This window comes from Haliotis rufescens, unplaced genomic scaffold, assembly GCF_023055435.1.
Source record: "Haliotis rufescens isolate VD_foot unplaced genomic scaffold, xgHalRufe1.0.p SCAF_13, whole genome shotgun sequence".
Taxonomy (NCBI): Eukaryota; Metazoa; Mollusca; class Gastropoda; order Lepetellida; family Haliotidae; genus Haliotis; species Haliotis rufescens.
Genome location: NW_025963813.1, coordinates 40236519 through 40347690, shown reverse-complemented (window position 1 = coordinate 40347690; position 111172 = coordinate 40236519). Strand labels below are relative to the sequence as shown.

General features: G+C 40.4%; 6 protein-coding genes and 1 long non-coding RNA gene across 8 annotated transcripts; 3 read left to right on the top strand and 4 right to left on the bottom strand.

Annotated features, from left to right (window-relative positions):
• The first annotated feature begins 4350 nt into the window (after positions 1–4350).
• On the top strand, positions 4351–11632 carry LOC125378683 (heparanase-like). The gene is made up of 10 exons (XM_048394623.1): positions 4351–6663; positions 6787–6917; positions 7993–8166; positions 8431–8602; positions 8877–8927; positions 9083–9283; positions 10239–10353; positions 10773–10885; positions 11072–11212; positions 11423–11632. The coding sequence occupies exons 1-10, from the start codon at positions 6479–6481 to the stop codon at positions 11574–11576; spliced, it is 1437 nt and encodes a 478-aa protein (XP_048250580.1). The 5' UTR covers positions 4351–6478; the 3' UTR covers positions 11577–11632.
• A 3994-nt stretch (positions 11633–15626) lies between these two features.
• On the top strand, positions 15627–22671 carry LOC124116535 (heparanase-like). The gene is made up of 10 exons (XM_048394621.1): positions 15627–15854; positions 16456–16586; positions 18990–19163; positions 19406–19577; positions 19814–19864; positions 20018–20218; positions 21275–21389; positions 21695–21807; positions 22038–22178; positions 22499–22671. Exons 1-10 carry the CDS (start codon positions 15670–15672, stop codon positions 22650–22652), a joined length of 1437 nt encoding a protein of 478 aa, XP_048250578.1. The 5' UTR covers positions 15627–15669; the 3' UTR covers positions 22653–22671.
• A 3448-nt stretch (positions 22672–26119) lies between these two features.
• On the bottom strand, positions 26120–27744 carry LOC125378688. The gene is made up of 3 exons (XR_007220468.1): positions 27680–27744; positions 26920–27010; positions 26120–26160 (listed from the first exon to the last, which is right to left on the bottom strand). It is a non-coding gene; the product is annotated as an uncharacterized LOC125378688 (long non-coding RNA).
• Positions 27745–34507: 6763 nt separating this feature from the next.
• On the bottom strand, positions 34508–40466 carry LOC124116509 (heparanase-like). Its single transcript, XM_048394610.1, has 10 exons — positions 40253–40466; positions 39649–39779; positions 38969–39142; positions 38547–38718; positions 37960–38010; positions 37401–37601; positions 37054–37168; positions 35775–35890; positions 35260–35400; positions 34508–34748 (listed from the first exon to the last, which is right to left on the bottom strand). Exons 1-10 carry the CDS (start codon positions 40441–40443, stop codon positions 34589–34591), a joined length of 1452 nt encoding a protein of 483 aa, XP_048250567.1. The 5' UTR covers positions 40444–40466; the 3' UTR covers positions 34508–34588.
• A 5447-nt stretch (positions 40467–45913) lies between these two features.
• Positions 45914–58274, top strand: LOC124116536 (heparanase-like). The gene is made up of 10 exons (XM_048394609.1): positions 45914–46139; positions 47244–47383; positions 49279–49452; positions 50963–51122; positions 51685–51735; positions 52000–52200; positions 55097–55208; positions 55612–55721; positions 57140–57286; positions 58063–58274. Exons 1-10 carry the CDS (start codon positions 45949–45951, stop codon positions 58241–58243), a joined length of 1467 nt encoding a protein of 488 aa, XP_048250566.1. The 5' UTR covers positions 45914–45948; the 3' UTR covers positions 58244–58274.
• A 3666-nt stretch (positions 58275–61940) lies between these two features.
• On the bottom strand, positions 61941–90910 carry LOC125378679 (sodium- and chloride-dependent glycine transporter 1-like). Of its 2 annotated transcripts, none has more exons than XM_048394604.1 (14): positions 90841–90910; positions 84091–84345; positions 83513–83644; positions 82667–82958; positions 81613–81745; positions 81029–81163; positions 68869–68972; positions 67966–68090; positions 66525–66637; positions 65687–65818; positions 64687–64786; positions 64120–64220; positions 63361–63531; positions 61941–63231 (listed from the first exon to the last, which is right to left on the bottom strand). In XM_048394604.1, the coding sequence occupies exons 2-14, from the start codon at positions 84209–84211 to the stop codon at positions 63112–63114; spliced, it is 1779 nt and encodes a 592-aa protein (XP_048250561.1). In that variant the 5' UTR covers positions 84212–84345; positions 90841–90910; the 3' UTR covers positions 61941–63111. The 2 variants fall into 2 exon arrangements, with proteins under 2 accessions (XP_048250561.1, XP_048250562.1); XM_048394605.1 differs by lacking the exon at positions 90841–90910 and adding an exon at positions 89468–89799.
• Positions 90911–97309: 6399 nt separating this feature from the next.
• Positions 97310–108327, bottom strand: LOC124116522 (heparanase-like). Its single transcript, XM_048394607.1, has 10 exons — positions 108102–108327; positions 104913–105043; positions 104066–104239; positions 102711–102870; positions 102270–102320; positions 100504–100701; positions 100048–100159; positions 98897–99006; positions 97986–98129; positions 97310–97541 (listed from the first exon to the last, which is right to left on the bottom strand). The coding sequence occupies exons 1-10, from the start codon at positions 108314–108316 to the stop codon at positions 97361–97363; spliced, it is 1476 nt and encodes a 491-aa protein (XP_048250564.1). The 5' UTR covers positions 108317–108327; the 3' UTR covers positions 97310–97360.
• Positions 108328–111172: the final 2845 nt, after the last annotated feature.

Sequence of the window (111172 nt, the reverse complement as noted above, 5' to 3'; positions counted from 1 at the left end):
TTTTCATACCAATTTTGATGGCTTTTCGATTGGGAAAATCCAGTGATTGACATCATGAGCATCGATCCACGCAATTTGGGACACGATGACACGCATCAATCAAGTCAGCGAGTGTGACCACCCGATCTTACGACGAGCATAGTTGCTTCCTACAGCAAGCATGGGTTGCTGAAGACCTATTCTAACCCTATTCGAACGGGTAGAAACAATAAGAATACTTGATAGAATTGCAAGATCTGGGTTTGAATAACTTGTGAATCAGCTTTAAAACAGATAAGATAGTAATGTCAGTCTGGTAATCCAGAAACATAGTAACACGGCCTCTGCCCTCGTCGTGCGATTCTGCTGTCTCATCTCATGTGCCAACCAGACAATGGCTGCCACAGACATTTTACTCTAGTGACGGTCAGTATCTTCAGTCTTGTCTGTAAATCTACGTCTTTGTCTGAAGACATCCGTACAGACTCGGTTCTTCATACAAAAGACGACATTGTTGTTGGTGTCACGTTTGATGCCATTTTGACTTGGAATAGATTTCAACAAACTTTTCACTGTGGCCAAGATAAGAAAGACTAAAAGCCACCCATGTCGTATACAAACGGGAAAAGGTTACCGTGGTAACTAACGCTGACGCAGTGCCACGTACGGCTTGCTGAAAATCAACATCACTCTGTGGATATGCTCCAAACAGGATTGGCGCAAAACGAAGTTCCCACACATTTTCATGTTCATGAAAACACAATAGTCTTTGGAGACTTAATCTACAGTGGGTAACACTTATGATATGCCACGAGATGGATGTCCCCGTGTGACGTCACGTCAACAAGACAACCATATTCGGTTGGTGCATTTACGGAATCGTAATACCAAACTGCCACACTAACAGCACTACCTACGTTGAGACCAATTAGTGGCAGGATCGTATGCAACCAGATGAGGGAGCTTAATATCAGGCCCTGATGTCCAGCGATACGCGCAATTTTCCTTCAACGTCAACGGCAGGCACGCCTAGCTTCGTATAGACGTTCTGACGTTCAGAAGACAAGACTGGGACAGTTTACAGTTCACCGCGCCAGGTTCCACCTGGACAGCTCTGGTAGTCGTGCAGGGGACTATATGCGCCTAGGACGCTTCAAATCGGCGTTGTTGGCTCTTTTCATGATTAAGATAGCACGCGCTCACGTAGATGTTGGGATGTTGTCACGTAGATTACAATGGGTCAATGCGTAGGGATTCGATTAATCGTGTGACTTGATATATTTCAGACATTGTTCATATTGATGCCCAACTGCGGAATCCGTGTTGACTCGAGCGTTTTCTCCCTGCAATCCCCACGAGGAACGGATACCCATGTGTGCAGGCACAGAATATATCTAACATTGTACTCACAGGTGAGTACTATATACAATGACATAGTGTTTTGTGCAGGCTGCTACATGTTCAAATATTTGAGGTCACAATGATCACTTAATTTGTAATGCAGATTGAAAATAGCATGAGGGCGGTTGTTCCAAATATTGTCCCATCTGAGCTAGATTTACTGGCTGGTTCTTGTCCTGTCGTGTCGTAGGCATCCGTCCATCTCATCCCAGACAGGGGTCTTATCTTTGGGCTTAGGGTGCTTCAGCAGAAAGACTCTAGGACCTGAACAATGCAGATCAAGTGCTCGACTACATCACCCAGAAAGGATATGACATACACGGCTTTGACCTGGACAACGGTATTGTGTTCTTCACAATACATGAAACAAAAAACTCACGAACTGAAATGCGTGATTACCCACCGTGTAATAGGAACATGCGAAATTATTGTAAGACATTGGAATATCCAATCCCGTATAACATCTCGATTCATGATGTATTTAGTTTTTAGTTTGATTCAAGATATGATCGATAAACGAGATATGATTTTAAATGACATACAAGGGATGATATGAGGAAATGAGGATCTATCGTGTTTGTAAATGACGTGTTTGTATGTAGTACGTTTGTTTGTTGTTAAACACTGCATTCAGCAATAGTCCAACTATACGGCGGCAGTCTGTTAACAATTGAGTCTGCACCAGACAACCCAGTGGTTGATATTTTGAACCACGATCCACTCTATCGAGGTTCGATGACGCGCCATCAACCAAGTCATCGGACCTGACCACTTGATCTCATTGGTCTCCTCTAACGACCAGAAAAGTTTTCTTGGGACTTATTCTAATCCGAATGCGGTGAGGTGTCGATTACAAAATTGAAACAATATGCTAACCCAGAAATCTGTATCAAGTCTTTGAATGGCTTTTAGAAGTGATTCACATAAAAAGAGAATTTATGGATGTCAACTCCTATATTGTAACACAAGGTTTTGGAGTATATACTTACTCCTTCATCAGGTAATGTTATGAAGCATGTGAGAACATATATATGTACCTGTAAGAGCAACAAAAGTAATAAGATCACAAAGGTTGAAACTTAACAAGGGAAACCAACAGCTAATTGGCGCCGATAGGATGACAATTGGAAGCCAGGACTCAAATTATCACTGATTGGTTATGGACAATGGTCAAACGGGAGGCAGGGGGCAATAAGCACTGACAGGTAGTAGCAATGGAAACGGACTAATGAAAGCCTGCTGGATAATTACCACAGACAATAATCAAAGTAAGACTCGTAAGTCCAAAGCACTGGGCTGATAGTGAGTGAGTGAATATGGTTTTACGCCGCTTTTAGCAATATTCCAGCAATATCACGGCGGGGGACACCAGAAATGGGCTTCACACATTGTACCCATGTCGGGAATCGAACCCGGGTCTTCGGCGTGACGAGCCAACGCTTTAACCACTAGGCTACCCGACCGCCCCGATAGGTTCCCTGGTCACTGTTAATGGCTGGCTGGTGTCTCCTGGTGTAAATGGCTTCTTTATTGTCGCCAGTTGCTGTTGATGGTAGACTGGACTTTGGTGGCTTCCAACATGGTTCAACTTGGTTCTTGAGTGGTATTCGGAAATGGTGGACTTTGGGTCTTGTTTGTTGACAGATGTCTGATGTTCCTAGAATCTGGTGTTGAGGGATCTGAAGGGTTCTATGATGTACTCCAACAACTGGCTCCAAACGACAATGTCGACTACCTCCACCATCAATTTAGAGACCCCATCAAGAATGCCACCAAACCACAGTGCCACAGTGGACTACTGTTTCTTGTCTTTAAATCCTTTTATAGCCAAAATCACACTGAATTGTCACTCACTCATTGATATATACTACCCATCAAAAGTTTAGACTCACTGAAACCACTCACTATATCTCGTAAGAAAATCGTATTTGTGAAAGCTACCGATAAAAAATAACAAAATCATTCATTTAGGTCTTCATATCCTTGTTCACAAGGACGTGTGCATTGATGATTAGTGAACCAGAATGCCGTATTGGCTAGTACCATACAAAAGTGAAATTGCAAAATTTAATAACGGGTATGACCACCCCTGGCTCTAACACAGACATTGCATCGACGTTGCATACCACGAAAGAACAGTTCAATCTGCCGCTGGGGAATGTTTGCCACTCCTCAAACAATGCATTGCGACTTTGGCGAAGGTTAGCAGGGGGAGGAACTCTGGCATAAACACGCCGTCCCAGCAGATCCCAAACATGCTCAGTGGGGTTCATATCGGGCGATAATGCTCGCTAATCCATTCGATTCACCCCATTTTGTTGTAAACAAGCTGACACGATGCGAGCTCTGTGAGGCCTGGCATTATCATCTTTGAAAACCGCGTGACCTGGCATGGCCCTTAAGAATGGAAGCACAATAGGAATGATGATCTCGTCCCTGTATCTCTGGCCAGTCAGATTTCCATCCTGTACCAGTAAATCAGTTCTTCCAGTCAGGGTGATACCTCCCCAGACGATAACGGATCCACCTCCAAATCGATCATGCTCCACAACAGCAACGTCAGCGTACCGCTCTCCCTGACGTCTGTAGACTGGGATCCGACCATCGTTGAAATGCAGATTGAACCTTGATTCGTCGGAGAAGAGTACCCTTGCCCATCTGCGGGGACCCCAGCGTAAATGTCCATTTGCCCAATTCAGTCTGTTCTGACGGTGGCGTGGTGTAAGAGGGGGTCTTACAGCTGGACGACGTGCCCGCAGTCCGTAGTGACGTAATCGGCGGCGTATTGTTGATACAGATACACGTCGTCCTGTAGCTTGTTGGAAAACATTATTGGCTGCTGTGGCTGTAATGTGTCTGCCCCTGAGAAACAGCAAAAAGACGCATCGGTCATCTTGCTGTGATGTTACCCTTGACCTACCCGACCTGGGTCGATCCTGGACGGAGTTGGTCTGTTGAAAGCGTATCCAGAGGTTGGAAACTGCCTATTGGGATACGCCAAGACGTCTGGCAACATACCGTTGTGATCTGCCATCTTGTAGCAGTGCCAAGGCTTGATGTCGTTGCTCAATACGGAGATTCTCCCTCTACCCATGCTTGCATAAAAGAAGAATTTCTCCACTAACTCAGAAGAGCCAACTGCAATCCTTATAAAGATGAATTGCACGAGTATCCCGCGTCAAATTGCTCCTAAAACACGTGCATTATCGTGCATGTGAACACCTGCGTTTTGGTGCGAATTTTGTTTAAAAATGTGCGACATTTCACAGAGTTTTATCAATTAATGAACGACAAACTCTTATCTTTTCACCGTTGCAGATTTGGTTTTACGCCACATCAGTTCATGTGCTAACAATACCTGTAAAAAGTTTAGAATATTTGGCATTATCTGGTTTGAAACAGTTGAGTATAGTGAGTGGCTACATTTACACTGGTGAGTCTAAACTTTTGATGGGTAGTATATATATTTGAAAAGTTTTCACTTCGTACATGGTATGGGAATATAGTTAATCGAGTGGTCATGTTATTTTTGTGAGATATTCAGTTAGGCATATTTAGTTGTGGCATGTGTGAGATGTCCACACTGGGGTGTATTTGTATCCATATCAGTAGGTGCTGGATAGGAAGGAAGACCCCACACAAACCGTCAGGTAGACTGGGCGCGTGTATATTTATTTGACATGGATATACACAATTGCTTGAATGCTTGAAGTATTTTTTTCATATGTTGATTTTTTACATAAGCCTGCTATGATTAGTATGACTGAAAACAAAGTGGAACACCAGTGACTCTCAACGTAAGTACTTGATAGATCTGACATATCTTCGGGTAAAATTAAACTTCCTTTCAGATTTGTAACGGGCGCTTGATGTCATATGTTAATTCAACAGTAATATACACTGATAATTTCACTGTCTACAAATAATAATGTATGTCGACAATCTACTTCTACCACTTCAAGTATGAATGTCACATGAAGACCTGAAAACTTCAGCGCTGTATGCCAAAACAGAACAGTAGAAATAGAATACTGTGAAAATGCAAGGGATTGATTTGAGCCCATTGGGGAGTGATTTGAACCTGGAGTGAGTGTTTCCTTTTAGTAGTGGGGAGTGACCGCATCCGAGGCTCTATCAATCTAGAATCAATCTGAATTCTTAATGGATTGACTTATTTAAAATTGGTGGTCCCTTTGATCTCGTTTTAACTGCAGTTGGACTGTATGCCAGAACAGAAGAGTCGAAGTAGAATACTGTGAAAATGTAAGGGATTGATTTAAGCCCAACGGGGAGTGATCTAAGCCTGGACTGAGAGTGTTGGGCCAAGTAGAGGGGAGTGACCTCAGACTAGATGCAATGACGTGAAGTTGTTCAGGGATTGATTTGTTATCGTCTTTTTTACGCTATTTTCCTATTGCATTTTTTTTATCAAGCATTTGTGATCAAGTATGCCCTAGAGTATTAAAATCTGCAACGTTGCTGTGTTGAGTTTACTTGCTCTTCAAGTATTTGATTGGGCAATCACTTCTCAAACATCACAAGTACAAGGCAGGTACCTACCTGAGCTAGAAATAAAGGAAACCAGTGATCATGAGACCGCCAAGGCCTAAGTAAAACTTTCAAAAAGCTTTATGGTGGACATGTGGAAGACATTTCCGAATTTGACGCATCAGTGCCAAAACTGATGTCCGAAGCAATTCCCAATTTTGACCTGTACAGGATGTTTCCGTGCTTTTTTTCAGGTGATCAATTGACTTGCCTTTGCATGTGTTTGTGACGGGTGCCACCGTGGAGCAGGATACGCTCCCCCTTTCGCGAACACCTAGTATTTTAACTTTTTGATAGTGATTCAAAAACACATGCTCATGATATAGTCGGGGTCGTACAATTGACTCTGCCTTTTTCCATATGGAACGGATTTTGTCGCTTTATTTTCTGACATGAGCTTCTATGTCCCTGAAATAAGCAAAGTAAACGAGTTGTTTTATCAGTTCTGGCTTATCATCACTTTGTCATTGACACGAGGTCACTCGTTCACATTAAATGGCATACTTCTTTATGTAGATACACATTAACATACACGCGAGCTGCTGACACCATGAATTGGATACGTGTGCTCGTTATACTCTGCTCCTTATATGTGCAAAGTACAGTGGGTCAGTCTGTTTCTGTCACTGTTTCTACAGACAAGGAAATAACAACGATAGATGACCATTTCGTCGGGGTGACATTGGATTCGTCAATGCTAGCAATATCTGTTAACTGGGAGGGACTTGATTTAAGGTGAGTGTATTGTGATTCACTGTAACACTACATCAAATGAGTATGATGAATTATCTTTAAGTTTGAAAGAAAACAAATATTTACTGTTTCTGAGAATATTTTTCATCTTAAACAACGTTTTAGTTCACCTAAAGTGCAGACCCTGGCAAAAGCATTATCCCCGGGCTATCTGAGAATAGGGGGAACACCTGGAGACTTCATGACCTTTGACCCAACAGGACATGGGGGTACAAGTGCAAACTCCACTTATACTGGTATGTTTACATGACATGACATGATATATATACATATGATACCTGGTTTTGGAGTATTTAGTATTTAGTACCCATGACAATAATAACAGGAGAATCGTCTCGGACATCATTTTCGCCACTGGTGTGTCAAATTTGGAAACCTCCTCATGATGTCTACAATAAAACTTTTAGAAACCTTTACCTAGGCTTTGAATGTTGTAACACTGATCAAATTACTTTTGAACAAAAGTCAAGTAAAGCTCTCTGGAGTCCTCGATTGTACCTAAAATCTGCAATGTTCAATATAATACCTCTGCCACATGTACATATGAATCAGTGACCTGCAATACATTGGTTAAAATGAATATCTTCTTGTTTTTATGAGAAGGATATATGGGGGATATGACGCGAGTGTGTTTTGGGATGGTAAATATCCTCTACAAGGAATGAACATTGTACATAGGGTTTAACTTCCAAGCACACACAAGCGTGATGACATCTTTATCGTATAATGTCATTCCTAAAACTATTATCGAAATATGTATTCTCATCTCTTACCAATGGTTCCTTAACTTTGCAAGGTTTCCTGGAATTTGCGCATTAATATATTACGTAATAATGTCAGTGATAAATCAGAAATAGAGTGACGGGTTGCTGAAGACCTATTCTACCCCGGATCTTCACGGGTCGACCTTTAGTTTTAGAAGTGATAACAAAAACATGATGTGACAACATGCTTCAACGAACATTTTGAAGTTGATCAACTATATAGTAGGCAAGTCGGACGTTGGTTTGGTGGTGGAATCAAAGTAAGGCTCTATCGTTCACGTTGTCCTTCAGGAACAGTTCCATTACTCAGAACCAAGAATGACTTCTTTATAGAACTATGATATAGTATCTCTCAAATAGGTCCAGATCACCGATGCTCCCTTTTGACTCGATCGCCGATATACAAGGGCGACGCCACGTTTGTTTCCAAACACTGAGTACTTACGTCACCTTATGTTTGCATGTTTATCCGGCTTTTTATTCGTTGGCGTCATCCTGCTGAGAATCTTACCCACTGTATGATACACTTGAATATCGTATGTTTAAGATGCTAAATGGGACGAGCTTAATGCCTTTGTGAAGAACGTTGGGTGGGATTTGGTGTTTGCCCTCAATGTGTTGAAGCGGAAAGAAGGACAGTGGGACCCTGACAACGCCAAAGAACTGATAACCTATAGCAATGCTAGGAATTACAAGATACCTGCATTTGAACTCGGAAATGGTAGTGTATGGTTCTACAGCTCATTCCATATCATATACAACGTAGCATCTTTGTATACCATATTATGCTTTACTAAGTATGTATAGTTATACCTGGATAATTCCTCCGCCTACCTTGATGATTACTCCGTATTTATTACCGTCACATATGTGTACGGTGAAATTCCTACCAACCTCAAAGTCGATATGTTTAGAGCATGACGTATGTACTGTAACGTCAATAATCATATTCTTGATACAATACTGTAGTTTCTTTGGTCTCTAGAACCTGAATATTTCCCCGAACCCTTCACCAATACAATTTCTGGAGCACAGCTTGGGCGAGATTTTGTCCATCTTAGGGAAATCCTCAAGTCTACTCCTGGGTTCGAATCCACGCTGGTGATTGGACCAGATGTAACAGGTATCTCAGGACCGAAATCCATATTGTTTCAGAAGTAAGTGGAAACTTAGAAAACATGTTTTCAAGATTGGCACACATTGTCTTCTTGGTACCAGTAGCATGATACTGATGTGAAAGTAACAAATCATACCTCATGGACATGGTCAATCTTCTCAACTGTTTTAATGCGGTAATATGATAAGCGATATATAAATCATTGTAAAGTATCCCCGACACCAATCCAGTAGCTCACACCATTCAATTACCGAAAACGGTATTCACAATTATGACCGAGTTTGATGCTAGAATTCCTATTGATGATTTTTCAGTTTCTTCGAAGGCGAAGGAAGCAAGGCCGTTGACAGAATCACCTTTCACCAGTGAGTCTTAAGCTGTGTCATCTTCAGAAACATGTGTTGTATTACGTTTTTGTAACAACACATGTTACTACTCTACGCTTATTAATATTGCAGTAGGGACACTTAATACACGAGCTTTCCTTAGCGTCACATTTGAAAATCATTTAAATGTTTAGGTACTATGCCTTCGAAGCTGATGCTACAGTGAACACCTGTATCGACCCCAAGGTGATGGACAGCCTGATATCTGATATCCACAGAGTGCGTAACGTCACCACCCCCTCCAACCCCGACACTCCCCTTTGGCTTGGGGAGACATCGTCCTTCTACGGCGGGGGAACTCCAGCGTTATCTGATAGATATGTAGCTGGGTTTCTGTGAGTATTGTCTCTTTTTTTAAAAGTTACTTTAAGTATACAAAGTTACAAAGTATAACAATTTATAGAGCGAGTATGTACTTACACCTTTTCCATCAGTAGGGCATACCAGAAACTGGCTTCACGGAACCTACCAGTGTGAGGAATGGAACCTGGGTCAACAGCGTGACGACCAAACGGTTTATAGTTACCCCCCGGTTAATAGTGCATTGGTGTTCTTTTGCGAGGTAGTTAGAAATAGTCAAGCTTTAGCGGTGCATATTGTAAATACACAATACTGGATCTGGCAAACCAGAGTTTGACGGCAAGAGCAGTCGGGGCATGGTGCCACAGAATCAGCCAGATCCTGCATGGAGACCTACTCACCCTCATGCTGCTGAGGATATATTTAGTAGCCAGTTAGTTGACGATATGGACCTGGACCAAACAGAAACAACAAACACACATAAAACTACGGACATCATCTGTCAGCTGAAAAAAATGATATACAGCCTTGTTTAATCTGGTGAGTGTGAGTGAGTTGGGTTTAACGCCGCTTTTAACAGTATTCCACTTATATCACGGAGTGTCAGCTTAGTATGGGAGGAAAGCCCGATGTGATGCAGTTCTCAGACGTTTACCACTTCAGGTTTACCCACGAGCACGGGTTATGGTGCTGACAAACCTAGAAACATAATCGGGGCGACCCGTGATTCGAACCCACAATCATAGGTTTTTAGCGTGCCCAAGGGACGCAACTCTGCACAGTGAATCGCGGCGCCCTTGACGACTAGGCCGCCCGTGCCCCCTTTTAATGTAGCGAAGATGCGTGTAAGTTGAATGCGTGATTCCTCAGGTTTGAGGACTTTTATTGTTGTGGCTAGTGCCAGAATGAATGCGCAACCCTACCTCGACAAGCATGTGAGCAATTATTCATCCCGCATTTGAATCACCTAGCTTCAAATTAATATTTCAGATGGTTAGACAAGCTCGGGGTTGCCTCACGGATGGGACTTAAAGGGGTTTTAAGACAATCGTACTATGGACACAATTATTCTCTGATCGAGATGAACACATTTGAACCTTATTCGGTAGGTACAAATATCATGGCATCTTGTTCCGTCGGGACTGGCTAAAATCCATCTTTGCACAAGGTGTTTCTTTCGAAAATAAATTAAAAACATTTTGTCAGTTGTATTTGATGTCTCTGCTTTCTCTGATTCTGGAGGCAGTCAGTATATAATAACCTCATTACTTAATCAAATCCATACTCTCTAACTGCTTACATGTCAGTAATACATTTGACAACAGTCAAATTGCCCGTGTATGGTTCAGTGTGTCCAGTCTTTGATAATTACTTGTAAAGTGTCTCCCTTGTCACCCACTCAGCCCCTAACAGTAACTTTTATGAAGCAAACCTGAATACATTAGTGTTATGTGTTTGATAGCACAAGATTTAATTGAAAATGATTCAGACCTACTTGATGCATAGACAATTGTCACTTTCCAGGACTACTGGCTGACCTTGCTCTACAAGAGACTGGTTGGGAATAAAGTGTTATCCGTGCAGACCAACTCAACCAACAGCTTCAGGGTCTATGCCCACTGTGCAAAACAGAACAGGTACACAGTTGGAAGGTGTTGAATGGGATAGTCAGTGGTCCTTTTTATATTTGAACATCAACTTCTAGAACATAAATGTCTCCTCTGTAGTCATCCATTTCCATAACGTGCATGTAATGTAATGACTTCGGATGTGCCAACATATTGTAACTTTTCGATCCAACATGTTTCCGTATCTTTGAATAGTGTATACAACTACAAGCCGGGTAGTGTTGTAATCTACATCGTCAACGTCAACATCTACACCACCGTCGTCACCTTCCCACAATTCCAAAAGAATATGGATCTCTTCTGGCTCAGACCAGAGTTCACAGAACTTACATCAAGGCAAGTAAAGGGATACATGATGATGGTCATATGGCAGAGACTGATACACAGAGGAACAAGAACACTTTATGATACAGGCTAATGAAACGCAGTGCGTTTTACTTTATATAATGTGATACATACTCAAACGTGATCACTCATATAACTAAAGACATTACGGTTAATCTTCGCTAGTGTTGTCCTTAATTTCAGTTGACGTTGTAATTTCAGGAATGTGACACTAAATGGTAAACGACTGGATTATGTGAACAACACCATCCCCGACATGCCCCCTCAAAAGGCCTATGGCGGGCTCCTCATGCTGCCAGCAAGGACCTTCGGGTTTGCCGTGTTCCCTGATGCGGATGTTGATATCTGCAGGTGATTGTTACAAGTGGAATGTGTGAAGCGTAATAAATTAATGCAATGTTCCATTACAAATATATGCATTTCCTTTGTTGGCATTGCGTTCTTCTTCTTGTAACGTCTTCAAGATGACAGACTTACGCCTCCTACGTTGCCCAGTAGGGCAGGACGTGCATACCCTTTTCGCGAAGACCATGTCATGACTGATTATCAGTTGTCCATTCATATAATTTACCCAGCTATTTTGCCCTTTATGCCAAATTGAATCTGTTTCGGGCATTGACACATAGAGGAAATATACGCAAATCGTGTTCTTGCATGCATTTCCTCCCAAATTTGCGTTTGTTTGGTGTAAAAACCGGTCCCGTGGGTGTAGAAAATCAATAAGTGTGTCAATTATATGGACACTTTATGAGATGGAAGCATGACATTGTCATTGGCAACTTAGTCTGAAAACCCGTGCGCCTCTGACCTTGGTAAAGCTCATTTGTTCTGTTCATCGGAATCTGTTCCGCTGTCTAAATGAGACAACTGACAACATATACATTTGACTGCCCTCGGTCTCTTTCAAACAAACTGTCTGTTACTGTGTCAATTTAACCAAGAGACATTTCTTCAGAGTTTCGTTTTCAGGGCTTCGTTTTCCACAACACAAACAAGCAACCTAGCCATGTGTTTTACATGTACATATATACGTTTACTAAACTGTCAAATTAACTAAATACGTTCTTACCTCACATCTACTTACACTTGGCTTGTGATAACGTTCGATAAAATCGTAGGCCACAAAATTTGGAAGAGACATGTTGTGGACGTATTACGGATGTCAAATCCCGAAGTAAATGTAGAACACATTACGCATCTACTTACACTGGGCTTGTGATAACGTTCGATAAAATCGTAGGCCACAAAACTTGGAAGAGACACGTTGTGGACGTGTTACGGATGTCAAATCCCGAAGTAAATGTAGAACACATTACGCATCTACATACACTGGGCCTGTGTTAACGTTCGGTAAAATCGTAGGCCACAAAATTTGAAAGAGACACGTCGTGGACGTGTTACGGATGTCAAATCCCGAGTAAATGTAGAACACATTACTCTTCACAGCGCCTGGAATGGCACTGTAGTGCAGAGGCGTTTTACGGCTAGGTGGCTAAATGTTATCAGGAAATTCTTGCTCCTGATTGATAACTCCAGACTCAAAGCTTATTATGCGTCTGCATATCTAACTGTTGTTAATGTTGTTAGCATCCCGATATGTGTCGTAAAGTGACTCAAGCATTGCGGTAGGCGTAGGTGACTCCCCTCGTCTTAACCGTATTACCAATCGTTAACACAGACAGTGCTTGTCGTAAGAGGCGACTATGCTTGTCGTAAGAGGCGACTATGCTTGTCGTAAGAGGCGACTATGCTTGTCGTAAAAGGCGACTAATGGGATCGAGTGGTCCAGCTCTCTGACTTGGCTGATGCAAGTCATCGATCCCAAGTGCGTCGATCGATGCTCATGATATCAATTATTGGATTGTCTGGTCCAGACTCGATTATTTACAGACCGCCGTCGTATAACTGGAATATTGCTGAGTACGGCGTTAAACAGCAAACCAACTAACACAGATAAATATGTCACTAGATAAGGGTGTCAAGGTAAAAAGTCATGAAAGTACAACATGATACACACATCTGGTACAAGATAATCTTTCTCTTTAATTATGTAACTTTTATTTATTTATGTTTATAAGTTATTTGAATATGCATGCTCATTTGTAAATATATTTATACTTAAAGTACATGTAGGTTTGTGTCACATGATGATGACTCGCGGGCCAGTCTGAAATCTGACCACTTTATGCGATCTATTGGCCTCTAAAGACCAGGAATAGATTGCTAGGGACCTTGAAATAGTGACATATGCAGAATCACATTGTCCTACTTATGATAAATGTTGAATCATTAGCACAATATCATAGTTAAGACGTTATCTACAGTAGGGAAACACTCAGGGCTTGCAACAAGCTGGCCATCCAAGTCTGACGTCACGTCAACATAACAACCATTCGGTTGGTGCATCTACGGAATCAATACCGAACTGCTCCGTTATACAATTCTTGTGTTGAGAATGATGGCAGAACATTACGCGACCGGTTGAGAAAGCACAAGATCCGGCCCCTGCGTCCAGCGATACGTCCAATTTTGCTTGGTGCAGACAGCATCTGAGGTTCCGAAGACACTACTGGGATAGTATACTGTTCAAAGATGAATAACAGTTTTATCTGGACAGATCTGATGGTCCTGCAAGGGTCTAAAGACGTCCAGGAGAACTCTGCTAAAAGGAGAGACGTTTGTTCTATTCCGACCATATCATGAGCATGAGTTTATGCATAAATTTCAAACAGTGACGACAGAAAATGTTTGCGAAGATGTTGCGCATCATGCCACATGGATGGCACTAGTCACAAACTGGTCACAATTGTCCACCTAAAAAGACACATGAACTTATTGTACAAATCATAATAATGAATTGCATCGGGCATCTTTTTTGTACCGCTGCGTCAAATTTACACGTCCACCATAAAACCTTTTGAAAGCTTCCCGGAGGCCTTAAATGTTGTAATCTTGATCAAACAACTTCTGAGAATGAGTCGTGTGACACTTTTTGCAATCTTTGTATGAAGAGCATGCTCGATTGTACCTCAAAAGTGACCAGGGCTGGAGCTGATGGAATATTTCAAGAGTATTACTCGATATACACAGATACGTATATGATTTCATATTAATTCAGATTGCAAAACATGTTTTTGGACGAAGTACATTTCACCAAGAAAGTAGGCTGGGTTCTCATATTTGGGCTCTGTGTGCTGCAGCGGAAAGATGGACACTGGGACCCGAGCAATGCAGACCAGCTGCTAGACTACACCAAGCAGAAAGGATATGACATCAAAGGCTTTGAAGTGTGCAATGACATTATGTTCTCCACGTTACTTACATATGTAATTCACAAACTGAAATACGTGATTTCACCACAAAGTCCTTTTGGCTTCAAATGATAACGACGAATTGCAAAATAACTCAAAATCGGGAAAAGTCTATTACATATCAAAGCAGTACACTTCAATGAATACTCTGTACCCAACAATATCTGCTGTTTGTGATTAGTATTCCAATCACTGGACATGTAGGTAGCAGTAGTATCGTAAGTCCTCATGGTACCTAGTATGGTGACCTACATGTACCTATGGCTATTGGTGATCTATAGGCCATTTTTATTGTGTACTGTTATGAATTGTTACAAATTTTATTATGATATGCTAGTTTTACAATCTACATCTGTGATAGTCTAGTGTTTTTACTGTCGTTTGTCGACAGATTATAATGTCTATTTTTATATATTATTGATTTACAACCTGATTTAGTCACGATATGGCTGAAATATTGCCGATGTGACTATGAAATCTTAACTCACTCACCCATCACTGGTAAAAGTTGTTCAGAAACTATCATATTGTTGTGTGTACACGTTGACATCTTGAACGTTGGGGACGCAACGGTAGGAGGAACAGCGAAAACACGTACTGAACGTGCTACATAGTAAACGTCGTTGTTGACTGACAGGATTCACTACTTGCTTGCTTGTTTGTTTGTTTGCTGTTTGACACTGCACTCAGCAATAGTCCAGCTATATGACGGTAGTCTGTAAATAGTCGAGTCTGGACTAGACAATCCACTGATTGGCATCATGAACATCGATCCAAGCAATTTGGATACGATGACATGCATTAACCAAGTCAGCTAGCCTGACCACCCGATCCCGTTGGTCAACTCTTAGGACAAGCATAGTCGCCTTTTACGGCAAGCATGGGTTGCTGAAGACCTATTCTACCCCGGACTCTTCACGGGTGTTGCGAAAAGGTGAGCATATCCTGCTCCACTAGTGGCATCCATCATGAGCAGTTCATTTCTGGTTTAAAAAATTCCATCATCGAACTAAAGTGAACCAGTTGTTTTATCAGTTTATCAGCAGTTTGTCGTTGACACGAGGTCAGTCGTTCACATTAAATGGTATACTTCTTTATATAGATACACATTAACATACATGCAGTGCTGAGGACACCATGACTGTGACACGTGTGCTCGTTATACTCTGCTCCTTACATGTGCAATGTACAGTGGGTCAGTCTGTTTCTGTCACTGTTGCTACAGACAAGGAAATAGCAACGATAGATGACCATTTCGTTGGAGTGACAATTGATTCAGCAGAGATACCAATAGCTTTTAACTGGGGAGGACTGGATTTACGGTGAGTGTATTAGTTTATTTATGTAGTATACTGTAGAGAGGATATTTCATGTGTCGAGTGAAATATCACGGGTATTTGCAACTGGAGAAGTAGTTTCGTGTTTGCATAATCTTAAAAAAATATGAAGAAGAGAAGCAAGACATTTTAGGGGCACGAAACGTCTCTATCATACATATAGTTATGGTTATATACAAAATCAACTTTAACAAAAAAAATATACTTGAAAACTACCAAACCGCTGCTGGAAGCGAAAGAATACACGCTGGTCAAGAAACAAAATTGCGCTTTGCGAAACGACCAGTCTCGATTGACGAGTTAAGTGAGAAATTTACAGTATATAACGAAACAGTCTCTAAGAGAATAACATACGGCCTGAAGCGATATTAACTCCATAAATGGCAACAGTGAAATATCAAGTGTTATGTTCAGTGCAGTGAAATATCAATTGCCATGTTCACTGCAATGAAAATATCAAACTCAGTCTTTCACACTTAAGTATATGATAAAACATTATATATCATACGAATATGGTGAACAATCGTTCACGTTTGAAAGAGAACAAATCATTTTGATGATATAATATTTGAAATTAATTTTCTAGTTCACCCAAAGTGCGGACGCTTGCTAAGGCGTTATCCCCCAGCTATCTGAGAATAGGCGGAACAGCTGGAGACTTCAATACATTTGACCCAACGGGTCATGGGGGTACAAGTGCAAACTCCACTTTTACTGGTATGTTTATGTGACTTATATAATATATACGACACTTCGTTTTGGGAGTATTTAATGCCAGAAAAATGAATGATGTTCAATTGGGTCATAACATTCATCAAGTGATAAGGTTTCTTCGCCGTGTCATCGTTTTGAGTTGTTAGGGATTTACACTGCTTATAATAATCCTGACGCCATCCAGAGTCTGTGAAATATGCAGTTAATGTAGAGCAGAGGTCTCAAAAATCGACACATTCAGTGATTAGGAATGTAATCTGTACTGAATCCTGCTTTAACTGCTGTAGTAAGATCATATGCAAACCCCTAACATTGATTCCGTGAGTAAGTGTAAGGTAAAATATAGCTGTAAGCAGCAATGTCGGGCTCCTTAGACACAAAAGCACGGCCTTGGGATTTTGGTGGTATCTGGAACGCAACTGTCTACATACGCAAACAACATTCGAACATAATCGGGCAACTCAGTGGACGAGAAGCGGTGCTTACACAATGGTGTGGGCGTGGACGACACAAAACGACAGTTTCAATACCACTATCGCTGAGCGAATGAGCTTCAGTAACTGCCTGAATGAAGAAAGGAATTGAGTTTACTGCCGTTCCTGCGGACGCTCAAACATAGCCAAAGACGGGATCCCGAACCCCGCTAAGCAAGGGCTCTCCGCCTCGGTTTGGGTTGACACGGGCGCTCGCCGACTCGGCTTGTGTGGCGCACGGCGTAGAACCCCAGGAACCGCCGCTATGAAATTGGCGTGTGCCAGTGTGTCCAAGGGTGTTCTAAAGAGTGTTCCTCCATGTTAAAATCCTCGAAGGGTTTGCTTGTACCAATGCTCTCTAACGTAAGGCACCGAAGCAATTGCCTATTGGAAAACGAATACATGCATCAACAAATGCAGCAAGCCTGACCACCCGAATCCGTTAGTCACTTCTTACGACAAGACAAGCATGGGTTTGCTGAAGACCAGTTCTAACTCTATTCTTCACGGGTAATATACATAAAACTGACGACATTTGTGACAAGATTGTGTATTGCTCTTGGCTCTCTAATTAGACAGTGAACGGGGGTTAATCAATAATTGTGGGGCGCTTATTATTAGTAGTACTCAATTAGAGTACTAACTTGAATCAAACATAACTGCCAAGCAGTACTACTTTTACCATGCAAACAAGAACAAAACACATATGATATTTAAAGTAAAATTTATGAGAAATAAATGATCAAAATCAAAATCCAATATATCCGCAACTAAAAAGATATCCAAAACCGGCAATCCATATTTAATGTGGCATGTATTGAGAGAACTCTCAGAGAGTTTGGAAGCATTTTATGCCAAAATATTTTAGCCATATCGTAACGAAACGGTTATAATAATTATATTTAGATTAAAAAAGCTGTCAACAATGGACAGTAAGATAACTAAAGTATCAATTTTTTTATTTTACAACTAGTTGAGAACAGTTAAAAGAATACACTTTCAACCATCAATACATTATAAAATTGGGCTATAGATCACCAATAACCAAAGTAAGGCCACCCTCCTTGGGACCGGGGGGACCTACCCTTCAAAGAGTGTAAGTAATCGGACAAGCGGTTGCAGACAGTAGGGCGACATATATCATCAAAACCTACTTGTTTTTAGTTATCTGCCCTTCGTCATTGGGGCCTACGGATTTGGGCGGAAGCTAGTATCTTGTGGTAATTTTTTGCTATCCCTGGTCCAAAAATCAGTTTACACTGATTACAATAGGCCAATGTTCAAAATTGTACTCCATATCAACCAATGATCTGCTTTACATTTGTTTAAATGAATATTTTATTGTTTTCAAAAGAAGGACATATAGGGGTTATCACACGTGTGTGGTTTAGGATGGTAAATATGTTCTATGAGGAATGAACATTGTACTTAAAAAGAACATAGTTTTTAACATCCAAGCTCACACAACCACGATGGCCACTCTGTCTTATAATGTTATTCATGAATCTATTATCGAAACTTATCTTGGAAAGTGCGCATTAAAATATTATGTCGCAATGTCAGTGATCAGTCGTTTGAAACAGGCAGCGAAGACACTGATATTTGGCTTCGACAGCGACATGCTTCAAAAAGCGTTTCTGTGCACGTGAACAATATCTTCGGAAAGAGGCATAGCCGGACGTTGGTTTGGTGGTGGTATCTAACTTAAACTAAGACGTTCAATCTGTCTTTCTAGAACATTTATATTGAACTGAACAAAGAATGACTTCTTAATATTAATTCTGACTCGATCGCCGATAAAAAAGAGCGACGCCATGTTTGTTCGCAAACACTGAGTTTCTACATGACATTATGTTGCTTGTTTATCCGAGTTTATTTATTGGCTTCATCCAGCTGAGAAATGTACGCATAAAAATTCTATTTTATTATTAAGGTGCTATATGGGACAATCTGAATGACTTTGTGAGGACCGTGGGATGGGACTTGGTGTTTGGCCTCAATGTATTGAAGCGGAAAGACGGACAGTGGGACCCTGAAAACGCCAAAGAACTGATGAGCTATAGCTATGCCAGGAACTACAAGATGCCCGCATTTGAACTCGGAAATGGTAACAGTTCTACAGCTCATTGAATAGAACATACAACGTAACATCTTTGTGTATGAAATTATACTTCACCAAGTATGTATAGTCATACTTAGGTCATTCCGCCGTGTTTACTACTTTAAGATATATATGTGCACGTTATTCTTCAATCTCAAAGTCAAAAAGTGTAGAGCATGACGAACATATGTACTGTAAGGACCATAATCATTATCTTGATATAATACTCTAGTTTCTTTGGTCTCTAGAACCTGAATATTTCCCTGAACCCTTCACCAATACAATTTCTGGAGCACAGCTTGGGCGAGATTTTGTCCATCTTAGGGAAATCCTCAAGTCTACTCCTGGGTTCGAATCCACGCTGGTGATTGGACCAGATGTAACAGGTATCTCAGGACCGAGATCCATATTGTTCGAGAAGTAAGTAGAAACGTGCAAAACAGAAGTTCAAAATTGTATCTGGGGGTTGTTAAATTAAATTAAAATGTGAGGCCTCATGGTACCCAACTGCTATATTACAGCAATGTGATAATCGATATATAGATGAGCCATGCACCACTCCAGTACATGATATTCAGTCACATATTGCATGTTCCATACTGAAAACGGATTTTGAAACGAGTTTGATGCTGGGATTCCTATTGACTATTTTACAGTTTCTTCAAAGGTGAAGGAAGCAAAGCTGTTGACAGAATCACCTTTCACCAGTGAGTTTTAAGCTATATCAGTTTCTTACTTATTTATCTAATTAGGTTTTTGTAACCACACATGTAACGGCACTACGTTTGTCAACCATGGCAGTAGGGACACTTAAAAACGAACTTTTCTTTGCGTTGAATTTGAAATGTTTGAATGTTTAGATACTATGCCTACGAAGTCGGTGTTACAGTGGACACCTGTCTCGACCCCAAGGTGCTGGACAGCCTGATATCTGACATCCATAGAGTGCGTAACGTCACCGCTCCTACCAACCCCGACACTGCCGTTTGGCTTGGGGAGACATCGTCCTTCTATGGCGGGGGAGCACCTGATATATCTGATAGATATGTTGCAGGCTTTCTGTGAGTATTGTCTGTCTACATTATTTTCATGGCGAAACAAATTTGGTGTGCGCGAGTGACTGAGTGAGCTTTAAGCACTATTCTATCAATATCACGGCAGGGGACACCAGAAATGGTCTTCATAGAAGTTTCCAATGTGAGGATTCGAACCTGGGTCTACAGAGTGACGACCGAATGGTTTATCAATTGGCCAGTTTATAGTGCATGGATGTTCGCTTACGAGACAGTTAGAAACTATAGGGGTGCGGATTGTAAAGAAGGTATTCTAGGCAATCAGTCAGTTGCCTAAATGGTAACCATCTGATCCTCATGCGCATTGTATTCCAATTGCGTGGATCGATGCTCATGTCAATCACTGGATTGTCTGGTCCAGACTCGATTATTTACAGACCGCCGTCATATAGCTGGAATATTGCTGTGTGCGGACTTGAACAACAAACAACCAAACCAAACTCATGCTGCTGAGGTTATATTTAGTACCAGCTTCCCTCCGGGTATTGACCATATGGACCTGGACATTGCAGAAAAACACAGACACACATAAAACACTGAGTAAACAGTTGGTATACATTCTTGTCTTGTTAATGATGTTGAAGCAGGAGTAAGCTGAACGCCGCTCTCAGCATTATTCCAGCCATATGACGGCTTTCTGTAAATAATCGAGTCCGGACCTGACAGTGCAGTGACTGATATCATGAGCATCGATCCACGCAAATGGGATAGATGACATGCATCAACCGAGTCAGCAAGCCTGACCACTCGATCCCGATTGTCACCTCTTACGACAAGCATAGTCGCCTTTTACGGCAAGCATGGGTTGCTGAAGACCTATTCTTCCCCGGATCCTCACGGGTCAGCTGAATGTGTGATTCCCCAGGTTAGAAGACCATATTTGTTTTGGGAGTTGCCAAAATGAATGAATGTGCACGACGACATGGATAGTCTAATGAACGCAAAATCGTCCCCTCCATTTCATTTGTTCAAATCGCTTTGAACATAAAACATAAATGTTTTGATTTACACTTACCTGGACTATTAATGATATTAATATTTCAGATGGTTAGACAAGCTCGGGGTTGCTTCAAGGATGGGACTTAAAGGGGTTTTGAGACAATCGTACTATGGACAAAATTATTCTCTGATCGAACCTCACACGTTTGAACCTTATCCGGTAGGTACAAATATGATATCATCTTGTTCCATTAGGATTGACTAAAACTCATCTTTGCAAAATACGGTAATACAGTAAGAAATACGTTGTCAGTTTACCGAATGTCTCTGACTTGAACTGTAAAGACACCATTGGATATCGTGAAACTTTCTATCTATTTTTACGTAGGCAATTTATGGTTCAATGTTTCCAGTATTTGATCATTATTGGTAAACCTGCTACCCTGTCACCCGCTCTTGACCCTAACTGTAGCTTTCATGTGATAAATCTGAGTATGTTCTTTGCGTAACATTGTCACTTTCCAGGACTACTGGCTGACCTTGCTCTACAAGAGACTGGTTGGGAATAAAGTGTTATCTGTGCAGACCAACTCAACCAACAGTTTCAGGGTCTACGCACATTGTGCCAAACAGAAAAGGTACACAGTTGGGATGTGCTGATGGGGTAGTCAGTATGCAGGAGACAAATATTTATGTTTCAGTCACTTCCTCTCTATATTCAATCATCAGCATCTAGAACATCTAACATAACTGCACTGTCATCACACATTTTCATGAGGTGCTTGTAATTTAATGACTTCGAATTCTGATGTGCTTAACTATATAAACCATTTTTTGTCCAACAATGTTCCACATCTTTTGTTCACAGCGTGTACAACTACAAGCCGGGTAGTGTTGTAGTCTACATCGTCAACGTCAACATCTACACCACCGTCGTCACCTTCCCACAATTCCAAAAGAATATGGATCTCTTCTGGCTTAGACCAGAGTTCATAGAGCTTACTTCAAGGCGAGTATACGGATACGTGATGTCACAAAGAAACTATTTAGAACACTTTAAACACTTTGTAACAAAGGCTAACGTCGGTCGGGTTTGCCAATATTTCATGCCATAGAGATAAAAATAATAATAATAACACCTAACAATAACGCTTCGTCCTTGCCTTTACATTATGCGCTACATAGATAAACGTGACCTATAATGTCACGTTCATTTTATTAACCATTGTATTCCGAATAGCTGATGTGTTGTCGTCGTTTGGGAAGTGGTTGGCGTCTTATTGGCACAGATATACCGTTTGATATATGACACTGACATTGTAATTTCAGGAATGTGACACTAAATGGTAAACGACTGGATTATGTGAACAACACCATCCCTGACATGCCCCCTCAAAAGGCCTATGGCGGGCTCCTCATGCTGCCAGCAAGGACCTTCGGGTTTGCTGTGTTTCCTGATGCGGATGTTGATATCTGCAAGTGATGCTGACTGGTATTAATTGTAATGTAGATTACATTAAACCAATGTTACATTACAAATCTTTCAAATTTTCCTTTGTAGTTAGCATTCTGCACTCGTGCACATTTTATATATAATGATTACAGAAATAGACAAAACTAGACAAGTACTGGAGGCACATATGTTAAAAAACAACACATACACTTAAAGTATACAGAATCCGCTTTCAATAAATGCCACAGCCCCATCAACACAATGTCCGCTTTGAATAGGATGCAAGGAAGAGTGGTCCTGGAGAATGACACCTTACGTCCTAGGTTTGTTTGTTGTTTAACGCCGCACTCAGCAGTATTCCAGCTGTATGACGGCGGTCTGTAAATAATCGAGTCTGGACCAGACAAAGCAGTGATTGACATTATGAACATCGATCCATGCAATTGGGATCGATGACATGTTTCAACCAAGTCAGTGAGCCTGACCACTCGATTCCGTTAGTCTTACGGCAAGCAAAGTCGCCTTTCACGGCAGGCATGGGTTGCTGAAGACCTATTCTACCCCGGTTATCACGGGTCATGCGAAAAGGTCAGCGTATCCTGCTCCACTAGTGTCATCCACAATGAGCAGTTCATTTCTGATTTAAAAATCCCATCATCGAACTGAAGTAAACCAGTTGTTTTATCAGTTTATCAGCAGTTTGTCATTGACTCGAGGTCAGTCGTTGCTGAAGACCTATTCTAACCCGGATCTTCTCGGGTTAACGTCCTAGGTGACAGTGTCCAAAGGTATCAATGCCAGATGTTAGGAATTGATATCTGGCTATAAGTTTTGCTTTCTACAATGGTTTCCGGTACACACAAGCCTACCCGTTTTAACATGTGCCTTCGCCATGAAGCCAACGCTTCGATTATTACGCATCTATCACATGGCATAGAATTGGCTATCACAGCTAAATATTTCCATTTAGTACTGTTTATTATTACCCTAATATATGCACTGTGATCATTGCATGTGTTATGCACACGGTCGTATTTACAATATCTCTCACAGGAAAAAAAATGCAGTTTCCGGTATCCGGATACCTGCCGGATACCACCGGACACTTACCCAAAACGTGTCCGGGTATCCGGTGGCAGATACCTTGCCGGATACCAGATCTGTGGTATCCGGCATGGACACCTCACCTGAAAGTATGCCACCTGGAATCCGGGTATCCGGCACCGGATACCTCACCGGATACCTCAATCTGGGTGTCCAAGGATCCGCACCGGATACCAAGAATCCGGCACCGGATACCTCATTCTGAGTTTCAAAAAACATGTCACAATTTGGGGGTGCATTTTGTTCAATTAAGTGTGAAACACCTAAATATATATTGGAAACTAACCATGAAAATTGAACATTGCTGAAGGTATCCGGCAGGTATCCGGCAGGTTTCCGGATGCAATTTTTCGAGATGTCTTATTTCTGGTAAATAATGTTAGCCTGGGCATATCAGATAGCTGTAGTAATATTCTGTGTCATTTTAGTTGTAAATATCCCCTTAAAGTTGAGATCTATGGGCATGTACTTTTGGAGAAGACAATTGTTTTCAATTTCAACTATAATTCTTTTTAGATGTTAAGCTGTTTAATGAACAAACATCAGTTCTAATACATGTATGAGGATATCCTTAAATTTCATGTTCAGACTTCCAGATTATTCTGAGTGAAAGTATAAACTCATAGACTGTGTGCTCACTTGGACCTTTGGTCCTAGTGAGATGATAATATGATTATTTGTAAAGGTACAAGTACTTGTTATGAGCATACCAGATTCATTTAAGTTTGAAACACAATATGCCTCACACTGAGGGTGACAGATTTCATCACACTACAGAGAGCTGTTCCTCAGTCACTGAACATTTTTACTGAAAGACATTGAAAGCTAATTTGACCTTCAATATCAGTTGCGACTATTTCAAAAACAATTGTAAAGTGCTTCATTCAGTGTAATATTGACAAACATATGACAATGAAATACAACTATATGTATAAGAGTTATTTAGACTTCTGCAGGAAAAGGCACATTAGAGAACAAGAGTCATCAGAAAGATGACATATCCCCCCCGGCAGCTGTCTGTCAAGTAACCACTAGTGCAATTCTGTATGTAATGAGTCAACAGTTGAATGTTCTTTAAGAAGCATACATTGTTTACCCACAAAAGAACCACCATGGTCGCATCCATATGAATGCCAAGTTTCGAACAAATACATTGAATGTTTTTCGAATTCTGCCCCAGAAATGAACCTCATCCCCAATTGAGTCTATGTCCAACTTCATTCCATAAAAAAATAAAAAAATAAAAATTAGAAAAATCCCAAATTTGAAAGGCAACACTTCAGTATGTGCATGATAGCTTTGCCAAGTTTCGATCAAATACACTGAATGGTTTTCAAATTCTGCCCCGGAAACAAACCCCATCCCCAATTGAGTCTATGTCCAACTTCATTCCATAAAAATTTAAAAAAATAAAAATTAGAAAAATCCCAAAATATCAAAAGGCACCACTTCAGTATGTGCCTGATAAGAGTTGCCAAGTTTCGATCAAATACACTGAATGGTTTGGGAATCCTGCCCCGGAAAAGGGAATGATTACGGACGGACATACAGGCTGATCACTATATCCCCCGTATTATATGCCGGGGGATAAAAAGTAAGTGTATGACCTGTTGCCAACTTCTATCCCTGCCCTAAGGAAGAGTTTGGCCATTAACATTTTTTTTGTCTGGCTGTGACATTGACCTTTGACATAGCAGATCAATGTGTTATTCCAAAGATGTCCAAGCAATGCATGGTTTTATACGATAACTGTGGCTATCAAACTGAGGCAAAATATTGGAAAATCCCCATTTACACAGCTGGCTAAAGAAACAAACAACAAACAAATTATCAATTTCTTTTATTTTTATGCATATATCACACATTGAACAGTGTTCACATAATGGTTCCTGATGCAGTATGCACTTGCCTCCTATTCTTCAATACTCATAACAGAGCGGGATAACTGTTCGCTTGAAAGCATCAGCAGACCATGCTCACCAGTTCAGAGTTACTTGCCCTCAAACATCCTTTTCCTTCTATATTGCCATGGAAAAACAGGAACCAGGATGAGGGGAGGCCAGATGGGCTCTATCCCTGTTGCATTGTGTTAGTAGAATTGTGAACATTCTATTTGGTGTTTGGGTTCACATTTATAGACAAGTAGTCGCAAACATCATTCCTTTCAAGTGATTACCACATGGCCAAAGACAATAATTTCTTCAACGTCCTTGAAGGGTCCCACTCCGACTTGGCATTGGTTGGTCTTCTCACATTAGCCTGACCACCCTTTGTGAGTGTGTCCCAGTGTCAATTGGCATATTACTTCTCGGTAGGCTCCCATTGAAATAACAGGACTCTCCTCATCGCTGTCTGCCAATCACTTCGGATATCTGGAAGGGTCCTTCCAGACTGTCAACCTGTCATCCGGGTATCTCAAGCTGGATTTCAGTTTCTGCAAAATTAAGTATAAAGATTGTAGCAAAAGAAAAGAATTGTTGCAACATGTACTTACAGATAAAAGGCAGCAAATTCACTTAATTTATCATCTTTGAGTTTTGTTATATACCAAACATTTGAGATATATATTGTTCCATGCTGATGAGTTGAAACAATCATTAACTGACATCTCTTAAAAATGTTCCTAGCAATCTATGCTTGCCATACAAGCCAAAGTAAGAGATGAGGTAACAAGTGGGCTCATTGAAAGCTCGTAATCGTACCCAATAACGTAGGATGTTGTCCATAACAGTCATCATCGGTGCGTCTGGATTGAGCTCATAACATTAATCTCTGGTTTGTCTAGTTGAGAAGTGAGATTTGATTAATTTATAATCCTTGTCATTTAGCCGAACTATTGCTGGATGTGGTGTTAAATGAGTGAATTGGGTTTAACGCCTCTTTGAACAGTATTCCAGTTATATCACGGCATGTAAGCTTGATGTGGGAAGAAAGCCCGAAGTGATGCAGGTCTTACATGTTTACCACTTTGATGAAACCCACAAGCAAGTGTATGATGCTACCCTCGATTCAAACCCACGACCATCGGTTTCTGTCAAGCCCAAGAGATGCAACTATGCACAGCAAGTTGTAGTGCCTTTGATAATTAGGCCATCCATGCCAACAGGTGATAAAGAACAAGCAAACTGAAGAAATATTTGCAGAATAGCTACATGAACATGATGAACCAAACAGAATAATTTCAAATATTTACCACTCACTGCTACTCTTCTCTTGTTCCTCATTGCTTCCCCTTTTCCATTGATGCCGTGCAGATGACTGACTCATTCATTCATCCAGACATTCTGCAAACATAAGTAGCATTCACATTACAGAAATGTCCAAACTGTACATGCTGTACATTGAATTCAATTAAAAAGGCCCCAGTTGAGTTTCCAACTTAGAACTGTCCTTATTAAAATATTTCATCCCAAAAATTCAGAGATAAAACATAACCCCATATTAAACAACTGTCAAACAATTATTTGACAACAAAGCCAGGGTCATTCAACATACACTTTACATAAGGAATCACTTGTTGCAAAAAAGATCCTCGCCAAGGTCAGAGTCATTCCATGAAATATTGAATGATTAAGTTATGAAGCTTATACAAAACAAGGACATAACAGTGTAATTATAACAATATCCTAAGCGTAAAAAAAATAAAGTCTTTGGTGGCCATTATTGTAAATTATAATCAGTATTAGCATCCCACGAAAGTTTAGAGTTAATAATCGTTCCTAGATCTTGATATTTTTCTTCATTATCTATAAAAAAGCGGATCTAATTTGGATCATCTTGTTTTGACCACAAATCCATTACGCCCCTTATGCTAACAAACAGTTGACCATAATACTAAAAAAAGGACCCTTGGCGTTTACGGTAAAGTATGTAGAGCAGGAAAATATCTACATCAATCCGTTCCATAAGATCTCTGCACAGAAATCATAAGGCCTCGAAGCCCTGCTACGTACCTGGCAATGCAAATCGCCTTTCCAAATACTGTTGACTTCCGCGTTGTGGATGGCTGAGAGGAACTACGGCCGGCATTTCCGTGGTGAAGGTGAATGAGAACAATGTATCGATACACGAGGTAAGCTTATCGTAATCAAGCATCACAGTGTATATCGATACACGAGGTTTGTTTACATCCATGTTCTAAAATGGCGCCCTGGACCGTAGGGGAATATGGGTAAAATGGCTTGTTCCGGGTTAACACTAAGCTGGGCCCCGTCTCTAATATCACATTATTGTTTGGCGCAAGTTGACGACGCGCATAGGGAGCCGGGAACCAGGTTAACACGACATAAGCTGGTTCCCGGCTCTCTATGCGCGTCGTCAACTTGCGCCAAGTTATATTAGAGACGAGGCCCAGCTTATACACTGAACACGATCGGTCATTTCGTCAAAACTGGCCAAATATTGAGATTGCAGCTGAGGTCATGCTGGCAGCTGAAGTGACACATTAAGGTAAGGAATATGTGAATGTTACAATGATCACGTATTAAAGTAATTTACCACATGTAAGCCTGTCACATGTGACACATTAACTTTTATAGCCAACATGTAAGTAAATTTATAATTATATTTATATATGACAAGTAGCCTGTCTATCATATGTTAGTATTTGCTTATGTATATAATGTAGAAATATGTTTACTTTAACTGGATAATTTGTATGCTAATGTGACTCACTCTCTTATTTCATATACTCCCTTCACTCTGTGAGATGATTAATAGCCTCAACATATTTTTCCAGATGTGAAGAATCAAGAACAGCTTTAATAACAGGGAAGTTTTGCATCAGAGATCATCGTGAAGTGGAAGATAAGACATTTTAAGGGTATGAACATTTTCACTTGAACTAGTTGAACAATAACCATGATGACAACTTTATCATGGGGGAATTTTTGGTGGTGGGGTAGCCTAGCGGTTGAAGCGTTCACTCTTCGTGCTGAAGACCCAGGTTTGATTCCTGCCACATAGCTGCGATATTGCTGAGTGTGCGTTAAACATCAAACAAAGCTAACAGCTGCATACTTACTCACGTGGGGATTCCAGGTTGAAGTAAGTCCCCATCAACATGATCAACCTATGCTAGTTGTAAGAGATAACTTAATGGATCGGGTGATCAGGCTCGCTGACTTCGTTGATCCATGTCATTGTATCCCAATTGTGTGGATCGATGCTCATGATGTCAATCACTGGATAGACTGGTCAAAGACTTGATTATTTACAGACCGCCGTCATATAGCTGGAATATGGCTGAGTGCAGAGTTAAACAACAAACACCAACATGATTCTACAACCTGCTCTTGTGGATACCATTTTGAAGATCCTACACATAACTTCTTTTCGGGTCTTAACTATTGCAATATGTTCTACTACATGTGTTTTAAACATTTTTTTTTTATATAGTGAACTGGATTTGCAAACAAGCCGATGGCTTATCTAAATGATGCTGAAATACAAAATAAGTATTAATAAAATACTAATTCTATACTATTGCAAACTATCAGTTGAGCAATAATGTAATCATCTGATTATAAGTAGATAATGAAGGAGAAGTTCATATTGATTAAATCTACCAGATTCTGAGATAAATGCACGTATTGATTGATTTATTTCATTGTTTTCCTGTACATAATTTTCAACAATTCCTTATAAAGCTTTCTTATATCATATCCATGCTGTATAATAATACCTATTATTTCTAATAATAGCATAATTTGGACACACAAATAAGTAATGAATGGTATTTTTATAACAGGTCCCACACATGCGGGATAGGTCATTTGACATGAATCAGTTTTATGTGAATTTAAATCACTACAAGCTGATCTGAGTCATGAAAGGATATACCTTCGATTCTGTGAAAATGGAAATGCTAAAACATCTCCCAATATTAACCATGCTATTACAGAATCTGTTCACTTGTTTTTGTATGTAAAATATTTTTGAACGATTACATCCATCTAATGATTGTATGTGTGATATGCCAGTAGAGGTATATGTGTACAAGCATGTGCATACACGTAAACAAATTATGTTTGTTTGGCTAGGTACCAGTATATGAATAGGTTGTTTTGTGCGACTTGTATATTAGCATCATCATAGTTTCAACAGACAGTTTATGTATATCAAATGTTAAATGTCTTTGTAGGGAGAATTGAATATCAAAACTGTCATTATTTTATTACTTATGAGTAGAACTTGTTAAGTATCTGGCATGATACATTTCCTTGGTCCACAGACACATGTTACCAGTAAACTGACTTGAAAAGTAGCATAACAGTCAGTGTGGTTGGAAACTAACTAAGCCGTCACTACTCAATTAAGTAATTAACAGACAATTGCAAGTGATAATACCCACCTGACACTAATTGCCCTGTTAATCCCTAATCCACCATGAGTTGACATTGAGCTCATCTTGCTAATGAGCTGTTGTGAGCGTAACGAGATGATAAACATCAAAGGTGGGGCAGGCTTTGATCAAGTGTTCTGTAGAAGAGATTATGTCACTTGTTTAATGTTTATTTAGGATTAGCTACATCCCTTGATGCGACCAAGACCATACTTGAGATTATCAGACAGTTTGTCTGGATACAACCTGATGTCTCAACTGTACTTATTGGATTCTGCCTTGTAGCAAACTATGTGTGTGACAAGGACTTTGACCACTCTGTGCAGATGCATAACAATGCATAATGAACTTTGGGTATGATTCAATTATGTCACACAAGTCAAAGATGGGTTCCACTGTATTTAGAAACAGACGATAGATGGAATACTGTGTAACTTTATAACAATCAAATGAGTATTCAAAAAGGAATACACATATATTTACATTTACCCTTGAAAAGTTCCAAAACCAAATAGAACTACTTAAATTATGATTACACTTGACCAATATATTTGGCAGTTTTTGCCGTTATTGTAAATCTTAATTAAAGATAAATGATAAAAATATGATAATGCATATCACACACAAGTGTGTATTATACGCAAATAAATAAGTCTTGTATACATAGATTAATTGGAAAGGGTGCTAATTGGGATTGTTCACTAGCCAATATATTAGCAAATATTCCCATGGGCGCTTATTAGAGCGAGGCGCTTATTACGTCAAATACTTTAGTTCTGTTTTTATGTATAAGAACCTATTTTATGCAATTTGCATTGCCTTGTTTACCTTTCCTTATGTTTTGGTGTAATGCAAACATTTGAGAAAAATTCAGGTGAGCCTGCCTTATGGCACTACAGGAATTGTTTTCAGAAGATCAATTACAATTTTGTATTTTCTGTAAAATTTACTGTTTGCTATGGCTTTTTTACATTGGTTAACATGGTTTGGTTAACAGTTGCTTGATAAATTGTCATTACCTTATTCTTTGAGAAACCAACTTTTTACCCTTTGTCAATATATGTGTGTTTCTTATATTTTTAATAACAAGCTTTTAAAGATGTTATAAATTGTTTCAGGCACCTGAATTTCACAATGACACCAGATCAGACAAGTCATACAAAGGACTCTCCGGATGATGAATAATCCTCCCCAGAACAACTAACAGGTTCACCTCAGAAAGTGATGATTCTGAATGAATAATGCCACATCAGTGTGATTCTGTAGGTTGTTTTATTACGACATTAATCAAGTCTAAAGGAATTAATACCACAGCAGTGAGACTGTTTATGTGGTGTACACTGAAGCTGACTATACAAATCTGAATGACTTTTGTGGTTTACTGCACAAACATAATTGACTTTAGATATTCTTCTACCTTGAAATTCTTCTGGGATTTGACTAATTTGTTTATTTAGAAAATGGCATTGAAGCATCTGTTTCTGTTTTTGAATGTTCTTGCAAACACCTCTGGTTACTGAACCAATGAAATGTCATAAAATCAATAAATATGATTTTTTATCTTAACAAATTTTTTGTTTTGCTTCTTTAAAGAAATATGATATTGATCATTCATAACATAGGTGCTAACATATATCAAATATACTAATGCCCTGAATGTTTTCCTACAATTAATACAGCTCACTGAACGAAGTTTTTAGTTCCATGTCAGTAGAAAAGTTACATTGATATTTTTATGTACCAGTACTTTATGAGGTGTTTTCTGTGGATGCCATTAGTCTTATGCACCCATTTGGGTTAATGATATTCTGTTTCGAACTTCAATGAAACTCGTCTGTCAAGATGTAACAAGTATTGATACAGTTCCAAAATAAACTTTTAATCTCACCAGGAACAAAGGCCCAAGTGAGCACATAGCCAATGACTTTCATTTTTTTGTCAGAGTGAGTATGGTGTTATGCCTTTTTATGAGCAAAATTCCAACAATATCATGATGGGTGACACCAAGCAATGTACTGATGTGGTGAATCGAATGCTTCAACCACTAGGCTAGAACAAACTGGGAATATGAAGATGAAATGTAAGGATACCATCATACCAGGACTGAATGCTTTTCATTTAATACGCTGAACATCTAAATTGAAATATATATGAACTTGAAAAATGTTTTCACCAAAAGTACATGCCCATAGATCTCAACTTCAAGGGGATATTTACAACTAAAATAGCACAGAATATTACTACAGCTATCTGCTATGCCCAGGCTAACATTATTTACTAGGAGAAAGACATCTCGAAAAATTGCATCCGGATACCTGCCGGATACCTGCCGGATACCTTCAGCAATGTTCAATTTTCGTGGTTAGTTTCCAATATATTTTTAGGTGTTTCACACTTAATTGAACAAAATGCACCCCCCAAATTGAGACATGTTTTTTGAAACTCAGAATGAGGTATCCGGTGCCGGATTCCTGGACACCCAGATTGAGGTATCCGGTGAGGTATCCGGTGCCGGATACCCGGATTCCAGGTGACATACTTTCCGGTGAGGTGTCCATGCCGGATACCACAGATCTGATATCCGGCAAGGTATCTGCCACCGGATACCCGGACGCGTTTTGGGTAAGTGTCCGGTGGTATCCGGCAGGTATCCGGATACCGGAAACTGCATTTTTTTTGCTGTGTCTGTTTTAACCCCCTGATATTTAGGTAATGTATCCAATAATGTTCGTTGAAAATTACTAGATATACCTGTTACTGCATCGATAGCCGGGAAGATCCTGGGTAGAATAGGTCTTCAGCAACCCATGCTTGCCGTAAAAGGCGACTATGCTTGTCGTAAGAGGCGGCTAACGGGATTGGTGGTCAGGCTCCCTGACTTGGTTGATGCATGTCATGGTATCCCAATTACATGGATCGATGCTCATGACATCAATCACTGGATTGTCTGGTTCAGACTCGATTATTTACAGACCGCCGCCGCATGACATAATGTTAGGTTCTGACGTCAAGCTGAGACGCCATGATATAACTGAAATATTGATTAAATACGCGTGAAACCAAACTGACCGACGTTATGATAAACGTAGCATGAGCTTAGATTTATTTTACCTTTACAATGAGTTGTTGTGGCGGGGTGGGGTTGGTAGTGTAAGTGTGACAATCTTTCAGTCATTGTTGATATTGATGACCTGATGTGTTCCTTCTACAGATTCCATTTTGACATTCAGGTCAACACAGTTAAAGACCCTTGCTCGAGCGTTTTCTCCCTGCATACTCCGCATTGGGGGCACGGATGCAGATGGTGTAACGTTCACCCAAAGTATGCAGGCACCAAATGTATCTAACAGTGTACTCACAGGTGACACGTGCACGCAATTACATACTGTTTTGTAAATAGTGATACATGTAAACTATTTGGGGATAAAATGGTCAGTGAATGTACCTTTTTATCACAGAATCAATACTCAATCCAAAGAAGAAATACGGACGTACATACTCAAATACTCAGTATCAAATCATTTAATAGCTAACAGTAATGTTTGGTTGTTGGGTAATACTCTGCAAAAAATAGAAACAGAAAAGCAGAAAAATTGTAAATATAAATAGAGTGTTTCCGACATCCATAAAAAAAATAATACGTAAAACGAAATAGTCATTTCTGCATGGATTTGGACTGATTTGTGTGAAGGAATGAGGTATTGAAGAAATTTGGTGAAAAGATTGACAACAAACAGTTAAATCATATTTGGTCGTAGCCAGGCTTTTACACGTAGCACATGGCACAAGTACAAGACTGTGAAACCGTCATCAGACACACTGGACAACATGTGGCTTTCCCAGATCCGGTCAACCACATATCACAAGTGGAGCGCAGGACAGGTTCATACAGCTACGCCACTTACGCGAAGGAACCGACAAAACCACCCCTACAACTACGGCAAAACCAGGACAGTGACAGTGAGGAACCGTTGAAGGTCTTCCCGCTAGACGGACCAGTTCGAGGTGTCCTTGTGACGTCGGCTTGGACGTCGATGATGTGATTATAGCCACAACTGCGATGGTCGCTTTTTTATGCTTCGCCGTGAGGATAGAAGACATCGTGTTTACAGGCGTCACGGGGAACGCTATGCACGAAACTGCATGCAGAAAATGGACAGATATTAGTGGTGGTTGTTGGCAATCATCTCTTACACTGGTAGAACAGACTTGGTGCAAGTTCTGGGGAATTTAACGACACAAAGTTACACGGTGGCGTTTTCGTGCAACAAGCGAACGTCATTTTCCAACAAGGCAAAGCTTCACAAAGCAACAGCCTTTTTCACAAATCACAACATCCAGGTTCTCCCTTGGCCCTCTAGGTCTCAAGATTTAAACCAAATCGAAGATTAAAACAAAGTACAAGATCTATGCAATGATTCAGTCGGACAGAAACAGATAAGTGAATCAATAATATTAAGATTTATTTCCATAGCAAGCGCAGACAATACAGGTTTGTTCTCTCATTCTCTGAACGTCATTACTGGCTACTGCAGGAGGCTACGTTAGCCTCAGGGAAGACGAGGAACCCGAATGACTTCCCGGGGAAGGTGATGGTGTTTTCTTCTGTCCTGTAAGGTTTCAGCTCCGGCAGCGAATTATTGACAAGGTCAAGCTGCTTGTTGTTCAAGGCCACCTTCCTAACATAGTAAAAACAGAGAACTGAACATGAGCTGACATGCTACTTTGTGAACGATTATAGTTTGTAACGTTCATGTATCACTTGTGTATGTTATAGTAAGCCAATACATATATGATAATTTCACGAATGGTTTTCTGTGGTTTTCAAGAAGAAAGTACCTACTTACTCTTACAACCTGCAACTCATTCATATATTAGTGTAAAAGTTAGTTTGGGAAATTACATACTAGTGACACCGATTGGTGTGAACCAGAGGACGTCTGGTGAGTCCAAGGACAAGTGTGAACTAGACGACTTCTATACCTTCGCTGGGAATCTTACCTGCTAGTTAGTCCATCGACTGGCGTCAACCAGAACACGTCTACAGGTTGGTCGGGATCTTAACTGCTAGTGAGTCCATCGACAGGCGTCAACCAGAACACGTCTACAGGTTGGTCGGAATCTTAACTGCTAGTGAGTCCATCGACTGTCGTCAACCAGAACACGTCTACAGGTTGGTCGGGGTCTTACCTGCTAGTGAGTCCATCGACTGGCGTCAACCAGAACACGTCTACAGGTTGGTCGGGAAACTGTGGGAACGTTATGGAGGTGTTGTTGTCTGTGGTCAGCAGGAAATACATCGTCACACCGCCGGGCATGTAGCCATAGGAACTGAAACACAACACGAAGTATTAGCGGACTAATTCACTTTGCATGTAAATGAACTCATTTGATATCGTGATTGCGGACGGAAGGAGAACTATGTTACCACGTGAATTACAAATAAAGGATAATGAGGACCAATGGTCATCAATGATGTTGCCCTTTCCATCCGTTCCCCGGCCGCGTCATGTCAGAAGACGTCAAAAGATGGCACTTGTTGTTACCCTGTAACCCGCAATAATCTTATGTTAAACCCTGTTTTATGGTATCTCACCTCACATAGCCTTTATCTCATTCGATAGTTTGTTATTATGAATGTTCGTGTTTGCAGCCTGATGCATTACGATGTCTGGTTACAGTTGTGATTTTGGTTGTCAAGTTACATGGAAGGCTTTGTGCAGTGGGCGTAGGCCCTGATGGTGCTGTTGTCCACGGTCGCCTCTACTGAAAACACGGCGCCTCCCACGAGTCTCTTATACAGGACGGTTAACCAGTAGTCCTGCAGTAAAAAAACAGATTGAATAAAACTAACTCATCATTTGTCATTAATATCGATGTAGAAAAAAAAATGCACTGCAACTACATTTCGCTATGTTAAACGTTCATTTTTTCTTAAGGTACTTAGGTTGTGACATATACAGAAGAGTGCGTCTTGGAAGAGGAAAGGCTTTATCACACTGACTAAGCTGAAATATTGATTATTGTAACATGTTTTCAATATTTCAGCTCAGTCATTTTTATTCTCTTTCTCCACTCATATTTGGTCATGTTTTCAACTTGAGAAAATGATTATTTTTCATCGATACATGAGATGATAGTGAAGATAATGGTTTGCTAATATAGACGTCTATATGTCCAAGAAGGTCATAACATGATAACATCAATCGAGTGAGTGATTCTTGCGTCGAGCCGCATGAGCAATCTTGCAGCAATTAGTGAGTGAGTGAATATGGTTTTACCCCGCAATATTCCAGCAATATCACGGCGGGGGACACCAGGAATGGGCTTCACACATTGTACCCATGTCGGAAATCGAACCCGGGTCTTCGGCGTGACGAGCGAACGCTTTAACCACCAGGCTACCCGACCGCCCCAGCAGCAATTAGGCTTCATCATCCTTAGAAGGTGGCTAATGATTTCATTCCATGAGATAAATGCATAACACTCAACCCACTTTGACCAATTGTGTCACAACCTGTTGCAGAATTATCAGTCAGATTACATGGTCGTGATTCACTCATACCATAATTATACAACGCCAATGCTAGAGAATAACCAGTCTCGATTTTAAAAGCGAAATAGATTCCATTTGGCTTGAAGGCAACATAACGGTGAATCTATATTCATGCAGTACTGAAAATCAGTGATTGTTTTTTATAGATGCTACATATATGTCTGATATTCCAAGTGTACCTCCATCATAACAGGAGGATGTCTCCCCAAGAAAGAGTAGGTTGGCTGGTACGTCTTGACACATCCATAGCTGTCTCTATATAACTGATCAGGTGATCCGTTAACATGGAAACGGTAAAATCAGAGTGTGCAGTGTGATCACTGAAAGTAAGGAATGACACCAAGAGGAAAGAACTGTCCAGAAGATGTGACGTCGTGTAAATGTATATTCAAGAAAGAAATAAGAAATCTGGTTGGTTCTGTACTTACAGGCAATGGCTCAAACGTATCATTGTCAATAAGTCCATAGCTTGCTGCGTAGAAATCCTGTCTGAGAACTGTCTTCAGTCCCATCCGAGCAGCAACACCAAGCTTGTCCAGCCACCTGAAAAGGGTACACTTTCAACAGGTGGTGTATATGTTGCATCTAAACACACACACGTCTATTCTATTACATCACAACCGTCCTTACATCCGAAGACAAATCTTATCTTTGTGTCATCTCTTCATATCTACAATATTTCAGCCCTGGATAGACGACATGAACCAATATTCATTATCAGTATGCGTGTATAGTTGACCAAGGTAGGAAGTGTATATGCTAAAGTTGTACGCACAGAAACCCAGCGGCATATCTGTCTGAGATTCCCGGGGCACCGCCATGATAACAGGAGGATGTTTCTCCCAACCAGACTGGGGTAAGTGGGTTGGTGCGTCTTGTCACATCCAACACCGTCTCTATATAAGTGACCAGGTTATCCATTAACTTGGAATCAGTAAAATCTGTGAGGTTTGCCGTTTCGCCACTGGTGTAGTATCTGTTAGAAACATCGATAGGTTTGATGACCATGGTTCATCTTCTTTGGTTGGTAGGAAATGTCACAAACAGGTAAAACATGTACATATACTTGGTGGCATGGCTTACGTTATTCAATCAGTTAATGTGATGATAAACAGAGATGGTTGACTTTTTTAGAGCAGAAAGTAAACTTCCTGTGTAATATTGCATTTGTGGACTTTCCTAGATTTGACTTGGGCGACGTGTCAGTATTCCATGAACTTTATACAAAGCATTTTAATTACTACAAACATAATATTTGACCATTCACTTAATGAAAAACCGGTACAGGTTAAGTAGTCTAGAAAAATACATAGATTCTAAAGTAAACAACCTACTGGTGAAAAGTTATCCTGTCCACGGCCTTGTCTCCCCCTCCTGTGAAGAAACTGAGGAAACAAAGTGGGCATTGTTGTGTGAGTTGCTGTAATCTGTTATGTCTTCAAACAGCGATTGTGCATGTATGTTACTTCAAACCATAGATCGAACTCTACGTGACAAACTGACGAATACGAAGGTAGGTCTTGTCTCTTCACAACACAACAAATATTTCTACAGCAACCACGTGAGATAAACCAGTACTATACGTATTTCAGAACTAAAAGGGACTACGATTCTACATCCATAATTCTCCAAATTGATATATCACATTGACTGGGAGGCTACAAAAAGCATCCGTTTATTATAATATATTAATTATTTAGGTATTTTTTTCTACTAGGTTCTACAATGGGTCCACCATCGTGTTCCACGTGCAGGTGGTGCATTTGTTTGTGTTCGGGTGTTATGTTTTGCGACCAGGATTGAGGTTTACTCTTTTGTCAAACTTTACACAAAGATTGTAAATGGCATAACGCGACATGGTTCATGTAAACTTTATGGCCACGGCCCTTACGTAAATTCATTGTCAGTTCAGTCTACTTACTCAGCAAAGAACTGTGATTTTGCTCCAGTTATAGAGGCCATGTCAGGTCCGATAACTGGTGTTACCTCATACCCTGGTGTCGATCGGAGCAGCCTCTTGAAGGTATAGAAGTCCCTACCTAACTGGCTGCCACTGACAGTGATGTTATATTGCCCAGGGAATAAGTCAGGTTCTGTAACCAGTTACACTTCTGAATAAATGTCACGAGATGTTATTGGCAAGTCATAAATCTTGTAAAATTGTGATATTTTCCTTGATTTGTTTGTATGAAATTAAGGAGTAAAGGGTAATTTATCAGATTCATGAAAAGAAATGTCATCGGATGTTAAAACGTTTTGGCACATTTTATTTAATTTCTTTTTTAGTTGTATATTGAATTCATATTCAATCATATATATCCGTGTATTTAGTTATATACACACCGTTTCCGAGTTCAAAACCTGCCAGCTGGTACCCCTTCGCACTGTTGTATTGCAGCAGTTCCTTTGCGTTAGTAGGGTCCCACTGTCCTTCCTTCCTCTTAAGGGCGTTCAGACCGAATATAAACTTCCACTTCACATCCTGGGCAAATGTATTTACAGCATCCCAGGTAGCTCCTGCAGAAACAACTGTAGTAACATCACCCAAACACATCTGGTAGCTCCTGCAGATACAACTGTTGTAACAGCACTCAAACACATCAGGTAGCTCCTGCAGATACAACTGTAGTAACAGCACTCAAACACATATGGTAGCTCCTGCAGATAAAACTGTAGTAACAGCACCCAAAAACATCAGGTAGCTCCTGCAGATACAACTGTAGTAACAGCACCCAAACACATATGATGCTACTGCAGAAACAACTGTAGTAACATCACCCAAACACATCTGGTAGCTCCTGCAGATACAACTGTTGTAACAGCACCCAAACACATCAGGTAGCTCCTGCAGATACAACTGTAGTAACAGCACCCAAACACATCAGGTAGCTCCTGCAGATACAACTGTAGTAACAGCACCCAAACACATCTGATGCTCTAATATTTGAACCACCTCTTATCCTACCTCAGTGACAATAAAATCAACAAGACAAACTATATATATCTTTAGTAGATGTACGCACCTGTAAATGAACGATTGACATCTACTGTGCCATTACCGGTAGGGTCAAAGGTCAGGCTGTCACCTTCAGTTCCTCCAATCCTCAGATAGCATGGAGACAAGCCTTTAGCCAGTGTCTGAACTTTTTGAGAGCTGGAGGTAAAGCAATAGCGTGATACACGACATACGTCATAAATAATTGAGCAGGTTTATATGTGCTATACCGCATGCCTTGTTTACCTATCCAAAGAGAATACCATTTATCTAAATACATTAACGAACAACAGAAGTAGCATCATGCATTTATTATATATTTATAAAAATTTTTCTGTGATAAACGGCTTGGAAATCATTATTATTGTAGACATCTGCTTTGCTAGTTTGAACTATGCCGTTACAAAAATACAAGAATACAAAATATCAATTTCAAATGAAAGGAATCTTCAATAGCTCGATTAAAACAATTATGTCTGTTTCATATCAATTATGTGCATGAATAAAACTAGGAATATGATGTGTCCAAATCTCAGCTATAAGTGTGAATACAAATGATGGATTTCAAATCAAGGAATCTTCAATAACTTGATATCTATTGTCATCTATGGCAATGACCTTCACTGACTTACCTGAAGTCCAATCCTTTCCAGTGTTGTGGGGTCGGCAGGAGACTGGAGTCAAGTGTGACGCCCACAAATAGTTCATCAATAAATGACACTGCTTGTGTTGTGGACACCGTGACACTGACATTCACTGCTCCCGATGATGTGGAGGACATGAAGGTGGTGACCAGGAGGAGCACTGACAGTGTTACCTTCATTGTCTCTGGCTTGTCTTATCTGACTGAATGTCACACATAGTCTATATTCATGTGAGGTGGTCTCATATAGACTGTGTTGTGTCGTTATTGAGGCATATCGTGTTGTGTAAAAAAAATTACACATTATGTTGTGTCATCATTGACACATATTCTGTTGTAACGTCAAAAAAACATATCGTGTTGTGTCGTCATTGATAAATATCATGTTGTGTTGACATTGAGGCTTATCGTGTTGTGTCGCCATTGATACAAATGTTTTGGGTCGACATTGATACAACTTGTGTGCATATATTAAATCATATTGTGTCCGTGTCGACAAATATGTCTTCGAAATTGATGTCCGAACGAATTACCAGTATGGCATGATAGTAAGTGACAACAGTGCTTGGAAACACCTGCATAAGTGCTTAAGTACACACTTGCGTCCCCTACATTACATGATCATGCGACCCGTGAAGATCCGGGGTAGAATAGGTCTTCAGCATCCCATGCTTGCCGTAAAAGGGGACTATGCTTGTCGTTAAAGGCGACCAACGTGATCGGGTGGACTCGAATATTTACAGACCGCTGTCATATAGTTGGAATATTGCTGAGTGCGGCGTTAAACAACAAACCAAACAACATGAACATGCATTAATGTGTCGTTTGTCGTTCTTTACAATGAAGAGCAAATTGCAAGTTTTAGTTCTAGTTCATTTGTTCTAAGCATACTTCGAGCAACAACGGTGCACAAAGAGACATGTAAGGGAAAATGTCATTACATTTTATGCATGAATTGGTTTAGCAAATAGATTGTACAGATGCGCGTGTGGACATTAATGTGCACCATCATTAATGGACTGCAATTTTATGTCAAATCTGTCATTAATTATCTCTTTTAAAGGTCAAGAATAATATATAATATTTAGACATAACACACACTATATATTAGTGATGGTTTATGTAACTCTGTGTTCTAATCTCAATTACTGATAGCAATGTGGGCTGGTTATTCCCACTTTAATAGACAGCTTGTGAGTAAAGGCATGTTGATGCCTTCAGTTATCGGTCTTTAATATTGCTGCTGAGGACGGTGTTAAAGAACAGACAACAGCAACAATATTACATCAGTGTTTTTTAAAGTGAGCAATACACAAGATGAGTATTCAGCTTAGACATTGTCAAATGCTGCAGTATCTATCATTTTACGTGCCGTCCTGAGACAACTTTTTTGTCCTATACACGGCATTGCCATTACGCCTCATATAATGTACACGTAGCTGTCTGAATGGCCAGTCTCTGTCATTCAGGACCCTTAAAAGACGGCTGGTTAGCCTGTACTGATATCATGACGTCATACATTGACGCTCTTCATAATTCCTGTAACCATACATATAGTATGACGGTGGTTGCAAGATAGATTTTATTGTGACACACACAAAGTTCACCAGGTGGTCAGCCAGGTTTGAGACCTTGATCGTACGATCTCAGTTTATTATGACAGGAGTTCTATTTACCTTAAGGACAGTCGTTTTACTAAAAGGTTTACAAAATTACCAGTGAAAGACTGATTATAACATACATGCATGAATTTATCTGAGAACATATTGTAAATTTAGTGCATGAGTTCTAAACACACAGGAGTGGCTAATAGATTGCTGGCAGTTGTATAACATACGTGTTGTATAACAGTTGTTAATAGCAGTTGTATAACATACGTGTGTCGACCTTGTTGTGTCTGGTTTTCTTGACATGGATTTCTGCTTTGTCGACAGAACGTGTGAAGTTGACTATCGAAATAGGTCAACAATTTTTCTGTTATCGTAAGTTGTAAATGGTATTTGCTGAAAGCGCTGTTTCTCTGTGCTTGAGACTAGGGCGTAACCGTGGAAGTCCGTGATGACAATGCTCCGCCATCTTGTATACTCAATCTTCTTATGCACTGTCCTTCATGGTGCAGATGCTGACATCTACATCAACACACAGGCTGCCGTCAACAAAGTTCATGATAAATATGTGGGTGTGACACTCGACTCCAGTGTTCTTGGTTTTGTTGTAAGTGGACTTAACCTGACGCGAGGATTTGTAAGTGAAACCATTGTATGTGTATATTGTGTCATTTCTTACAAAATCAATACCTAAATAATAAATTGAAAACGACACAGTTTCACATGTTTGAAGGTACGCGTAAACTTTAATTAGTTATTTGGTTGATAGGTCTGTATGTAGATATGTCTGTAGGTCTGTAGGCAGGTAGGTAGGTAGAGAGGTGTGTAGAAAGGTAGGTAGATGACTTGCCACGTGTAAATTCCAGCAATACGAAATCACGGAACAGCGATGATAGGATTGGCATATTTTACCAATGAAGGAACAGAAACCTAATACTGAACATTAATGGAGTTGAATATCATAACTTTGATCAAACACCTTTTGAGCAACAGTCGTATGTATGGCTTTCTTACTACTGTTCATAGGAAGAGTATGTTACAACACATACAAAATAACAGACATGAGCTTGGAACTATGTATACCGATTCTCTCATTTACATGGTCACATTGTTACACCTTTGGAAAGCCATTATTGTTGGTACATGCGGCAACACAATACGTTACACAGAAGTGTAAAGGCAGGCACACTAACCCTCGCCCAGCGTGACGGTTACACAGCAGTGTATCGGCAGGCACACTAACCCTCGCCCCGCACGCGGGTTACACAGCAGTGTAACGACAGGCACACTAACTCTCGCCCCGCACGCTGATTACACAGCAGTGTAACGACAGGCACACTAACTCTCGCCCCGCACGCTGATTACACAGCAGTGTAACGACAGGCACACTAACTCTCGCCCCGCACGCGGGTTACACAGCAGTGTAACGACAGGCACACTAACTCTCGCACCGCACGCGGGTTACACAGCAGTGTAACGACAAGCACATTAACTCTCGCCCAGCACGCGGGTTACACAGCAGTGTAACGACAGGCACATTAACCCTCGCCCCGCATGCGGTTTACACAGCAGTGTAACGGCAGGCAGACCAATCCTCGCCCCGCACGCGGGTTACACAGCAGTGTTACGACAGGCACATTAACTCTCGCCCCGCATGCGGTTTACACAGCAGTGTAACGGCAGGCAGACCAATCCTCGCCCCGCATGCGGGTTACACAGCAGTGTAACGGCAGGCAGATCAATCCTCGCCCCGCACGCGGGTTACACAGCAGTGTAACGACAGGCACATTAACCCTCGCCCCGCATGCGGTTTACACAGCAGTGTAACGGCAGGCAGACCAATCCTCGCCCCGCATGCGGGTTACACAGCAGTGTAACGGCAGGCACAATAACCCTCGCCCCGCTAAGGGTTACACAGCAGTGTAACGGCAGGCAGACCAATCCTCGCCCCGCATGCGGGTTACACAGCAGTGTAACGGCAGGCACACTAACCCTCGCCCCGCATGCGGGTTACACAGCAGTGTAACGGCAGGCAGACTAACCCTCACCCCGCACGCGGGTTACACAGCAGTGTTACGGCAGGCAGACTAACCCTCACCCCGCACGCGGGTTACACAGCAGTGTAACGGCTGGCACACCAATCCTCGCACCGCATGCGGGTTACACAGCAGTGTAACGACAGGCACATTAACCCTCGCCCCGCATGCGGGTTACACAGCAGTGTTACGGCAGGCACACTAACCCTCGCCCCGCATGCGGGTTACTCAGCAGTGTTACGGCAGGCACACTAACCCTCGCCCCGCGTGACGGTTACACAGCAGTGAAACGGCAGGCAGACTAACTCTCGCCCCGCATGCGGGTTACACAGCAGTGTAACGGCAGGCACACTAACCCCAACCACCGCATGGTGGTTGATTGTATTTCCTCAAGCCGATGTCAGTGTTTGTAGAAGTGCTGTTTGATCAAACTCTGTTCATCAGAATGATGAGTCAGGAAATATTACCCAGAAACAGTTACGTGGGGGCAGATGATTTGATATGATCTCCAGGCCGTGTCGTGCCAAAATATATTGAATTATGGTACTTGTTGTCACTGTGTCTGGCGCTCGGCAAAGTACATGGTACATGTATGTTAATTTCGTCTGTATTCTCTTATAACGGGACATGTTTGTCTTCTTTGAAACATATGAGAGCCGTTAATGTTTACGACATCGGTAAAACCTACGAACACGGGTATGGTGCTGACAAACCTAGAAACATAATCGGGGTGAACCGGGACTGGAACCCATAATCATAGGTGTCTGGCGTGCCCAAGGGACGCAACTCTGCACAGCGAATCGCGGCGCCTTAGACGATTGTGCCACCCGTGCCCCCCCCCCCCCCCCCCCCCCGCGACACACACACACACACACACACACACACACACACACACACACACACACACACACACACACACACACACACACACACACACACACACACACACACACACACACACACACACACACACACACACACACACACACACACACACACACACACAACACACACACACAACACACACACACACACACACACACACAACACACACACACACAACACACACACACACACACATGCGAATAGAAGACTGTGACTGTATTGTACTAAGCTGACGACCATGTCAGGCGGACATTATCGGGAACCTACCATTCGAAAGGGGCTTACGTTGTGGCAATTGTTACAAGAGCAGTGGCACCTTAGAATCCTGTACATGTACCTGAACTGTCTCATCGTCTTTGTTTATACATTATTAATTTTCATATTTCAACTACATGTATTTATACACTTAAACCTATGACTGCGTGCAAATCATTCAAATAAATTAAATTACTGATATATATATATATATATATATATATATATATATATATATATATATATATATATATATATATATATATGTTTTGCATGTCTGTGCGACTCCCCGGCGTGACTGGAGCAAGTAACAAAGATTCAATCGTTCATTATACATGTATACATATAGTCAGATTCCGAAGATGTCGCTATGAAAGGACGGGCTTTTACTCTTACAAATATATTTTGACAGTTTTTCTCCTGGCTCTTCTGTGCTTATTGAACATAAGCTTTATGATTATTTATGTTTATTGTTACCATTTTATTAATAATAAGATCTGAATGATTTTATTTACCATTTTACTTACTGGCGTTTTTTGTGCCACAACAAAAATAACAACTGACGGTCCAGGGAAAAAAACACGTCCCGTTCAATCTGATACAAAATGTCACTTGAAGTCGTCCATCAGGCAGTTAATGTCATATCAGATGAATCACTCAATGACAACAACATTGTCGCGGATCATGTATTCTCTTAACATCATCACGAACAATCATTTAGAGGCCAATTATCGCAAGAAATACAACGATCTTGACATATTTATAGATAGTTAAGATTGGCGAATTAGCGAATACAGTCCTACTTTTTTATTTTCATGATAAGTTTATTATCTAGGCACGCTACAGCCAGTTCCAGACAGTCAGCGCCATAGCCGTAGCAGGTCAAGCTCATAACTCTAAATATGGTACAGGTGCTAGGTCCGATTCGGTTCCTCGTGTTGCTATGGATACCAACGTTCACCGCATCGCAGCAACACCAAGTACATGTGACAGTTTCTACTGACAGCGTTGTGCATGAGGTCGACGACATGTTTGTTGGGGTGACCATCGACAGCTATATCTTGCGGGCAGGGTTTGAAAGACACCATCTCAGGTTTGATATGACCCGCGTTATAAATAGCTGATCCTACGTGACTTTCACTTACAAGCATAGGTTCTGTTTCCAAAATCAATCTGCTTTGCTGTTGTAAAGCTATTTGCATCGTTGATCATGGCAGTCGTTGAGAACAAGGTCATGGTTGATAAGATAAATACATGTATCATGTGTGAAAGTGTATGTTTGATTTTACGCCGCATTTAACCGTATTTCAGTCACACAACGGCGTGTCGGTTAAATGTTAGGAGGAAATCCCGAAGTGATGCAGGTCTCAGACGTTTACCACTTTGGTGCAACCCACGAGCACAGGTATGGTGCTGACAAACCTAGACACATAATCGGGGCGAACCAGGATTCGAACCCACAATCATTGGGGTTTCTGGCGTACCCAAGGGACGCAACTCTGCATAGCGAATCGCGGCGCCTCAGACGACTGGGCCACCCTATCCCCCAGAAAGAAACGAACACGAATTAAATTATCACAGCCGATCCCACCTAGAATCCAAGTTTATGGCGCACCCAAGGGAGGCAACTATGTACAGCGAATTGGGACGAACATGGCCTCTAAACATATCATCAGAAATCTGTATAATAAACTGTTTTTAAGATTGCTTTATCAACATCACTGAGTGAGGAGTGCTTCGAGCCACATGCACGTTATACTATGAACGCTTTATACAAAAGTCATCATTGGCAGACCTTCGAAACAGTACCAAGCATGATAGCAGAGTGAGTATGGTTTTACGTCGCTTTCAGCAATATTACAGAAATATCAGGGCTTCACACATTGAACCCATGTGGAGAATCGAACCTGGGTCTTCGGCGCGATGGTACGCTTTAACCACTATTCTACACCTCCCCCTCCCTACACACACACACACACGCATAAAGAACGAATGCGTTGACCCATAACACAGCCAGTGATTGACATCATGAGCATCGGACTGCACAGTGTGGATACAATTACATGTATCAATCAAATCAGCATGTCTGACCCACTCGATCCCATCACAGGTATAAAACACTATAAGATTAGGTGACTGTATATTTTACCTCTCAGCAAACACGTCTGATATAATTTACATCTGTATCATTGTACAGTTCACCAAATCTCCAGAAGCTTGTGAAAGAACTCGTTCCCTCATATCTGAGGGTCGGGGGAACCTCGGCTGACCATGTCGTGTTTGATCCCCATGCCACACAGCATAGCTCCAACGCAGCATCGCCTTTCAAACTATTGGGTGAGTAACCTGTAGCTGTTTAAGAATGGTCAGCCTCAAAAGTTCCTGGAGAAATGAGTAAGAAGATTCGTATCAATCAATCTTTATTCATGGTTCTTATGAGGCCAAAGGCCTATAGTACATTGTCTGGGGCGTGTTACAAATTCATACATTTTCTTAGTTTCATAGCATGATAAATGAACATTGATGAATTTCTAATAGTTTCTGTACAATCACAAGTCATTAATTTACAAAATTTGTTACCGATTGGGTTACGGTAGAAATAGTTATTTGGATATTTTGCTCGTAAATCATTATACACTGGACATACATATAAAAAGTGATATTCATCTTCAATACAATCAGTTTTACAAATCCTACAAAGTTTATATTCTCTTGCAATACCTTCATATCTGCCTGTTTCAATAAATAGATCATGTGAGCCACAACGAAATCGAGGAAGAGAAATTTACAATTAATGGATAAGGTTCTAGTATAATAGTAGTCTTAAATGTAGTGTAGTAATTTGCTTTTCTAGAACTGGACAAAGAACCATGCCATTTTTGGATGTACATATCTTTTAAGGTCTGTGTAAAACGGGAGAATAAATGCTGTGGCATATCTACATGTTGCTGTAACCAAATATAACCATATCCACTTTCGTATAACATGTTTTTGACTTTTGTTGCCCAATTTTGCTTCCCATGGCTATCGTAGAGAAGCATCATATTATAACATTTTCTAGGGTATCTTGAAGATGGCATATTTGATAGCTTGACCTAGTATTTTATAACATTTAGATAACTATTCGTATCATTAACAATATACTAAATAAAGGAAGGAGACATGACGATTTCTGTTACCTGTGTCCTTCCTCTGTAGTAAAATACCTTATTGTCCTCGCCACTGAACACGAATCACGAAATATCGCAATGAGTAGTTGACGAAGATAGCTGCATGTGTGCTAATAGTTATAAAGTGAAAACAAGAAATTCAGCCAATAAGGAATATTATTTATAGTCAAGACAAACAATGCAAAGTGATTTTTTTAAAGAAATAACACTACGACATTTGTAAGACTGTGATAAACTATATAGTTACGATCGTAAAGCTACGAATGCCTTGTGGAAAGGGACACCGATCCAGACTGCAGTGCAAACTCACGCTTGCAATGACATTCAAACACATATAACGCTGTCAATGCCATCGATAAGTCGGTTAGATTTCAATATGTGCATTTGACACTATGTTATAGCAATTCTGTCAACAACATCTGATAATCATATTGGTACACTGCCTGAATACAAGAAACTTGCATGAATTGACTCTTCAACAAATAAGAGACTACCTCCGTGGTCTATTGGTAGAGCGTCCGCCCGGAGAACGGAAGGTCCGGGGTTCGATCCCCGGCCGCGTCATACCAAAAGACGTTAAAAGATGGTACTTGTTGTTACCCGGTCTGGCGCTCGGCATTAAGGGGCTAAAGCAAGGACTGGTCGGCTCGGAGTCAGTATACTGTGTCTGAGTGGGGTATTCATGTTAAACTGCGGCATGGTTTCTCAGTGGGCTAGCACTATAAATCGGCATCAATCCGGACTAGTACAAGCAGCCACACACACACGTACATGCACGTCGCTATATCAGTGCAATAATCTTGGACGCGACGTTAAACCCAATTTCACCTCACCTCACCTCAACAAATAAGAACCAGTCATAGACAGTTGTGGTACAATAGTCTGTCTCATTGCGAAGAATAAACTTGATATCACCGTGCGCCATTGTGTCACCTGTTCCGGTTATGTACTGAGCATGTAATGTACAATTAATGGAAGTCAAGTCAAGGAGTATTTTGATGACATTTTTGTGTCCTCGCTTTATGCATTGATCCCTTCAGATATTTGTACTTCATCTTGCAGCTGAAGACTGGGATATTCTTAACAAGTTTCTTCATAACACGGGGATGAAGCTTATATTCGACCTTAATATTTTACTGCGGAAGCAAGGAAAGTGGGACCCATCGAATGCTGAATTGTTGCTTAAATACTCGTCACAGAAAGGCTACCATATTGCTGGATTCGAACTGGGAAATGGTAGGTTACGTCTTCAGAAGTAGCAGCATGTCTGTGGCTTCCGTGGTCTAGTGGTAGAGCGTCCGCCCGGAGAGCGGAAGGTCCTGGGTTCGATCCCCGACCGCGTCATACCAAAAGACGTTAAAAGATGGTACTCGTTGTTACACTGTCTGACGCTCGGCATTAAGGGGCTAAAACAAGGACTGGTCGGCTCGGAGTCAGTATACTGTGTCTGAGTGGGGTATTCATTTTAATCTGCAGCATGGTATCTCAGTGAGCTAGCACTATAAAACGGCATCATTCCGGACTAGTACAAGCAGCCACACACACACACACACACACGTGCATGCACGTCGCTATATAAGTGCAATAATCTTGGACGCTAAACCCCATTTCACCTCACCTGACACGTTGGGCTATTTCCCAGTAGGGACGGTGGGATAGCCTAGTGGTTAAAACGTTGTCGCTCGTCAAGCCGAAGTCCCGGGTTCGATTCGCGTCATGGTTGGAACGTGTGAAGCCAGCCGTGATATTGCTGGAATATTGCTAAACTCGGCGTAAAAACACACTCACTCGACCCGTGAAGATATGGTTTAGAATTGGCGACAAACGGGATCGGGTGGTGTAGCTCGCTGACTTTGATGCATGTCAGCGTATCGTAATTGCGTAGATCGATGCTCATGAAGTCAATCACTGGTTTTATCGGTCCAGACTTGATTATTTACAGACGGCTTGATTATTGCAGAGTGCGGCGTTAAACAATTAAGAAAAACACTTACTCACTCACCAATTGTTAATAAAATGGTCAGACACAGCTTAATCCAAATCCTTACAATCTATAATAGTGAGTGAGTGAGTGAGTTGGGTTTAACGCCGCTTTTAACAGTATTCCAGTTATATCGCGGCGTGTCATGATCAGTTTAATGTGGGAGGAAAGCCGGAAGTGATGCATGTCTCAGACGTTTACCAGTTCGGTGAAACCCACGAGCACGGGTATGGTGCTGACACACCTAGAAACACAATAGGGGCGAACCGGGATTCGAACTCACAATCATAGGTTTCTGGCGTGGCCAAGGGACGCAACTCTGCACAGCGAATCGCGGCGCCTTAGACGACTGGGCCACCCGTGCCCCCACAATCTATAATAAATAAGAAAGGAACAACTATAAATCATTAGAAACATTCACTTCATTGCCTATTGAATTACTAGTATATAAATGGCAATGCATTCTGTATGATATTTATGCTGAGAACTGTAACAAGATCGTGTAAACCTTCTCCCAATAAAAAACTGATGAAAAAAAGTGTTACTGTACATGACTGTACACAATGAAGAACTACGCAGGGTCATATATTAACGGCCCCCTTGCGACAGTACATAGTGGGAACAGCAATACAAAATTTGGTTTGTTGTCGAACTCTACTGCAACAATGGGATGAAGCTATAATCAAGAACCCAAAGCATCAGGGTGAGTAAGACGACGTCCATCTTCTTCCACTGTTAGCTTGTACGTATCTGCGTTTTTCCTAGAACCAAATGTGTTTCATCACAACGCAAACATCACATTATCGGACGCCCAACTCGCCAATGACTTTGCACAGCTGAAGCGGGTCCTCCAATGTACATCGTATAAGTCCAGCCTCATCGTAGGACCAGATGTGACTATCACTCATGCATCTGGGGTAAAAGGGTAAGTGTCTCAGTTTTACACTGGTGGTTACATGGCAGAAGACGTTATATCACGTCGTGGGTGAAAGCATCTTCTCGTAATAGCAACTGGTGGCGCTGCGATCGAGCCCAGGAATTCCAGCGTAGTTCGGCAAGGGTGGAAACTAGGCTTTTAAAGTCAATTAACTCTCTTGCATTAGGAAGATGGGGTGAAACGTGAAGTTTTTACCTTTGTCTGACAATCCATATGGTGTCACTGAATAATAATCAGAATCCTTATTATAATAAAATTCGTAGTCTCCTTTTCCTGTATTAAATGACAGATCCGTGTTTGTCTCAAGCTGGTTGACTGCATTTTGTCTTGTAATTTTAATACATTCATGAAAGTGTCCGGAAACAGAATACACAGTCAACATAGGCACAATGCTCCCTTGCTATGCCAACGGTATCCAGCGACTAATCTGTCAGCAGGCATACAAATATATACCCGGAGAACACAATCCCAATGTAATTGCTACGAGCATGTTAGACCTGGGATGTGGTAACGCCTCCATACAGAGTTTCTGATTATTTGTGTGTTGCAGATTTTTGTCTCATGGTGGGGCAAGCGCGGTTGATGTCGTGAGCTTCCATCAGTAAGTAAGGGAACATACAGGAACAAACTCTCCCTTTCACTTTCTATCAAATTCCATCTAGTATATACCACTAAATAGGCAAACTCGCAAACTCTGAAGCATCACTTACTCTTAAGCATCAATCATGACTTTCCACGAGATGGTCAATAATTCCTCAATTCCATCAATAATTATTGTTAGGAGTAGTAGTTATGTTGTAGTCGTAAAGTAGTAGTAGTAGTAGTAGTCGTAGTAGTGTTGTAATCGTTTGTCATTGGTTTCCAGCTATTACGTCAATGGTGAAACCTCGAAGGTTTCTGATTTCTCACATCCTGCAACACTTGACAGTCTTGTAGGACTGGTAAAGAGCGCTATTGCCGCCGTGCATGCTGTTGCGCCAGGAAAGCCAGTATGGCTGGGGGAGACAGCATCAGCTTACAAGGGAGGCACCCCCAACGCCTCTGATAGATACGCCTCCGGTTTCCTGTAAGTGAGTGAGTGAGTGACCTGGGTTAAATGTGGGTTTGAAACGAATATCAGTAAGATCAGGGCATTCCTGCACGTTATCCACCACATTCGAAAATGCTGACGCAAGCAAATGAAATCACCAAAGCCGTTTCCAACGTCAGAGGATATCTCAATTGTGATCCCAACTATATTAAATCCGTTTGACTATTCCGACACTGCCAAGCCATACAATCTACCATTTTCCGTATATTTCAAGATTCTTTATTCAGTATTTTGGGCCTAGAGTTCAATTACAATTACAATAATTGCTGCGTCACGTGATGTCAGGAAAATAAATACAAGTAGTCTTTTTTCACATCGAATACATGATTTAAGTATAAGGCCAAAGCCTTTACAATGTCGATATTTTTGGAGTTAAGTAGATTACATAAACTGTGATTATCATGATGGACATTGGATAACCAAGGCAATTAGTGGTTTCTGACAGAAGAATATTTTGAACATAAAAACAAAACATGAAATTCATCCTCTAATTGCCTCCCTTTACAGTGGGTACATAGATATAAACTCAAGTCTTCATTTTTATGTTTTGACTTTCGTAGCATGTTAATCTTAAATCATTGTTTTGGATATCGACATGGATTCATATGTAGCAATCTCAACCAGTATTTTAGTACGGTTATTTTGCTAAACACGAACATATCTAATCGCCCAGTTTCACCAAGAATAGCTTTATTAGAGGCATATTTTCCGATACAAAGATAGTTTTTAAAATAGGACATATGTACTTTTTCTATACGTTCATAAATTTTGCCCCCCAGATTTCAGCCCCATAAAGTAATAAAGGAGCAATCTGACAATCAAACATTGTACAAGCTGTTTCGAATGTTATATAGCTAGTTCTTTTGAAAGCATGATAAATGGCTCTAATGGCATTAGAAGCCTGTGATGCTAGGCTTTTACAGGCCATTGGCCAGATTAGCCTTGAGGAGAAAAATACTCCAAGATACTTGTAGTAAGTGACAAGTTTGACATTTATAGAACCATAGGACCATTTTTCATTTTTTCGTATAATACCACCGTTTCGGAATACATTTTTTTTTGTTTTATCAAGATTCACACTTAGGCCCCAGGTAATGCAAAATGTTCTTAAGTTATCTAATTGTCTTTGTGACCAATAACTGTATATGAGAACATAGTCACATCGTCGGCAAAAAGGAGTAGCATAATATCTTCAATACTTTCTGAAACAAACACACCATGACAGCACGTTTTGTAAATGTCAGTTACAAGCTCATTAATAAAGAAGATAAACAGAAGTGGGCTTAAGATACAGCCTTGTCTTACACCGGATCTAGTTGTAAACAAATCTGTTTTACCTTTGTCTGTTTTTACACAAGCCTTAACAGCAGAATACATACTAGCTAAGACATTATACAACTTGCCATGGCAACCTTTTTGTAAGAGCATATATAATAGTTTTTTCCTTTCCACAAAGTCAAAGGCTTTCTTGAAATCAATGAAAGCACAATAAAATCGCCCCCCTCGCTTTGTTAAATATTTAGTACAAAGGGCCTGGAGTGTGAAAATGGTGTCTGTTACTGAATAGTTGGATCTGAATCCAGCTTGTGCTTCATGTATTAAATCGTTTATATCCATCCATGATCGTAGTCTTTTTTCAAGTATTGACGTGAATAATTTCCCAGTTGCATTTAGCAGGGATAATCCTCTATAATTGTTAGGGTCAGAGGTAACACCAGATTTATGTATAGGTATTATAAGTCCAATGTTCCATGCTTCAGGAAATATACCGGTATCTAATATTTTATTAAATAAAGGTCTCAAGTATTTAATAAGAATTGTTTCTGAAAGTTTAAAAAATTCTGGAGGGATTCCATCTTCACCAGGAGATTTCCCATACAATCTACCATTTTACGTATATATTGTATCATAGAGTAAAATAAATAGAGAATCTCACACGAGTGTCTTTTGATATCAAATATATCAACACGAGTTGATAAAAGTGGAAAAATTCCGAGGCTTGCCGAGAATTTTTGTCACTTTTATCAACGAGTGTTGATATATTTGATATCAAAAGACACGAGGGTGAGATTTTATTTATCATCCAACATCATTCTTTCAACTTTTTCAATTTGTAGGCAGTGTCTTCAGTGTAAAAAGTACTTCAGTAGCAGAGCTTCAGTAGCAGAGCCATTTGTGATGTCATTTGATTGTGACGTCATGGTAACCAGTGACGTCACAATGGTCTGCAAAGCATTGTGATGTAATTTCATTGCAGCAATATCTACAGTGTAGATATCGCTTGATCTCATCCAAGCGATATCTCCTTTCGGAGCCAGTTTTGGATGATAAATATCGGTTTGACAGATCTCGCGAAAATATACGGGAAGAGTGACTGGTGTCTGGTAGGACGTTATTGTAAAGTTGACCGTGCCGGTGGCAGTGCATGGCTTTCCCAAAGGTGCATGGTAAGGGGTAGTAGGTATTTATACTACATTTACCCCTCATATTCAATGAGAATCAGCTTTGACAAAGTGCTTGTAGAGAATGTATTTGTAGGGACTATATAGGTTCCTGGCGCACAAAACAGAACGCAACTCTGCAAAGCGAGTTGGGGCGGCTGAGACGACTGGGCCATATGTATTACCCTTGTAGAAAGCAAATGCTAAAGACAAAATAATATTCTTCATCAAGTTATTTCATCAAATCTTGTCTTTTTGTTTCTAAAGGTAAGTGCTGTATAATGCCGGTAGCTTCTGTGTATTTTCTGGTGTTATATTTAGTAGGGAAAATTATATTTATATCTAGTGGCATTAATAACAAGCATTACTTGTGGCATGGCCTAGCGATATTGACGTAACTAAAAGCAGGTTCATTGACCTTTTGGTCTTAGGTGGCTTGATAAACTTGGTGTCTCGGCTAGATATGGAATTAAAGGCGTATTGCGACAGGTCCTCCTCGGCGGAAAGAATGGGCTTATAAGTTCGTCCAACGATCCTCTACCTGTAAGTTTAATTGACAATACTTTTATTAATTTCACTGCCATCCAAGGTGTATGTATATGTATTTTGCTCATAAAAGATGCCATGTACTTATAAGAACATTTGATATCTTAATTGCGTTCGATACTTTGGCGTATTGGTTAATATGCAATTCATTTTTTGTGCATTTGCTGAAAGCATTAATATTGCTGTCCTTTTTTATTTGCTTAAGGACGTTTGGTAGAGTAATTATAGCTTCTATTTTTTAAACTATATTTTAAGATGTGCATACCGTATTCTTCTTACATTTGGAACTAACATAATGTTAATTTGAAATGTGCATTTTACTTGTTAATATTCTGATATCTTCAAGTTTGGTTGATCTTACATTATATATACATATAAGAAGCTGGTTTTGTATATTAAGGATTTCTGGCTGACTGTACTGTACAAGAGGTTGGTTGGTAACAAAGTATTTGATGTTCCCTCTTCAACTAAAAACCTCCGGATCTATGCCCACTGCACCAAACACACGAAGTGAGTTCAAGTGATATATCAAGCGAACATTTGTCTGGTAAAACACGAGGAAAACATAGTTTTACAGTATCTTTCAGAACAGTACATAAAATGGATAGTTAACTGAGCCTACCTCTTGGAGCACTTTGAAGATGACCGATGATTGCACACTCACTTACTTTTCAATTCATAAAGGAAACCTTTTGATTGTTTGCTTTGAACTGAAATGTTTTACTATATATGCAGATGTTTTGTTTGTTTGCTTTGAACTGAAATGTTTTACTGCATATGCAGATATTTTGTTTGTGGTCAGTGAACTAAAATGTTTTACTGTACATGCAGATATTTTGTTTGTGGGCAGTGAAGTAAAATGTTTTACTGTATTTTCAGATATTTTGTTTGTGGGTTGCGAATTAAAATGTTTACTGTATAAGCAGATATTTCGTTTGTGGGCTGTGAACTCAAATGTTTTTCTGTATTTGCAGATATTTTGTTTGTGGGCTGTGTTCTAAAATGTTTTACTGTATATGCAGCTATTTTGTTTGTGGGCTGTGAACTAAAATGTTTGACTGTATTTGCAGATATTTTGTTTGTTGGCTGTGAACTTAAATGTTTTTCTGTATATGCAGATATTTTGTTTGTGTTCTGTGAACTAAAATTTTCACTGAATAGCATATATTTTGTTTGTGGGCAGCGAAGTAAAATGTTTTACTGTATTTTCAGATATTTTGTTTGTGGGTTGCAAATTAAAATGTTTACTGTATAAGCAGATATTTTGTTTGTGGGCTGTGAACTAAAATGTTTTTCTGTATTTGCAGATATTTTGTTTGTGGGCTGTGTTCTAAAATGTTTTACTGTATATGCAGCTATTTTGTTTGTAGGCTGTGAACTTAAATGTTTTACTGTATATGCAGATATTTTGTTTGTTGGCTGAGAACTTAAATGTTTTTCTGTATATGCAGATATTTTGTTTGTGTTCTGTGAACTAAAATGTTCACTGAATAAGCATATATTTTGTTTGTGGGATGTGAACTAAAATGTTTTACTGTATTTGCAGATATTTTGTTGTTGGGCTTTGAACTAAAATGTTTTACTGTATATACAGCTATTTTGGTTGTTGGCTGTGAACTAAAATGTTTTACTGTATAGACAGGTATTTTGGTTGTAGGCTGTGAACTAAAATGTTTTACTGTATTTGCAGATATTTTGTTTGTGGGCTGTGAACTAAAATGTTTTACTGTATATGCAGCTATTTTGGTTGTAGGCTGTGAACTAAAATGTTTTACTGTATATACAGCTATTCGAATGACATGACAACGTAATGAATAACTGCACAAGATGAAAGCTATAAAAACCCATTTCATTTCTACAAGCACGTGTGTGCATGTGTGTAAATGCGTGTTTATGTTTCTGAAACGTTTGGTTCATTGTATTTCCAGCATGTACAACTACAAACCAGGAAGTGTAACGGTGTATGTCCTGAACGTGAACACGGCGTCAGCACAACTCCACTTCCCACATCTACACAGCCAGCATCACATGGACGTCTTCTGGCTCACTCCTGATGGGGGGAATGTGGAGGCAGGGTACGTTCACTCACTCAGGAGTTGTTGGTCTGACAGTTATAGTCCATCGGGGCTTCCGGGCAAAATAAGACCCTTGCTTGTACACTTTGGAGTCCGAGGAGTAGCCTTGTGGTTCAACTGTTCGCTCGTCCCACAGAAGACTCGGGCTCGATTCCCCAAATGGGTACAATGTTTGAAGCTGATTCCTGGTGTCCCCCGCTGTGATATTGCTGGAATATTGCTAAACACAAATACTGCTAATCTTCTGAACATCCGAATTCTCAACGTATCAAGAATAAAACGTTTTTTTGCATACTCTGATACTCCAACTTAATCTTGGATCATTTGTACACCCGGAGACGGGAGATAATTACTTACTTGTTGGTGCTAATTAAGAGAATGGCGGGTGCTACCGGTAGGGCAGGACATGTGTGCCTTTTTAGCGACCAGTGTCATCACTGATTTTCAGTGGTCCATTCATATAATTCTCCCATCAATTGTGCATTTAATTTCTCCAAATGGCATCTGTTTTTGGCGGATAATCTAGACTGGTTATTCTCTTGCATTGTCAATCTATATTTATCTGTGGTAGTGGTTAAAGCGTTCGCTCTTCACATCGAAGACCCGGGCTCGATTCCCGACATGGGGGACAATGTGAGACGCCAATTTCTGATGTCCTCCGCAGTGATATTGCTGGAATATTGCTAAAAGCGGCGTAAAACCAGACTCACTCACTCACTCACTCACTCACTCACTCACTCACTCACTCACTCACATTATATGGACTTCAATTTTAGGAAGGTTCATCTCAATGGAAAACTACTGACGTTCGTCAACAGCCAGATACCTCAACTGTCACCGAAAACTGTTACAACCGGGTCAGTGACTGCCCCCGGAAAGTCCTTCGGCTTCATCGTAATGCCTGACGCTAATGTTGCAGCATGTAAATCGCAAAGTCACGGCCCAATTATTGGCTAACAGTGCAATTGTTCTTGCAATAAATATTTTGTCTCACTTATTTAGAGTTTGATTCGAGGTATGGAGGTGTGTTCGCCAACCATGACCAGATAATTAGAACACGGAAGAATACATTGTAGTAATAGATATGAAATGCAATCCTCAACCACTACCAAACAATAAAACCAAATTTGATATTCTTCAATGTACGTACCTCAGTACAAAAAGCTTGTGATATGTTCAGTCTCAGTACAGAAATAGTAATACATACGTCTGTCTCTTTTCACAGAAAGCTATGCGCAGTACAAAATGTGGTTTATCAATATCAGTTTGCTCTTAGCGTGAAGGTGACCTGGTGAATAAATTGTGTAAGTTCATAGCATTGTCTTTCTTTTTGACAAAACTTTGAAAAAAGAACTCAGCACAGCTAATTGACTGGGCCACATGTTCCCGCTTATCTATGATTCGTCTATGACAGCAATGAAGAATTATCCTTAAATACTGTAACTGGCAGTTACGTGAATCAGGCTATAGTGCAAACTGTTCAAATATGACTATCCAGTGTAAAAGCGATAAAACCTTATGACTTATATACAGGCACATATATGTTCATGACTTGATGTATGCCGTAATCTACTATTTCTCTTAAAAAAAACATGTTCGAATCCCGCATGAGATTCAACCCCAAAAATACGAGAACCAGACTAATTTATTCTTTACTTTACATAGAAAGTGTTATCCCAAATAAAACATGTGTTACATTTGACCACTTCCTAAAAGGTATTGTGTGTTCATAAGTAGGGTATTGTTCATTCCTATCATATATCGAGGTTCCTGTGGTTGTTCCTTATAATCCAAAAAAATTAAATTTTCGTTGTGTTCATTGAAATTCCTGCATTCTGATTAGCTGAATTGGTCACGTGTTATTGCATTCATTTCCCAATGGATGTAAAAAAATTAAGCCACGCCCACCGAGTCGCACTACTTTTATTATTGCAGAATGTCGGGGAATCCCAATATTACAGTCGAGGGAATTCCCTTTCTGCTCACGTGCATCGTCATGCACAGGACATTAGCGACTGTCATGCATATTCATTGTCCAAACAACCCTTTGAAACCGAAGGCCGAGAAAGCATGAAACAGCAAACGTTCAGGCTCGCTCACTTGTTTTTTTCCCTGTTCAACTTTCATGTCTTCGGGTTTCATTTCTAACTGGCATTTTTCCAACTCTGTTTTACTGTAACAGGGAAATTTGAATTTGGCGGTAACTGACCATGTTATTTGAAACAGTTGCCTTCTCCCGGACATATTTCTTCCGGCTAGTTACAGTATGACTCTTGCAGTTCTTTTCGCCTCTTGCCGTAAGTGACAGGTCCAAAGAACATTGTTTTCATAATACTCTCAGTTGATTGGCTACTGACTGTATAGGCGTGTCAAGTTATATGCATAAATTAAACGATCACCTGATTCATGTCACGCCACAGTATGTATTCCTACACCTAGAATGTTTATCAATCGTCTGTTTTTTTATCTACAACTGTGTTTTGGTTAAACTATTGTAGATAACACATGCTTTACTTTGGCGAATTAGCGGATTCTTAAAAAAGTTTGCACATCGGTTTTTCGATTCATACCTCAATGAACCGAAAAAAATACACAGTCAATCCTTAATTACCTGAAATTATAACAATGGCGTTTTGAAATCCATACATAATGTCGTTATAAACGTGGTGCTTTTTGACCGAGTCGTATGAGACATAACGTATAGTATCCACCATAGCTCCCCAGTTATCGTGGTGGTCAGCGTCAATGTAATCATTTCAATAAAGACTATTGGCATCCTTTATTTTCGTTTTGGCTTTTTTGAAGATATTGACTTATCCCTCGGGGAATATCGTTTGATATTCAGTCTGGGTGACAAGGTTACCCTAAGCCTACATTGCCATGTTTATCGTGTAGCACAATTAAAAATTAAACATTACGAATTTTCGCTGTAAGGAGTTTAAATTGTCACTCTTGAAGTGGCAGCGCTGTCTGGGCTGCGTGTACAACCTTAAATAAACATCTCAAATACGGTAATACATGGCTACCTGCTTGATCCTTAATTTGTTTGGTTAATCTAAAAACTCCCAAACATATTTTGACCCACTTTGAAAACATATGTCAAATAACATCTTTAAACTTAACCCTTGATGATTTATACACCGAACATTTTGTAAAAAATAATGATCCGAAATGGAACCCTTCCATTGCTGAGCGTCTTATATCCAATTGCAGGAAAAGAGCTCGGAAATGGTACGTCCATGTGATCTATTCCTGCAACGAGAAAATTCTTTTCATTGATATATGCTTGTTATTGTTTGCCCAAAGCCCTACTTGATTCTTGTCATTTGCCCGTGTGTAGTAAAAGTCCAATGGAAACTAGTTTCACGATACGATCATTGTAATATGACGAAATGAAGATATCAAATAAACATTTAATCTAAGAAAATGGCCAAAGCGTACCTACACAGACAAAGATGAACTTCTTTCTTGTTCAATGACGTCTGATTTATTACGACATCTTTGAATAACTAAGTGATATCCATATTTTGTTATAACATCATTGAAAATCATTTTCTTAAGCACTTTATTCCTGCTGTGGAACTTGACATGGAACCAAGGTAACTCAGCAATTGGAAGTACTATTATGTTTTTTTACGATTGCGCAGCACAGCTAGGAATGGACTACAACAGGTGCTCCAGGGAGTTAAGTTTCATCCTCGGACGAGAAACCTCACACAATCAAGAGTCCGACAGGAGGTGTCGACTTTGTTTCAACCATAACGTATGTTCGAAACATTTTTAGGCTAAATTTAATTTACCGTCAAAGGTTCTTGTGTCGTGTTCCCTTTGGCTCCTCGATATAGATTGAGTTGAATTGTTGTCCCTAGCCATACGGAGGCATGGATTTGTGATGACCAACAAAATGGAATTGTTTGTTTTATCTACATGAACAAGATCATCTTTTCTGCACTCACAAGGCCAAGGTGGATTAAACTCATAATACAGATTCCATTTGGCGTAAAGGGCAAAATAGTGGTAAAAGCATTATTAATGGAGTACTTAGTCAAGTGCAGTAGTAAGTTTTCTCAACACTGCATTTTAACATGGTAGCTTTTTGGCAACTGAAAGGCTTATGTTGCCGAACGGTTTTTGTTATACCTCTATTAAGAATACGTTTGAATGTTGACCCAAATCTCATCCTGTCACGTGATAGATATCGACTCGTCTGCTAGAAAACAAGATGGCGTCTGGTACAAAGAGTGCTTGTTTTCTCAAATTGACCTCGTCAAGAGTTATCAATAGTTATCATTTGTTTCGTTATACCGAAATACACTTGAAAGGTTATGAAGCTTTTAAACCGTCCTAGATTCCTTACAGTACTCTAGCTGCGAACCAGAAAGCCATCTTGTTTTCAATATTCAATTGTGACAAGTCGATATTAGACGTTAGAGTCAGTCACGTGATTCGGGGAACGACATTGAAATGTATTGTTTCGTCAGGTGGTACAGATGAACCAATAGAATGGCAAGATTCTTTATAGAGGTATAACAATTGATGGTATTTTGTGGTTTCAGGCTGGATTCACCAAGCTGGAACACTCACGTGAGTTTGGGTTCATGCATCAGGCTTCTGGTAAATGATGACACAAAGACTTGTGGAGAATATAATGAATTCAATGAAAAAACAACGAAAAACAGATTACACAATATTAAATGAAAAGACTCAACAATCATACCGAAGAAAGCATCTTTTCTCAAATATATATTAACTAAATATACCTACCTCTAAATCTACCCATTCTCAAACCAAGTTTTCCCCAAGTACGTTTGTGAGTGAGCGAGTATGGTTTTACGGCGCGTTTAGAAATACTCTAGCATTATCACAGGTTGGACACCGGAAAATTGGCTTCACACATTGTACCAATATGGGGAATCGAACCCGGGTCTTTCGGCGTGACGAGTCAAAAGCTTTAACCACTAGGCTACTCTACGGCCCTTCTCCCCAAAGTAAACCCCCGCCACACACACACACACTATATCAATGATCAACCTACATATATACTACTTTACCTACATCTTATCTCTCCCCAACCCAACTACACATTAACCCATTCTGAAACTTAAATAAGAGGGGAACATCTTGTTTGTCAAGAGTCTGTGAAATAGCCTCGTAATATTAGACAGAAGTTTCAGTGTTTGGGAACTCGAGGTGATACGACACTGAATGCTGCAGTACCAGGTCCTTATATACCACTATGGTCAACAATATTATTATTCGCAGACCATAAATCATGACGCGCGGCAAATACAAAGTGATAAACACGCGGCTCGGGCACTCAAGCAGGAAAACACCAAAAGCCCAAACGACCGTGGAGAACTATTTACGGCCAACACTTAATTATAGTGAGTGAGTGAGTGAGTATGGTTTTACACCGCTTTTAGCAATATTCCAGCAATATCACTGCGGGGTACACCAGAAATGGGCTTCACACATGTCGGGAATCGAACCCGGGTCTTCGGCGTGACGAGCGAACGCTTTAACCACTAGGCTACCCGACCGCCCCCGATAATTATAGCGACAAGTGACTACAACATACATACACATTCCGTACTTATATCAAATTTATAGGATGATTCAAATTCTGTTTAAAATTAACCAACGGATGCCCCTGGACGAATTCAATTCCCTACCCTTGGTCCCTAATTAACGCGATTTCCTACACCCAATGTGTTTATATACATAGTTTCATCCAATGATCGAGACAAGTTATTATCTGTCATTGACGTTGTATATCTGCGCAAATGATAAAGATCCATCTGGCAATATTACTGACGATAGTAGCTCTATGTGCAACTTTTGTCAAGTAATACATCTGCTGTTGTCTCCTTCATCTCGTAGTTGGTAAGTGTTTCATCAAGTGCTGGTCGCCATTCCTTCCTAGGCTTTGTAGTATTGATCAGCCTCTGAAGAGTAATTATCAAAGATATCAAAGCTTTGTATTGTCTTACATTTTAACCTTAAAATAGACCCCTTTCGATTCAACTAAAATCAAGATTTACTCACATGCGCTACAGAACAATAATTCTCCTTACCTCTTTGAAAGTGGTACCTTGTTCCTTCCAAATGGCAAACGCCATTCCGAATGGAATCGGAAGAACGGGGCACGTGGCGATGATCCATCCAATACTTTGAGCCCATGCCGGATAGCCTGTCCCACCAAGTGTGACTGGCGAAAAGTTTATGAGTCCTGCTATCAGCAACGCCTGTCATGGAAAATTCAAATTTAAATAAATGTATGATATTGGATATTACTGGAATGTCAGAATTGCATCACAAGAAGGAGGGTTTAGTATTACGTCATGTACTCTTCACCAAGAAGGGGGACACGGGTTGCCCAGTCGTCTAAGGCGCAGCGATTCGCTGTGCAGAGTTGCGTCCCTTAGGCACGCCAGAAATATATGATTGTAGGTTCGAATCCCGGTTCGCCCCGATTATGTTTCTAGGTTTGTCAGCACCATACCCGTGCTCGTGGGTTTCACCGAAGTGGTAAACGTCTGAGACCTGCATCACTTCGGGCTTTCCTCCCACATTAAGCTGACACGCCGTGATATAACTGGAAAACTGTTAAAAGTGGCGTTAAACCCAACTCACTCACTCACTCACTTGGTTTGCCAGAACCATCCTGTGCCCATGGGTTCTAAGCCTAAGTCCTGGATCGGGCTTTCCACCTCAGATGCTAACAGGCTGCGATACTGAAAAACTGCTCACAGAGACCAGTTCCAAACTCACTCACCCACTCACTCAGTTATATACTTCTAAATTTGTAACAATTAAAATAAATGGCAACTCACAAAGACAAACAGAGGAGTGACGACGAGCCACATGGGCTTCCATACAGGAGACACTCGATAGCCAATCATCATCGTCAGATCATCATACAGGCGATTTACACCTGTATCAGAAGATAACAACGTTTAAGAACATATTCTGATCAAGTAACGTGTAAGCGTGTGAGGTTATGCCAACATCATGCTTTGGTTCATTTCCTAGCCATCAAAATTTGCCTTCTTTTGTATGTCAGAGAATCCATGTGAACAGATCTCCGGGCAATAATACAATGATAGTATATACAGTAAACTACGGTTATAACGAACACGCTTATAACGAACTAACGGATAAAACGAACTAACTTTTTAGTCCCGACTATATGCTGTAGTAATGCTGTATATTTGCTTATAACGAATTACGGTTATAACGAACTAAAATTAGTAGTCCCTTGAGTTCGTTATAACCGTAGTTTACCGTATAGCGGTATATACAAGGGAAACTAACGTTTTTGATATAACAAGACTGGGAGTCTTGGTTTGCATAGAACTACACAAAACACGAAACTGGCTTCATGTAGAATGCTGTCTTACCATATATCCACGCTAGAACCAACATTTCCGACATCGCCAGCACCATGACTGAGATACTCCCGATGTACCAGTCCATCAGTGTCAACACGTAGATACCTCCCTGGACGGAACATTGTTAACGTTGTATCTGGTTGGTATTGTCCACAGTTTGATTACTGACACGTAAGAATAACATCAACGAATACTTTCCCGCGATTTGGGATGTAACATGTGAAAATGTTTCCCCCGAATGAAGGGATGTCTGTGTCTGTGACATTGCTCAACTGAGTTAATTATTCTCTTGAAGGATGAGCATAGCTCACCTGAGTGAAGGGATTTTCATGTAGGTGTGAATATAGCTCACCTGAGTGACCTGATGTTTGTGTAGTTGTGGATATTATCTCAACTGAATGTAGGGATGTTCGTCTAGGGTTGGACAAAGCTCACCTGAGTGAAGGGATGTTCGTGTAGGGTTGGACATAGCTCACCTGAGTGAAGGAATGTTCGTGTAGGGTTGGACATAGCTCACCTGAGTGAAGGGATGTTCGTGTAGGGTTTGAAATAGCTCAGCTGAGTGAAGGGATGTCCATGTAGGGTTTGAAATAGTTCACCTGAGTGAAGGGATGTCCATGTAGGGTTTGAAATAGCTCACCTGAGTGAAGGGATGATCGTGTAGGGTTGGACATAGCTCACCTGAGTGAAGGGATGTCCATGTAGGGTTGGACATAGCTCACCTGAGTGAAGGGATGTTCGTGAAGGGTTGGACATAGCTCACCTGAGTGAAGGGATGTCCATGAAGGGTTTGAAATAGCTCACCTGAGTGAAGGGATGTTCGTGTAGGGTTGGACATAGCTCACCTGAGTGAAGGGATGTCCATGTAGGGATTGACATAGCTCACCTGAGTGAAGGGATGTTCGTGTAGGGTTGGACATAGCTCACCTGAGTGAAGGGATGTCCATGTAGGGTTGGACATAGCTCACCTGAGTAATGGGGTATTCGTGTAGGGTTGGACATAGCTCACCTGAGTGACACAGGAAAATCCCAGGAGAAAGCCTACACCACATACGATAGCTGTTATAGGTAACTTTCGATGTCCTAGAGATCTTGGGAAGGCGTCTGTGATGGCACAGACTATCGTCTGAACGTGAACGAACTGAAGCATGAAAAGAGTTAAAAACCTTAATATATAAACTTGTTGAAATGTTATTCAGGGTCATGCACGTTAAGGTGATCTCATTGTCGTTATTATAGTTGAAGTAAAAGGATCGAGTGCTCTAATCACGTCTCATGCTCAAGGTTTTCGGGGCGGTCGGGTAGCCTAGTGGTTAAAGCGTTCGCTCGTCACGCCGAAGACCCGGGTTCGATTCCCGACATGGGAGCAATGTGTGAAGCCCATTTCTGGTGTCCCCCGCCGTGATATTGCTGGAATATTGCTAAAAGCGGCGTAAAACCATACTCAATCAAGGTTTTCATGTCACCAACATTCTTTCAAATATAAAGGCAAACGTTATTGTAACGTGAATATTTGTTATGTGAATGGCTGACATGGTGCTGATGCGACTCACTCACCACAATTCAACACATGTCAAAACTATGTTGAAGAATCTTGAATCATAAAACGCTCAGGTACTATCCATTTTGATGGCCCGTTAACGCTCATCTATGTCTGTCTTATAGTTAAGTGTTTGTAGACCTTCATCATCAATGGAGTTAACCGACCAGTTCTCATGATAAGGCACAGACTCAGCTCGCTTATTGAAAAGCAAAGCCAAATCTTGATGTCTGGGCGTGTCAAGCGTGTTCCTGTGTTAACTTCTATTTTCGTTTTCTGGAAATCAATGGAGTGTCTTAGAATCTACCTGACTGTCCATACCGACGAGGAACAGCATCAGGAAGAACAGAACGGACCACAGCTGAGACACCGGCATTGTCGCCACAGCGTCGGGGTAGACCAAAAATGCCAGACCAGGACCTGCGGTCAATAACACATCTACCATCTGAGGTGAGGTGAGGTGAAATGGGGTTTAACGTCGCGTCCAAGATTATTGCACATATATAGCGACGTGCATGTACGTGTGTGTGTTTGTGTGGCTGCTTGTACTAGTCCGGACTGATGCCGATTTATAGTGCTAGCTCACTGAGATACCATGTCGCAGTTTAACATGAATACCCCACACAGACACAGTATACTGACTCCGAGCCGACCAGTCCTTGTTTTAACCCCTTAATGCCGAATGCCAGACAGGGTAACAACAATTACCATCTATTAACGTCTTTTGGTATGACGCGGCCGGGGATCGAACCCCGGACCTTCCGCTATCCATGCGGACGCTCTACCACTAGACCACGGAGGCGGTCTCCACCATCTGATTGCAGTTGAACAGTTAGTCACGTTTTTATGACGAAGGTTCGTGTTGCATTTGGGGGCGGTCGGGTAGTCTAGTGGTTAAAGCGTGCGCTCGTCCCGACGAAGACCCGGGTTCGAATCCCGACATGGGTCCAATGTGTGAAGCCCATTTATGGTGTCCCCCGCCGTGATATTGCTGGAATATTGCTAAAAGCGGCGTAAAACCATACTCACTCACTCACTCGTGTTGCATTTGAGAGATATTGTCATGATAGTTTATGTTCCATAGACATCACCATAAACCTGTCGAAACAAACTCTCTCTCCAATACCGTTTATTGCACCTGCTCGTGGTGATGTTAGGCACACTGGGAAACATTATTACCAACCCATCACATGTCATCAAACTGTTATTGGCTGTAATCTACAATTACACCGATTTATCATAACATATCATATTGTAGTTATACGCATTGTTCAAAACGTCAATCCAAGAGAACAATCAGTCTCGACTATCTGCCGTAACAGATATTTTTGGGTGCAAAAGGGAAAACAGTGTTGGCAACTTGCTATGAACATGGAACACTCAAATATGCAACGTGCAGATGGAGTGAACTGGGTGGTGGTCTGTTCACGTTAATGACTTTTTCAACTATACAATTCTTCATGCATGTTTATGCGACCATGCTACGAGGGAAGTGTGTCTGACTAGTCTTGGCTGTACATTTGCGAAATGGCTTACAATCGAGACTGGTTATTGTCTGGCGTTGACTTTAGGTCTTTGGTGTTAGTGACCAATGCAATACAATATTTTATGTTGCAACGTAGCGTACAGGCTATGCCTTATTTAAACTTCTAAAAAAATAGTATCATGAGATGAACCATGACCTTTTTTGTTCCAATATTATTGCTGTTGCGGTATTTTTGCTTCTTTATGTTATGGATCACACGTACCTTCTTTGACAACAGCGGAGATGGGCAGGTTGGATTGGTTGGCCATGTAGCCCAGGAACACGAAGATGATGAATCCTGCAAACAAGCTGGTGAGGCAATTCACCACTGGGATCACTAGAGCGTCTCTAGAAGGAAAAATGAAACCAATGTAGAAACACGGACCAAGATGTACCTTGTTTGTGCAGCGCGTAGTGAAATTATATCATCAACCATCGATGTTGTATGTCTGAAGGTAAATTAAAGTTATTAAGGTATCATATAAATTTGTTATGTTGGTTGGTTGGTTGGTTTGTTGTTAACGCCGTACTAAGCAATATTCCAGCTATATGACGGTGGTATGTAAATAATCGAGTTTGGACCAGACAATCTAGTGATTGATATCATAAGCATCGATCCACGCAATTGGGATAGATGACCGTGCATCAACCAAGTCAGCGAGCCTGACCACCCGATCCCGTTAGTCGCCTTTTAGGACAAGCATAGTCGTCTTTTTACGGCAAGTATGGGTATTGAAGACCTATTCTAACCCGGAATCTTCACGGGTGCAAACTTCCACAAAAAAATGAATACGATCTACTTCAAGCCTCTTTCCGCTCAAACAATTTGCTGAGATATCATTGAGTTTGAGAGTTGTGACTGAGATGTAATGGACATATTCTCTTGCAAGCTGAAGCATTTCGGAGAACAAGATAACCTAAAAAGCTGGATATCCAAGCAAGGAAACAACTACATAGTTTTGGGTTGGGATGGTTTAAAATACGAAACTCCAAGATGACACAATACACAAGTTGCATATCATCATCATCAAGTGTAGATGGTCAATGTGACTGATATGCTGCAATACAGACGTCAACGAAGATGAAACAAAATGAGCACTTGTTTTAGCCACAATAATGTCCATACCTGTAGCAGTTATTGTGGAATCTGTTGTAGCTAGCCAGGGTAGATATTCCTCCCCATCCAATACCCACAGAGAAGAACACCTGGGCAGCGGCATTACGCCATACCTTAAACACAATGTTAATAACACCTCTGTAGTTCTCAATACTCCACCTTGTGTACCATGGCAAACATCCTACTGATGATTAGCACTTATTTGCAAAGCAATTTACCAAAGAAACCTTTTGCTTGTTTTTGTCTAGATATTTTGTATTATTTCAGTCAAACGAACGTCTAGGGTGGCAACTCATATGCACTTTCACTTCACCACATACATTTAATTCACCAAATGGAAGTTTAAACACAAGAATGACCGCCTACGTGGTCTAATGGTAGAGCATCCGCCCAGAGAGCGGAAGGTCCGGGGTTCGATCCCCGGCCGCGTCATATCAAAAGGCGTTAAAAGATGGCACTTGTTGTTAACCTGTCTGGTGCTCGGTATTGAGGGGCTTAAACAAGGACTGGTCGTCTCGGAGTCAGTATACTGTGTCTGAGTGGGGTATTCATGTTAAACTGCGGCATGGTATCTCAGTGAGCTAGCACTATAAATCGGCATCAGTCCGGACTAGTACAAGCAGCCACACAAACACACACACGTACATGCCCGTCGCTATATAAGTGCAATAATCCTGGACGCGACGTTAAATCCCATTTCACCTCACCTCACCAAACACAAGAAGCATACACTGCAAACACGAAAACGTCGTTTTTTTCCGTATATGGTCATTGGACGGAAAAACGACTAAAAATTCATTAAAATTGATTAATTGGTCAGCGTCTAGAAAGTGTCCAGAAAAGGGTCGAGTTTTTCAAGCGTAAAATGGACGGAAAAACGATGCTTTTTGCTCCTCCTTGTACAACTGTTAACGGCCAATCAGATGGCGCTGGTCCCCCGACGCACGTGATGTCCAAGGCTTCCTTTCGGAAGCTTTAGGTTTCGTATTTCTGGCATGCCTTGCTCTAGTATCTGTCGCGCGCAGTGCAGCGAGATTTGCTGATAAGCTAGTTTTAGGATATGTTACATGTTAATGGAATTCAGACACGCGCCAAGAAGTCAAACCAAACAATGTTACTAAGTTTATTGTGGTAACGGCTATGTACAGTTACCCCTATCGGATAATGGGTTGTGTTTCATTTGGTTATAACAATAACTCATTTTTTAATGTGAAGTTTACAAGATATACGACTTGGACGCGAGGTCGGTCACATGACGTTCTTCACGTGACTGTATTCTTGAAAAGGCGTAAACACTGACTACTTCCACATTCCTGGGGAAAACCCTTGGAATTCCCTGGTACGAATTCATACAGAAGCGTGGTTGCAAGCCCATTTAAGGATAACCTTGCTACAACCCAACCCAGAGAGAAAAAAACACGAAAAAAAATCTAAACTGTCGCAGTGACAATTTACAGAAATCTATGAATTTACCCTAGTATCTATTTGACACATCTTCACAATCACCTTTCAATGATCGGCCAATTGATCAGTGATGCCAAAGGCTTGAAATAGCCACAGGTTAATTAACAACTTCGAAAATATCTCCCGTCACGTTTATCGTGTCGGCCATTTTGACGTATTGTACTTGATGTAAATGTATTACGACGCTGTCATTGTAATTGACTTACTGAGGTAATTCTGTAAAAGATCTTCTCATCTAATGAGGATATTGTTTGGAATATATTTCTTGTAAACATACTAAAACATGTTCCTCGCTTTGGGGGGAGAACTATTTTATTCCGGGGTGGCCCATTAAATCTAGTAGTAAGTCAAGGCACCATGCGTGATCTGTTATTTTATGTGTTTAAATTACGATTTTGGGCGTTAATAAAATACACTGACGCAAGTATATTCTATTCAAATCAATTGGATAATTGAATATGCTTTCTTTTACATATTACATAACATCACTGCACAAAATATGAACAGTTGCAGTATCACACTACGGTAATCGCATTAAACATCATTTTCAACTGTACAGTATTTCAGTATTTCAGTTATATCATGGTGTATCAGACTGATGTGGGATAAAAATCCGAAGTGGTTCAGGTCATCCAATGGGTGTTCGGGAAAAGGTGAGCGTATCCTGCCACACAAGTGGCACCCGTCACAAACACATGCAAGGACAAGTCAATTGTTCACCTGAACAAAGCACGGAAACACGGAAATCAGAAGCTGCAACACCCTATCTTTTAACTGGCATGTCAGACTTCTATTTCATTACTCAGTTTTATTTGCACGGATTACTATGGAAGGGACATTGTCTCGTTGTCGCATTGACGCCTTTACAAAAACAAGCAAAACGTGTCAAAATTAACAAAAGCGCAACAATTGGCCATTTGTCGCATTGTCGCGTGTTCGCATTGTCGCTCTTTGATAATCCTTTTCTTTATTTTACAAAAGGCCGCGATGCTGTAACGCGACATTTTCAAGGTCAAAATATGTCTCGTTTGTCGCATTGTCGCCCCATCACAAATGTGTATAAAAGGCGTAAAGTTCAGTTATTGTTACAGTTAGGAAGTTCAACCTGATAAATGTACGTCTTGAAATGAAAACACAAGTCCGTCCGCGAGTCCATACCGTTTTATTGTGAGCTCTTCTCTAAAAGTGCTTAGTGTTCAACTCCCAGTTCCAAACACGTAGTACCTCCTCAATAATCCACATACCTCCAGTGCAGTGGTCTTCCGGAAGATCTTACTCTTGACCGTATTAGACAACTGACGAGTGCACGCCAGACCTGTGACCTCGTTGCAACCCTCGTGATGTGTTTGCCGAAGGGAGAGGTGTAGGAAATGTGTGCTCCAGCCCAGCGCAGAGCTCGCGACACACTGTATACTGATGTATACAGTATATTGCAGTTGATATACTGTATACTGCATGTGATACTTATTTGCGGAAATGTTACAACTTTCAAGATTCAAGATTCAATTTGCATATATTTCATATACAACAGACCGCCGTCATATATCACTGGAATACTGCTGAGAGCGGCGTTAATACAAATTGTTTTCATAAGGGAGCGCTGCAGTCATTTAAAATAGAACCGTATACATATGTACATGTAGTACCAACTCACTCATTTGTTTCGAATATTCAGCAGAAAATATATTATTAACCAGGTCTTTGGGAAAAGATATCAGATTTTTATAAGCAGCCACATAGGGATGATAAAGGACCCCTCGCTGATTAGGTTCTTGTTTACTTAAGAGCAGAGTTGGCCATGTTAGATGATATAACCAAAATCCGGGAGCTCCGGCGGGGGGCAAGCTGGTCTTGTTAGTGTATGGTATGAGCTGTGACGTTGACCCAAGAGAATAATGTAAAACATGAGACCAACTCAAGTCTATAATGATTGGGAAAGTCTAGATTTCCACAGCTCTAGCCTGAAATTAAGAATTGTTCTATGCTCCATTTTAATTGTATTATTTTCATTTTGTAGACATGGATGGACCAACCAGGAAAGAAATTGATGGAATATTAATATCACATGTTACCACTGATCCAGTTAAATTCATCACACAATAATAAATTAGTATTTGACATTACGGCATTTGATTATTAGGGCATGATCATGTACATGTTCACTGAAGTAATGTACACACCATTCAACTTGATTATATTTTTTATCAAAGTGTAGCGCGGCATCAACGATTACTTTATGATATCCTCACTTGTCATCGATGTATTGACATCGAACAATGGACGGCAATTCGAAATTCTTATGGATAGCTTCAATAGGGACAGCGCCGGTGTTAGTACAATTTTCCTAGTTAAAATAAGTATCTACAAAATATAATATGAAGCAGACAAGAACAATATATTTTTATTAATGCTTACTTTCATGGATAGAATTAAGGCAATCTAGGCTTGCCAAATCTTTCTAGACTTGAGCTGGATTCCTTTTAAATTTATTCTGTATGGTCTGGGAGACGAACGGGCGTCAGTATCGCATGGAAAACTCGGACAGCCTTAATCAGTGTAATCGGATATGTTGTGGACCAAACAATTTAGTCATTATCATCAAGAGCACCGATCTATGCATTTGGGATACGATGACATGCATCAACCAAATCAGCGAGCCAAGTCGCCTTCGTACAAGCATGGGTTGTTAAATGCCTATTCTAACCCGGATCTTCACGGGTATTCTTTAAATGATAAGGTTCAATGAAATTCTGTATATGTCCATAATAAGTGTGCATAAGTAGATGGATAATATGTCCATACACGCCAAGTAAATTGTATATGCATTAATTTAAATGCAAATGATTCAATGATGAGTTCTTTCACAAGTCCATATTTCAAGGCATGTATTTGATATTCATAATAACTCCACAAAAGCTACACAATGGCAACAAAACGGTACCAGCATCACAGATACCAATAATACATGAGATACATATAATTACTTTAAAGTTAAAACATGTATCTAAATAGAAAATTAGAAGGATTCACTTCCGACATTTTTGGTATTTGGTTTTCGTTTGGAGAGAGAAGTTGTGATTGGTATCTGATGGGTGCAAACAGGTGTTCCCTTCCGCCCAGGCCTTGCGGCAATGCTATAGCCCAAAATGAAACAAGCCTTGTTCAACAGGTTCAGACTCAAATTTCTATCCCACTTGGGCTCCTTTTAAATTTAAATATAATTTCTCATGTCGATATGTGTCAGAAGAAATGAAATATTACAGCACTGGTGAGTAGGTTATATGCGCATATCAGCGTCGATCCTAAAATATCCTTTTGTGCAAAATACATATATACTGATGAATTAACGTAGTAATACTACGCAAATATATGTCCAGATGCATACATCAGTATCATCTCGTGATCTTAATTCGTTCTTTGAGCCCTTTTTCTACCGGAGATTCTGGGGTGTTACATCACACCAGAAAGCCAGGTCCAAATTCAAGTCATAATTTCATGGTCCGTCTTGTATGTTGGAAACCAATATCGCAATATGGCTAAATATTGCTGAACGTGGTATTAACCCGCTTACTCACATAATTATTCCATTTTCTACAGTCATCTACGAACACTATCTTTCAGGAGGTATGTCTGTATCATCCACATGTCCATACATATATGTCCACATTTATATGTATAAAGCAAGTCGTCCTGCACTCTTCCTTAAAAGATAAATGTTAAGCATTTCCTCTGTGTGGATTTATATAATGTAATATCGTTTTAATGTAATGCTGATGCAGTAAACGTACCACAGACCTGATGCTAGAATAACATCTAATTTCTGAAATGAACATATTTTACAGAAAAAACAGTTGTTTAAACAATACTTATAAAATATAAGAACAAGGAGCCAAAAGCCAAATATTGGGCTGTGTTGGACATATTTGTTTCGGGGTCTTATGACAGACAAACCTGATGCCTTTAAGTATAAAGATAAGTAAGTATAGATGTTGTACATATTCAAATATGTTCGTGATTAACCCAACCTTGAAAAATATTGAAAGATGAGTGGTAACTATTTATGCCATTATTTCAAATTAGAATGAACGCACATCAGGAAAGGATGGTACTTTAATATACGTATCTTGTTAACCCAATATTCTTTTTTAAGTAAGAGCAGCATGTATATCGAGAGTATAGGTTTGGTGCGTGACTTATCACACAGTACTTTCAGAAAGTGTGCATATTCTGTTCATCGGCAATAAATAACATAAGACGATTCATACGGGTAAATACGATTTACTTCAGAACTAGTATAGATTATTTAAGGTTAGGGGGAAATGTATGTAATTAACAGAACTTTGGCCGGGTTTGAAGGATTTGGGTCCTGGCTTGGGCTTTGTGTTGGGCGTGTAGACGGCATTTCCAGGTTTGACGTATCAATGACAAAAATGATGTCAGATGCAATTCTCTGCCTTTTCGGGTGAACAATTGGCTTGCCTTTGGATGTGTTTGTGGCGGGTGCCACTAGTGGATCGGAATGAGCTCGCGTTTTTGCGAGCATCCAATGTCATCATTTATTATGATGAATCATGAAACATGCTCCTGATGTTGTCGCAATGGTGCAGTTGGCGCTACTTTTGGCAAGGGTTTCTCATGATAATGGAAATGCTTATGTCGCTTTTGTTGACCGATAAGCATGAAAAGACATAATGTTAGTGTATATGGTCATGTAATTAAGAAACAAACGACGAGTGGGAGTTGTTTATTGTACGATAAACAACGACCGAGACTCGTTTATTTCTATATGAGATATCAACATTACGTACAGCCTCTTTTAGGGTGTTAAATTAGGAAAAAATACACGCTTTACAATATTTACCCGTACTTAAATAATGATGATTCCTTGAAAAGAATGCGACAGCGGCCATGCTAGATAAATCCATTTTAGGATTTGAGTTTGGTCCCGCATATTCTCACAATTTTCTCGTCAATCATCTGTACCATTTCTCCCAATACCGATTGTCATATCACTCTCACTTTCGGATTCTCCAGCAACATTTATTGGGAACAACTCACTAGACACATTCCCCCTCAAAAATAAGGTCAAATTTACAAATTTTACTTTTCAAGTTGCGAGTGCATGTTCGAATCTCAATAAATGACGTCATGACAGAACAATTTTTATCGTGAAATAAATATCGCTTCCTTCTTTGTTCTTTGTGATTTATCGCGTAGCTATCTTATATCATCAAATGCCAATTTCTAATTGCTTTATCATGACGTATCCGTATCATGTAGCAACAACATACACAAATATCGTTGACTTCGACGTTGAATAGTGTCATGAAATATGATTATCCTCTTGTGTGCAATATTTCTGGTTGATAAATCTAACATATTCTTACTTTAAGAATAGCGACTATACATTATTATATATCCCTTATCAGGTCTCTGTAACATTTGCAAAATGATACAAATATGAAAATACAACTGAACCTAAATGTAATGTTTTAATATCCTTACGTTGCTGAGTGCAGCATTTAACAACAAACAAACAAAACATAATATCTTTAAGAATTATGTTAACAATTCCGATGCTAAAAATAATCTCACAATCTCCATACCTCTTTCTCTCTATGAAAACATAATAACTTTTTTTTTAATAATCTGAAGGAATGATAATGGCAATACTACCATAATTATCATCATTATTTATGTTACTTATCCTCAAGTGAAGTAGTCCTCCACATAATACATTCAGTGAAGAAGCCATGGAACATATGAACTATGTAACATACATTCATGGAAAGTAGATGAACAGTTGAAGTTAGCAAATAATATTATTCGGTCGAACGTCTATCAGCCATCTATGCTATTCGTGAAGGACATTTCACGTGGGACCAACAGAGGGAATTATGACTATCGACTTGCTAATTATTTTTTATATTCATGCCAGCTCAAACGATCTATTGGCTTGATTTATTGTTATGGTATCCACAAAATAAGTAGGATCCGATTTTTTCCGTTTTTGTTGAAATAAAACTGAATAATATTTGCTGTTTACATATCAAAGTTTGCCAAATTGTTACAAAATGTTTGCCCACAGCAATGCTACGTATCCCCAACATATTGTGCTAGGAACGGTATTACTGGACTGAGGGAGGGAGGTATTCCTCCTTGTGGGTCACCTGCTTGGCAATATGGGACGGGAAAACTGCAGGGGGTGAGGGCAGTTAAGTTGATGGTACAGACAGATAAGAGAGATCATTTTACAAATGTGAAACCTCAGTCCACAAAGGAAGAGGCGAAAGCTGAAACTTGGTGAGGTTTATAGAACAAAGACAGTTATTTCTAGTTTCTTACTGACTCTCGAAGATACATTTAATAAAACAATTAATGCGTGTGTGTGTGTGTGTGTGTGTGTGTGTGTGTGTGTGTGTGTGTGTGTGTGAGAGAGAGAGAGAGAGAGAGAGAGAGAGAGAGAGAGAGAGAGAGAGAGAGAGAGAGAGAGAGGTAGAAGAAGAATTGTACACCATAAAAATGGCTACGTATGTAGTTGGGGTAGATATGTTGAATGCCCGGCCAGTATGACCTTTGAGTCACTATGGTTTCAGTCATTACAATGCGTAAAACAGTATTTGAGTAAAAGAAAACACTATAAGTGAGTGAAACAAAAGACCTCAGTACAGGCACACCCAGTCCCCCAACCCCAAGTCTGCATGTACCCAATACTCATACAGCACACACGCACACACACACACACGCACGCACACACACACACACACACACACACACACACACACACACACACACACACACACACACACACACACACACACACACACACACACACACACACACACACACACACACATCACATCACATTCTTCTTTCCCCACCATTATGTCTACGTCAGCCATCATGGATCCATGCGCATGCTTTCATACATAATCCATCCTCCCACCATTCCCCAACATCCATCGAACTATAACTATATCCGCCCTCATGTATAGGTATTCGTGCTTTCATACATACATACACCCCCCTACCATTCCCCTACATCCATCGCAGTATAACTATGACTATAACCGCCTTCGTGCATCCGCACTTATGTTCACATTGCAGTGCATATGTATCGAATTACACGTTTAAAATATCGTAAATATTTTACAACATGTACATATTATATATCAGCAAACAGAGATTATTATAACGCAATAGATTTCATCCGTCAAAACATCACAGAAAGAGGGGCAGCCTGGAATTTTACAATGGCATCTGAATGCACTAAGACGTTCAACTGGTCAGATCTCCATTACGAATATCTAAAGTATGAATAAAGATCACAGCTTGCTATGACATGTACTTCATGCCTGCAGAATTAGCAATGTCCTTAGCTTTAAATTGTATGTCTAAATGCTTATGTAGACAAAGACCCAAATGTATATAGGCATGACCATATTATATTCTACGCAAATATCACCACATTTAAAAACAGAGGAACACTGCGTTTCGGAATATATACTTTCTCCTTCATCAGGTGCATATTATTAAATGCTATGAGGCAGAGAACATATATTTGTACCTGTCAGAACAACAAAAGTAAAAAGATAGCAAAGATGGGAACGCAACAAGGGAAGCCAACAGATAACTGGCATGGCGCTGATTACCCCGCCTCCCGTTTGCCCATTTCCCATTACCAATTATTCATAAGTTAAGTTTTGGCTTTAATTTGTCCATTGATAATCAACCATCAACGTCTATCATCTCCACCCTAAAAATATGTAGTTTACTGAGAAAGTGGTATCCAAATATAATGTGTGTTACTGTTGACCACTTTCTTAAAGGCATTGTTGGTTCAAAGCTTTCGGTCATAGAAGCCGTGCAATTTTTCTCTTGTCAGATGAGTACACAAAGTATACGTCATCTGGACTAACATTTTTGGTTCGGTGGCTGGGTTAGATCGCCAACATTGTGTTCTGGCGATTGGGTGCCTCACTCACAGTGTGGGTTCAAATCCCGGACGGGACTCAACCCAAGAAAGTACGAGAATCTGTACTTTACTCAGAAAGTGTTATCCCAATTATAACATTTGTTGTCAAGAAAACACAATAAATGTATATTCGGCTTTGGATGGGTAATGATATCACAGACATATACGGATATTGATGATGACTTGGAGGAGCTTCGTAACGCACGTCTTCTCAATTCAGGGATTGGTAAATCCAAATATGTGTGTGCGCGTGCGTGCGTGCGTGCGTGCGTGCGTGCGTGCGTGGGTAAATGTGGGCCTGTTGGATGTTACATAAAACATTCATCTTGAGCGGGATGGTAGTTCGAGTTGGATTAGCATGTTAACTATATGATCTTCTTTAGGCAGAGAATGCCGCGCATGAATGTATTGATGAAATTCCTAGGTACATGGGACCTTTACGTCCCCAGGAATACCCACAGTGGAGACTTCAATGGGGATAGGGTGTACACAATGTGCTACCTGGTAGATTGTGTGTCATCAGACCGGACAACGTTGGTCTTTGACTGATTGTGGCGTAAAACACACTTATTCATTTACTTATATCGGAAATTGAATGTTCATCTTAATTGTTATTGTTGAACATGTAATATATTTTTAAAGAAATAAAACAGTGACATAATAACTACAACTTTATGTGAGCGCGAGTAGTTTTTTTGGAATGAGATGAATAAGTCTTATAAAGTTGTAAGCTTCACAACCGTGTAACTATGAACTGACTTTATTGGGTAATCAAAAAAGAGATAGGACCCAAAATAGCCAAATTTCATACGATTTCACTTGTCTTCTTGGATGCAAGGCGAAAACATTTCAGCGCGTTTGAAGCCACTGAGAATGCCCCCTGCAGAGTTGGACGGACATTCTGCGGTGGCGCGGCTGAGTTGACCAGAGGCTATCAGCAGTATTTCCTGTCCAGGTTATTTAGGTCAGTTGTTTGTGTGTGTGTGTGTGTGTGTGTGTGTGTGTGTGTGTGTGTGTGTGTGTGTGCGTGTGTGTGTGCGTGCGTGAGCGTGTGTGCGTGTGTGCGTGCGTGCATGCGTGCGTGTGTGTGTGTGGGGGGGGGGGGGGGGGCGTGGGGGTGAGATTGGGGGGATAGATGATAGATTTAGCAACAAGTAAGGTCATCTTGAGTGGGAGGGTATTCGCAGATGGATTAGCATATGAACTATGATTCTCTTTAGGCAGAAAATGAGGATCCACGATGTTCGACCTGGTAGAAGTGTGCTATCAAACCTCACAGCATTGGTTTTTTGACTGTAGCGTCAAAACAAACTCATTCATTTACTTGAACTGAATGTTCATCTTAATTGATATGGTTAGTCACGGAGCCATGATCCAGAGTACAGGGTGTCATTAGATAGAAATAAACTAAGTAATAATAGGATTACCAGAAAAACGGGGTTTTACACACAAGCCAATAAACTTCGCTCATTAACACCAGAGTAAGTCAGTACAAGATTGAAAACTGCCCCATAATTATGTATGACATGCTTGTCGGGTATTGCTACATATATATGTGAAAACAAAGTTATTAAAATGAAGAGCAAAACTGATGAAAGTTAACAATAAACGTGTATACGTGTTATATCGTCACTGCAAAAATAATGATTGTTTGTCTTTAGTATTAACATTCAAATACGTTATATCTGTATTAGCGATATTGTCTTTGTTCCACCGGTGAGTCAGCGTTATCTCGTAGTATAATTGTATTTCTGAAGACATCACGATACAGTTTTTACGATGCATCACGTCTGCACTAGCGCTTGATAACAGCCTTGTGTTTGGGTGTTTCAGTGGTTTAAGTCGCTGCTCTTGATATTGTTGATTAAACTTTGATACTATGAACAATATAATGTTATGTGAGAGGATGACTTTAGAACGGTAACATACTAATAGTATATAGGATGACATAAACAGAACAATGAGAAGTTCGTCCAGATAAGTGTATAGGCAACATTTAATAATTAAAATAATTACATTCAACAACTCCCCTTTTAAGTCCATTTTCCTGACTTATAAGTAAATGCAAGAACAATCGGCCGGAATACAATGTATAGTTCTTGTCCACTTCCATATGACTATATAGCATACAATAAGCTATCGGGTCCCGTTTAGATCGGTTTGGGTGGCAGCCTAGATAGCCATAGAATAGTTTCATCTTGGAATCTCCCATATCACTGGGGATACTCTTCAATTTAAATGGAGTTACTCGTTACGATTCCGAACCTTCACGTGACTGTGTTCATGAACCATTGTCAAATAGTGGTGACATTAAATCTAGGAAACAATACGCGAAATCGCGCATGCACAGAACGGAAAATTTGGTCAAGGCATTAAGTCATCCACATGCGCAGAACGATTGATTTCAGTTCTTCCGCTAAGCGCTTCGAGTGCAGCGTCAAACGCGGGCCTGTAATCTAACACGCGGGGACTGACCAATGAAAATTGAGAAGTAGAAATACCGGTAGACGCTGTTGCTTGATTGACAATGTCAATCAAGAAAGGGAGGAGCTTAACGCTATCGTTCTCTCCCAGTAAATTCCGATGTCAAATAACGACGTTATTTGGACGGAAAAACGATGGTTTGAAAACGTCCAAATAACGTCGTTTTTCCGTCCAATGACCATATACGGAAAAAAACGACGTTTTCGTGTTTGCAGTGATAATGTTTACTCAAAAAGAAAATAACACCTTAATATCCAAAAGCTTTTCCCACTGAGGTATAACATAGTATCTGATTCCTTCCACAGCACCCGGCAGCAGCAATCCACGGATAAGCAGAGCTATGAGAATCAAATACGGAACTGTGGCTGCAACATACACAACCTGCAACAGCATATACATTAATCATCAATGTGCCAAAGGCATATATAATTCTTATACCTAGGAAACGGGTAGCAAATGGTCTTACAAGGATAGTGCTAAATATATTGGTGTTATATTGGTAATTATTAGGTAGTTAAATGATTATAACAAACTTCCCAACAGAACTAAATTATAATACATTACAACACATGGAACGAGTAACGATACCTTGCCCGATGACTTGATGCCCTTTATAAGACTGAGGAACACTATCAATCAGGCTACCAGTAAACACAGGAGTAGCTGCCTACGCATCAGACATAGTATACACTTATTGTAATGACAATACCTTGCCCGATGACTTGATGCCCTTTATAAGACTGAGTAACACTATCAACCAGGCTCCCAGTAAACACAGGAGTAGCTGCCACCGCATCAGATATAGTATACACTTATTGTAATGACAATACCTTGCCCGAGGACTTGATGCCCTTTATAAGACTGAGGAACACTATCAACCAGGCTCCCAGTAAACACAGGAGTAGCTGCCACCGGACGCTTCCGGCTTCACCGATTCCTGAGGACATCTGAAGAACGTGATTGCTGAAATGTGCATACAAACAAATACCGTTCAATTACATAAAACGTGTTTTTCACTTCATTGGCCATTGCAGCTACATGTACGATAACACCCATCCAGTGTCACGACATGTCAAGAGTATTTACATTGTGTGCGCGCCGGTTTTCACGTTTCCACCTCCATAAAGGGATGTGATGAAGTCTGTTCAATATGAATAAATGACCACAAAACCCACCTACTTTATTACCAGCCAATAGGGGAAAGTAGAGTGGAGAAGACATTTTTGAAGACATTAGATATGAGACAGGCCTTTGCATGTATTTTGTGACGGGTGTCAGGATATGGTCTTTTTTTCGCCCGCGCCTGGTATTATCACTGGAGATTTCTAATGACTATGGACATGGTTGCCACACTTGGGTTCGGATGGGGGTGGGGGTGGGGGTGGGGGTGGGGGTGGGGCGGACTGGTTTTATTTTTTAAAGGGTAACAATCATTAGTCCTTACTAATGTGTGAAAACAAATTTTCCCCAAGTAAAAGAAATCCCGAAAGATTATTCATTCCTGGATATGTGTAACTATTTACCTCATCAACCGGTAATCATTTATTAACTATAATCCCATTTCTCTGATGAGGCTAATGACCAATCCTTCCAATGTGATCTACATGAGGTAGATGTTTTGTTAAATTAACCATGAAAAACACATTGTCGATACATGATATTTGCCTATACAGGTCACAAAACATGTTTATGTTGTGACAGACATGAAAAGAACGTGCATTTGGGGCCTGGGATGCCAGGCAAACGTAAGCCTATCGTGAACATACATGTACATAAAACTAATCATAGACAACGTAAATCATGGCACAATGAATGATTACCTTATGTTTATAACAGTTTATCCTACCAAAATGCATGTTTAACAGAATGTGTGCAATAACGAACCTCCAGTATTCTTCAGAAGACGAGACCATTTGGATTGTGCTATTAGTTGACAGAGTTGTGACATTGACGCGGCCTGATGAAGCACTCAAATACGATGATTCATTGGCGAGAAGAGACGAATGTGTTTGATTGGTCGCGCTTTGACACAGGTCAGTGTTCCACTCGTTACCGCAGGTGCTCCAGGGAAGGACTGAACTAAATGACTGCACGAGGTAGTAGAGGGTCCAGGCGAGAATGACGTTGTAGTAGACGCTGACGATAGCGGTGAGGACAACCATGCCATATCCTATGCCTTGAACACAGCGAAATTCAATGTTAGCGATGATAACGACTCACATATATAAATAAAAGCGACAAAGAAGGTTTTCAATAATTATAATAAACCTCTGACAAATGCAAATAGCATATGTTTATGAATCACTATCAACTGGTGATGATACTAGGTATTCGCGAAATGGTGATTGTGTCCTGCCCAATCGGCACCCGTCACAAATACATGTAAAGGCAAGTCAACTGTTCACCTGAAACAAACGGAACATATGGTACAAGTCTAACTGCATCAGTCACTCTTGCTCAGACCGTTGACTGAGTGACAGAGCTAGTTTTAACGTCGCTTTAAACAGTATACCCGTTTTATAACGGCACATTGTAGGAGAAAAGCCCGAACTCATGCATGTCTTAGACAAGAAATACTGCTGACAAGCCTAGAGTCATAATCAGCGGCGTCTTGTCACATCAGTTTGTCATTGTTAATCTCATTATCTGACTTCCAGAACTAATCAGATTAACGTTTATCTGTTTATCAGAAACATGCGCCCATGTCGTTCCAGACATTGCCTGTCTTACCTTGAAACAAAGGGCAGATAATCCACACACGTCCAGGACCGAGGTTGGAATACTGACAGTATAACACTTCCAACAAGATGGCGGGCATTGCGCACACAAACATGGCCACGAAGTAAGGGATGAGGAAGGCGGCTGTGAGGAAGCACATGGTTACAGCACATCAGGTTTTATAGTCCGATTCAAACAATTTGTGAGTACGTTGGGATTTTAACTCCCTACCCGAAAAGAGTGAATATTCCTTTGAAACATATATCCATTATTAACGTCCAGGACACATTGAGAATGTATGTGCCCTGCATGTATTCACCTACGCCATCTCCTATACTCCTTCAAATTTGTCTTCTACCAAATGTCCATAAGTTTAATGTTCTTTTATCTACAACCAACACAAAGCTGATGATTAATATCGCTAAATATCTGTATCAGAGTGAAGAAGAGAGAGCACGTATTTTATCATTGTGACTGTTGCCATAAATATGCTAAACATTTTATGCAAAGGGTCTGTGCCCTGTACTGTGCTGAATGAAGAATTAATTAATAATATTCAAACCTTGTCTTTTATAAATTAAAATGCTTACCACTTCCACTTTGAAAACAGACGTAGGGGAATCTCCATATGTTGGACAGTCCGACCAAGCAACCGATGATGGATAGGAAATAATCCAGCCAGCTGGACCAGTTCTCTCGCTTTGTCGCCATCTTTGCTTACACCAACAGTAATTCCAAGAACTAATATGGTGTCACTGGATTCAGGGTTCCCTGGCAACAAATTCCAAGGCCAATATCACTGCAGCATCAGCATCACAAGAAGAGTCTGGCAGGAGTTGTTGATTCTGAGACAAAGTAGAATATTCTTTTTAAAAAGTACTATGTTGTTCAAGTAAATTTCCAGTTTTTATCACCAACCAATTGACAATTCTCACAACATTTCCAGTTGAGCTACAGTGCCGTAGCAATACGAATATAAAGAATCAAACATGTTGTTTGTTCGTTGTCTGTTGTACACAAAATGGAGAAAATTGGAGAACAATAACCCCGTCTTTAAAACTTGGAACAGCTTGGAATATGTTTGGTATATAATACCCAACAGTTTTCAACATACACAATCATTGGGTTGAAACGGATATATCGTGGCTATAAAATAGGATGGTATCATTAACCTTAACAAGAAGAGAAATGACCATTCACGTTCGAAGATACATTTACCAGTGAATGTAAATATCGTAACTGATAAATGATTGTCATAGGTGTTGACAATGACATTGATTCAGGTTTAAAGTAGGCATCACGTTTAAGATAAGGTAAATAAACTATGTATGTGTTGTTTGTTACGTTAGGAGATATAATTGTTTCTACAATTACACCGTCCGTGGGGAATACCATATAGCTGGGCCGAAAATGCAATATTGGGTATCCTACTCTGATATTATGAGAGTAAATTTGTTTCAAATCATTTGCAACTGGTAACATCACATGTTAAGAAGTACTTCAAGAGATGTACTGGAACATGTGTTACAAGATTCTAGTGGAATCAGGCACACGTACCTAGAACATATACCGGATTGAAGTGAAGGATTCAGCGAGAACAGGGGGAGGGGGTTTGCTCGTGGGTCATACTAAGTGATAGTGATGTTATGTAATATGTACAAGAAAGCATATTCAAGTATCCAATTGAGTTGATTAGAATATACTTGCGTCAGTGTATTTTATTAACGCATTTGTTAAACACATACAATAAGAGATCAGATACACGCATAGTGCTTTGACTTACAACTATGTCCTCCAGTGGTACGAATGTGCTGGGATCAAGTTACCACAATACCTTCCATGTACATGCACTTACGCTGGACGCATGCCACATGATGACAGCAGATGATTAATATCCACAAGATAAATAAAGAACGGCACATATGTGATTTCAAAAAAGAGAGAAATAAGAACATTAGCACAAATAAATCGCCTCATCTTGTAATTATAAGAGTTCAAGATACCAAACTGCAATCGAGCCTATTTAGTTCCTAACATTTGATTGCGTTTAAACATTTATCTTTCTTGCTTCGATCATATCCACAATGTGATCGAAGAATGTCTTTGCAGCTTAGTATGATTAGGTCCAATTTCGCCTACAGTCACTTTTGAGAAATAGTGATGTGGTGTGTAATGTGACAGAGAATCAGTGAGTGAGTGAGTGAGTTTGGTTTTACGCCGCTTTTAGCAATACTCCAGCAATGTCACGGCGGGGGACACCAGAAATGGGCTTCACACATTGTACCATGTCGGGAATCGAAACCGGGTCTTCGGCGTGACGAGCGAACGCTTTAACCACTAGGCTACCCGACCGCCCCTAGAGAATCAAGAAGTCAATATTTTGTAATAACATTGTGTAGAGGATAAGTTAGACACAGCTGTTAATATCAAGATATTAAAAATGCAACTGATCTAAAACAACAAATAGTTATAAGGACTTTTAAAAGAAACTACACAGCCTCCTGAGTGGATTCTGATTGTTGTTCCGTAACACTAGACCACTGATCATACCAAACACTTGCCAAACGCAACAATCAAGTTATTTTTTTAACAGACTTTCTTTATTCAAGATAACATACGAGGAATATAGGCGTTAATCAATGTGTAAACACAGGTTGTACAGGTAAATGTACCACAATGTTACGACAGAATTTTGATGGTTTTATGTGCCGTATGAGCTTCATGGAGTTTGTTGGGACAACATGGGACATTGTTAATTCTGTCTTCGTACCCAGACGACGCGACCCTACGGTGCCCATAATTTCAATCATTGAGTGAGTGAGTGAGTTGTGTTTTTACGCCGCTTTTAACAGGATTCCAGTTATATCACGGCGTGTCAGATTAATGTGGGAGGAAAGCCCGATGTGATGCAGGTCTCAGACGTTTACCACTTCGGTTAAACCCACGAGCACGGGTATGGTGCTGACAAACCTAGAAACATAATCGGGGCGAACCGGGATTCGAACCCACAATCATATATTTCTGGCGTGTCCAAAGGACGCAACTTAGACGACTGGGCCACCCGTGCCCCTTCGTGTCAAAGCATATCATTCAAGCCAGAACTTGTATCACTTCAGTACGGTTTATGCATATTAATTAACAGTTAAAAATTATAAGAGTAAGTTCAAAAGGTTCAAGGGAAAATGTTCGTTGATGACATTACATCCATTATCAGAAATTTGTTTCGTCGTTATTCGTCTATGCGTGAGTGAGTGAATGACTATGGTTTTACGCCGCTTTTAGCAATATTCCAGCAATATTACGGCGGGGGACACCAGAAATGGGCTATTCGTCTATGATACCTCGATTGTTTTTGTGTTACTGCCTCAAAAACATTGATATTTATTGATTCATAAATATAAGAAAGTGTCATTATTCACAGTTTATACGTTTAATAGTGTTATTTATGGCATATCACACCATGTTTGTACATTCAGATATGCTAGCATGCTGAGAGGAGAAAAGGGAGAGAGAGAGACAGAAAAAGACAGACAGAGCGATAGTGGTTGGTTGGTTTGTTGTTTACCGCCGCACTCAGCAATATTCCAGCTATATGACGGCGGTCTCTAAATAATCGAGTCTGGACCAGACAATCCAGGGATTGACACCATGAGTTCGATCCACGCAATTGGGATCGATAACATGCATCAACCAAGTCAGCGAGCCTGACCACCCGATCCCGTTAGTCGCCTCTTACGGCAAGCAAGAATGTCATGCAGGGCGACAGTGAGTAAGATAGTGAAAGGAGGAAGGGGAGAGCAGAAAGTGGCACAGAGAGAGTATCTGCAAGCTGTTTCTAAATTACCTTGTTTTGCACAATAGACGTCAGCCTTCATAATCTCCCCATCCGTTTGAAACAAGCTGCTCCCATCAACATATAGGGTACGTCTGTCAATGGGTCTAGCTCGACGCTGTGTTAGGTATGGAATCCTAGCAGGGACAGTGTCGCATGGACGCGCTTTGGTAAAGTTTGACACAGTTTGCTTGTATTTGTGAGGGCGACAATGCGACAACCATGTCCCTTCTAGGGTTCCATAGTTATCACAGTTTCTTGTCTTATGCTTTATATGTATATATTTAGCTTCCATTTCATGAGAGAGACTTCCTGTTTGAATTTAATACATGTCAATGCAGGTGTCTTCTGTATGCTCGCAGTGTTCAGGTATTTCGATGAATGTGGGTTGATTGTAGGTATACACTGAGGGACTATACAGTCATGGTGAACCTTTTCAAGTGTACTTGAAAAGACACAATTGTCAGCTAAAACTCGTACTTCAATTATCACGCAGAGGGTTTTCCGAGTTGATTTGTGTTGCAGCAGTAGACACTCACTACGGATTAAGCATCACAGGAGACTGGTAATGCAAGCGAATAATTTTGGACAACTGGTAGACGTCATACGAGACGTTACCATACCCTTTAGCTCGGTTAAATCTACAAGTAAACCAGGTCTGGATTGAAAACACAATATGCTTATTTATGACAGACTTTAGACAAATGAAGACGCTGTAAGTGCCCAAACTTAATTCGGATAAATCTTAGTTCTTTATTCCCATCGATAGATACTGAGAGTGTGTAGATTACCTACTTTATCAGCCAACAGAAAGTAGGCGCCCCAAAAGTAAGACAATCTATGTCACTGTGTCTGCTCAAGCATTGGTCTACTTCATAACTCAACATGAAGTGTACACTCCTAAAGAAAACCAAGCAAACTTTGAAAAGTTTCGTTCTCACTCGTTGTACGTCGCGCTGTGTCACAGGTACTCAAAAAACACGTTACGGTCGGGTAGAGAGTATATAAAACCTCAACGTCAGACAACGAGAAGGGAGAGGTCTGGCTGGAGCAGTTTCAAACATTTAATTTGGTGCTGACTCAGCATAATTGCTAAATGCTATTGAGCTTAAGCTGAAACTTGGCTACTTCAGTTCATAGGGCGTGAAAGGTCATATATTAGCGGTGGACATTATTAAAATGGATTGATAACAGAAGAACAGCAGTAAGAATTCATGGTTCTACAGGTAAAACTAGCCATTTAAGTAATTTGCATAAAAATAAAGGGTATTTTTGCTGCCTGATCTGGTACTCCTGTCATACGACAGCGACCCGTAAACAATCGAATTCTGTCAAGACAATCTGATGACACGCCAGCAAGTTGACTTATTTTGTAAAATCGAAAATAAACCATGTTAATTTTGAATAATACGTCTGCTGTGTATTAGTACATATATTCTGCTACTTGCAATTCAAGAGAAACATTTAAGAAATGTATTCGTTTTGCAAAACAGTGAGTGAGTTAGTGAGTATGGTTTTACGCCGCTTCAAGCAATATTACAGCAATATCATAGCAGGGGACACCCGAAATGGGCTTCACACATTGTACCCATGTCGGGAATCGGAGCCTGGTCTTCTGCGTGACGAGCGAACGCTTTAACCACGAGGTTTCCCGACCGCCCCTCCTCTGCTCAAGACTTTCGACGAGTATGACTACCAGCAACATTATTCGTCAACGTTGTCTTCTCTCCAGAAATGATTGCTCAGCAACCTCAGCAACCACAACTTATGTTTATCCCTCACCATGGAGACCGCCTACGTGGTCTAGTGGTAGAGCGCACGCCGGTAAGCGGAAGGTTCGGTGTGCGATCCCCGGCCGCGTCATGCCAAAAGACGTTAAAAGATGGTACTTGTTGTTACTCTGTCTGGCACTCGGCATTAAGGGGCTAAAACAAGGACTCGTCGGCGAGTCAGCGAGCCTGACCACTCGATCCCGTTAGTCGCCTTTTACGGCAAGCATGGGTTGCTGAAGACCTATTCCACCCCGGAATCTTCACGGGTCTCACCCATTAGGAACAAACTCGATGCGACTGATAGACAATTTCCGAAATAGGACAGTATTGAGAAGGATATTACTTAAGTAAGACAATGCTTACCTGGAGCTCAAAGTCCACTTAGTCGACAAACTGAAGGAAAGAGTGAATATCGTTGAGAAGAGTGTAAGATAGATGAGTGAGTCCTCCGATGACTGGGTGGGAGACAAAGCCAGAATGAAAGCAGACATTGAATCACTCAAAGATAAGTCAACTGATCTTGAGGGAGAAAGTCGACAGAATATGTCATTAAGAGACTCATTAATTGATCAGAAGGTACGGTCTGTGCGGGATAACCTCATATTTACCAATATACCCGAATAAGTAACACTGGTGGTGTATATACCAGGGATTTTATCAAGGGAGAACTTCAAAATGGTTCCGACCGCCTCCGTGGTCTAGTGGTAGAGCGTCCGCCCGGAGAGCGGAAGGTCCGGGGTTCGATCCCCGGTCGCGTCATACCCAAATACGTTGAAAGATGGTACTTGTTGTTACCCTGTCTGGCGCTCGGCATTGAGGGGCTAAAACAAGGACTGGTCGGCTCGAAGTCAGTATACTGTGTCTGAGTGGGGTATTCATCTTAAACTGGGGCATGGTATCTTAGTGAGCTAGCACTATAAATCGGCATCAGTCCGGACTAGTACAAGCAGCCACACAAACACACACACGCACATGCACGTCGCTATATAAGTGCAATAATCTAGGACGCGACGTAAAACCCAATTTCACCTCACATCTCAAATGTTGCACTATGTTTAACTTTAAACGAGTACATAGAAAGGTGCTCATAGATCGTCAGGCCAGTCAGGAGATCTGTCATAGCTAAGTTACTCTACATGACGGAGAGGGGTTTTGTACAGTACCAGGGGAAGGAAATAAAAGGAAAAATTCCAAATCATAGAACAATTGCCGGAGGAAATCCGACAATACCGAAGGATACTCTAATGCCTCTACTCGGAGAAGTGAGGAACAAAGGTCAGAGAGCTTCAATGTCAGATGATAAATTGTATATCTAGAATGCATTGCATACTGGCCATTCACCGCCACCCTACAGAGTGGCCCAGAACAGACGACCGGAAGACAGCAGATTGATGCTCTCATAGAAACACACGGGTGGTCGGGGTAGCGAGGCCTGCCACACACTATCTCAGGATTGGAACATTGGAGAGAATTCCCCAATTTTTAGGACCAAACTTGACACACCAAAGAATCACAGACAGTCATAATCTTCAAGTACTGTGAGTACATACCCAAAGCTGACGCTTAGATAACGACAGTAACTCAGTATTGTGTGTTCCCCGCATGCGGTGCGAAGAAGAGTTGCTATAAATTCTTCTCTCACACAAACCAAAGAAAACCAAGCAATTTGTAATCACGTGGATCACGTTTAACTGACAACTTTAAGTCTATGGTTAAATCTAAAGAGATAAACTTACCCTCACAAAGCAAAGTAGCTTCCAGCAGCACATTTGTTGGTGAGAATCAAATCACGACATTAGTGTCACTGAATGACTGAATAACCACTTGTTATTCTCGTCAGGTAGGTTAATGTTAATCCATCAAACCTCGTTGATGTAGGTCATGAGCATTGTATTACCAATGCTCAGAATATTATAAACACTACTGATGATGTGAAATATGTACATGTAAATAGTGACCAAAATTTGGACAACAATGTCCTCGTCATTACAGATCTAGACTCTGTGCGTGAAAAGCCAAATCACGATGGTGCCAGTACTGATCCGTGCAATACCTTCCGGCATGCAATGTTGATTTTCAAAGAAGTCACCGTAGTATCAGTGATGATAGTACTAACTTAATTGACCGCCTCCGTGGTCTAGTGGTAGAGCGGTAGTGGTAGAGCGGAAGGTCCGGGTTTCAATCCCCGGCCGCGTCATGTCAAAAGACGTTAAACGATGGTTCTTGTTGTTACCCTGTCTGGCGCACGGCATAGAGGAACTAAAACAAGGACTGGTCGGCTCGGAGTCAGTATTCTGTGTCTGAGTGGGGTATTCATGTTAAACTGGGGCATGGTATCTCAGTGAGCTAGCATTTTAAATCGGCATTAGTCCAGACTAGTACAAGCAGCCACACACACACACACACACACACACACACACACACACACACACACACACACACACACACACACACACTCACGCTATTTAAGTACAAAAATCTTGGACGCGACGTTTTACCCCATTTCACCTCACCTCACCAATTTAATCACTGACAGTATAACTGACGGTGATAATGGACTTGATGTTGTTCGTCTCGCAAGTCGTAGTTTATGTGGTCTTAGAAGACGGCTTGAATTCCCCGAATTTGGAAATCTTATTCCCACTAATGATATAATAGGCTTTCAAGAAACGATAATTTGCATATGATCCTATACATATAGGATCATATGCAAATTGAAGCTAAAAGCTGTTTTTGCAATATAGAACAGCGGAAGGAAGAAGATCAGGAGGTATTGGCCTTACGGGATAGGATCATTATTATAAATACATCACTTAAGTTGAAGAGGTAAATGATTTCTGTATGTGGTTTAAATTATTAAGATCCATGTTTGGAATTGACAGTGATGTGTATTTAGGAGTGGTGTATCTGCCCCCAGAAGGATCAAATGTCTGTTCGGACGATTTGTTTTACCAACCAGAACGTTCTATACTGTCAATGTTCTCTGCTTCTTTAAACTGGCTGAACAAGAAACCTTAGCGATAATACAATGTTTGATAAACATATGCTCGAAGAATCATGGTGAAAGGCTGACTGACATTTGTAAAACTTTAAATCAATTTATTTGTTACAGTTTATTTGCAAATGTATATACTGTCTCCTTGAGAAATCTTGAAATATCAGTCTCCCACTCAATTGTATTATTACAGCATAAAAGAAGGAGTCCAGCCGCAAATTTAAGGAATTGTAAAAGAACTTGCTCAACCATATGTATACATTCACAATCCCCAACATCGGCACAATACAGTGAGAGTGATAACACCATAACATCAAATGCTGTAATAATACGATATAGTTTACAAATAATGGCATTTACAAACATTCACCTCTCACCAGTCACGACCGCATTTACACATATCTGGACAATGGTATCATATGTGTGTATTCACAGGGAAGAACTTCGTGGACTTGGCCCTCTACTGCTGAAATGTAACTTGGTTTTATAAAAAGTAATATTGATCTGTTTGTGTGTCAAGTTCCAGATACCCACTCAGTTTACACCTGACGGTAAAGCCTGCTCGTTTGCATCTCTCATCACTGGGATTCTATGTGTGCAATATTTCTCGTAACAGAGGACGAGTGAGTGAGTGAGTGAGATGCGTTAATCGCCGCTTTAATCAGTATTCCAGTCATATCACGACGTTTCAGCTTAATGTCGGAGGAAAGCCCGAAGTGGTGCAGATCTTAGACGTTTACCACTTCGGTGAAACCCACGAGCACGGGTATGGTGCTGACAAACCTAGAAACATAATCGGGGTGAACCGGGATTCGAACCTACAATCATAGGTTTCTGGCGTGGTAAACGTCTGAGACCTGCATCACTTCGGGCTTTCCTCCCACATTAAGCTGACACGCTGCGATATAACTGGAATACTGTGAAAAGCGGCGTTAAACACAACAAACTCACTCACTGTAATGTAATCCAAATGTTTGAATATGACCACGTACCCACAGTTCGGGATTATGTATACGGTGCTCCAGAAAACACATGGGTAAAGTGTGATGAGGAAATGATCAACAGAAAACATGTAGATTGTTCAGTTGCACGCAGGTAAATGTTCTATGTTGCAAAAACAAACATACATGTATATCTTTTTTTCTGCTTTGTAAGTTTAAAGTTTTTAAGTAACAAGTTCTTCCGCTTTGTAATGCTTTTGATTATATTAGACATACTTTGTTGAAATGGTTTTATCATGTCGTTGTTGTTTGTTTGTTGTTTAACGCCGAACTCAGCAATATTCCAGCTATATGACGGCGGTCTGTAAAATAATCGAGTCTGGACCAGACAATCCAGTGATTGACATCATGAACATCAACCCACGCAATTGGTTGGTTGGTTTGTTGTTTAACGCCGCACTCAGCAATATTCCAGCTATATGACGGCGGCCTGTAAATAATCAAGTCTGGAACAGACAATCCAGTGGTTAATATCATGAGCATCGAGCCACGCAATTAGGATCGATGACATGCATCAACCAAGTCAGCGAGCCTGACCAGCCGATCCCGTTAGTCGCCTTTTACGACAAGCCTAGTCGCCTTTTACGGCAAGCATGGGTTGCTGAAGATCTATTCTAACCCGGAATCTTCACGGGTCCCCACGCAATTGGGATCGATGACATATATCAACCAAGTCAGCGAGCCTGACCGCCCGATCCCGTTAGTCGCCTTTTACGACAAGCATAGTCGCCTTTTACGGCAAGTATGGGTTGCTGAAGACCTATTCTACCCCGGAATCTTCACGGGTCTGTGGAACGAATGAGGTACTGCAGAAATGTTGTGAAAAGATCGCAAAACCACAAGCACATAAAAGCCTGGAGCCGAACACACCAACATGAGGTGCACTTGCAACAACACCTGTTGGGCTATAAAATCGTTGAACTTTCATTTGCATTTGCAGAATGCGCGAAATACGCAGTATGTCGGAAAGCGCACGTTAAATCCCCTCTGACCTACCATTTACATGCCGTCACATTCTTACAGCAAGTGAACTGCGAGAGCATGCCGCGACTGACGGAATCCTAACACCATGGCCGACTGCAAACAAGAGAATCATCTTCAGCTGAAGCCAGCCTTTTCCACGTAGCACCAAGCACATTTGCGAGACTGTGGTACCGTTTTCAGACACACTGGACAATGTGCCTTATGAAACCTCGGTCAATGATGATAATGTTTGCAAATTTTGACCAATCGATTAGTATTTTTGTTGATAATGTACATGATATATTAAATATGCATCTAAAATATTTTTTTCTTTTTTGTGTGTGGGTTTGCTTTTGCAGAGCATATTAAACGAAATCCATTGTATTCTGTATCATATGCATAAAGAAGGAATAGAGCACCTTTTGTGCCCTTTTGGATGTCTTCTTCTTGTCTGAATGTCAAATATTTACATTTCACATAGATGTCCTATGAGGAAGTCCATGTACTTGTAGGGGGCACGGGTGGACCAGTCGTATAAGGCGCCGCGATTCGCTGTGCAGAGTTGCGTCCCTTGGGCACGTCAGAAACCTATGATTGTGGGTTCGAATCCAGCTTAGCCCCGATTATGTTTCTAGGTTTGTCAGCACCATACCCGTGCTCGTGGGTTTCACCGAAGTGGTAAACGTCTGAGACCTGCATCACTTCGGGCTTTCCTCCCACATTAAGCTGATATGACTGGAATACTGTTAAAAGCGGCGTTAAATCCAATTCACTCACTCACCATGTACTTGTAAACCATTCGACAAAAAAGAAGCGGAGTAGAATGTGGTTTACGGATTTATTCTAAAAAACTCAGAGGAGATAATATAAATAAAATAGAACTTTAAAAAGAAATACAACATATTTCTTTTTTGCAATATGTGACAATTTCTTGCTTGTTGTCAGGTAGGGGTTAAATATAATAGGAGGTCTGTATTCAGTATACTGTAGTTTGCTAGATAGTTTGCTCTCAGAACGTTTGTTATGGCCTAAATCGGTGACAAATATGCCTATCATGTCCATATAAACTAGTCAGATCTGACAAACACCTTCATGTATAAAGTCAATACTGATGTTTTGAGCCGATTATTATGGCGTTGCTTGGGGAAACCGATTTAGAACATCTATGAACTCAATCTGCTTGGGTTGGGTATTTTTCATTTGGGGCAGATACTTTGATATTTGACTTGGCAATAATAAAACAGGTGGCTTGGTATGCTTTTATTTTTTTCCTCTTTTGCAAAATCTAGGGTAGGCGGATCTGTAAACCAATTTATTTAAAAAGAAATCACCTGAGGTTAAGAGACCTGCGGTTTCTCCTGCATACTTAACAGTTCCTTAAATTGGAATCCTATTTTGAAGCAAATGAAAAGTGTCAAACACAGGAATGGTAAAATCCCGTGATTAAAATTAATATTGACACGGTAACCTTTGATGTCATCGTGAGTAATTGTAAATGACGCGTTTTATGTTTAAAGAAATGGTTTTACCTGTGTAGGCCTTTACTGGTGATGGGACGTGATAGTCGAGGAAGTGGAGTAAGAGAGTCATTAATGTAACAGCTTTAATATCGCATATTCATCATCCTCCCAATCTTTTAATGCAAAAGTTGGTTGGTTGGTTTGTTGTTTAACGCCACACTCAGCAATATTCCAGCCAAATGACGGCGGTCTGTAAATAATCGAGTCTGGACCAGACAGTCCAGTGATTGATATATCATGAGCATCGATCCACGCAATTGGGATCGATGACATGCATCAACCAAGTCAGCGAGCCTGACCACCCGATCCCGTTAGTCGCCTTTTACGACAAGCATAGTCACCTTTTACGGCAAGCATGGGTTGCTGAAGATCTATTCTACCCCGGAATCTTCACGGGTCTTGGGTAGCCAGCCTGAGTGGGAGATACTCCGACGGGCTGCTGTACGAATGCAAGGCCTGGAGTGGTGTACACTGTACACATATTTGAACGATCTGGAAAACTCTACTTGCTGTTCTGTCAGGACTTGATATCTTTAACTAGTAGTTCAATCATTTACTCATCATTTGATAATCATTACAAATATATGTATAATAGTTTCCACCGCCAATAACGATACTTATGTGAGACAAGTGAAATGCCATGTGAATTATAAAAAACCTCAACGGAATTGTTTGGTGTTTTGCAATATCAGAATAGAACCAAGTTCAATTATGTCAATACATTTCATTTGTCAACTTTGCACACACCTATTATAGACGACAAACTTTCATTTCTCATTTGTCACTAAACTTGATGACCACAGGACGATAATTGTTAAAAAGTGAAAGCAAATGTCATGTGACATTTACTGACAAAACAATATGTGAAATATTGGATTTCCTCGTCGAAAACATCTATGTTAAGTTTAAGGATAAGACATTTGGATATTTCCAAATGAGAGGCATGACGCAATTACCCTTTTTGACTTGTACCATATGTTCCTATGTTTTTCTGGAGAACAATTTACTTGCCGTTGCACGTGTTGGTGCTGGTGCGACATGTTGGCCAGGATACGCTGACCGTTTCGTGAACACGTGGTATAATCATTATTTGATAGTGATTCATAAACATATGTTCATGATATAGTCTATTTCTGGAAATTATTTTGTCTTTTTTTTTATTTACACACAACACGTGCCTTCATATATGCTTGTCACTGGAGGGGCAGGACTCGCTCACTTTTTTGCGAACACATGGTATAATCACTTGATGTCATCATTTCATAGTGCTTCATAAACACGTTATGTAATTGGAATTGGAGCATTGACTGATATTCTAATTCCTCATTGTGGGAACGGGTTGTTCTAAGTTCGATGTGTACAGCAGGTGCACCAAGATTCGCCTATTGTACATGTGTGATAGAATCCTAGTTACGCCCTGATGATTCTTGGTATGTCAGTTCGTTCGTCAGTTATCCGATACTGGGTTAAGTGTATCACCCTTGTGTGTTTTCTGTCGAATGGCATTCTGGAGATGTGGGATAACTCTTATCAGAACGTCTTAACATATTCCTCTTGATTTTTTTGTAACACGCAAATCATTTTTCAAACACTCGGTATGTCTAAATATCAGTTAAATGTGTTTAGAGTGTTTTTTTTCAGATGTTATTGTCTATTGTATATCAACGCACGTCGAACAGAAGGTCCAGGTACACTCACTATCAATTTAAAAGCCACAAACATAACGTTTTGGTGAACAATTTATTATTGCTTTTATCCTAACAGGACGCTTGTTCAATTATCCGATAATTGGACCATGGCTTTGTGATTTGCATGCCGCTATGTTGGCGTCTGGAATGACGATGAACCCAAAGGAGTGCGGAGGAACTACAATCGTCCCAGTTCCCAAAGCTTTTGGCATAATGTGTGGTATTTGGTTGTTGACAAGTTCCAATGTTTTGCCATTGACCTCTACTTTTCTGAAAAAAAAGATGTGGCAAAGGTTATTTTGGTATGAAGGTTAAGTATTGATCACACGTTGACCCAACAACCGTTGTATAACCTGTACTGCCACTATTGTATATGTGTACAAGTTTGTAGGTTCAAGTTCGTCTTTAGTTACTTAATAAAGTCCTGGCGTGTTTGCCAAGGTGCGTTTTCCACCCGACATTTCGGACCATTACTCATGTTATACACCGTTCGCTTATCTGGTTCAGATTGAATGCAGCAAACAATCAAATGCTCATCCTCTTCTGTTATATCTGCTACTTCAGAGACAACATATGTCTTACTATTATCCGCTGCATTTGACAACAATGCCAAGGAACCAGTTATATAAGAACTGACCCATGGCCTTGTGAAACTTGAACCAAAGAGAACATCCTTGTACTGAATGGTTGAGAGGAAACATATTATATACAAACTTTGACTTCAAGTCTCCTCCCTCAGGAGTCAGCCAGAATATGTCCACGTTTTTGCCGTGCGCCTCTGATATGGCTAGGGTTACGTGGTCTCGATGCATGTTAAGACCATACACAGTGATACTGCCAGGTTTATAGTGGTACACGCTGAAACATAAACAGATGATGTGATAACATTAAAAGTGAATGCAAGAGAAAAATCTTTCGAAAACTAGCCATTTGATTTGACACGACCAGTCACCGTCTTTCATTAAAAACATGCTTGTCATTGAAGAAGTGAGTGAGTGAGTATGAGTTTACACCTCTTTTAGCAATATTCCATCAATATGACGGTGGTGGATTGCAGAAATGGACTTCACACATTTGAGCCATATGGGTAATCGAACTCGGGTCTTTGGCGTGACGAGCGAACGCTTTAACCATGACGTTTCCATGGTTGGTAATGGTTGATCTAACGTCACATCTCGTCACGTTGCATTTGCTCTCTTCACACTCACCGTTACCATACTGAGATTACCTTGTGCAAACAGGATTGTCACATAAAGAAACTTTTACACCAATATACTTAATTGTAACTTGTGAACTAGTCATTGCATAAGTCAATGATAAATGTACATTCAGATCGTTATGACATGTGCATCTCTACTGACAGCATTACTGCTCAGTGACATGCTGACAATATTCTGCACATTAAAGTTTGGGTTTTGTTTAAATGAAATTGTTGTGGTTACGTTGACTTTGTATTAATTCTGGTTGTTTCTCATGTGATGTCCTTTAAAAGGGACGGTATGTTCCACTCCCAATTCTGTCTTTGGTCTTTGGTCTACACGTTGTAATTTGTCTATAGTCTGCAAGCTGGACAACGTGTGGTTGTGTACAGAATGTTGTGAATTAAACATGCAGAAACAACTCACTTGTTCAGCTTTGTACAGTGGGCATACAGTCGGAGGTCGGAAGATGTGGATGGAACATCAAATACTTTGTTGCCAACAAGTCTCTTGTAAAGAAGCGTCAACCAGTAGTCCTGCCAAAAGAGGTTATGATGTGTGTCAAGTTGAGAAAGACACTGTTGTTATTTTGTGCCGATGTACGAGTAAGCACTATCATAGCTTTTAAATGTGTCTGTACGTGCACACCAATGGTTTACGGCAGGATAGTCCTTATGGGAATTTGTTTAAGACATGTTACAGAGCCTGGCCACCCAATATCCAATGCAGACGGTACGGGTGATTTATAATGACTCGAACTTCCCACAAAGAAGAAGACATGAATGAATGAGTTCAGTTTCACGCCGCTTACAGGTGAACAGTGAGTATGTTTTACGCCACGTTAAGCAATTTCTAGCAATAACACAGCGGGGGACACAAGAAATAGACTTCACACATTGTACCCATGCCGGGAATGTAACCCGGGCCTTCAGCGTGAGGAGTGAATGCTTAAACCACGAGGCTACCCGACCGCCCCAACGCCGCTTACAAATACGATATTTCAGTAATATTGATTTGGGGGAAAAACAAAATGGTGGAGGTCAACTCTGGTAAAACACATGAGCACGGTCATCGTTCTAACAAATCTAGAAACATAGTCAGGGTGAATCGAGGATTGGTATCTGGAAAGCCTAAGCGACTCAACTCTGAGTGAGTGAGTGAGTGAGTGAGTTGGGTTTAACGCCGCTTTTAACAGTATTCCAGTTATATCACGGCTATCAGCTTAATGTGGGAGGAAAGACCGAAGTGATGCGGGTCTAAGAAGTTTACCACTTCGGTGAAACCCACGAGCACAGGTATGGTGCTGACAAACCTAGAAACATAATTGGGGCGAACCGGGATTCGAAACCACAATCATAGGTTTCTGGCGTGCCCAAGGGACGCAACTCTGCACAGCGAATTGCGGCGCCTTAGACGACTGGGCCACCCGTGCCCCCCTCAACACTGACGAATGGGTAAATTTGAAAACTGACCACATTATGATAATATGCATGAACACAGAGACAATATTTAAGATCAAACAGACACATCGACCGAATGACATTGTTAAAACACTGAGATCACCGACGTTCACGCACAGGATTAGGGTCAGCGTTGTCGTCAAGAAGTGCATAATATCCACCAAAGAATTGCTGGCGCATAACCCCTTTTAGGCCATATTTTGCTGATACACCCAGTTTATCAAGCCACCTGAAATTGTGATATGACAGATGATATTAATGAATTATATGAGCCATTCTCAATGCTAAACTTGTTTCAAGCCAAATCAACGTGAATATTTTGCACTTGTCCCATTGATCTCAAGATCATATTTTTGTACACACGAGCTTCAACATTAGACATTTTCAGAGCAAAAAGAATTACAATTGTTTTAGTTATAAATAGTTTCACTGGACCATAAACAGCAATCGTCACCCTCCAACCAGCACGAAAAGGCAATCTGCATTTACATCAGCGCATGCTGGCATTCCCAGAAGGTGCTGGGCTGGGCTGGGTTGTTATTAATTTGGACACTGAAATGTAGAAATGCTTACAGGTTGCCTGCCACATATCTGTCAGCAATGCCAGGAGTGCCACCCCCATAACCAGACGATGTCTCCCCTAGCCACGCCACCAGACCATGATGGCTTCGGACCGTATTCATCACTGTGTGTATTTCATGTACAAGAGTATCCATTATGGAAGACTTAGAAAAGTCTTCCAGCTTGGCGGTGTGTCCATTAAAGTAATACCTGAAAAGAGTAAGCTAATTAGTACGGGGAATCATTTAACCATTTGTATCAAAAAAGATATCCAGCTATACAAAGTGTTTGTTTCAGTATTTATTCCACTCATTTTGAAAAACATTCCAATAACATATAAATAATTAACATGGAGTTGGAAACGACAAACGCAAAGAAAAATATATTTCTCGACCCATGGGCATTTTGTCTCTAAACGTGGTGACCATATATAGTTACATCTCTACCTTCAAAGGTGCAGGACAATTTGTCACAAATTGAAGCAAGTGTCATCTACAATTTACTGAGGAAACAATATGTGACATGCTGGATAGCATAGACAGCATCTATGTGTAAAAGTAGGCAACAACATGTATATCAATTGCGCTGCTGTCTTTGCTGATTTGTTACTTTATTGGCCAAGAAGTTTAACATATGCTTCTCGTACATCGATGATATGTTGTCCATTACTTATGGCCAACTAACCGACTCCCTCCGAGCAATATCAAAGAATTTGCTGTCTATATATTTCACATCAGTTGTTGTACAATCGGGCAGCCACTTTCTGCGAAGATTTCAAAAAATTGTTTCGTACACAAAAGTGTTTTTAAAGAATGTCTTGTGACGAAGTTTAATTAGGGTTACATATTAAAGGCTGAATATTTCGTGAATATTTCGTCAAGGTTTATGGTAGACATGTTGAAGAAATATTCAAACTTTGATAGATAGTGAACAAAATAATGTCTGATGCAGTTACCTGTATGCTAAAGAATTTGTTTAGGTGAACATTGATTTGCCTTTACGTGACGGGTGCTATCAATGGTTGGTTGGTTGGTTTGTTGTTTAACGCCGCACTCAGCAATATTCCAGCTATATGACGGCGGTCTGTAAATAATCGAGTCTGGACCAGACAATCCAGTGATTGACATCCTGAACATCGATCCACGCAATTGGGTCAGCGAGCCTGACCACCCGATCCCGTTAGTCGGCTTTTACGACAAGCATGGTCGCCTTTTACGGCAAATATGGGTTGCTGAAGACCTATTCTACCCCGGAATCTTCACGGGTCTGCCATCAATGGGGCAGAATGTGCTCACATTACTATTTGGCAGTGATTTCTAAGCACATGCTTTTTATACAGTAGGAATCGTAAATGAAACGAAATCAAGATTTCTTATGATCATGAAAAGCTTTTATGTGTTTATCTTATTTTAAAACAGAGGCAAATATATTATTACATTTTTTTATATATATTATTATATTATACATCATATATCATTACAATCCAGCTTGTCTAATGAACGAATTTTGTTGGGAAAACCTGAGGTCAAAATAGTATTTTCAGTATTTGCGAACAATGGTCAAGAGCAAATGGTTGACCTCGAAGTTCAACACAGTGAACGGTTATCTATTAAATCTAATTCTGCATATACCTCCACACGGTGTACAACTACTGTGCTATTGCTACTTCTACCTAATATTTCACCTTGTCGGTATTTTTGAAGATTCTTCAGACTGTAATCAACGACCCGTAAGTTTACACGTGGTATGAAAACTGTATGGTAGCCAAGGGTACTCACTGGTGGAAGGTCAAGACGTTTATGGCACGAGATCCACCGTGATACAGGAAGCTGGAAATACAAAGAAACATTGGATAAATGTACACCGCCGATAACTATAATCAACTAGGGCGTCACTAGTGCATTACCATGTCAGCTTCTTAGACTGAAGTGACTCAGATGAATCCTTCGATGGTGCTTTCATACCTTGAAAGATAATCAAGGCGAATATGGGATTTGAACATCATAATTATACAGGAAGCCACACTGTACAACATATCGTGGCGTCTTAGGCGACTGGGCCACCCATGCCCCTTTTTAGTTCTGGAATCGATGCTTCGTTTTAGGTTTTGAAATAATAACAACATCACAAAGTAGGCATAGGTCCGGTTAAATTTCAGTGCCCTATGCAGCTTATCCCTCCTTGCTGCATAGGGTACACGATGTTTGTCGTGCACATACTTCTTTATAAACCTGTCTACATAACCGGCGGTATCAGGTCCAATGATGAGACTGGATTTATAGACCGTTCCTTGCAGAACTTGCTTCAGTTCCATGAAGTCGCTCCCCAGCTGAGCCTCACTGACAGTAGTATTCCAATGTCGGTAATACATGTTCGGTTCTTCATGAAACATACGTAAAATGATAATACATATGTCAAGCATGATAACAAAACATATCTTCATACACACGAGTATAAAGTTCGGTAAATGTTTCACATATGAATAAAAACAGGATGAATGTAAAAATGGATTATTTTTTCTGAAGAGATGTATACCTCATACTGCATAAACAGATCGCAAAAATACCATAAAGTTATTCATGAATTAAGCGTGATGACAATATATTTGGTGAGTCCTTTGACAGTCAACGTAAGAAGCATATAATGCCGTATTTATATGTCCTGTTTGTTATGTGACGGTGGGCTGGATATAATGACATCTGGATTATAGAAACTAATAATTAGAGATTATTATACGAACATGTGCGTCATATTGATGTCATGAATTCTTGTATTTTCCAAGCGAAAGCGAGGGTAATACATGAATTCTTATATGAGTGTCGTAATGTCAGTATGACACATATGAGTGTAATAATTTATATTTATTACCCACTATTTCTTTATCCTTTTGGGCTCCTCTTTAGACAAATGCACTGATCACCACTGCTGTCCTAGAAAACCAACATTTGTCGAATGACGACAGCCATCTTCAGCTTTGTTGTCATTTGTAGTTTGACGTTATTCCCACCTTACGTCACAAGGAGATTCGAATGTGGGTGAGTTGGGTTTAACGCAGCTTGTAACAATATTCCAGTTATATCATGGCGTGCCAGCTTAATGTGGGAGGAAAACCCGAAGTGATGCAGGTTAGACGTTTACCACTTCGGTGAAACCCACGAGCACAGGTATGGTGCTGACAAACCTAGAAACATAATCGGGGCGAACCGGAATTCGAACCCACAATCATAGGTTTCTGGCGTGCCAAAGGAACGCAACTCTGCACAGCGAAACGCGGCGCCTTAGACGAGCGGGCCACCAATGCCCCCCAATGCCGTTTGGATGACGGAAGCAATACACTGTTGTACAAGAAGTGATATTTGAACAAGTGCACAACTCGGTTTTTTTCTAACCCTGTAGGTAATAATTGATATTATGAGCCACAACCGATGGAAGTGACACCTAGTGAGCTAAATTATCCAGCATGGCCATCGATCGCCTCATAAAAACAAGTACAGATTGCCCAAATTACTCAGAATGCCCAAAGATATGTCATGTATGTCTTGTTGATGCGACGTCTACATGCCTTCAAACCTACCATTTCCTAGTTCAATCCCTGCAAGAGGATACCCTTTGTCAGAGGAATATTTTAGCAACTGCTTAGCATTTGATGGGTTCCACTTTGTTCCATTGCGCAGCATCAGGTTGAGGTTAATCACCAGTTTTAGCCCAGCCTTGTGAATAAACGCGTTGAGCGCGTCCCAGGTGTTTGCTGAAAATACATTTCCATTGGTCGGTTTTGGTTCAGTCTGCATATGTTTTAATAGTATGTCAAACCACAAAGTTATAGACATATTGAAAAGCTACTTATGGACAAAGGTTATGTAAATGAAGAAATCCATCAGTCACTGGTTCATTGGGCACAGTGGCAACCCGTGTATCGAGGTACCTTTCCCTGTTAGTCGCCCGGATTACGGAATGTCTGGGACTAACGAATCTCAGAAAGAAGTAAGATTTCTTTGTACACATGTTAGCATCAGTTGTAATGCCCGGAAGATCGGGTTACGAGATTCAAGGGTCCTGGGTGATTAAGGTTAAACTGTACCACGAAATAAATAACTAAATTATTTGCACCAACATGTACGATTCGAACCCACAATCATAGGTTCCTGGTGTGTCAAAGGGACGTAACTCTGCACAACGAATCGCGACGCCTTAGACGACAGTGCCACCCTACTACCCAAAAAAATCTTCTTGGGCAATCAGTGGAATAGAAACGATTTGCACCTGAAGTTTCGTAGAGTGATAATACCAAAAAGGTTATTCCAAAAGAATAAAATATTTTAGAAGTGGAATTTTATGTATTGGTTAGCCAGGTCTTTTTAGTTAGGTTTTCTTTCTGGTGACAAATACACCAAGGGATTCTTATGATATGCTGCTCTCACCTTGGAGTCGAAACTGCTGGGAAGTTGCTATGTTGTTATTTGGGTCAAACACCATGCGATCCCCTGATGTTCCTCCAACTCGCACATACCCTGGCGCTAAGGCTTTTCCAAGAGTCACCAGTTTGGGAGACCTGTTATAAAAGTGAGTGAGTGAGTATGGTTTTAAGTCGCTTTTAGCAATATTCAAGCAATATCACCGCGGGGGACACCAGAAATGGGCTCCACACATTGTACCCATGTCGGGAATCGAACCCAGGTCCTCGGCTTGACGAGTGAATGCTTTAACCACAAATCTCCCCAACCGTCCCCTGTTATTAAAGGTTATTCTATATATACTTACAGTATGAGACTGCTATAACCAACTGCAACAAACTTTATATATCATCTAACAGATAATACCACCCGTAACACATGTACATGGGCTCTTGTGAAGAGCAACCTCCCCGTGGTGAGCGCTGGGTAACGCTAATAGCTCTTCCCCCGTATGGACCCGGGGTAGAATATGTCCTCAGCAACCAATTGCTTGTTGTAAAAGGCGACCAAATTGGGCAATCCGTTTCCCGTGGGTTTCATACCTGTGTCGGTGGAGGAAAGGATTCTGGTCTAACACACCACTTCGACCCTGACTTCACCTAGAAGGGTGGTAGGATGGGCTGGTCATGCCAAGCCCTGCGCGTAATAACTCCAATTCTTAATTTTGCTGTACATGTATTATATTTATGTTAAGGTTTTGAAAACACAATTTCAAGGAGATATTCATTTAACAAAAACAGAAAAAAGAAACTCAAAAACAGCCAGGGCCCTCTAACACATGGGGGTGCCTTCTTCTCAGTCCACCACTGTTAAGGTTCATAATCAATTTGAAGCTTTGGCGATGGGTTTTTTTCAGTCTTGGTGAGGCAGGGTGTTATTCATAGCCCTGTTCCTCTTAATACCCCTCAACAAGCTATCGCAGTTCGTATCACAATGCACATTCTTTTTACTCTGTGCTCTCTTTCCATTCCTCCATCTGCATCTCTTCAACAATCCGATCTTCAAGCTATCTATGACCGGCTTCCTAAACCCTGTATTATAATGGGCGATATGAGCGATATTAACGGTCATAATCCACTTTCGGGTACTGATAATACAAGTAGTAAAGGCCAAATCCTAGATGATTTTATCTCCAACTATACTCTCTGTATTTTTAATGATAATTCAAAAACATATTTACATCCTGGTACAGGCACATACTCTTCTCTGGATTTGTCTGTTACCGATTCCAACCTGTTGAATAAATTTGAGTGGTCATTCCACGCTGACCTCTATGGTAGTGACCACTTTCCAACCATATTAAACCTTATTACACCATCTGATGTTCCCCCATCATCTCGGTGGAACTTTACAAACGCTGACTGGCCTCTATGTGACATTCTCTGTACAGGCAAACTAACACCTGAACACTAACATGGCCCATTTGGCTCGCTTAGAATCATTTGTTAAAATGCAATAATAAATAAACATCATGCAGTGTCTATCTTTTTCGATCTAGAAAAAGCATATGACACAATATGGAAACACGGTATTTTAGAAGATTTATTATGATTTGGGATTACGAGGCCGTTTGCCTCAATTTATATTCGAATATTTAACTGACAGGCAAATTCAAGTCCGCGTGGGTTCTACCCTGTCTGATCATTATAATCAGGATCAGGGTGTCCCACAAGGCAGTATCTTGTCTGTCACATTGTTTAGTATTAAGATAAATAGTTTATCTAAAGTTTTAAATGATTCGATTGATGGATCGCTCTTTGTGGATGATTTTAATATTTCTTGTCATGGCAAAAACATGGACACTATTGAAAGGCAACTGCAGCTATGTTTAAATAAAATCCAGAAATGGTCTTTAGAAAAGGGTTTTAAATGTTCAATTTTAGATAACACTCCCAATAAAGTTGTAAAGGAAGCCAAATTCTTGGGTCTCATTTTCGACCATCATTTGATTTTTCTGCCCCACATTAAATACTTAAAGAATAAATGCTTGAAGGCCTTACATTTATTAAAAGTTGTCTCCAATTCAAAGTGGGGAGGGGATAAAAAAACTCCTCTAACTATATCGAACACTTATCCGCTCTAAACTTGATTATGGCTCCATTATATATGTTGGGGCTTGTAAGAACAATTTAAAATTACTTGATACTATCCATCACCAGGGCCTGAGGCTTTCCCTTGAAACCTTCAGAACTTCTCCTATTCATAGCTTGTATGTGGAAGCTGACGAACCATCCCTTGAACACCGTCGCATTAAATTAGCTCTACAATATATCTCTAAATTACGTTCCAATGACTCCAATCCAGCGTTTGACTGTGTTTTCAATCCCCTTTACTGTAACCTCTACAACACAAATTCTTCTCTTAGTCCACCAATTGGATAAGACTACAAGCAGATATTTCTGCTGCTAAAATAAATCTTGACTCTATAGCCCCCACTCAGCTTTTGTCATCTCCACCATGGTAGTTTGTAAAACCAGAGGTGAATTTTACATTAACCAAACTAAAGAAATCCGAAACCAATCAACCAATTTATCAACAAGAGTATAATCTATTAAGAAGTCTAGCTTATACAGTGTATCATATCATCATTCCCTTGATGATGCCCTTGACTCATTCGGCCTCATGTCCCCCATTTTGTAATGTCGTCACATTACATTTCTTTACCATTACAATTGGAAGTTGGATGGTTTGTTTTTTAACGCCGCACTCAGCAATATTCCAGCTATATGATGGTAGTTTGTAAAAATTCAAGTCTGGACAAGACAATCAAGTGATTGACATCATGAGCATCGAACCATGCAATTAGGATCGATGACATGCATAAACCCGATCCCGTTAGTCGCCTCTTACGACAAACATGGTCGCCTTTTACATCAAACATTGGTTGCTGAAGACTTATTCTACACCGGAACTTCACGGGTCAGTAATCGGAAGTGATTTCTGTCAACCATTCGGTTGTCAAGGATAAGCTAGACACAACGTAAATCAGTGACGAAAATGAATTGACTAAAAATTGGTTTATGGATTCTGCTGACTCTAAAAATATATATTTTTGGTCTATTCGTTTCCCATTTTCTGACAAGAATTTGTTTCACTACTCTAACAAATCCATTTACGTTTCAATCGAATCACATATTTATACAAATGTATGAATACCTGATATTGGGGTTCGTCAGAAAGGAACTCAGTCGACCGCTTTCAATGGTGACACCAACAAACATATCATCAATTTCCTGTAAGACATGGTCGACTTTTACCGTGATATGTTCTGTGTGCAGGGACACAGTGAACGGTTGAATCCAAGCCAACCCTAACAACCACAGGATGGTTACATCTCGGAACATTCTGACTGTCACTCCATGTAGAAGCATAATGTCGCTTATCAGTGTTTCGAAGCTAAATACTACTCAACGTGTGGAGGTCAGCTGCGGTGTTGGAAGAGACCAGGTGTAGCCAAGCCGCGACAACAGATAACGAATTTTTTACAGGAGTATTAAGTAACTTTCATGCTTTCAGGTCGTGATCGGGTTCGTGTGTGCCTGTTTTGGTATCTACGTTGCAGTTATAGTTCTTTGCAGCACAAAACTCATGATCTGATTCTCTGTTCCTCAGTTTCAAGGATTGGCTTGTGAAACATCATGTTTGGCTTTCGTCAACACTAATCTGTTACGATTTTAAAAAAGGTAACTCATTACATAACGTTAAAGTTCAACTCGTGCACTTTTCAAATTTAGGAACTAAACAGATGCATGCCTTGTCGTTAAATGGCGATGATACACTTAAAACAGATGTGAACCAGATCAATTTGCACAAAGTGAATAAGGGACTGATATTGTGGTAGGGCTGGGAGTGTGGGAGGGGTGGGGAGTGGAGGGGTGGGTGGGGATGTAGGGAGTCTGGGATTTTGTCGCAAAAAGGATATAAATAAAATATCTATGGTTGCAAAAAAATTAGGCTTTGATTATGCAGCTGTAGCGTTAACATATATCAGCAGCATAAAATTCTAACTACCAGACACAGTAAAAAATAATTGGCTAGTGCGTTGAACTCGTTCCTACGTACGAGTCTCATCAGGCCATAACTGAATAACAAGAACATGAAGTATAACATTTAGTTACGTGACGTCATAACATTTAGGAGAACTATTATGTCACAATACCAAGGTGACAATGGACAAATATCTTACGTCTTTACATTCAACTTAGTCGCGTATTTATGAATGAAATGTTGCTCTTATTTTAATAATGTAGGTTCATGACCAAACTGTTGCTTATATAGCGGGAAAACTAAAAAGTAGCCACTTCTTTGTGTACCTATGTGTTGCCTGAATGGAATCGTGCGGTTGTGTGGCTGCTTTATTTGTGAACGGTGAAGATTCATGCTTCTTTTTTATTTAAGTTCTGTCTTTCCGATATACTTTTCATTGCATCCACTACAAACAATCAAGTAAATAATATTTCTAGTATCACAAGTCATATTTTGTTTTACAGTAAATTTAGTGTCCTTTGTAATTTGGACTGAACAGATGTTGATGACCTATACAACTTTTTTCCGATGAACTTAATAAGGTAGCTGACGAATGTAACCACGGTTTAACAATGATTGCAAACAAGCTAGGAAGGCACGGGAAAAGGCTGAACAATATTTCCGTCGCCATCCAATGGTACATAATCTAAATAAATTCAAAAACTTAAATGCTAGAGCCAGGCGCACTTTCAAACAAAACAAACGCTAATCTTGGCAAAATTATGTATCTAAGATAGATTAAACGACGCCTGTCTCCAAGGTTTGGAATATGATTCAGAAAATAAATGGTAAGGGTACTAAATCAAGCATACACCATCTTAAAGATGGAGTTCAACAGTTAACTAATAAATCAGATATTGCAAAAAAACTTGGTGAAACTCTAGACATTCTTCCTCTTCGTACTATGGCCCTAAATTCTAAAAATATCAAAGGCAGCAAGAAAAGAAACCTATCAATTTTACTTCAGATAATGGGGAAGATTATAATGAAGTCTTTTCCATTCATGAGCTCGATACTGCCCTTGGGCAAGCTCATGATACTGCTATGGGGTCTTATAATATACATTATCAACTCTTAAACATTTTCCGCAATCCTGTTCAGAAACCCTTTCGATCATATTTGATAAATTCTGGACGTCAGGAGAATTTCCATCTTCATGGCGTGAAGCTGTAATTGTTCCGATACCTAAACATTGACGTGATCATACTGATCCTTCCAATTATCGTCCGATTTCATTGACTAGCTGCGTTTGCAAAACCAATGAACGCGCGGTCAATAATAGATTAACATGGTACTTAAAATCCAATAACTTAATCACAAATAGCCAATGTGGATTTCGTAAAAATCGCAGTACCACTGACCACTTAGTTCGACTGGAGTCATTCGTTCAGAATGCCATTGTTAACAATCAGCATGCAGTGTCTATCTAGAAATTGCACATGACCTGCATGGAAGCATGGTATTTTAAAAGATTTACAGGACTTTGAATTGCGAGGCCGTTTGCCTCAGTTTATATCCAACTTTTTAAATGACAAAAAATTCATTTCCGTGTGGGTTCTACCCTGTCCGATCATTATAATCAGGATCAGGGTGTACACGGGACAGCATTTTATCTGTTACGTTTTTTAGTATTAAAATAAATAGCCTATCTAAGGTTTTAAATGATTCAATGGATGGATCTCTATTCGGGGATGATTTTAATATTTCATGTCGTGGTAAGAATATGAATACTGTCGAAAGGCAACTGCAATTGTGTCTAAATAAAAGCCATAAATGGTCATAAGAAAATGGTTTTAAATTTTCAAAATCTAAAACGAACTGTATTCTTTTTTGCAAAAAATACAAACCTCATAAGGACCCACAACTCGTTTTTGGCCACGTTTTTTGGCATCATCTTCGATCACCGTTTGACCTTTTTACCACACATTAAATATTTGAAAAATAAATGCCTGAAGGCCCTTGACCTTCTAAAAGTCGTTTCAAGTTAAAAGTGGGGAGGAGATCAGAAAACCCTCCCCAAACTGTACAGGGCACTTATCCGCTCTAAACTCGATTATGGCTCATTTATGGTGGAGCCTGCAAAAGTAAATTAAAACTATGAGATAGTATTCATCATTAAGGCCTGAGGCTTTGCCTTGGAGCCACCTCTCAATAGCCAGTATGTAGAAGCCGATGAACAATTGCTTAAACAAAGTCGCATG

What these genes read in the sequence shown, in the direction of transcription:
- LOC124116522 (XM_048394607.1), bottom strand. Translation starts at nt 108,316, where the DNA reads ATGCTTCTACATGGAGTGACAGTCAGAATGTTCCGAGATGTAACCATC. An exon ending in CTGACGAACCCCAATATCAG is followed by an intron (nt 105,044 to 108,101) that starts GTATTCATACAT and finishes CTTTTATAACAG; the next exon opens with GTCTCCCAAACTGGTGACTC. An exon ending in GTAGACAGGTTTATAAAGAA is followed by an intron (nt 102,321 to 102,710) that starts GTATGTGCACGA and finishes TTGTATTTCCAG; the next exon opens with CTTCCTGTATCACGGTGGAT.
- LOC124116535 (XM_048394621.1), top strand. Translation starts at nt 15,670, where the DNA reads ATGACTGTGACACGTGTGCTCGTTATACTCTGCTCCTTACATGTGCAA. An exon ending in TGCAAACTCCACTTTTACTG is followed by an intron (nt 16,587 to 18,989) that starts GTATGTTTATGT and finishes TTTATTATTAAG; the next exon opens with GTGCTATATGGGACAATCTG. An exon ending in AGATATGTTGCAGGCTTTCT is followed by an intron (nt 20,219 to 21,274) that starts GTGAGTATTGTC and finishes TTAATATTTCAG; the next exon opens with ATGGTTAGACAAGCTCGGGG.
- LOC124116536 (XM_048394609.1), top strand. Translation starts at nt 45,949, where the DNA reads ATGGTACAGGTGCTAGGTCCGATTCGGTTCCTCGTGTTGCTATGGATA. An exon ending in CATGCATCTGGGGTAAAAGG is followed by an intron (nt 51,123 to 51,684) that starts GTAAGTGTCTCA and finishes TGTGTGTTGCAG; the next exon opens with ATTTTTGTCTCATGGTGGGG. An exon ending in GGGGGGAATGTGGAGGCAGG is followed by an intron (nt 57,287 to 58,062) that starts GTACGTTCACTC and finishes CTTCAATTTTAG; the next exon opens with GAAGGTTCATCTCAATGGAA.
- LOC124116509 (XM_048394610.1), bottom strand. Translation starts at nt 40,443, where the DNA reads ATGAAGGTAACACTGTCAGTGCTCCTCCTGGTCACCACCTTCATGTCC. An exon ending in AGATATGCCGCTGGGTTTCT is followed by an intron (nt 37,169 to 37,400) that starts GTGCGTACAACT and finishes TACCCTTTTCAG; the next exon opens with GTGGCTGGACAAGCTTGGTG. An exon ending in GTCGATGGACTCACTAGCAG is followed by an intron (nt 34,749 to 35,259) that starts GTAAGACCCCGA and finishes TTACTATGTTAG; the next exon opens with GAAGGTGGCCTTGAACAACA.
- LOC125378683 (XM_048394623.1), top strand. Translation starts at nt 6,479, where the DNA reads ATGAATTGGATACGTGTGCTCGTTATACTCTGCTCCTTATATGTGCAA. An exon ending in AGATATGTAGCTGGGTTTCT is followed by an intron (nt 9,284 to 10,238) that starts GTGAGTATTGTC and finishes TTAATATTTCAG; the next exon opens with ATGGTTAGACAAGCTCGGGG. An exon ending in CACTGTGCAAAACAGAACAG is followed by an intron (nt 10,886 to 11,071) that starts GTACACAGTTGG and finishes ATCTTTGAATAG; the next exon opens with TGTATACAACTACAAGCCGG.
- LOC125378679 (XM_048394604.1), bottom strand. Translation starts at nt 84,211, where the DNA reads ATGGCGACAAAGCGAGAGAACTGGTCCAGCTGGCTGGATTATTTCCTA. An exon ending in TCTTCTGAAGAATACTGGAG is followed by an intron (nt 81,746 to 82,666) that starts GTTCGTTATTGC and finishes TGCACATTTCAG; the next exon opens with CAATCACGTTCTTCAGATGT. An exon ending in AAGGTACCACTTTCAAAGAG is followed by an intron (nt 63,232 to 63,360) that starts GTAAGGAGAATT and finishes ATTACTCTTCAG; the next exon opens with AGGCTGATCAATACTACAAA.